The sequence below is a fragment of the Panthera tigris genome, chromosome D3 (genome assembly GCF_018350195.1).
Source record: "Panthera tigris isolate Pti1 chromosome D3, P.tigris_Pti1_mat1.1, whole genome shotgun sequence".
Lineage (NCBI taxonomy): Eukaryota > Metazoa > Chordata > Mammalia > Carnivora > Felidae > Panthera > Panthera tigris.
This window is the reverse complement of record NC_056671.1, coordinates 70,058,505-70,202,683: the sequence shown is the minus strand read 5'-3', so window position 1 is coordinate 70,202,683 and position 144,179 is coordinate 70,058,505. Positions and strand designations below refer to the sequence as shown.

The 144,179-nt window shown below is 41.3% G+C and overlaps 3 protein-coding genes and 1 pseudogene across 10 annotated transcripts in view; 3 read left to right on the top strand and 1 right to left on the bottom strand.

Annotated features, from left to right (window-relative positions):
* The window catches only part of MEX3C (mex-3 RNA binding family member C), a 19,179-nt gene extending 2,081 nt beyond the window's left edge, over positions 1-17,098 (top strand). Inside the window, exon 2 of the mRNA XM_042962041.1 lies at positions 15,703-17,098. Coding sequence (XP_042817975.1) covers positions 15,703-16,928 — 1,226 coding nt within the window. The 3' untranslated portion in view covers positions 16,929-17,098. The remainder of the gene's footprint in view (positions 1-15,702) is intronic.
* A 51,683-nt stretch (positions 17,099-68,781) lies between these two features.
* Positions 68,782-128,712, bottom strand: SMAD4 (SMAD family member 4). Of its 6 annotated transcripts, none has more exons than XM_042963090.1 (13): positions 128,632-128,712; positions 109,097-109,474; positions 108,088-108,262; positions 107,623-107,652; positions 102,471-102,683; positions 98,405-98,524; positions 98,194-98,310; positions 96,749-96,799; positions 87,221-87,404; positions 85,747-85,915; positions 75,351-75,489; positions 73,652-73,864; positions 68,782-72,861 (listed from the first exon to the last, which is right to left on the bottom strand). In XM_042963090.1, the coding sequence occupies exons 2-12, from the start codon at positions 109,343-109,345 to the stop codon at positions 73,653-73,655; spliced, it is 1,659 nt and encodes a 552-aa protein (XP_042819024.1). In that variant the 5' UTR covers positions 109,346-109,474; positions 128,632-128,712; the 3' UTR covers positions 68,782-72,861; position 73,652. The 6 variants fall into 6 exon arrangements, 5 of the variants coding, with proteins under 5 accessions (XP_042819024.1, XP_042819022.1, XP_007080569.1 ...); XR_006210209.1 differs by lacking the exon at positions 68,782-72,861 and adding an exon at positions 74,710-74,822 and having other exon boundaries at positions 73,778-73,864; XM_042963088.1 differs by lacking the exon at positions 68,782-72,861 and having other exon boundaries at positions 73,579-73,864.
* Positions 120,933-123,274, top strand: LOC102965785 (annotated as a pseudogene).
* Positions 128,645-143,960, top strand: LOC122232801 (translation initiation factor IF-2-like). Of its 3 annotated transcripts, XR_006210210.1 has the most exons (3): positions 128,645-129,060; positions 134,913-135,101; positions 142,624-143,960. XR_006210210.1 is itself a non-coding variant. In XM_042963092.1 (2 exons), the coding sequence occupies exons 1-2, from the start codon at positions 128,645-128,647 to the stop codon at positions 134,935-134,937; spliced, it is 441 nt and encodes a 146-aa protein (XP_042819026.1). In that variant the 3' UTR covers positions 134,938-135,176. The 3 variants fall into 3 exon arrangements, 1 of the variants encoding a protein (XP_042819026.1); XM_042963092.1 differs by lacking the exon at positions 142,624-143,960 and having other exon boundaries at positions 134,913-135,176; XR_006210212.1 differs by lacking the exons at positions 128,645-129,060; positions 142,624-143,960 and adding an exon at positions 129,211-129,336 and having other exon boundaries at positions 134,913-135,176.
* Positions 143,961-144,179: the final 219 nt, after the last annotated feature.

The following is a 144,179-nucleotide window of genomic DNA, read 5'->3' as shown; positions in this document are numbered from 1 at the left end:
TTTTGTCTTGTTTGGATGGGCTTGGGGGGCTTTTTTGTTCTTTGTTTTGCCATACTTAAGATACTAATCTAGGAGAGCGCTGTTTCACCTTGCATAGAATAAAACTGTAACATCTCAATTTATAAATCCAAAATGAGTTGGCCATTCAATTAACTACATCAAGGAATTGCTATGTTTCAAGCTTCTGTTTTGCCAGGTGAGGGTTTATGGCAGTTGGGAATGTGAGGTTGATTCAGACAAACTTGCTGTCCTTAAACTAGGAGTCTAATAAACAGTGGAATGGCACTAAACTAACATGTCGTTTAATGGCACTCACTGTAGTGAGTGTGTGACAAACAGACAGGGCTTGTGAGAACATCAGCCCTGTAGGGACTTGGAGAATGGATAGGACTTAAATGGAGATGAAGAAGGAGAAGGACTGAGGAACAATGTGAGGAAAGGTGTGGAGGAATGATCTCTAAGTATGATTAGAAAGTTTTGGGGGTTTTGGTTTTGTTTTTGTTTTTGATACTTGGGGTCTTAAAAGGAGTGTGGCGAAAAGAGGCTGGGAAGGTGTCTATTCAGGCCAAAGTACGAAAAACTAAATGCTGTACTAGGATTGCACTGCCTGAGCACAAGTTGCTTCAGTGTGCTTACAGTTTAGGATAACAAAAGAAAAGAACATTTACATTATTTGCCAGTTTGACTAAGGACAAGATAATGATATCTTTTGTATATTTAGTGAAATACAAACTTTTGTCCTTTTCTATATTTAAAGCACGAAAAAATGATCCCTAATTACACAGACTGTTGTCTTTATACAAATCCATTATTTAAAAGTAAACTGAATTCATTCTGAGTTTTTATTTTGTACCATCTCCTGAATTACAGCAAATGAGATAAAATCTTTAGTTTTTCTGGGCTGTGCTCATTGGTTAATAAGGAAATGTGGTTCTATTTATGTCTTAGGACATGGAGACAAATTGCTGACTATTCTCTTGCACTTAATATTTCCCAGAGCTGACAGTCCTGTTAAAAGGATGCCATCATCCGCTATCTTAAGAGCAGAAAGTCTTGTCCCCCTTTTCCTGTTCTGAACCATGCACCTAGTGGATCATTGACCCCTTCCCCATCTCCACCCAGCAGCCAGCACCATAACAAAACCTGTAAAGTGTGTTCCCACTCCCACCAGGAACAAGGCAACTTCTAATGTTTGCATCCTTCTATAGGGTGGTAATTTCTCTTTTCTCCAAGCGAATAAATGGGGCAAATCACTTAATTTACTTGTCTGCTTTGGATGAACTGAACTTTCATTCTTAAGGATTATCCATTCCTGCCATTTTATTTATTACCTAAAGTTGTAATTTTCTGTTTGTCATCTCTTAATTGGTTTTGGAAATAAATATGACACAGATGGAGACATTTCTGACTTCAGCTCTGAAGCAAAGGGTAGGACAAATGGAATTCTGAGTCATATAGACTAGAACTCATATAGATGGCCTCTGGTTCCAGTATCTTTAAAAAAAAAAAAAAAAACCCACTGCTTTTGATAGTGATGAAAGTTGTCAGTGTTGACCTCATATTTGCACTCCCATATTTGCAAATGTTAAATTGGCCCCATTTTTTTAAGATTTGCATCTCATATTGAAACCAACAATACTGTAAAATAAAGCCATGAGCTAAATAAAGGGGCTTTTTGATAAGCACTGAAGTTTTAGAATATGAGCTAGAGATTAAACCTGACAATAGACTTGGGGCCTGGGTGGCTCAGTCAGTTAAGTGTCTGACTCTTGATTTAGGCTCAGGTCATGATCTCACACAGTTTGTGGGATCAAGCCCCACATCAGGCTCCATGCTGACAGTGCAGAGCCTGCTTGGCCTTCTCTCTCTCCCTTTCTTTCTGCCCCTCCCCCCCCATTTGTGTGTGTGTGTGTGTGTGTGTGTCTCAAAAATAAATGAAGTAAACTTAAAAAAAAAAACCTGACAACAGACTTAAAACTTAAACTTTTGTTGAACATAGTACCCACAAGACACATTCGCAGTGGTTAATATGAGGTTTAATGTACAGCCATTGATGTCCAGTTAGGTTAAAAAGTGAGTTAAAATAAACTCTATACCCATTCTTAACTACATTATAAGTAAATACTGAATGTCATATATTCAGTTGTCTTAGAAATTTGTAACATAGGGGGTGTATGTTACTGTTTAAGCTTAACATGGGTCTTCATCTATTTTCAATAGTGACTTTATATGTATGTTGTTCTCTTACCTCATAGCCTGGAAGAGTTTCCAGCTTTTTTTGATTGTACATCCTGTCAAAAAAATTAATCTTGTACTTCCAAAGTTTGTATATTTGTGTATGAATGATATGTATCTGATATATACTATAAAAACATGTAAAAAATTTAAAGAATGAGGTAACAGTGGAAATTGGAGTTCTATTTTTTGTGTGTCTACACTCTAGTGGGCTCTGTACCTTTGGCTGTCACTGAGCTCGACCCCTTCGGACATTGTTTTCTTCTCTATTGAGCTACTCTGTCTCCACTGATTTCCCAGTGGTTATTTGTGTGGTCACTTTTAAAATAATGAATATGTTACATTGTTTCAATATCTCATAAACACATCCTTGTGACAATTTTCCCCATTTTATTAGGGTAGAACCACTCTTAAGTTTTAACATAATTGAAATAAGGTATATGCTTATTTGTGTATGTTCAAAAGAAAAAGAGAAACTTAGGTCATGCCATACATAAATTCCTTATTGAAGAAGAAATACACATTTCTTGAGGAGAAACTGTTTCAGAACAACGCTAAAGTACATTATCTTTTTCTTTTATGGAGTAGGGGGGATTATTGGCCTTCTCTTTGCCAGGTACCATAATCCTTCTAGGCTGTTATCCCCATTTTATGGGTGTAGAAACTGAAGCTCCGAGAGATAACTTGCTCCAAGAAAAAAAAGTGGAACTTGGATTTAGACCAGTTTGTTTGACATCAGAGATTAAGTTGCTGCCTCTGTATTCAAGCATCCTGCTCAGGAAGGTTAATGATATTTGAGTTAATTTCCTCCCTAATCCCCTAATCTTTGGGATACTGTATTTCTAGTATAGATAACTTCAAATATCCTCACTCTCCAAATAAATTTACTTAATAAAATTTTGATGTCTCTGCTACCCAGAAGGCACAGTTCTCATTCTAATATTCTCCTCATATGCCTAACTAAAAATTCACTGTCATTTATAGTTCAGAAAGTTAATTTGTGTTATATACCTGCTAGCTTTACAAAGCTTATATTGTAACTTCTAGGCTTTAAAATTTAAATTTAGTTGATAATAGTTTGTTAGCTCTGGGACCATTGGGAAAGGTTCAATTATTGTTTTGCAAATGGGTGGGGAATCTACTGCCTTTTCTTCCTGGCTCATTCAGCTAATGAACTATTTGGATTCACTAGGAGGAAATGGAAAATAAGGTGGTAATACAAGGGTGTATTTTCTACCCCCTGGTTACCAGCAATCTAAAAATGATCCAGGGAGTCAAGTATACAGGAACTGTTAACTCTGTTAGAGATTCCTGTTTAGGAAAATTTTCAACAAAGTTTATGGCTTAGAATTCTATGTAGCTCTTCTTTCTTATATCTTAAGTTTTCAAGGAAAGATAGTATTTAGTTATAAGATAGTGCTTAATATTTTGTGCATTTGGTTTTGAATGAATTTGATATTTGTACAGATTGAAAGATTTGATACTTTTGCCTTAAACCAAATACAAAAATGTTCAGAATATATGTTTTAATATAAAAAACTACCCAAATTCCCTCAACAGTCTCTGCTCAGCTATGGTATATTGGAAAGAGTCTACAATCAGAAATTAAAATTTCTAAATTTGATTACTCTGTGCCAGTAACTCACTTTGTGATCTTGGACAAGTCACTTAAACTCCCTAGGCTTCAGATACCTCTTCAGCTGGATGTAACCTTATCGATAATACCTCTAGAAACTGAATGATACAAATAAATTGAAACACATGAAACTTTAAGCGATAAGTACATGTTGTTTTTGTTAAGTTAAATCTGATATTAAGTCGAACCACTTTTTAATCTCATTTACCTTTCTTGGCTTTAGCAGTTTCACACATTATATTCTTCTAACGTGTAACAACTAGAACCATCTGATGTCTGAATGCCTTCTGGCTACACAGCACTTCTGTCTGGATAGATTTGAATTATGTTGTGATGACAGCGAACCCCAGCATCTCAGTATTAAAACAATAAAGGGTAATTTCTTATTCGCAGGGGCTCTGCTCATTTCAGTTATTCAGGGACACGGGCCAGTGCAGTGGCCACCATCGCAAGTGTTAGCTGGTCTTCCCATGTGCCAGCGGAATAAGAGACAGTAGCATAGGACATGCTGGTCTTTAAATATTAGACCCGGAAGTAATAATTACATCTCCTGTTTTGTTAATCAGAGTAAGTCATGGGGCCACACCTAACTTCAAGTAGGTAAGAAGGTCCATTACAACCATGTGCCCACAGAAGAGAGCCAGAATATTCCTGAACAGCTATAGTGACTACCACAGTATTATTTTATGATCAAAGGGATTGTTACAGAATTTTTTAATGTAATTTAGGCCATGTAGAATTTTTGAAGTTGAACTCCAAATGAAAAAATAAGTAACAATGTTCATAAGAGACTAAATAGGTAAGTGTATTTGCAGTTTAAAACCTCCTTTAGGAAACTCCAGGTAGATTATGGAAAATCTATTTTAAAACCCCATTGATCTTCAGTTAATTCCAAAGTGATAGTTTTTTTATTATTATTATTATTATTATTATTATTATTAGACTACATCTTAATACCTCCCAGATGGCTTTTAGACCATAATTTCTGAGTTTACTTTTAACTTTTTTCCCCATGCCACCATTAGGTACCATATGGACATTTTTAAAGATTAAATATGATATTTAAGCTTTTAAAATAATTTTCTAGTATTAGTATTACCAAGTCCAACTATACTACATTGAATATATGCACAGCCTAGTGCCATTTGGATAGTTCGAGTCTTTATTCTATGATTGAGCACTGCATAACATTAGAACCTCTTCCGTGCCAGTGTTTGGGATTTAAGAACAATTCATGTGGGCACGGTTTGTTGCCTTTGTCCAGTAAGCAAAAATTACAATTCATTATATGCAGAGAATCCTGATTTGACTACAAATAAAGTACCATGGAATAATAAGATTGGCCTTGAAATTATAAAGACAGTCCTTTAATGAAAACTGCAGGTGTAGTTAAAGATTAGCGTGAAGTAGTTGATCTTCTGGACACCATTGGAGGAGTGTAGGGAGGGAATAGTTCCAAACAACTAAAAGATTTCCCAAAAGGGTTGCTATTATTAACAGTATTTACATTTCAGGCTGACCTTTTTATTACTGTCCCTTTTTCCTTACCACTCATCTTCCCTTTGACATACGTTCTCCCTTGCCATCAGTACCATTTTAATGTACTGTAGGAAAGGACATTGGAACTTGGGAGGTTAGAAAAAAACTTGTTAAAGACTTGGTTTCACCATTTATTGCCTGTGACTTTGGACAAATCACTTAACCTTACTGAGCATTTCTTGTGGGATAAAAACCTGTTCCAATGACTTGTCCTTCCTGGCCCCTTCCATCCCCCACTTGTTGTTGGGATCAAGTTTGAGAAGATGTCCTTAGTACAGATTCATAGCACAATTGAAAGTACAGACATAATAAATTATATATGAGGCAGGGTAAAGTTTATAAATCTGCTAGATTTGTACTCTGAGCACATACTAGGTTGAAACTGAAAATTGTCACTTTAGTAAGTTTTTCCCAGGGTATACCACTAACTAAATGGTCCACAGTATATATTTTTTTAAAGTTTACAAATGAATCTGATTATTATATGGTACCCAAATAGAAGTAATTCTAAGGTTTCTATTAACATCCTCTAAAGCGCATGAGCCTAATTTTAAAATCCCCAGTTAGGAGAATTGTTCTAGCTCTCTTCTCTAATTTATACCCTTATCTAGGTGTTTCAGCTTTGGTGAAAGGCTAAATATGAGCCTTTTTTTTTTAAGTATTTCAGTTTTCTTGTCTAAGTGAAAAAAGAAGGGGAATTTTAGATTTTAACTCCTTCTTAAGAATCTACTAGAAAAATAAGTTAGGTTCAGAGAATGGTGTATTTTAGGAGTTATTAGTTCATAATTTTGGGCAATTCTAGGCTTCGGTTTTCTTCATGTATAAAATGAGGTTGAATTAGATTATTTCTTAGTGCTCTCACATTCTGATTTTTGTCCAAAAAGAGTCCCTGCAATCATGCAAAAGTATACCAGATTTCAGATTCCCAGTTAGATTGACTTCAACATATCCCCTCCAAGTTCAGTAAAGTTGATAATATTTCAGCATGCTTTATATAATCAAAATGTTAAGTTTTATCTTCAGGAGATAAATCCTTTAAGTGTTTTCAACTTCCTATAGAAAATTGATTCAAAGTCAAACAGCTTTTTTTTTTTTTTTTTAATTATAAACCTTCAAGTGTGTGAGACAGTGTATCATCTCATTTGATCCATTCTTATTCCCACCATACAGATAAGGAAACAGATCTGTGGGAATATAAGTAACTTACCCAGGGTCTCAATCTCATGGAATTGGAGACTTAAACACTGCTATCTCAGTAAGTGGTAGAACAAGCAGACAAAAAGATCAGCAAAGATACAGAAGGTTTGAATACTATCTGCAATATAAGAAAAGAGACTGATATCTGTACATGAACATGTGTAGACATCAGATCATTCTGGTGCTTGAAACTGATACAAGTCAGTGAGGGCAGCACTGAATCTTGGTCATCTTTGCATCCTTGATAAAGTACCCAAAGCAAGGTAGATGCTTGTGATGTTTATTGTATTTAACTGGATTGTTGGATTAGACTTGCCACTTTACTATTCCTGTTTTAATTTCCATATTGTGGTAATTGGGGTTTTCTTCCCTCTTGCTTTTATTCCCAACCCTTTATGTAAGGAGCCAGTCAACCTGAACTTAATTTGGAGCTTTGTTTTATGGCCAGTAGCAACCTTCTTGATTTAAGGCATTAAAAGTCAAAAATAACAAAACTAAAATCACAATAATGAAGCTGTTTGAAGTGCTGACAGAATGATATCTACAGTGAGACTGTATTCACAAAACATTTGAGGATTTTGACTAGAAGAGCTACAAGGACACTTGAACTCTAGAAAGGAAAGCATTTATGATACTGTGCATTTATGAATAGTTTGCATTGCTGATCCAAACAATGTAACTGTTGGGTTAAGTTAGTATGCATAAGAAACACTCTCTTATTGGGATTTAGCTGATATCCATCAGTCTTTGAAAACATAATACCAAAATTGAGTTCCTGTAAAGTTAAAGGAGCTTTTGAATAGGTGTCTGGACTATCCCTCAAGGAATAGGATCCCCTCTTAATTCTAATATATCATGACACATGAAATAATATGTTCCTCCAGTGCTTTTAGAAAAAAACAGTATGGAGTCATAAGAGGCATGTGGGGTTGTTAAGACAACGTGGGTTTGAGATCTGACTTTCCCGCTGGGAGATCTTGAGCAGTTCAGGTTCTTTCCTGCCCTTCTTAAAGCACTGTTATGATGACTAAATGGGAATAAATCTAGATAAGTTTGGAAAACTGAAAAGTGTGCTACAGATTTTTACTTTATTATTTCAGGAAATACTTGAAGAGTGGTTGGGCATGGTTGGGTAGTCTTGTAAGTTACCCTTTACTGGGGAGCCAGGGTGGGGTCAGTAGGTTAGGCGTCTGACTTCAGCTCAGGTCATGATCTCACAGTTCATTTCATGGGTTCGAGCCCCGCATCAGGCTCAATGCTCTCAGCAGAGCCCACTTCAGATCTTCTGTCCTCTTCTTTCTCTGCCCCTCCCTCCCTCACATATGTGTGTGCTCTTTCTCTGTCAAAAATAAATACTTAAAAAAAAAGTTACCCTTTACAGAGCCACCTACTTGAAAAACGGGCATTGTAATAAGCATTTTTAATACATGATTTCATTTAATCCTTGTAAGAACCAAGTGAGAAAAGTATCTTTAATCGTAGTTCTTCACCCATGAAGGAAAGATAAAGGTTTACTGACCTGCTAAACTTCACAAAGCTGGTTAGTGATCATCCGAAGTCAATGTTCCCAACCATTATTACTCAACCTACTTTTCCTTGAGGAAAGGAAGAAAAGATATATGTGTATGAAATAAGGTAGTATCTGATTGTCCCAAGTTCTTTTAAGACTTTAAAAAAGAAACAGTGACTTTTTCCTAGGAGAAGAGGGACTTGGTCAAAAATGTAAGCATCAGAAAGGACCTAGAGGTGGAATGACCTGACATTGAAACCAGGAGTAGAAACAGGGTGGGGGGGGGGGGGAGAAACTGGTGATAGACTTAAGACCCAGGCCTTCAGATGATCAGTTTTTTGCTTCTTACATTGTTTCCTTTAAACTATGCCTTGGAAGATTCATATGTGGTAGCAGTAATGAGTCTGCACCTTTGTACTATTTTGAGTTCATAGAGCCAGGCTTCACATGTACAGCCTCATCTTCCAAACGGCCATGGTTGTTACTCAGAAGCTATAAGGTGTGGAGCAGAAGTACTGTGGGTTTTCCACGTTATTTGGGGAAGTATCTGAGCAGAGACAGAAGAGGAACAGGAGGAACAGGGCATGTTTAGGAGATGATAAAGTCTAGAAGAAGCTGAGTTATGGCTACCCGATGGGAGAGAAGTGGGGGAGGGGGTCAGCGGGTGGTTTTAATGTCAGGCCAAGGAGTTCTAATTTTCTCAAAGGTAAAAGAGCTACTCACAGAGTTTCATTCCCCCTCCTTATCTGTGTGTCTGTGTGTCTGTCTATCTGTCTATCTCTTTATAAATGTTTATTTGTTCTGAGAGAGAGTGAGAGCCTGCAAGCAAGGGAGGGGCAGAGAGAGAGAGAATGAGAATCCCAAGCAGGCTCAGCACTGTCAATGCAGAGCCACCCAACTGAGCCACGCAGGCTCGACTTATTTAAAGTGTGTGTGTGTGTGTGTGTGTGTGTGTGTGTGTGTGTGTGTACTACACCGATATCCTAGTAGGATTCTTTTCCCTTAAAACAACACTCTTGGGGGGAAGTTTTGAATAAAGGTACATGCCAAGGATGACCCAAAGTGGATATATACACATAATGCAATTTTGGTGTTTAGCTTTCTCAAGTCACCTTAAGTTAAGGTATATGTAGCTAATTTATGAAGTGAACGGGAAATACAGTGAACTTCTAGAAAACAAAATACTCTGTGAAAAATCAGCAACAGCTCACATAACATTTGGGGCTTGTTTCTTTAAAAAACAAAAGAAGAAGAAGAAGGAAAGAAAAAAAAAATGGGCATGTGGTGGCTCAGTAGGTTAAGTGTCCAACTCTGTTGATTTCGGCTCAGGTCATGATCTCACAGTTCCTGAGATCAAGCCCCTCATGGAGCCCTCTTGGGATTCTCTCTCTGTTCCTCCCCCACGCGCACGTTTACGCACTCTCTCTCTCTCTCTCTCTCCCTCCCTCCCTCCCTCCCTCCCTCCTACTCCCTCTCTCTCATAATAACTAAACATTAAAAAAAAAAAAAAGATTCTTTGCCCCTACAAGATGGAATTTAAACCCCTTGCTGTCATTGAAGATGTGTCCACCTTTCACTGTGTGTGGTAACTTTGGCAGCATTAGAAATCTAAGGCAGATAGTAAACAAAATTAAAGAACGGAAAAAGATTTCTGGATTGAGCCTTCCATTTTCCTTCCAGCTCCTAGAGTCCACCTACAGTGTCCTGCCAGAAGGTCTCCATAGGCAGTTCACAGTGGGGACTGTGGGCTTGTTCGCAGGCTATCCAGAGCACATCACATCTCTCCACTACCTTCAGTTAAACTTTTCTTTGATAACCCCCACCCCACCCCCAGTAAAAGAACATTTGGCATTGCAGCCCTTCTTACGCATGTTTTACTGAAATATTTGGAACATGTTGAGTTTTGGTACTGTTTTTAACTTTAATTGTTGTTTTTAATGTTGATTACAGCCTATTAAATTGATACTGCAACCCCAGGTTTGAGAAACCCCGAACATCCATCGTTTCAGTTCTTTTTCTTCCTTTTAACTCCTCTCCCAGCAATGAGAGAGAGATGGGTCCCTCTTAACTGCTATGCCTCTGGCAGGAGAGGTCCTCTTTACTCTGCAGAAGCAAGGCGGGACCGGACCTCTGCTCACCAGGGAGCAAGAAGGCCATGAATCTGGCCACAGCTCCAGGGTTTTAAGGCAAACCCAGCCCCAGCCAAGTGATATAGATAGAAAGGGGAAATGAGTTCTTATACTAGGGCTAGATTGGAGACTTTTTCATGTGGGGGATTTACTTCCAAATCAAAATAGAATTACCACTATAGAACTTTGTATCCTAGTTCTTAACATTCTACACATTCTACATCTACACATGCTGGTACAAAGCTTGACATCTGTTCTTTTTATCAGTAGCTGTAAGAAGACCATGGTTAGACCTCACCTCTTAGAATGAAAAAGCCTTGTTCAGATTTCAGGTTATGAAATCATTTACCCTGCAGTTCGTACAATTTAAAATAACGTCAGTACTAGCCAAAAGTCTAATGAATATATATATGCTAAGTCTAGTAAAATGTGTCATTTCTTTATATTTTAAAAAAACTTTTCTGGTTTAATCATACTTCTTGGAAAAAACTAATGGATTTGTACGGTTCAAAATTATTAAAATAATAAAGAGTGTGGAGGAAAATTAAGGCTCCCTTCTACCCTGTCCCCCTAAGTGAACCAGTTTTATGACTGCATTGTATTCCATTATATATCTGTACTGGCCTCATGCTAATATAATTAAGTAATATAATACAAAGGTCATTTTATACCTGTGCAAGTATTTCTGCAGGATCAGTTCTATGAGTGGGACTGTAGGGGCAGAAGGATCCATGCAGTTGTAATTTTGACAAGTAATGCAAACTGCCCTTGGGCAGTTCATACTCCCAGCAACTAAATATAAAGGTCCTTTTTTTCCCTGTTCTTAGTAGCACTGTTTTTGATACTTGTTTTGATATTTGATATTCTTATAGGTGGAAAAAGACCCTTCAGATCACATGGAAATGGGAATTTTCATGTTTCGTAGCCATTTGTAGATTTCCTTTTCTGTGAACAGTTTCTTTTATTTTTTTAAATTAGGTTTTGGTGTTCTGATACGTAGGGCAGGTATATGTATGTATGTAAGAGAGAGAAATTAGCCATTTGTGGTATAAGTTGTAAATAATTATTTCTTTAAATTATTTTTGGTGACTTTTGCCATGCAGCAGATTTTTTAAGTGTAATCTAATTTATCTGTACTTTTATGGCCTCTGAGTTTTATGCCACTCTGAGATTATAAATTCTTCAATGATTTTTTAAATATCTTAGACTTTGCAAATAGAAACTTAATCTAAAATACTCTAAAAACCTTTGACCTCCTTCACCTATAAAATAATAAAACAAGTTTGTTTTTTCTTTAGTTTGTGTTGCCTATTTAGAAGTCTCCCTAGTCAGATTGTCCCCAACTTTGCTGTGTGTATGTATATATATATATATATATATATATATATATATATATATGTATTCATTCCTAGAAATCATGTGTTGGTTGTTTGAACCTCAGTGTGTATGTTCCTATAGAAACAACATTATGATTGATGAGGTTTCCTGTAGTCCTAATCCAAATTGAGGCTATTGTGTTAAAACTGTCTTAGAAAATTTAGGAGAGAGAAGAAATACATTCTTTTATTTTTGTTGGCAGTGGCTTAGAGGGGCTGGGCTTTGCTACCTTCCCATTACCTCCTCTGACCTGGAAGACCTAAATAAGTACACAGTCCTTTGGGGCAGGATAGGCCTATCTGACTCCCCTATCTCAGAAGTGGTCCCCACTCAAAATATTTGTCTTCAGTCCTCCAGAGCCAGTTATTAAACACCTCTTTGTTAGTACCAGCCTTAGGCCAGATAGCATTCTGGGTACCTTTAGGCATATTTTCTTCCTACTAGGTATTAAAAAGTATTGTATCGTGCGACTGATGGTTGCTTCTAGTCTCAAAAGTATTTATTTGGAGAAGTTTACTTAATTCAATTTTCTAGTGGTCAGTATTAGTAAGGATTGAGAGGAACTAACCTCAAACTCTTTGGTTATTTCTCTCTTTGTCCTTAATAGAAATTCCCAGTGTTTTTCTGCAGGATGAACAGGACCCTCTTTGTTAGAAATGTGGTTCCAGCAGACTGCCTTCTTGTTAAATTGTAGCCCAGAGTATCTGAATAATAACAATAACTCCCCTGGACGCATAATGTGAACAGTTAGTTATTTGTTCACATCACAGCCTTTTAGAATTTCTTAGATAGCTCTCCATCAGTCACATATTGGCCAATGGAAAGTGCTCTCGGTTCACAGCCCTAAGCAACATCTTTTGTGCTGAAAGAGGAGTCTTCTGAAGATTCAGTCTATATAAAAAAATAGATATGGAAGTTTTATTGCTCGTGTCTTCTAATTCACTCTCTATTGTGGAGCAAAAGCAGTAGCATTGCCTTATAGTCAAAAGTAACACTATCAACTCAATCTTCTTGTAGTTCTTTATAAATGTAAATTTACAGCAGCACTATTCATTCATCCATTCATTTGAGAGAGAGAGCGCACGTACAAGCAAGGGAGAGGGGCAGAGGGAGAGAGAGAATCCCAAGCAGGCTCCGTGCCCAGCACAGAGCCCAATGCGGGACTTCATCCCACAACCATGAGATCATGACCTGAGCCAAAATCAAGAGTTCAACGCTTAACCGACCAAGCCACCTAGGCACCCCTACAGCAGCAGTCTTTGTAGTTAAAACTGTCGAGTTTTACAGTAACATAAATTCAACTCCTTGAAGTAATTTCTTGATTGCCCCCAAGCCACCTCCTCCCCTTGGCCCTTCTTACCTTATCCAGTTACTGCACTAAATGCTTTCCTTGCAGTTTTGCTTTTAGCCCCTCCCTGCCAAACAAATCTTCTCAAATGAATATCTTTGAATTAGAGTAATCTTGACTCTAAAAGTGTTTTTATGATAAGCACCTAGGATCCAGCAGTGAGAAAACAAGCCATTTCTTTGTAAGTTTTACAGTTTGTTGAAAGGGGGAATAGGTGTGGGTTAAGTTCCAAAAATCCAATGGTAGGTTGAAGAAAGTTGTGTTGCATATGTTACAATTGAAGTTAGCATAATCAGTTCCCTTCAACAAAGTTGCATTAGCAATGTGGGGCTAGAAGATGAAAGTCTTGAAAAGCTCAGCAAAAAAAAAAAACCTTACATTCAAAGCAATATGTATAAGAAAGGCCCAGTGTTTATAAAGGAAACCAATCTTTGCTTCAACATGTGCTGTATGGGCGCCCTAAAGGTATATACTTCTAGTCAACCATCCAGTGGTTTGGGAATGCTTATGCTTAGGAAGGGTACACAAAGCAGTCCTGAGGGATAGGAACCTTTGTAGAGGATGAGGCATCTAAACTAAAATATGAAGGCCAGCAGGAATTAAAAAGCAAGCAGAGGTGGGAGTAAAGAGGCAAGGACAAAGGAACATTCTAGTCACGGAAGCAAGGGAGCATGGGTAAGGAGTTTAATACGGTAAGAGCACACTGCAGAGTTACAGAAGTGAGGAAGGAGAAAAAGCAAGTGGTAAAGAGATCTAGAGAGAGGTAATCGGGCCCCAGGTAAAGAGGGGCCTTGTGTGCCCAATTGCTTGGACTTTATCCTTGTGGTAAAAGGGAGCCATTAAAGCACTTTATGCAAAGAAGTGATCATGTGATCTGTGCTTTATTTAGAAACCATTATTTGATTAAAATGAATATAGCCAATGGGTTGGAGTGAGGTGGGACTGGAGGCAGGGAGACTTGGGGGAGGAGGAGCTTTTACAGTTAGCAGCTTAGAAATGATGTATGTAAAGACTCAGTTTGTATGTGTTATGAATTCATTGGGGGCAAAAAAGGGAGGAAAGATTTAAGAAAAAGACCACCCCCAAAGTGTGACATGTGTCTTTAAGAGCACCTGGCCTCAGGGTACCTGGGTTTCTCAGCCAGTGACTCTTGATTTTGTCTCAGGTCATGATCCCAAGGGTCAAGCCCCGCCCGCGTCAGAGTCTGTGTTGAGCATGGAGCCTGCTTGGGATTCTCTTTCCCTCTTTCTCTCTCCCTCTCTCCCCTATTTGCGCGCTCTCTCTCTCTCTCTCTCTCTCTAAAACAAACAAACAAAACCTGTCCTCTTCATTTTGAGGAACCTAGATAACATAATATATTCATGAGAACAGATGTATTCTAGCAAGCTTCATGGTAAGATCTTTGAAAACTATAACCCCATGGCTCAGTTGTCCATTTAACACTTTAAGTTACACTTTGAAGCCCTCTAATCTCATGTAGTTGGTTCTGGTAATAGGTGATTGCTCTAAAAAGTCAATTAAAGAATTAATGGATTGTTATGTATGTGCATCTCCAATATTTTATTTTAACTTAAATGCATTTAGGATTTGGGGCCAAAACCTTTCATTTGAGAGTGGGTCTGCCAATCTGAGTAGTCTTTTAATAAAATCCATCCAGTGCCCATATTCCATACAATTTCCAATATGTTTCTTTTGAATTTAGCAAGAACTTTACAGTGAGGGCAGCATCATTCTGTGTTAGTTTTTTACCCCAGGCCTTTACAGTCGTCTCACTCATGCATAATTCACCCTTCTCTTCTTTAAGGTACATATATTTATTGAGACTTTCAAAAATAATCATCTTAATTTTCATACAAGTACAGTGTCTTTTTGCATTCATGTTTCACTGGTTTGTGTCATAGTTAATTGAGTTAGTGCTTGCGTACAGCTAGAAGAAACAGTTATGGGGATACCTTACTTAGTAAGCCTCACATTCAACTGATGGCAGCAGATGTGAGATAGCCTTTGGGCCATGAGCATTTTGCTCATCAGGTGAGTTTACAGAGGAAAGAGTAATGTTAAAAGATGGCAATTAAGTGGAAAGCTGTTAAAGAACTTCTGCTTTATAGTATAGTTGTATGAAATTTGAGGTTCTCGACTGACAAAAAGACCATAGATTTTAAGTTAGACTGGGTTTAACCGTTTTCCTGAGCTTCATTTTCCTTATCAATCAAAGTGTAATAATCAAGTTCTTAGGGTTCTTGTATAGATTGAATGAGACAGTAGATGGTCAGTGTCTTACATATGCATTAGTGGTTTTTTCTTTGCCACCAACATCCTGCAAGCGAGCTAATTATTACCGTTCTGAAAGTCAGACCTGCTTGTGGTCTCGCTTGCCTGTACAGAGGATTTCGTGCATCATTTGCAGTGACTGATAACAAGAGAAAGGAAACAATTAGCATGACTTCTAAGATCTCCTGGTAGAGGCACCGCCTCTTCCTAAGTGAAAGACCAGGACACAAGTATACCGGAGAACCAGGGAGCATTTGTGGAGTTAGGAAAGCTTTCTCATCTAGTGATAAGTTTTTATGATGAAGAAAAACTAAAATTAAAACAACAACAGCAACAACAACAACAGAAACGCAGCTGTCCAGAAGCAGACGTTTGGCTTGCACGGAGCTTTCTGTGATTTGTCTTTATCAATATTATTGACATAAATGTTGATTCTTATGAAATATGTTCTTTCTAACAGGTTGTAAAATTAAAGCACTGAGAGCCAAGACAAACACATATATCAAGACACCTGTTCGTGGTGAGGAGCCCATTTTTGTTGTCACTGGACGGAAAGAAGATGTTGCCATGGCCAAAAGAGAGATTCTCTCAGCTGCAGAGCACTTCTCCATGATTCGTGCATCTCGAAACAAAAATGGCCCTGCCCTGGGAGGATTGTCGTGTAGTCCAAATCTGCCCGGTCAAACCACCGTTCAAGTGAGGGTCCCCTATCGTGTCGTGGGATTGGTAGTTGGACCGAAAGGAGCAACTATTAAAAGAATTCAGCAGCAGACCCACACATACATAGTAACTCCAAGCAGAGATAAGGAGCCTGTCTTTGAAGTGACAGGGATGCCCGAAAATGTCGACCGAGCGCGAGAAGAAATAGAAATGCATATTGCCATGCGTACAGGAAACTATATTGAGCTCAACGAAGAGAATGATTTCCATTACAACGGTACCGATGTAAGCTTTGAAGGTGGCACTCTTGGCTCCGCGTGGCTCTCCTCCAATCCGGTTCCTCCGAGCCGCGCAAGAATGATCTCCAATTACCGAAACGATAGTTCCAGTTCTCTGGGAAGCGGCTCCACAGATTCCTACTTTGGAAGCAATAGGCTGGCTGACTTTAGTCCAACGAGCCCATTTAGCACAGGGAACTTTTGGTTTGGAGATACACTACCATCTGTAGGCTCAGAAGATCTTGCGGTTGATTCTCCTGCCTTTGACTCTTTACCAACATCTGCTCAAACTATCTGGACCCCCTTTGAACCAGTTAACCCACTCTCTGGCTTTGGGAGTGATCCTTCTGGTAACATGAAGACTCAGCGTAGAGGAAGTCAGCCATCTACTCCTCGTCTGTCTCCTACGTTTCCCGAGAGCATTGAACACCCACTTGCTCGGAGGGTTAGGAGCGACCCACCTAGTACAGGCAACCATGTCGGCCTTCCAATATACATCCCTGCTTTTTCTAATGGTACCAATAGTTACTCTTCTTCCAATGGTGGTTCCACCTCTAGCTCACCTCCAGAATCGAGACGAAAGCACGATTGTGTGATTTGCTTTGAGAATGAAGTTATTGCTGCCCTAGTTCCATGTGGCCACAACCTCTTCTGCATGGAATGTGCCAACAAGATCTGTGAAAAGAGAACGCCATCATGTCCAGTTTGCCAGACAGCTGTTACTCAGGCAATCCAAATTCACTCTTAACTATATATATATACATAAATACTATATCTCTATATGGACTCGTAAAGGCATGGGTATAATGGTACCCCCAGTAAACTTCCTAATGAATTCTTATGACTGTTATCAGGCTTTATTGGGATTAGGCTAAAGTTGTTAGTAAACTTATAAAAGGCTGCTATGGTAACACTAAACCTAAGTGGTCTCTTGTCTATTAGTTTGGTTTGAATTATTAATACTATCCTGTAGACCCAGAGACATAGCTTGTATAAGAATTGCTAAAACTGAAGTTCAGCTTGGCTGAGTGAAGATAATCATAGGTTGTGTGGCCTATGAGAAAAGTATATGCGTCTAGATTTCAAAACAGTGGGTCCCAAAGCCTAACCACATTAAGAGTTTATGGAGGGTACTTGGCATTACAGATGATTCAGACACTTCCAGTGCTGCCTTCTTTACACTGCCAGTTTTGACAAAACAGGTTCGTTTTTTATTTTACAACAACTTATGCCTAATTCTGCAGGATTGCAAGTAACTTTTTAATGCATTGTGATTACTTATTGGTAATAATAGGGCTGATGGCAGTTTACTCGATCACTGGTTATAATTTGGGACAAAAACTGCTACATTGACCTTCATCTCGCCCAGAATGCTCACGGCTGGTATGATCATTGGATCAGGAATGCAATTGTGTCGATTGTGAATTCCTACCCATTGCCTCCCTCGGTGAATGTGGAAATGACCACCTGGGTTTTCCCATTTCGGGAAGGGCTTTGGGATGCACCTATATTGGCTAATAATTGAGGATGCGAACATTCCATTCATTAGTCTGATCAAGCTGTTGATTAATTTTTAGACTATAGATCAAAATGTGAAACATTTTATGTTCAATCCATATTTGTCTTGCACATTATAAATATATTTTTATTTTTTAGTAATTTAGGGGAGGGGAGGGAGAGAGGGATAATAATGCCCTTAGCATAATTTACAAAAGCAGCTGTGATGACCTTCAATCAGTTTACTTCATTTCAAAACTATTTCCAATCACGAGGAAAGATTTCTTTAAGATACACTTTTACATTTCACCTGTGGATGTCTGTAACTTCATCCTCAGTATGTTCCCAAATCTGTGCTGGCATTGAAAGGACAAAAACAATATACTGGTGGGTTTTTCTACTAATTATTTTTTGAAGCATTATTTTCCCAACACAAAAGAGCTTTTTTTCTCAATATAACAAAAATTGAAAATCCTATGTGTATTGAATAGTAAATAGACAAATTTTATTTTTTATTTCCACTTGAAGAGTTACATTTCGTATAAAAGTTTACAAATAACGGTTTTTATTTTGATTTTTTCAGTATAAAAATTGCCTTGATGGCATATTATGATGTAATGCTAACTGCTTGTAGGATAGTTAAATGTCAGTATTGAAACCTAATCTTTAGCTGCCGTCTTGTAGATACGAACGAACGTTCACCAAGCATGTATTTTGTATTTTGTTGCATTGTACACTGCAACTAATAAGCCAAGGAATCGACATATATTAGGTGCGTGTACTGTTTCTAAAAACCACAAACTAAGAATGATAAATTATCAATATAGTTTAGTATTTGCTAATTTTACTACACTCTTTTGTTATGTATATGTAGGGAAGTCATAGGGATTATAAATTCAATTTGAGTAAAGTTTAAAACCATATATTTTATGATAAAGGGCCTTTAACTTAAGATGGCCAAAGCACTGATATTATATATTTGCTGTAAAGAGAATTATAAGAGTTTTATTTTTCTGATATTAAAAGTTACTTAATAAAGACTTGTTTCCATTAACTTGAATGTATTCTCCCTGGTGTTTTTCATGCCATCGTTAGTTTAGACTGGAAGATAGCCACTTACCAAAACTGAACATGTCTTTTACAGAATTGCCCCTCTCACACGCCAGCTACCTGTGTTCCTTCTTGCAGTGGTTTTTGTTAGCGTGTTCTTAGTGTTAAATGTGTCACTTAGGCTCCTACCCAAATTTAGCTTTTCCCTTGAATGAGTGTTACATTATAGTAAAATTAGAGAGTTAGCTAGCGTTAGATCGGTTGCTTGTCCACAAGTACATTAGACACATAAAACAGTAAATGACTTTTTATACACTGATGTTAACTAAAATCCTGAATCCATTTAGACTCTATTCAGTTTCTATCCTTTGTTACGGGTTTTTATCTTTTTATCACTAAATCTAGAAAAACAATTTCTTTCTAATACGAGGGTAACAAGTTTTCAACTTTCAGTTGCTTAGTACCTTCTGAAAGGTTTGTGGTTGATAAAAATATTACTCCACTAATGAAACAATTTGATACTGATTAAATTGTTGCCATTTGTTACAAAACAAAAATAAAGACCTTTCTAAGATGTTTTAAAGACACCAAAATTCTGTTCATTCTTAGATTGCACAGCCACAGTAAGTCCTTCCATACTAGGTGTTGGACAAATTCTGAGGCTGTGCTAGGAGACTGGAAAACATAGATTTGACGATGGGTAAGATCACCGCCCTGGAATTACTTTGCTAATTTTAAGATTAATCTCTACAAGGGCGAAATTTTGGGGTGTGTTACAGTGCCAGGTTCTGTCCCCCGATTCGCAGTTTCCCTTTTCTGCCCTTTCAGTGACCCACGGTCAGCTGCTGTTGGTCTAGAGACAGACACCCGACTTCATCTCGTCACGTAGGCATTTTATCATCTCTCATCACGAAAGAAGGGGGATGTTCTGAGAGAAAGAGACCACATTTACATAACTTTTATTGCAACATATTGTTATAATTGTTTTTATTCTTGTTAATCTGTGTCTAATTTATAAGTTAACTTGATCGTAGGCATGCACGTATAGGGAAAAACAGTAAATTTAGGGCTCAGTATTAACCATGGTCAGCTCTAATGTAGGCTGACCAGTGAATATGAATTTCTTTTACTTAATATAAGGTCAAGATCTTTCAGAGGACCTTGAAATTAAGCTACTTTGGAGGCTTTCCTTGCCAGAGGAAACCAAAACTATCTGAAACCAACGTTAGCAAAACGGATAAGCACTTACCCAAGTTCTAAGTCTGGATCCGCCTTTCCTTGGATGCTTGCATTAATTTTCTTGCTTTTAGAAGTATTGGAGAAGAGAGACTCTAGGAAGCCTGTGGACCCGTGTTACCAGGGAATTGCTACACCACTGGATAATCCACAACGTGAACAATTAAGAATTAGGCAAACCTACTGAGTACTTGATATTACATGTTTCCCCCCTAGCTGAAATTGAAGTGTTCCCGTGAAAACTTTTGTAAACCGAACATAGAAGCAGTTAAAAAGCAAAAATCCTCTTCAGATTTCTTTTGGTTGACGAAAACAGGTACTAATGTAGGTCTTTCATAAAAGCAAAGCAGTGCAAAGCAAACTTTCAGATAGCGGAGGTCACCTGTATTCCATTTTCACAGCCTTGGAGGGTAGATGCTGAACTGAAAACAGCTAGCAGTAATTCTTTCAATACAGGATTTTATCAAAAGTCCCTTGCAAAGCAGGTTTTTATCAAGAATGAAATAATTGGGTTTTGAAAGCACGTACAGGTACTTACAACACTTGCAATTATTCTTATCAGTGCATCTGTTAGCATAAAAACCAGACGATGGTTCTCAATATGCTACCAACTCCCCCCTACTCCCAGCCCCACTTAAGTTTCTACTTGGCTCATTCCAAAACTTTTTGTAAATAATAAGGATTAGGATTATTTATAATATACTGCAAACATGTCTTTCATGTCTGTATACTTCAGTCTCCTGAAGCACATAATTCAGTGGTTGCAGTAATACTCTGTTTTATGGCTATTCCACACCTTAACTGTTTTCTGTTAGTGATTAACTATGGGCAGTGGAGCACTGATGAATTAGGAAGGGGTGTTGAGTAACCTAATGAGATTCCATTTAATAAAGATTCAGAATAGCTGTTTTCTTTAAACTGCCATACCTTCCTTTTTGGGTATCTTCAAGCTGACCATGTGAAATAACTGAAAGTTGTGAATGTTAGATTTCCCTACCATATGGGACTTTCTATGCTGCCCCCGTATTAATGTTTGTCTGCTTTTACATCTTAAATATCTTTTATATATATATTTTTTTGATACAGCACCAGTCGGGGAGGGGCAGAGAGAGGGAAACACAATCTGAAGTAGGCTCCAGGCTCTGAGCAGGGCTCAAACTCATGAACTGTGAGATCATGACCTCAGCCAAAGTTGGATGATCAACAGACTGAGCCATGTAGGCACCCCTGCTTTTCCATTTTAAAGGTAGCATTGGTACACCAATGCAAGAGAACTTCCTTTGGGAGGATAAATGGTTAGATAACTTTCTTTTCAACATTTATTCATTTTTGAGAGACAGACTATGGGTCAGGGAGGGGCAGAGAGAGAGAGAGAGAGAGGGAGACAGAATCCCAAGCAGGGATTCTAAACTGTCAGCACAGAGCCCGACGTGGGACTCGAGCTCACGAATCGTGAGCTATGACCTGAGCCCAAGTGGGATGCTTAACCAACTGAGCCACCCAGGTGCCCCTAGATACTTTAAATGGTAAACAGAGTTCATTGATCCGAGATGGGGATTGATAACCCAAGAGGAAAAGAGCTGAAGAGAAACCACACATTTCTAGGTCGTCAGGGTGTTTTTTTTAACGTCTAATGGAAAATGGAGGTGTAACACTATGCCTAAATGAGTTGCTGCTGCCTTTGTGTTTGTGTTTAAAAATTATAAACCTTCAGGGTACCTGGGTGGCTCAAGTTGGTTAAGCATCCTTTGATTTCGGCTCAGGTCATGATCTCAGGGTTCAGTTTGTGAGATGGAGCCCTGTGTCAGGCTCTGCTCTGACAGCACGGAGCCTGCTTAGGATTCTCTCTCTCTCTCTCTCTCTCTCTCTCTCTCTCTGTCCCTCCCCTGCTTGTGCCCTCTAGCTTGGCCTCTCAAAATAAACATTTAAGAAAATTTAAAAATTAGAAATCTTCAATCTTTGTGAGAGTGTGCATAAATAACTTATTAAACGTGACAGTCTTAAGGAGGAGCTATGACACTCAGCTGAACACAACAAAACTGAAAAGAACTGGCTTAGTAATACGAAGCTTGCTAGTTTGAAACGGGAAATGAGGGCCAAGATTATGTAAATTTTTGTTCAGTGCCTCCCAGCAACATTTCAGTGTTTACCCAAAGCCTCCAGCAGTGTTCTGCATAATTTATGGCATACATTAATATTGAGCATCAAGATGGGAAAAGGTGGTCTCACCATCTTAAAGGCTGTATAAAACTTCAAAATACAGAGATGACCTATGCCCCCCCAGAGACAGATGGAGAGGCTGTTAAGTTAGAATGTTCTTGGAAAAGTCAACAGTAGTTAGCCTCTACTAACTACAAAAATTAGAGGGCTTTTTAAATGTGATCCTGGAACTGTAAGAAGGCAATTTTTTTAAACTGGGAAATGAATCGTAGGTATTTCTCTATTTTAAAGCATCAAGGCTCATATCTTCCGTGACATTTCCCAAGATCAAAAGCAAACAGTGGAACTTTTGACATTCTCTGTTCCTGCAATTTCAAGGGAATTACCAAGACATAACAAGTGACCTGAATGGGGTAGTGATTTCACGTCTACCTGAGTCATAGATGTGCTGAAATACGGAAACTAGGCCTTGTACTTGAAAGATGAACTTACAACTTACAGAGTTAAGATTTCAAAAAGGATTGACAGCTTGTGGATTTCGCTAATGCTGAACGTTTGTAAATAACCTTTATTTAAAGTCTTCAAGGTTCACTGTTGGGTGACAATTAGAAGAATATGATGGTAGAGTTAGTAAGAAAAGCCATGCCTATTTATTGTTAGGAAATGGTTAATATCACTTAGGAAAAAACGTTTTTCTGAAAGTAAGACTTTAAAGCCACAGAGAACACAGGAGAGATGGGCTAATTTCTTCCATGTTGGTGGAGTCTACAAGAACTTGGTGGAAATAATTTTAAGAACTGTGTATGTGTGAAAATAATTGTGTGGGTGTCTGAAAGCAGCTCTTAAAGCTTCTTTCTTAAAAGTCTGTACCACCTCAGCTGAGGACTTTTTTTTCTGTATCAGACTATTGGGGAAAACCAAGAAAAGATGATGAATGGGCTCTCGGGTGTGTTTGGATCCAGTAGCAGCTTTCCTGTTATTCTGTACATTACTGAATTTGTACTTCTTGGAAAGGACATTCTTCTTTGCACATGTGTTAAGTCACCCAATAGTATGCGTAGGATATTTCTTTTTAATTCTGGAAGTTCCAGTATCTAGAGGCTAGACATAGGTTTGTTTTTTTCGGTACATGGTGAAGTTTCCCAGAGTTGACATTCTGAGAGCCACCGTCTCATTCAAAGCTGAGAAAACAAGCTCCGAAAGTGTCTAATTTTCCTAGCCTATCCCAGTGGCTTTTCTTGATCCACATGAAAATCGAAGAAATCTTATTCTCATGCCTAGAAGCTTATGCTGAGGACTCTTGAGCCAGGATCATATTTTATGTTTTCTCTTCCCAAGCAGGTGATTCCTAGTATGTTCTGGAAAATCTAGCTTCCGGTTAAAGATTGTATTTGTGGTAAAGAATTACAGAAATGGCCCTTTTGCTTTTACTTTCTTTGCTGATAGGTCAGCCTGCTTGCTATTCTGTTTCATCACCCTCTTCAGTGGCCCTTCAGCTCCTGCCCCTACCTCTTGTAACTTGGCTGGCATTAGCATTCTTCTGCTGTCTCTTCCATCACTACCATTTGGATATCCTTAGGCGAATCTTTCCAGGTAAAAGGTGGAATCAGACAGACTGTCTCTCTGAGGCCTTGAAATCCAAGTAGAGCACTGAGAGGAACTGAGCATGCCACCTTATAGGGACTACATCTCATTTTTGTCATTTCCTGTGCTTTGCTGGTCATTTCATCTTAGAAGCCGCTCCTGGGCTAGGCCCACAAAGCTTATTTTTCAGTGTTGGTCTCAGTTTCAATTCAAGTTCCCTTTCCTGGCTTCAGTAGAGGGCATCTAACCCCATATTTTGCAGATTGTATACTTTGAGCCTCATTGTCTTTATCGGTGAAATGGGAGTAATTACCAGTGAGGATTGCCTGAAACTCAAGAAACAGAGACCTAGAGGTGCCGTGAGGGGACTAATTTGCTCTCCTAAATAGCATCCCTCTTGTTCTGGTTCTTTTTAAATCTCTGCACAGCCCTGAGAAAATATGAAGTGTTGCTAAAGAGCAGTGTAAACCAACAGGAAAAAGCCTTTGGGTTTTAGAAAACCACTGTGACCCGGTTGGTACAGTGAACTCAGGTACATAATCTCACGGAATCTTTCCCGCAGCCCTCAGGGTGCAGGGACTATTATCTCCATTTTGCAGGGAAAAAAGCTGAAGCTTAAAAGTTTAACTAGCTTAAGGCAAAAATAAAAATCCCCAAATGTGAAAACATTTTCAGAAAGATTATACAACTCAGGTGTGAGCATTTTTCATTGAACTCTGGTTCGGGAGTCCGTGGGCACTCCCATCAAAGGTCTCCACAGCCCACAATAGGGCCACACTGTATTCTCAAACTATCAGGACAGAGAAGGACTTGGACTGGGCTAAGGCACCAATTCTTGTTTCAAAATTGATTTGTGGACTCCTACTGAGCACCGAAGCGCCCTGCCAGCAAGTGAAATGTCAAAATTGGCCTAAACCGTGTTCAAGTCGGGATTTTTACTTAGGTTTTTAATTTCATCGTGGAGGCCCTAGGATGAGCAGATTTTGGCCCAGCCAGATACCTTTGTTGACTTTCTGAGGAATTGGTCTTTCCGGAATCTTGGAAGCTTCCCTTTGCTTAGTGCTTTATAGTCTCTTAGTGGGTAGCTTGCCTTCTCCTGGGAAGAAAATAAAAAATGAGGGATGGGGATGTTCCTGGCTGGTTCAGTTGGTGCAGTGTGCAACTCTTGATCTCAGGGTTGTGAGTTTGAGCCTCACATTGGGTGGAAAGATTACTCACAAATAAAGTCTTTTTTAAAAAATTTAAAAATCAGGGGTGGACCTCATCTATTACTACTATGTGAGGCCTTTTTTTTCTTTTCTGGACACCATTTCAACCTCCAGCCACTTTCCCATTCTGATCTTCTAATTTTTTTTTTTAATGTTTGTTTATTTTTGAGACCGAGACAAAGCGTGAGCAGGGGAGGGTCAGAGAGAGAGGGAGACACAGAATGCGAAGCAGGCTCCAGGCTCGGAGCTGTCAGCACAGAGCCCGACGCGGGGCTCGAACTCACAAACCGGTGAGATCATGACCTGAGCCAAAGTCGGACACTTAACTGACTGAACCACTCAGGCACCCCTGATCTTCTAATTTCTGTTGCCTTTTCACATCTTAACCAAAGATGTGATCTCTGATCTCTGAGTATCAACTCAGAATCCAGGTTTTCTAACTTAACCTTGTGTGTTATAACTGCTAATGCTATCCTCAGTGAGATGAGGCTTCCTCTTCCAGGGATATCTGCAGGAGTTTTCATTTACTACCAGACCCCAGACTCAGTCTATTTGCTTCCCTCTGTCCCCTCATCTGAGTGGGCTAACCCCCGCTTCTCCCTTTGTACAACCTCTGCACTACTGACATTTCAGGCCAAATAAGGGGGGACTGGTGCTGTCCTGTGCATTGTAGATGTTTGGTAACATCCCGGGTCCCCACCTACTAGATGGCACTTGTACAAACACATGCACACATGCACACGCACACACACACACACACACACACACCCAGTTGCAGCAATCCAAAATGCCTTTGGACACTGCTGATTGTTACCTGGGGGGGCAAAATTGCCCCTTTGAGAACCATTGCTTTAGATAAACATTTGAATTTATTGAGGTAAACATTTGACCAAGCCCTCATTCAGCCAGTCAACATGAGTAAATCCTAGGTACTAGACATTCTATTGGCAAGGGACAGAAAACTTTTTAAATGGTTAAAATAGCCACCATTTATGAGTACTTGAGTTAAGCGTTCTATTAAGTATTTATATAGCCGCATTTAATCCTTAAACTCTGAGAAGGAAGTACCCCTTCTTTTACAGGTGACAAGACCATCTCAGATGCATGAGCCTGCCTGAGGCCACACAGTGAGGGGCAGAACTGGCATTCACGCAGGCTGGTGGGATTCTGAGGCCCTCCACCCGTGCTCTTTACTACTTCCTTGCCCTTGAGCAGTTTATATTCCGGTTGGGATGGCACAGGTGGTGTTCCTAAGAGGCACTCCCCCTGCTGCTTCATAAAGCCTTCTCTTGCACTTTCCAGGGACTGAGGGCTCTCTCCGCTTCACCCACCACCTCGGACAGGCTGTCCACAAGCCTGGTGGCTGTATCAAGTCACCCCAAAAGCTGTTTGGTCAAAGACACTATGCTGTTTGTGAAGCAAACAATGAAGGGCTAAGCTGCCTAAAAGTCCATAAACTGGTGCCAAGGTCTTATTCAAAAAGGACATTTGCACCTTTCTGAGAAGTCTAATTTTTCTGTTTTATCCATTTAACCCCGGTTCCATGAAGGAAGCAGAGGTCTTCAGAAACCTTCTAGGCCATGGGAGGGGTTGAGCGATGCTATCTTACTCTTGCAGGGCTTTGTGAGACATCCTTAGATACCTCGCTCTTCATTATCAAAAGATGGAAAAAGCCACCTACCACCTTGGTTCCTTTTGCCAAATCTATATACAGTGTCCTAGGCCACGCTGTGCAGCGCGACAAGATTTGGGGCTAACCTCGGTGGACGTCCTCATCCTCTAGGGCTTGATATGAACACTGGTTTGATCCAGCAAAGCTCCCCGATGGATTTGTCATGATGTCAGTCGGATCTTAGAGAAATCACGAGCTCATCTACAAAGGGACCAGAACCCAGTGCTGAGGGAGCGTGCCCCAGACCTTTCCAGCCCCTACCCTGAGTTTCAAGAGCAAGCACACCCTTGAGCCCGCACTCCTTAATTTCATCTGAACATTAGAATCACCTGGGAGCCTTTCTGGAAGCTCTGAGGCCAGACCTCACCCTGGAGGTCCTGACTCTGTCTGCGTGGGGTGGCCACGCAGGCCTTGTGTGCTGAGGAGGTGGAGGGGTTGCACTCTCCCAAAGCCAGACTTGTGGATTACTGCTTTAAGCTGCAAGCCCGACACTTCTTGGAAGACTTGTGTTTAATCTTGATCAGTGAGCAATTTGCATTTTCCAAAACAACATCCCTATTTGATATCAAAACGCCTCAACTCCCCACATGCACTTCTAACGGTAAAATCGATGCGCCTAGGTGCTTATCACATACCGCATATCCCTGGCGTTAGTGCTGTCTTTCGTGGCAGGTGGAACTGAGATCTTTGAGAACCTTTTGTGCTCTCGCTGTCTACGAAACCACGTCACGAGAAGAAATCCTCCGGCTTCGCAACAGATGATGATTTTCCTCGGGCTTCTGGGAACCCCTTCCTCACTGGAATCCGTGCCTGGATTTCCCCGAGGTCAGGTCCTTCAGGGGCTTCAGAGGCTGCAGTTGCTTCTAAACCCAAAAGAGGAACGAACGGCTCTGTACTTGAGTAACATTCTATTTTGATCCGGAAAGATGGTACAAATGGGGGAGAACCCTGACAGCACACGGCAGGGGACACAGAAGCCCAAGCCAGGGAGAGAATTTTCTTCGTCTCAGGTCTCCAGACTCAGGGCCTTCAGGTCTCTCACTTAAATGCCTCACTTCCTTTTTTTGACTTCATTCCAGAAAGAGTTCCTTATATGATTATATTTGACGCCTCTGCCAATCCTATGACGTAGGGCAGTTCCCCCCACTTTGCAGATGGGGGTGGGGGGAGATGAGGCTCCGAGAGATTTGTCAGAACTGAAAGCCAGGAGACTCTGAGCCAGAACGAAGACTGGGGAGGCTGAGCCCACGCTGCCCATTTGGTTGGAAGTCTCCCTCAGGGCCAGCCTGGAACCTACCTTTACTCAAAACGTTTCCGCATTTAAAGCTCTGAATTCATACCTTATATTAACTATGGTCAAACAGAGTCCCCCCGGGTACAAAGTACTTCGTTCATAAAAATACCCATCTATTCCATGGGGTTCATAATAATCAGGCTCTCCTGGACATTGGTGTATCTTAATTCCACATTACCGAGCACCTACCACACTCAGGCACTGAACCAGCGTTTACACCCAGTATCCTATTATCTGCAAGGCCAGCCTGACCCCCAGTAGCTGGTACAATGCAGTGTGGTGCCTCTTTGAGGATGGACTGGATCCCACATTGCTGCCTCCCCTCCTCCCATGACACCCTGGGGGCCTGTAGAGGACTCCAGTCCCGGCCAGCGCATCAGTACTCAACTAAGGAACAACACTATTCACAATGGGAGGCCAGCGGGCACTGCAGTCGTCAGCTTCCAGAATGAACCCAGGTGGTCGGCTGGCCGCGTGGAGGAGTCAACATGCAAGGCACCCCACCAAGCCGTCTCAAACCCTCTGTGAGTCTAGAGTGGGACCTGTGTTTCATTTCACAAAGGGGGAGGAGGCTGGAGAGAGGGGAAAAAAATGTATTGATTCTGACACTGACCAGAGAGGAAGATCAGAGAAAAAGGGGACCTTCACAGCAGTCTGGGTACTTGACTAGAGGGTCCAAGAATGATAGTATGGCTCCATAAAGTTTCTGGCCTTGGGTGGAGTAAAGACACCGGCGTAAGGACAGGATGATGACCGGTCCTGCCGGCAGCCCTTTCTGCCAGGGCCATCTGGACCTGGCCAGGCAAGAGGGATGGGGCTCTGGGGGCGGCAGCTGAAAACTTTGGGGCCAGGATGAATCCTCAGGAAGTGCTTCCTCCCCCTCCTCTTCCCCACTCCTTCCCAGGCCTCTCCTTGCTACCAGCCACCCTCCATCCTTCCCTCCCACTAACATTTGTCAGCTGGGCCCAGCATTTGGCCTGGGGTAACAGACACAGAGAAAGGACTCTGTCCTTGGCTAGCTGGGTCCTCTCCTCCCACTCAGATCTCCCCTGGGGTTTAGGAAACAGAACTTCAGTGCATTCTTCTAATGCTGATTGAATTCCTTCCTTCTGGGCAGCTTTGTGTGCCCTTGGCACAAATGGGAAAAAAGAGCAGGAAGGGTTTAAAATAGCTCACAACTGGCCAATTTGCACTGCCAGCATGGACTAGCTATTCTAAACAAGAAAATCCAGGTGATGCAATTTGTTGCAACTGTCTTAGGCATGGGCGCCAGTGTGGGTTTGCATTTTTAAGAGCACACGTGTCTGTCAGTGGAATGGAAATAAACACATCAAGTGCAGATTGTGTTGCACGCCCTGGGACCATTGCAGGGTGTGGCTGCACTTCGGCCTGCAACTGCGTCGTGTTTGGATGCCCAGATAAAATGTGGCTGTCATCCACTCCTGGCCTCAGGCCCCCTCAGGTGACTTGTGACTTGTGGCCATCAGGTGCTATTGGAATCAGCTATTTCTAGGAACCGGAAACTGAGACTGCCATAAAAGGAAGCCACTTCCTGGAGTTTTTCTTAAAGGCCTGTGAGACAGAATCTAGATATGGCTGCCTCAGCCAGTCTCTCTTTTTTTTTTTTTTTTTTTAATGTTTGTTTATTTTTGAGAGAGATCGAGAGAGAGAGAGAGAGAGAGAGAGAGAGAGAGAGAGGGACAGAGTACAAGTGGGGGAGGGGCAGAGAGAGAGGGAGACACAGAATCCAAAGTAGGCTCCAGGCTCTGAGCTGTCAGCACAGAGCCCAACGCGGGGTTTGAACTCACAGATTGCGAGATCATGACCTGAGCCAAAGTCTGACGCTTAACCAACTGAGCCAGCCACCCAGACGCGTCTCCTGACTGCAAATACACTTTTTACTGTAGACCCATGTCACTCGTGGAGAGTACCTCCCAAGACTTTTGACAGGGACAATGTCATGAATACAGAGCATTTATTGACGAAGGAAGCTTTTAATCACTTTATTAGTTTCTACATCTGCTACAACAAGAAGAGAACAGTGAGCCATCCTGGGACGAGGATGCTTGGCCATCTGATGAGGGAGCGGGGAAGGGGTGGGGGCAAGCTGAGGGCAAAGTGTAGGCTAACAGCATCCCCCCTCCCCTGTCCCAGGTGGAGTCTGTGTGATACTCCTCAGGCTCTCCTGGCTGCCCAAGAACAAAGGAAAGAAAACAAATGGTTAACTGACAGAGATCACAGTCCTGCAGGACATGAGTCTCCATCAGTTTACAAATTACAAGAAAAAGGGAGTCTTATCAATCGCCTAATCTCCAGAAACCTATAGACTCCGTTTTCTGGAGCCCCTAGTATCACCATCCCCCCGTAGGGGAACAGTGGGGAACAAAGACAAGAAGGAAATGGTGGGTAAAATTAAATTTCCTTAAAACCTGCGGCCCATTGACAAATACTTGAGGCAAATACAGAGTAGAACATTCCCCCAGACACCCCCTACTATCCTAATGTTAATGCCTTACTGGAGGAAAAACAACCTTAGCTTCACAGTAGCAAAGGCTCAGTATCTTAGGCGTCCTCTTTGGGGTATCTGGAGGCCTCCCTTTTGACCCTACCTCCCCACCTCCATAGCCGTTCTTCACAACCCCAGCACAGCGCTTCCTGCCCACAGGTCCTGTCCCTGGGCTTTAATAAAATCACCTTTTTGCACCAAAGACATCTTCAAGAATTCTTGGTCGTTGGCTCCGGACCCCCCACCACCCCAAAACTTCATCACAAATCCACTAGATTCACTCCGTAGCAAGTGAGTTCTGTACATCAGCAAAATGACAAGGATACAGTCAGGGGCCTTCTGGGTGGCTTGGGAAGGACTGAATCTCAATTGTACAAATGCCCGGGACCTATAATAGTCTTGTTGTCAAATCAAGGATCTGGACTTGGGATGGATGAAAACAAATCACTAGACTTGCGGTCACCTTTGTTCCCCTTGAAAGGAAGACATGCGCCTTATCAGGATGCTCTCGAATTGGCTGATCTTTGGAACTGAGTGATGCTTTAAGATCTCAAAGCATTTCACAGCTATTATCTTCCTGTTGGAGGCCAAGAGGGCGGATTTTGAATGGATGACAAAAGCGCCGGGACATGAAGAGCCTTTTTGCTCAGATCACATAATTATTAGTTAGTTGAAGCTGGAATTAGAAACTCCAGTCTTCTCGATTATATCCTGCTGCCTCTTTGTTACCTGGATCCAATTTTCCCCACACTTTCTCCAGGAAAAGTCAACCAGAAGGGGCCACCTGCCGCAGATAGGTGCCTAAATTCCACCATTATGAGCTTCATCTCTTTTGCTGAAGACATGAGAGTCCATTTAAGTTCTAAGGTGGGGCGCCTGGGTGGCTCAGTCGGTTGAGCATCCAACTTCAGCTCAGGTCATGACCTCAAAGTTCGTGAGTTTAAGCCCCACGTCGGGCTCTGTGCTGACAGCTCGGAGCCTGGAGCCTGCTTCGGATTCTGTGTCTCCCTCTCTCTCTGACCCTCCCCCCACTTGTGCTCTGTTTCTGTCTCAAAAATAAATGTAAAAAAAAAAAATTTTTTTAAGTTCTAAGTCAGGGATTGGCACACTTTTCCTGTGAAGGGCCAGATAATAAGTACCTTAGGTTTCGCAGGCCATGTGTTCTCTGTCGCAGCTCCTCAACCCTACCAGTGCAGCGTGCAAGTAGCCATCGACTACGTAACAAATTAACAAACCACGATTTATGGACACTGACGTTTGAATTTTATGATTGTCACATGTCACAAAAAATTATTTTTTTGAAACAAGTTTTATACCACTTAAAGGCATGAAAACGCTTCTTAGCTCACAGGCCATGCAAAAACAGGCAGAGGGGAGACCTTTGCTCTAAGGTGCCCTCCATCAGTGGCTGTACTTCTCAGGTGAAGGCTCAGATGAAAGCATGGGGCGGGGAAGCAGCCCAGCACCCCAGGCATGGAGGCTGGGATGAAGACGGGCCATTGCTGTCGCCATGCAGTCCCCGGGGCCACCTGTGCAGCCACCGCCTCTGGGGGCAGTCCCTGGAACCCTTGGGGCCTCACCAGAGCCGTGGCTTTAACGCTGGCTGAGGTGAGCCAGCTGGGCACAGCTGCACCGATATTCAGCTCCTTTCTCCTCGCTCCTTCCATCTGTGGGGATCCTTGCCTCGCCATAATGCGGCTGGAAGGTCAGACTGCTCCCTGTTGCTGTGACCTTTGAAGGGTTTTGTTATTGATTCGTTGTTTTTAAAGTAGAAAAACCCGTTTGAGGAGGAAGCTGCCGGTGTAGACTGGCGCTTCGATGCCACGTGGTAGGTACTGGGTACAAGAGGCTGTTGTCCTTAAAGCACTTCCTCTGATCTCATTTGATTCTCCTGAGTGGAGGGAATAAGGAGATGTGATTATCACCATTTTACAGGTGGAAAAACTGAGACTCGGAGCACCAAAATGACTCTCCCAAGGCAGAGCAGGGGAGCAAGGTTTAACATCCAGGCCTGAGTGCAAAGCTCCAGACTCAGTGCTTTTCAGCACACTGGGATGCCTCTAGGGGGCAAGGTGTGAAGAGAAGGGATCCTGCAGGGATGGTAGCCTGTCACCAACTCAGAGCTAGGGGGAAGCTGAGACTGCAGAACCCCTCCAGCTTCTGGGCTCCCCTTTGTCTCACTGTGAGCCCTTAAGCCCAGCAGCCCCTCTGTGGTTCTTCTGCCGTTTTGCCTGGAGACAGCAATGGGCTTCCATCCACTGGTACCTCCCGCTGCCTGCCCCCCCTTACCAGCCTCCCCCACAGGTACAGTCGCCAGGGAGCCCCAAGGCCCTTCTGCAGGAGTAGCCGTCCCAGAGAGGCGTTTATTGCTGTTTGTTCTTACACACTTATTAGTTTATTGTCTAACTTGCACTTAGAAAGCTAAGATTTCTGTGTGCATGGATGAGTGAATGAGTTAATGTCTCTCACCTTCAGGTGCTCTGGAAGCTGGGATAAGATCCTCCAAGTTTAGGGGTGCCTGCGTGGCTCAGTTGGTTAAGCATCCGACCCTTGATTTCAGCTCAGGTCGTGATCTCACGGGTTCGTAAGTTCAAGCCCCACATTGGGCTCTATGCTGACAGTGTGGAGCCTGCTTGGGATTCTGTCCCTCTTCCACTCTCTCTGCCCCTCCCCTGCTCTCTCTCTTTCTCTCTCTCTCAAAAATAAGTAAAAATAAACTTAAAAAAAAAAAGATCCTCCAAGTTTAGCTTTCAGTGCAGTAAGCTACAAAGGTTTTTCAAATTTAGTCAAATTGAATCAGCACATAATAAGGTTGCAAGGGAGCATCCAAAGGGCCTGGCACTTTGTACACATTCGCCTCATCCCCTGACCATACGCAGTAGGCGCCCTCCTCCCCCATGGCTCTGTGAAAGGGAGCGGTGGAGAGGATTTGGACCCCAGGTCTCGAGGGACCCCACACAGTTCCCACGGGACCCCGCATAGTTCTCACTGGCTCCTTACGGGCACTCGGTTGTGGGTAAAGGAGGCTCCATAATTAACTCTAAAGATAAAGCTTGGGCCCCGTGAGGAATGCCGAGGAAGGAAGGAGCCCAGGGACCCCCACGCTTAGCCCACCCAGGTAAGCACCAGGCACTGGCCCCACTGGGGGCTGGGCCTCTCCCTGCCTGCTGCACGTCTGGGGCTGAAATTCTAATATTCTTCACTGGCAGCCAGCAAAGGCAGGTGCAGAAAACTGATCTGAGAGTAGGCCTTCCCTCAGAAGCACACGGCCCGTGAGTGAATGTGATGGGGGCCCAGTGTAAGGGACACTGACTCTTTACTGCCCAGCCCGAACTTGAAATCCTGCCATCCCCTGCCGTCCCAGCCACGTCCCTTGGTGTGTTACTGCTTCTGGTTTTCAAGAGACCCCTATAAAAATGCTTTTAAAAAAAAAGAAACCGGATGTGAATACTTATGGGAGGGAGCCCAGGGCAGGGGGAGGTGGAGGAAACCACCACACGGTGCTGGGCCGGGACCTCTGCACCATCTCCGCCCAACTTGCGGATGAGTGTGGGGGACGAGCAGTCTCCCCAGTGCGGCCCACAGCTTCCTCCTCCTTCCCCCCCAGCCCTGCCCCCACCCCATCCCCCAGAGGCGATTCAGTTCCTCCACCAATACCACCCTTTCCAGAAGGCAGCAAGAGAATGAAAAATAAGATTTTTTTTTTTTTTTTTTGTCCCTCTGCACATACTTTACCTTATTGAAGATTTGAAGTCAAAAGCTAGCAAAGGGCCCTGCAGGGAAGCCATCGGATCCCTGTGACCACACAGCCTGAGGGTCCCAAGCTCCACATCCTCAGGTGAGGCCAGTAGATGGGCTCTAAGCCCCTAACCCCCCACCCCTGCCCCAGGCAGCCAAAAGCAATCCCTAGCGCTGTTTCTAGCTCCTCCCTTTCTAGGTGAGGTTGCAAAGCCAGGCCTCAGGCTAAGGAATCTGTCCCTGAGGGTGACTTCCAGGCCCAGTGGCCCCGCTGGGGCTGGATGTCGCTGGTCTTCACTGTGAGGAAGGTTGAGCAGCAGAGGGGGGCCTCGCTCACCTTCAGCTTGCTTGTCCTCGGGCTGGGCTTGTTCCTTTGGACCCAACAGGCTCCCGATGAGTCAATGTTACCTGGGGACCTGTTAGGCACTCAGATGCACCTGTCCCACCCCAGGGGGACTGAATCCCAAACTCTGGAGGTGGGCCCAGCCACCAGTGTTTTAACAAGCCTCCTGGGAATTCTGAAGCACTGAAAGTTTGAAAAACTACAGCACCCGCCCTCCTGTGTTTGTCGTGCCCGCCCACCCTCACCTGGGGGACAAAATGCTCTTCCCGCCTCCACACAAGTTCTGATGATGTATCTTATTTTATGAATTATATCTACGTACATATTCCTATTTTATATACAATGTAAAATCTCCAAAAAAAAAAATTTAAAAAGATGAAATCAACAGCCACTTGTTATTTTGCGAGAGTTTGTTTACTTCAAAATAGATAAGGAATCTCTCCGTTCCCATCAGCGGGCACAGGACGGTTGCCCAGAACAGCAACTTCTACCCCCTCAGGACTCCCCTCCCTCAGGACACTTCAGGGGCTGAGTCCATCAGGAGTCCATCAGCATTTGGCGTTAATAACGCTGCACAGCTTTCTCTTTCACTGAAGGAAAACATTAATCTAAATATATAGACTAGTATTTTCTCTCCTCCATGCCATGGATCGTCTTGCACCCCGTCCGGAATGTACGTGCCCCACTTTGCAGACCCTGCCCCGGACTGAACACGGCACTCCTCCCCTTCCCCTAAAAGTTCCCAGGGAGACCCCTGAAGGGACGTCATCAGTCAAGAGGACTTGCCAGGAGCCGTGTGGTCCATTGAAGAAAGGCTCAGCCGGGTGGGCCTCAGAGGGCCACCTGTCCCCCTTCCCTCCATGACCAACTCTCTCTGACTCGGTTCCAGCCAAGAGGTCCGCACCCGGGAGAGTGGGGGCTTGGCCAAGCCTCCAGACACGCCGCTGGACAGCACCAAGCCGTGCCGGGACCCTGGCACCTGCCTCAGGGCCACCACAGGACCACAGGCCGGCCTGTGGCGGGGGACTTTCCCTGGGGGCAGGGAGGGGCTGCTGCCTCCCCACTTCTCAGAGGCATTTCTGAAATCTCATTTCCTTTCACCATTCCCAGGCAGGTGTTTCTGTTTTTAAATACGTCTCCAGTTGCTATTCTGGTCGTGTGAGGTGCTAGTTTTTCCCAAGGACCGAACTGCTATTTTTTTCCTCTGGTGGAGGCACAGTCCCCAGCCAGTCCCCAGCCAGTGTGGCAGAGGCCCCTCCCTGGGGACGCGCCACAGACAGCTGGGGGGTCTGGGAGCGCTCTCTTGGGCGGTTATAAGGCATTGCACACATAACAGGCACCGGCCCCGCCCAGGAAAAGCAAAATAAAAACAAGCCAGGCCCATGCACCTTGGGGGGCCCGGCCCCACAAGGCCTTAGAGTAGCAGGGGACAAACCTGGCTCAGAGGGAAGCAGGTAGAGAGCTTCTCACCTGAACCTCAAATCCAGCGATTTTTATTTATTTATTTATTTTTAAATTTTTTTTTAATGATTATTTATTTTTGAGAGAGACAGAATGGGGGTGGGTTAGGGGCAGAGAGAGAGGGAGACAGAATCGGAAGCAGGCTCCAGGCTCTGAGCTGTCAGCACAGAGCCTGACGCGGGGCTTGAACTCATGAGCCGTGAGATCATGACCTGAGCCGAAGTCGGACGCTCAACCGACGGAGCCACCCAGGCGCCCCAAATCCAGCAATTTTTAAATTGGGGTCTGCAAACACCCTGAGAATCGCCAGACGCATTCCAGAGGTCCCGGATCGCTCTACGAGAATTCTAATTTTCGTTTGAACAAAAAAGTGTTAAAAACTAATGTAAACATGTTCCACATCATATGAAAGATCATCTCATACGTGAGTGTTTCTAGAGATTTCAGAGGCACATCGTAGTTTTTCAATGAATGGCAAGGAGGACCTCATTCGTGAACAACACCACAGTGTTCTGTGCACGTGGGATGTTTGCAATTCTTCCACACAAGGTGGTGTCACCAAGCACGATATTCGGTGGTTGGTGCAGAAAAATAACACGGCAGCTCATATTCAAGAAAGCTCCCTTGAGATTCAGTGATGCAGGGGCTTTCTGCATCTCATTTGTACGCTGGTTTTGGCTTTAGAGGTTTGAGAGGGCTACTAAGTATACGGAGTTTAAATAACGTTGTGTTCGTAGTTATTTACGTTAATAGGAGTAAAATAATTTGTCCTCCCTGGGGATCATTAGACTTTTGATTTCCTTTTTAAATTTTTTTTATTTTTTAAAAATATTTATTTTGGGGAGAGGGCAAGCGGGGGAGGGACAAAGAGAGGGGGGACAGAGAAACAAGCGGGCTCCGCGCTGACAATCTGACAGCAGTGAGCCCAATGTGGGGCTCAAACTCATGAGCTGCAAGATCTGACCTGAGCTGAAGTCAGACGCTCAACCCACTGAGCTACCCAGGCACCTGTTGGTTTCCTTTTCTTAAAAGAGGTTTATACATGACTCAGATTTTACGATTATCACATTAGTGTTTGAACTAGATTTCCAGAATTATCTAGAGTGAAGGTTTATGTGGGAGTTGTGTTTTAGGGTTTAGGACTAGCATAGAGAGGGAACGCATGGGAGGTATCCCATCCCTTGTATGTTTACCAGGCACTGAGTTTAAGCAGCTGAAATCTTAGTTTCTAGTGCTCTGTGGTCAATAAGTGAAAAGTAAATTTCCTGCGTGTGCCCTTGCCTAGAGGTGAGCGCGCGCCCACACGCATACACACCCACTCGAGGTCTGCCCCCGGGAGCCGTGGCAGGGTGAGAGGCCTCATCTCCCTCTCCCCCCTCCTCTCAGGGACGCTGGAGCTTCTCGTGCTCTCCGGCCTCCCTCACCAGGTCGTGGGTCCTCTAAGTTAGGCCTGGGTTGTCCCGACCATCAGGGCAAGAACCCCAGCTCTGACTGGGTCATTCTCAGCCTCCCCGAGAGCCCCGGGTTCACAGGAGCAGACCGTAGGCGGTGCAGGAGGTTTAGAAGTGGTGGGTTCATGGCACGTCATGAACAGCCCATGAGGTGGCAAGGTGTCCCCGCTACCTGAGATGTGGGGACCCCACCAAGGAGTAAATCCAATCCACAGTCTTTCTGGTGCTTCCAACAGAGGCGAGAACGCAGGTGCCAGCACTCCTCGGGATGAAACCCCAGAGATCTGGGCTCTCTGCCTTTGGAAAGAAACCTGCTAGACCCCCCCCCCCCCCGTCATTTGGAAGGGGGGGTTGGTTAAGGAGGACGGGGTAGGGCTGGCAGACAGAGCCAGATACAAACAGAGCACACGGAGGAGCACTTGAAAGTGATTTTTCAAAAAGCCAGATACCGCAGGCCCAGGTGGGGTGGGGGGAGTTTCCAGGAAGGACAGGGGTTCTTACCATCACCTCTGTCACCCTGTCACCTGAGAGTATCTGACCCTACCCCGGGTGTATTTGTTTGCCCAGTCCACCGATAAAGCACCACAGGGGGTTGGGCGGGCGGGGGGGGGGGTGGGTGTGGGGGAGGCTTACACGACAGGAATTTATTTCCTCGCAGTCCTAGAAGCTGGAAGTCTGAGACCAAGGAGGTGCTGGCAGGTTTGATTCTCCTGAGGCCTCTCTCCTCAGCTTGCAGATGGCAGCCTTCTCGCTGTGTCCTCACATGGCCCCTTCTCCGGGCCTGCTCATCTCTGTGTCTCTCCCTCCTCATGGAAGGCCACCAGTCCTACTGCATTAAGGACCGCACACTTACAACCTCATTTAACCCTAATTACTTTTTTAAAAGCCCTGTCCCCACCGACAGTTGCATTCTGAGGAACTGGGGATTAGGACTTCAACACGTGACTTTGGGGGAGATGGAGTTCAGTCCGCAGCATGGTGCAAGGTGTGCAAATCCCAGCCCCACATCGTGCCCTTGCCAGCGAGGGTCCTGCAGAGCCCCCCACAGCCCATCGTCATGCCGGCTTCGTTCGGATTCATCAGTCGACTGCACCCCAGCCCCAGGAACGCCTTGTCTCAGCTCTCCTCGGCCCCTGGCAAGGATGCACTGACTCTGACCTTCGGCTCAGACTCTGGTTTTTGAACTACAGGCTGTTGAAGCAGCACTGAGCACTTGTTATAGCCATCTTTGTGAAAGTGCAACAAAGACACTATTTTCATGTTGACCTGTAGAGGCTGGGTAGGCCCCGGCGGCCCTGGGCCCTGGGCACGGATCCCAAATCTGCTCAGGTCAACGCAGGCCACCTCAGGTGCCCTCGCGGATTCTGTTTACTCAGACAGCTAGCCGGTACGTCCGGCTCCCAGGGCGGGCTGTCACACACACCACCCTCACGACAGCACGTGCTGGGCCTGAGTCGCCCTTCCCAGACACCACGGACACTAAAGAGCCATAGGCTAATCTATTGGCAGCGACACCTGCCTCCAGACCTGCTCAGCGGTCTTCATCAACCGGATCGTAGTTAATAGTTCTCCGTTTCCACTGCCAGTAATGACAGAATAGGTAAATCAGACCAGCGGTTTCGCTGGGGCCAACTAGAAAGGCTGGAGTAAATACGAAAATTTTCGAAGGCATACGAGGGCTATCATGAGACTGAAAAACTACCGGACCGAGATCTCACGGAGAGCGGAAACTCGGGTAGGCGAGGCAGATGCGCAGAGCCGGGGCGCGTTTGCTGATACACAGAGGAGAGCAGGTGGCAGACTGAGCCTTGCTTCTCAAGCTTCACAGGCAGCTGGGCAGGTACGCTTGACCACAGTAGTATGTGTATCAGAAACGAATGAATGGTGTTAAGGTTTCTCTAAGGGACTCATGAGTAATCATTCCTTTTAGAAACGTGAGAACTCAAAAAACTATCGTAATCTCCAAATTGGCCACGAGAAACTACACTTTGTAAAAAGCATGACTACCAAACTAAGAGAGGAAATAATGAAATAATTTAAAAAGGATCAGGAGCGCCTGGGTGGCTCAGTCCGTTGAGCGTCCATCTCTCAACTTCAGCTCAGGTCATGATCCCAGGGTGGTGAAATTGCACCCCGCGTTGGGCTCTGAGCTGAGTGTGGAGCCTGCTTGGGATTCTCTCTGTGTCTCCCCGTGCCCCTCCCCAACTCACGTGCATGTGTCTGTGCACACACTCTCTCTCTCAAAAATAAAAACAATTGGGGTGGGGGTGGGGAAATTGGGTGATGGACATCGAGGAGGGCACCTGTTGGGATGAGCACTGGGTGTGCTATGTAAGTGATGAATCACGGGAAGCTACTCCTGAAGCCAAGACTGTGCTGTTTGTTAACTAACTTGAGCATAAATAAAGTTAAATAATAAAAAAATTAAAAATACGTAAATAAAATAAAAAGAACAAAGAAGGCAAGAAAGAAAAGAGAAGAAAACTTAGACTGGGACAAAGAAAAAATAAAGAATAACATTTGAGCCCAAGTGAATTAGTAATTAAATTAAAATGTAAATAGACTAAATGCTCCAATTAAAAGATAGTCTGACTTGATAAAAATAAAACCCAATTATAAGTTGATTATAAGAAGCACACCTAGAATAAAAAGATAGAGAAAGGTTAAAAGTACAGAAAAATATATAGCAATTAAAAACCTAACGAAAGTCAGAGTAGACATTAATATTGAGGAAAAAATAATTTTGGGGGTGTCAGGCCGGCTGGGTCGGTGGAGTGTGCAACTCTTGATCTTGGGGTCATGAGTTCCAGCCCCATGTTGCATGGACAGACTGCTTAAAATTAAACTCTTTAAAAAGAACAAAAAAAGACTTAAAGTCAAGAAGCGGTACTAGCGGTAAAGAGATATTTTGTAGCAATAAAAAATTTGATTCATCAGAAAGATCTAGCAAATCGAAATCCATATGTGCATAATAAAAAAGCCTCAACAATGTAAGCAGCAAAACGTTGATGACTAAAAGAAAAAATAGACAAATCTGTAAGTATCGTTAGGAGATGGTAACATATTTCTCCCAGAACCTTTGGGGAAACAAAAAGTCTGAAAGAACTAAATAGACACACCACATTAATTGACTCCAAATGACCAATGCCAAACCATATTCTAGTAAAATATTGGACTTTAAAAATAAAAAGGAGAGACATCTTTTGGACACCTAGGCAAAAAGACCAAGTAACTCGTAAGGAAAAGAAAATTCAGTTGTTGGAAACCATTTTGACAGCAAAATTTTATGCCAGAAGAAAATGGGCTAGATATTTAAGATACTCAAGGAAAGCAAATGAAAGCCAAGCACTTTTTTATCCAGCCAAGTTCGTTCTTAAATATAAATAGTACAGTAACAACATGTAAAAATGTAGGACATGTGGGTTCTATAGCCCTTGCTTAGGAAACTACTAGAGAATGAAGTTCAGACAACCAAATGACAGCTGTGTATAGGGGTGTGTGTGTGTGTGTGTGTGTGTGTGTGTAAAACAAAGACTGCATGGGGCACCTGCGTGGCTCAGTCGTCTGACCTTGGCTCGGGTCATGATCTCACGGTTTGTGATTTCAAGCCCCACATCGGGCTAGCTGCTATCAACACAGAGCCCACTTTGGATTCTCAGTCCCCCTCTCTCTCTGCCCCTCCCCCCCCCCTCAAAAATAAAGAAATGTTTAAAAAAATTAAAACAAAGATTGTATGAAGTGTATAAAAGACAGGTTATCATATGTATTAATGGGTCTAAAAGAACATGAGGAAGGGGTAGATTGGAGTATACACACACAAAGCAATCTTTTTTTAAAGGTGAGTATTTTATTTTATTTATTTTTTTAAGTTTATTTATTTTGAGAGAGAGAGAGCGCATGGGAGCATGCAAGCAGGGGGAGGGGCAGAGAGAGAGAATCCGAATCCCAAGCAGGCTCCACGCTGTCAGCACAGAGCCAGATTCGGGATTTGATCTCACAAACCGTGAGATCATGACTTGGGGCAAAATCAAGAGTTGGAAGCTTAACCAACTGAGCCACCCAGCTGCCCCACGCACAAAGTAATGTTTTCAGCTATTTTCAGTAACCAGATTTTGATAGTAGTGTATTCTTTCCCACTGAAAGGAACCAGTGCCTCAAGGAGAAATGTTTGGGACAAGAATTGTACAAAATGAGCCCAGGATGTCTTGTCATAAGGGATGGAAAAGAAGCTATCAAAGACACAAGAGCCAACTGCACAATCACTCTAGAAAACAGTGTGGAGCTTCCTCAGAAAGTTAAAAACAGAATTACCCAATGACACAGCAATTGCACTACTAGGTATTTATCCAGAGGATATAAAAATACTGATTCGAGGGGGTACATGTACCCCGATGTTTATAGCAGCATTATTAATGAAAGCCAAATTATGGAAAGAGAACAAATGTCCACTGACTGATGAATGGATAAAGGTACAGTGTACTACTGTAAATATATTTTTTCTTCCTTATGATTTGCTTAATAATAATTTAATTTTTTTCTCTAGCTTACTTTATTGTAAGAATATAATAATTTTGTTTATGTCCTCGGTAAGGCTTCCAGCCAACAGTAGGCTCTTTGTAGTCAACTTTCAGGGGAGTCAAAAGTCATATGTGGATTTTTGACTGCACAGGGTGTTAGCACCCCTAACCCCTGCATTGTTCAAGGGGCAACTGTAATATTTTTTTCTTTTTTCATCCCCACATAAGCAAGCAAATGAACATTCCCCAGATTTGGGGAGCTCTCAATGGGCAAGTCCATATTGGGCACCTCTGAGAAGCATTTCTAGAAACACATATCCTACCACAGGGCCCACACTACCTGTTGGAGTTGGGGGGTAACAGGGTCGGAAGGAGGCCTTTGGAGATTTAAGGAAAAGGTCTTACACAGGAATAATAGGCACCTTTTTTTTTTTTTTTTTTTTGCCTCCTTGCACTGTTTTTGTTTGTTTATTTGTTTTATAATATACTGAGTTGGTTCAAAGGGCTTAGAGTGCAGAGTTGGGGAGATATATATTTATGAATAACAAATCTAAGAGTTCCTGGCAAGGGAGTATGCTCACAGGCACATGCATCTTAAAGACACCACAGGCAGCAGGAGTTAAGGAGGGAGACCTGTTTCTCAGCGCTGGAGCAGAAAGACTTTGGGCTTACAACAGGAAATTTGGGTTTCCAGCTTGGCTCTGTGTGACCTTGGAGAGAAGTCCATTCCACCTTTCTTCATCCTCATGGAGGAGTCAGCAAAAGAAGCCTCAAAGCTTTGCACCGAAGCTCTTTGTCAACAGGAATGCCTTATAAGCCCCTTGGCTAGGACTGTTTCTGTGCAGGCTAGTGACCTGCAGGGGAGGGACAGAAACCAAGGAGACATAGCCAGAGGGATGGGGCTGGCAAAAGAACCCATAGAAGAGGTCTGAGAAATCAAATAAGGGCAGGCAGGGTCGTCTGCCTCTCGGAAGGGGGCTCCTAACTGCCCTGGGCTCCCGTTGGCCAAATGGGGCCAAGATGATCCTGTGTCAGGTAAGTCACAACCCCTCTCCCACCCCACCTGCCCCCCTCCCTTGGCCTTTCCTCAGCCTTTACTCAGGAGGCTCAATGAATTCTGTACCCCTGTCATGGATCTAAGTACTGCAATGAAAAGTCAAGTTTAATTCATCCTAAACCATCATCCAGCCTGGCAGGATCCACATTTATTGAAATCTGGACCCAGAAGCCTGCTCAAACTTACGCTTGCTGATGAGTTCAGCGATCACGCTGCCCTCGTTGTCCAAGGTGAGTGACTATAAAGTATCTTTACTCATCAGCACCAAGCCCTGGGAGGAGGGAGAAGAGGGGTATGTGGATGACCAGAAAGTACGGAGGACCTGGGCTGGAGAGAAATCCTTAGGACACACAAGGTGGTTGTACTAAAATCCCATCAGCTTGGCATCTGTCTTCCTTTTCCATTTTTTGTTTTAATTGGAAAACCTGATTTTGAATTTGTGCTTTGAGTCCTGGATGAGCTGCCAAGCAATAGATCTGGCCACTGTAGGCTTTTGCTTCCTAATCTCTATAATGGGTCTAAAGTACGGCTGCCATGTTATGGGGAGAGAGAAACAAATCACGTAAGGAAAGCACTATATGAACTCTGAGCATTGTTAATTCATCTCTTCAGATGGCTTCTGCAGGACCACTGAACAAATGAGCAAGCACACTGCTCAATATCTTCACAGAGGTCGTCCTTCCATGCTCCAAGGGCCTCTGTACTTAGGGAACATCCGTCTGGGTGTCTGTCACCTGATGGGCGCAGCCAGCTGGGTGGAGGGCAGGTTAGCCCAGAAAACGACTCTCCTGCACTTCAAAAGGAACATGTGACCTCATCACAAATTCTTCTTCATCAATTATTCTCCTTGGGGTCACCCAAGAACCCCTGCTTGGCAAGGGAGCCTTGTCACCATGACATACTGGACCGTCACACAGCTGCATGGCTCGGGAAATGTGGTCCTTTTCCAGGACCTCAGAGGGGAACCCCACCCCAGAGCCTTCCTTGAGTCAGGTCCTTTTCGATTTGTGTGCACAATGAGCCTGGTTTCCTGCCGCTCCCTGGGAGGCGGGATCACGCAGTGGGTGCTGGGCTGAATCTGGTCACCATCGCTCGCTGTGTGTCCTTAGGTCACTTAGCAGCAACTGCTGCAAGCCTCCCCTCCGCTTTCTCATCTCCGAATGCGGCAGGGAAGCCATAATCCCCTCCTCTCAGGGTTGCGGGGAGGGTTGAATAATTCACACAAGTACTGAACGATGCCTCGCACCCTGGAAGTCTTCAAAATGGATTCGCTAATTACTCAGGGGGGAAAGTTAAAACCATAATGAAAGTCTTGTTTCTCAGAGAGGCAGAGAAACCCATGGAGGCCTCAGCTGTGACCTTCAGATATGGACTCAACATGAATGACGGCTTTTCTGGCCTGAGGACCTTCCAGACCTGAGAAAGGGCAGCCGGACGGGCCCAGCGGCCCGGGTCCCAAGCTTGAGGGCTAAGTTCATGCACAGGAGCCAGGAAAGGCTGGTCACCAATGCGGATAGTGACTACAACCATCCACCTGCCTGCCCCGGGAGCCACCGGGGGCTGTGGCTTGGAACAGTGGGCCTCAAGGAGACCGGCAAGGACCCCCTCGCGCCCTCTGCTCACTTTACGCACATTTAGACATTACACAATGCGTCCCGTAGCACTTCACGCGGAAGTGTGGGGACCTCCCAACCCCCAGCCACGGCCGCCCTGCCCCAGGCATGATTCAGTGTTTGGGCTTATTTATGAGAGACCATGAGTTCATTTCAAAATGTCAAATGATCCTCGGTGACTAATGGCCCCTGCTGTGCTCAATATCTTCCCAGAGGTCGTCCTTCCATGCTCCGAGGGCCTCTGCGCTTTGGGAACATCCATCTAGGTGTCTGTCACAAGAAGCCACTGTGTCATCAAATCACCAAGAAAAGCCATGCTGGGGAAGTCAGCAACAAGGCGCACCCCAAGGAATGAGGCAGGGGAAAGCTGGCAGATGGGAGCGTATACACCCACCGGCAAAAACAGTGCATCGGACTAGAGGGTCTCCTTGTTTTACCATTTTTGCCCATAATTTACCCACTGAACCCTGTTCTGTGGGGCTAGCTCTGATTCTGCGCAGGAGTGAGTCTCTGGCAGGTTCTGTGCCTCTCCCGTTCACTCCCCATTGAAACGGTTTTTTAAAACGTTCATTGTGGAAATTTTCACACACAACCACCGTCTGTACAAGTGCTGCAATGAATCCCACGTGGCCAGTCACTCGGCTTCAACAGTTATGAACGGTCTTTCTTGTTTCATCCGTCCCCATTCTCCCCCCAGCACACACACACTTTGTGTGTGCTGGGATATTTCAAGACAAATCCTCCAATTGCTTCTAGAAACAAAAATAGCCCCGGTTCAGTCATCTAGGACTTCCAAACTTCATCTCCAGTTCAAGCTTCCCCCCTCATCCCACCCCTCCCGCCACCCGCCTCTCCTCCTCCACCCCCCACCCCACCACCCACCTTGGCTGCTGCAGGCTGGGAGCCTGGGCTGGTATCTGACTCTGGCTCCTTCAGGGGGAGGTGAGCACACAGGGGATGTTCCCCCCGCCGGCTCTCAAAGGTGGTGGGCGGCTGTGACCCCGGAGTGGCTTCCTCAGGTCTCCCATGCAGGTCTCGCCTACTCAGAAGCACCCCCAGGGCGGGCGGCCGAGGGGTGGAAGCAGACGCGTCAGATCGCCTGGGTCAGAGAGCAGTGCGTGTCAGGCAAGCCGAACACGGTGCCGCCCCCCTCCGCTCGGAAGACGTGTTTTCAGTGGAAAGAAAATTTGGGTGCAGGGAAAGGAAGATAATGCACCGCTCTTGTGCACCAGGTGAAAGGCAGAATTTTCACTGCCCCTTGGGGGATCTGGCCTCTCACTTGGGAATGTGGGAATGGTTGTCACTTCCGGCCTTGGAGCTCTGCTGCCCAACCTGATGGCCACCAGCCACATGTGCTGAAGTGCAAACTATGCACTGGGTTTTCAATAATAAAAAATACCTGAGAAATAGTTTTACGATTGAATTCACGTGGGGGCGCCTGGGTGGCTCAGTTGATGGAGCGTCTGACTCTTGATTTCAGCGCAGGGTAGTGGGATCAAGTCCCACATGGGGCTCCGCACGGAGTGTGGGGCCCGCTTAGGATTTTCTCTCTCCCTCTCAGGTCGTGATCTTGTAGTTTGTGGGGTCAAGCCCCGCTGACGCGATGGAGCCTGTTTGGGATTCTCTCTCTCTCTCTCTCCTCTCTCTGCTTCTCCCCCCGCCCCGTCCCCCTGCTCATGCTGTCACAAAATAAATAAATAAACATTTAAAAATAAATAAATAAAATAAAATATGGGCAGCTGGGTGGCTCAGTTAAGTGTCTGACTTCTGCTCAGATCATGATCTCATGGTTCGTGAGTTAGAGCCCCACACTGGGCTCTGTGCTGACAGAGGGGAGCCTGCTTGGAACTTTCTCTCTCTGTTTCGGTCCTTTCCCCACTCGCTCTCTCTCTCTTTCTCAAAAATAAACATTAAACAAATTAATATTAAAAATTAAAAATTAAATTGATTATAGTTAAACTGATATTTTATTTTAATGTTTATTTATTTTGAGAAAGAGAGAACCAGCAGGAGAGGGGCAGAGAGAGAGAGGGACAGAAGGTCCAAAGCAGTCCCTGCAGTGACAGCACAGAGCCCGATGTAGGGCTCAAACTCACAAACCATGAGATCATGACCTGAGCTAAAGTCGGATGCCCCCTGATAATATTTTTATATTGCATTAGATCCAATGTATTGTTAAAATTAATTTCATCTATTTCTTTTTATTTCTTCCTAAAAAATTTTTTTAATGTTTGTTTATTTTTGAGAGAGAGACAGAGTACTAATGAGGGAGGGGTAGAGAGAGAGGGAGACACAGAACCCAAAGCAGGCTCCAGGCTCTGAGCTGTCAGCACAGAGCCCGACACGGGGCTCGAACTCACATACCTCGAAAACATGACCTGAGCCAAAGTCGGACGCTCAACTGACTGAGCCACCCAGGCTCCCCTATTTCTTTTTATTTCTTAATGCGGCTACTAGAAAAATTTTTTGTAAATTTTTTTAAGTTTATTTATTTATTTTGAGAGAATGAGTGAGCAGGGGAGGGGCAGAAAGAGAGGGAGAGAGAGGAAATCCCAAGCAGGCTCCATGCTGTCAGCAGGAAGCCTGATGCAGGGCTCAAACCCACAAACTGTGAGATCATGACCTGAGCCCAAGTGGGACACTCAACAGACTGAGCCACCCAGGTGCCCCTCCTAATGTGATATTAAAATGCAATAATTTCACTCACAGTTTTAGCAGGGTCTCTAAGGCCACACTGTCCAACAGAAATGTGATGTGAGCCTCAGATGTAACATTTTTCAATCTTACGTTTAAAATTTTCAGGGGCGCCTGGATGACTCAGTTGGTTAAGCCTCAGACTCTTGGTTTTGGCTCAGGTCATGATGTCACAGTTTATGGGTTCGAGCCCCATATCTGGCTCCGTGCTGTTGGTTCAGAGCCTGCTTAGGATTCTCTCACTCTCCCTCTGCCCCTCCCCATTCTCTCATTCACTCAAAATAAATAACCTTTAAAAATATATATAATATCACGTTACGAAAATTCCACCCCACCACACAAAACATTGGTCCTGGAGCCAAGGAAATTTTGACGTGGATGAGCGTGTCGTTGGACCCCTTCGGTTTTACCGACGATGAAACTAAGGCCCAGTGAGAAGTGACCGGTCTGGCCGGGGTCACCCGGTGTCGCTGCAGAGCATGCAAGTGATTTCAAACTGCTCCTGTGAGAAAGGACAGGTGCCAAACTCCCCGAATATCCCTCGTGCATTTCTGCCTCAAAACGAAGTATTCCAATGTCTCACAGCTGAATGCCAGCCTGGGGTGAGGGGGGTGAGGGAGGTGAGGGGGGTGAGGGGGGTGAGGGGGGCAGGTCCGCGGGCCCTGTCCCCTGGCGGAAATGGCTGGCTGTGCGCCCTCAGACAGCACGCGGCCCTGAAGAGGTCTGGGTCTGAGGTCAGCAAACTGGCAGACTGAGGCTGAAATCTGGCCCTTAGACCTGTTTTGATTGGCTCGCGGCGTCTTAACAGTTTTTTGAATCATTTGCCAACGTTTCAACATGAGGAAATGTCAATAAAAAAAAATGGGTTCCAATTCTCCTGGAAACTTAGCTCTGGGGACCGGAGCCTTGTTTTCTGCCTGGCGCTCAGCAGCTGCTGCCCCTTGGATGTGGCTTCGTGCCCCCAGCCCCGCAGCCCTCTCTCTGCCTGTCCCCCCATGGGGTCCTGCAGTGGCTTACAGCCGTAATCAGCTACATGTCCGGCTTTTCTCAGAGCAGAGGTAAGAGGAGAGTGAAATGGTTTCCATCCCTCTTTTGATCAAAAGGCAAAGAAGTCAGAGCTACGCCAAGAAGACTGGGTGTCTCTGAGAAAAAACCCTTTTCTCCTCAGCTGCTCCCCCCACACACCTCCCTCCTCACCAGGGGCACTTGGGTTTGCCGTCTGATCTATTTGTTTCTGCTGCACCCCATGACAAAAGGGAAGGTGGCCATTCTAGCCATTTCCCATGAGGAGACTGAGGCCCTGAGAGGTGACCATCCTCCAGATACAAAGAGTTGGCTCTGGAGTGGGGGCCCCGAGGCCCAGGGTGTCTGAGGTCTGGGGCTTTCCAGCACTAATGCTACAGGGCCAGGTCACCATTTGTTGGCCATTTGTTGGTTCTTCTGCCCCAAGGACAGATAATGTACCACAGGTGGGAGGAAAATTCGATACTCAGCCTCCCCCCGGCTTTCCTCAAGAGCCACATCCAGGCAGAGGAAGGAGAAAGACACAAATTAAGCCGGACTGAGGGCAGTCACCCCTGGTGAGATGTTCGGCTTGGCATTTCTGCCACCTTCTCGACTATCAGGCCATCCTCTGTTCCTGAGGACATCCCACCCTCAGGGCCCCGGAGTGCAGTCCTGTCTCCAGGAGGTGGGGCCGGCCACACCCAGACGCCTGCCACTTTCAGAACAGGCGAAGCAGGGTCCCAGACGAGGCTTGCCCTTGTGGGGTCAGCAGCCTGACTGGAACGGGGCGGCCCCCAGAGCCTGGGCTCCTCTCGGCTCCCCACAGTTGTTGTGACAAGGGCACGGCAGGTTCATGCCCCCAGCGGCTGGCAAAGCCCATTCACATCGAGCCCTCAAAACTGATGAAACAACATGGAGACACATGTTTGCCCCATTGCCTGGACTGGAGAGTGATGCTTGCCAGGTAAAAGGGCAAAGGATGTGAGCCCTTCATCTCGCTAGGAGACGAGTGGGGACAAAGCTCTGCAGTGGAGGGAGGTGGCCTGCACTTCGGCCAACCAGGTGAGCTGTACATGCAGAATCCTCATTTCCTTGCTGGGTTCACAGTCACAACATTTACACTTCCATTTGCTCATTTGTTTTTCCCCTCGGTTTGTTTACGGAAAAAGTACCATGCACGAATACGGAAAGATCGCTGGGTGAAAACCAGGAGCAGAAACAATGCATTTAGAATGCTACTTTTGTGGTGGAATGAGGCTGGAAAGAATCTTATTCAGGCTTGCTTGGATTTCCATCAGGAGAATATGAGGGGCGCCTGGGTGGCTCAGTCGTAAGCATCTCACTTATGGCTCAGGTCACGATCTCACGTTTTGTGAGTCTGAGCCCCACATCAGGCTTCACGCTGATAGTGCTGAGCCTGCTTGGGAGTCTCTCTCTCTGCCCCTCTCTGACTCCCAGTCTCTCTCTCAAAAATAAATATTAAAACAATTAAAGGAAATATGGAAGAACACACAAGAAGCTAACAAAAGTGGTTGCTGGGGGACAAGGGAGAAGAATACATCTCAGAGTATACATTTAAAAAATAAAGTAAAATTTACACTAAATAAAAAGACCAGGGGTGCCTGGGTGGCTCAGTCTGTTAAGCATCCGACTTCAGCTCGGGTCATGATCTCATAGTTCGTGGGTTCAAGCCCCATGTCAGGCTCTGAGCAGATAGCTCGGAAGCTGGAGCCTGCTTCGGATTCTGTGTCTCCCTCTCTCTCTGCCCCTCCCTGGCTTGTGCACACACTCTCTCTCTCTCTGTCTCTCTCAAAAATAAATAAGCAGGTTTTTAAAAATACCACAGATAGGGGCGCCTGGGTGACTCAGTCGGTTGAGCGTCTGACTTCGGCTCAGGTCATGATCTCGTGGTCTGTGAGTTCGAGCCCCGCGTTGGGCTCTGTGCTGGCAGCTCAGAACCTGGAGCCTTCTTCGGATTCTGTGTCTCCCTCTCCCTCTCTGCCCCTCTCCCGCTGGTGCTCTGTCTCTCTCTCTGTCAAATATAAATAAACATTAAAAATTTTTTTTAAATAAAAATACCACAGATAATTCATAAATAGTTTAAAAAACAGAGGAGGAAAATCCACTATTTACCCAACTGCTGTAAAAGCATAGTCATTTGTGCTTATTCTCTTTCTGTTTTCATCCATCTGCTTTTATATGTTATATGTGCATACGATCACAGGGCACATAAAATTGTCTCCTAATGAGTTCACTGAACATCATAAGCTCTTCCCAGGCTGCCAGGTGGGATTCATTTTGGTTACACACACATAAAATTCCGTCAGTTTTCTTCTTTCTAAAGACCCTCGGTCTTTCTTTCTTTATCTCCACAGCTAACCCGGTTGATTAGCTAACGCTCATCACTCAGCAGATTCATGGCCGCAACCGAGTTTGACAGAAGAACAAAACAGAGACTGTGTCCTCCCGGGACACAAGCAGAAAAATAGAGCCGGAACCCACGCCTTTCCCCAAGACAACTGCGACTGTTCGTCCGCCTCACAGAGCCGGAGTTCCCACCAAGGGTTTTTAACACCCCTTAGAGCTAAGAGTTTAACATCTGTTTACTTTCTAGTTAGAAATTGTTATGGACTCCCGGGAAGTGGCAACAAAGACAGAGAGGTCCCAAGTACCCTCCACTCGTTTCCCCCCAGTGGTTACATCTTACATAAGTATAGTGGCCGAGGAATCGACGCAGATACAATGTGTGGGTAGAGCTGTACCCATGTGTACACATTCCCAGAGCCACCACCTGGGGCCAAGATGTAGAACTAGTCCAGCTCCAGAGAGGTTTACCCTCCTACTGCCTCTTCCACTCGCCCATCCCTAATCCCTGGCAACCAGGAACCTCTTTCTCCGTCTCCCTACTTTTGTCATTTCAAGAATGTTGTACAAGTGAAATCATACAATATGTGACAGTTTGAGATTGGCTTTTGGGGGGCTACTCCAAATAAACGGTTATGAATATCCCTGCACAGGTTTTTGTATGGACGCGAGCTTCCATTTCTCTGGGGTAAATGCGCCATTGCCAGGTCATGTGTCTGCTGAGTTTTTTAAGAGACTGCCAAGCCATTTTCAGAGTGTCCCTACCATTTTCCATCCTGTCAACAATGTAGGGGAGATCCGGTTTCCCCGGCACCCTCTACCGCGTTTAGTGTTAAGCCTATGACATCAGGGGGCCAATCAGAGCATCTCCCAGACGTGAGCTGGCGGTGTTGAGAGGCGCGTCCTTACTGGTGGGAGGTGTTTTACGTTTTGTTTTGTTTTGTTTTTGTGCTGTATTTCTGATGTTTTGTTGTCTGGGGACTTGCTGACAAGATTGCCCCTCGTAGAGCTGGCTAATGATTCTCCTGCCTTCCATATGCAGACGGACCAATCTAGAGCCCACACACCCCCCTCCCCCAACCGCCTCCTACCCGGGGCTGTTACTCTCTCCCTGCCCTTATCACCACAGGGCCCAGGACCAGACACCTCCTCCCCAGAGCTCTCTGAAATTGTTCCAAATCAGCAATCCCAAACCTGCTTAGCCTGCTCGTCCATAGTACAGGCTCTTGCCCTCCCTTGCCTCCTGCCCCCTCTGCCTCCTGACCTGCAGGCCCTGCAGGACGTGGTGAGCCCCCTCTTGGGGACCCTGAGTAACAAACTATCTTTCCAATGGCAATCGTCTCCTGATCGGTTGGCCTCATCACATCTGAATAATAATAAAACCCACATTTTAAACAGGAGGACAATGTAAACTTGTAGCTGCTGGTGGCCGCCCCTCATTCCTTCCTGGGAACGAGACCCACCGGAAGAAACACAAATGGGAAGCACAAACACCGTGTCCTGACAGAATCCTTTCCGGCCCCAGATGCACCTGTACCTGAAAAGCACCCCAGACTTGCCACTCGCATGGGCCGTCACCTTTTTGTTGCTGTTGGGTTAAACTCTTCTGAGTTGGACTGTCCGCTCCTGGCCCCTGGACGGAGGCACAGACCGGCCATGGTGCCCCCTCCCAGGCGCTGCCCCCGCTGAGACACAGATTCCCGGGAGAGCTGCACAAACAGTCCCGACCTGGCTGCAAGCAGGCAGAGAAAGGTGTTGGCAGGTGTTGGGCCCAGGGTCCAGGTGGGAGCGAGGAGAGCAGCTCTCCCGGCTGCTGTGCTCTCACCTGTAGAAGAAACGATTAGGCTGGACATCCGCTTGGACCTTCCCCGCTCGTGTCCACAAATTCGCTAAGTGTTCACTTCAGAGGAAAAATAATACATTTGACCCTTTAGCAACACGGGCTAGAACTGGGCAGTTCCCCTTACAGGTTTGGGTTTTTTATAAAGTACAGTGCTGTAAATGTATTTTTCTTTTATGATTTTCTTTTTTAATGTTTATTTGTTTTTTGAGAGAGAGAGCACAAGCAGGGGAGGGGCATAGAAAGAGGGAGACACAGAATCCAAAGCAGGCTCCAGGCTCTGAGCTGTCAGCACAGAGCTGACACGGGCCTCAAACTCATGAGCCACAAGATCATGACCTGAGCCAAAGTCGGACCCTTACCCCACTGAGCCACTCAGACACCCCTTCTCTTATGATTTGCTTAATACCTTTTTCTTTTCTCTAGTTTCCTTTGTTGTAAGAATACAGTATATAACACATACAACATACAAAATACATGCTAATTTTTTATTTTATGTTTTCACTTATGGCTTCCAGTCAACAGCAGCCTATTAGTAGTGAAGTTTTGAGCGAATCAAGGTCATAGTTGGATTTTCATCTGTTCAGGGTTGGGAAGGGAGGTCAGTGCCCCTAACCCCCTCCCTGCCAGCCTCCCACATTGTTCAAGGATCACCTGTGGGAGCTGGCTCTTACAGAGAGCCCTCTCAGCAAGCCAGGCACTGTGCTGAGTTATTCATATACACGAATTCACTTAATCCTTATACAGCCCGCCGCATGAGGGTCGTGATTATTCCCATTCTGCAGATGAGGAACTGAGGCCCAGAAGAACGAAGGCCAGGCTCGTGAGTGGAAGAGCTAGGATCAGACCTGAGCAGCCAGGCTTGCGAGTTCTTGCTGGTGACCACCTCTGAGCCCTGGGCCTCCTTCTCCCGGGCTTCCTCCAAAGGAAACCCTCCTGCGTCTGACCAAAAGCTGCATTCTGTTTCTTCAGTCTCTTCTCTCCGAGACTTAATCATCTGCGGCGTATCTTCCACTTGCAATGGGGTTACATCCTGATAAACCTGAAAATCTTGTAAATTGAAAAAGCATTTACTACACCTCACATGCAGAACACGATAGTTTGGCCAACCCTCGGGTCAATGAGCTCGGAACACGTGTCCGAGCCTGCAGTCGGGTAAAATGGTCTCACACAGAACCTGTTTTATAAGAAAGCGTTGGTTATCTCAGGTAATAAAAGCGAAGAAAAGAATGGGGTGTGGGTACAGACGGTTGTCAGTGTGTCCGTGGTTGACCCTCCGTGACCCCTGGCTGACTGGGAGCTGCAGCCACTGTGGGCCCAGCATCGTGGGGGAGGGTCGGGCTGCCAGGGAGCCTGAGAGGAGCCCCCAACCATTAGAGCAGCTGCACCAGACAGGAAACTTGTGCCTTGGAGCTGGCAAGCAAAGTGAGGGGCTGTAACAATAGCCTGGAAAGCTCCTGCACCCTAGCTGATGGGGGTACATGATTCTCAGGAGCAGCGTGCCCCACAGCGACTTGCCGACCCAGAAGGGCAGTGTGAGGGCTCCGTGAGCGCCCACAGCCATGCCTGGGGCAGCAGAGGCAGGAGTGTGAGTTCTCACTGTAACGGCAGCTCTTAAAGAGGGCAGATACCCTCAATCTGCCCTCTGCAGGCCCAGGGGGAGGGTCCTGCTCCCCACCCCCAGCGCCAGGCTCTGGAAAGTGTCTGATGAGCTCCTTCCTCAGAGGCTCTCCCTGGAGTGGAACTAGGCCTCCTAGCCTGGAAGGAAGTGACTGGGGACCAGCCCTTGCCTCAATAGGGAGAAGTTTCTAAATTCTGAAAGGGGCAGATGTGACACCCAGCCTTGTGCTATGTCCTCTTCCCTCTGGTGATGGACTTTCTCACACTGTTGGCAGTTCTGGGACTGCTGTGGTTTCAGATCCCCCTTTAGCAGCCCCTTCAAGTCGGCCTTTGCCCAACACCACCTCCACCACATGGTGCACACACCACAAACGCCCGCCTGTCGCGGGCCACCAGTCGGGACAGTCACTCCACGAGTGTCCCTTCCAGCTTCGTGTCTAGTGGTCAAGCTGCCCCTTGCCCACGCCGCCAGGAGGCTTTCCGTCAACAGGGTGAGAAACCCCTTCCAGGGCTGACCTCCGAGGAACTTTGCCAAGGCGGCGGCACTGCGCGCCCTTACCACCAGGGGGCGCTTTAAGTGAAAAATTCCCGGGCAGCTCCTTAGAGCCCGCAGGCTCTCCAGCAATTTTTCTAATGCTCACTTCCCACCGCAGAGTATACAACCCGCACCCCCCCCCAAAAAGAAAACATTTTCCCGGTCTCACCCTTACGCTTTGCCACTTATTCACCATGAAGTTGCCTTCTATTTCAGTAGAATAATTTATGGCTCACATGGTGGGGGGAGGGGTGGCGGGATCTTTCCTCTGGAGCCACAGGTCAGTTAACTCTCTTCACATGGGGTGTTTAGGGCACTTTCCTTCAAAACTGTTGGCTTTTCAGGAAACTGAGTCACAGAGAGACTTAAGATCTCTGTGCCTCACTACCCACCCCCCCCATCTGCACGAAAGTGATCAGATTCCTTTATAAAGTCTTCATGAGGATTAAGTCAGTGATTGTAGGTAATGTGCTTACAACAGTGCCTGGCTTACAGTAAGTGCTTACTAAATGTAAGTCTTCCTGGTCGTTGTCGTCGTTATTTTCATGCCACCTGGGCCTGGCTGTAGAATTTCCTCTTTGGCTTCAGCTCCCCATGTTCAGGGGGGCTCCCGCAGCCTTTCAGCCACAGGGGCTCTTTGGAGAGCCGTTGCTGGGTGGGGGGTAACAATTTTCCTTCTGATGTTCTGAAACCCAAGCCACTAGCATGGGGCGGGGAAGCTTCTGACCCAACGCTCCTGAGGAGCGCCCCCTGGGCCCCAGGAAGGGAAGGGGCCCAGGACACCCGCAGGCCTCCAAGTTGGACGGTCCCAGGGAGGGGGGTCTCTGTCCTGAGCAGAGCTTACACCACCACCTTCCAGATCGTTGGCAAGTAAGGGCCTGGCTTAGTTCATCTGCAGGACCCAGGGTCTTGTAGACTAAATACGACCGCTGTCACACAGGTAATCTCCCAAGGAGCCCTTTGCAGCATCAAAGTCAGCATCCTTAACATGCAAAAATTCGGGTAAGAGCATCAGAGTCGGTCTGGTTCCCAGGCCTCAGGGGTCAGCAGGTGGGCTTGGCCCGCTTCACTCTGCACAGGCCTCTGGCATCCGACTCAAGGCTGGGACTCGGCGCGTGTCCTCTTTGCAGGACCAAGTCTAACTTGGGAAGTGCCGGGGAAGGAGGAGAGGGAGGAGCCTCAAAGGACCGCCGCTCCGGCTGGCTTCGCGGGGCAATGGCGACACCTAGTGGTCGTCTCAGGAAGCGGAAAGCCCAGAGAGGCGCCTCCAGGCCTCTCTACTTATTCCCGGGTGGGCCCTTCCCTCCTTCCATCCACTCCCGCCACCGCCTGCCCTGGGACTGCGTTCCTCTGTCCCCTGCCAGCTCGCCCCAGGCCGCTGGTCCCCGTTCCTCCGCCCCTCCTGGAGACAAGCCGGCTCCGTGCCAGGGACCCACGGGCCACGCCTCTGACGCCGGTCTCCCCCGCCATCCCCCCAGGATACCTGTCCCCTGACTACCTGTTGGTCTCCCAGTAAACACCCATCTACCCAACCCCTTCGCCTGGCTCCTATCTACAGATCTGTGGGAATTCAAAGCCGGTGCTGAAAAAGACCTTCCCTCCTCCCCCCCCCCCACCCCCCTCCAGGAGACCCAGGGGTCCTCTGCTTCATGCTGTCTGTCACCTGGCAAAGGTTTTGCCCTGTACCTGAAATCCGGCAGCCGGAGCCCCAAAGCTTGGAGCAACAGTCCCCCTGGGGCCAGATTAGGGGCTCCCAGGACACGTCCCAGATGGCAGGGGCTGCACCGGTGAGGGGAGGAGGTCACCAGTGCCAGTGCAGGAAGGAGGACCTCAAAGCAGCCCTCTTCCAGTGGGTACAGTGACACACTGGGCATCAAAAACGTAAAGGGGCATCCCCCAAACATACTGGTTTTCCCTTCCTGTGCACCAGGCACATTTTTAAGTACAGTTACACTCGTTCTCATTTTCGCCCCATGTCAAACCTCAGACGTTAAGTCTGCCTGTCAGTGTTGTACAGGTAAAGAAACTGAAACTTAAAGAAGTTACAGAAGTTGCTGAAGGTGTAAGATCTGACAGTCACCAAGACCCTCCGCTAGGACAGACAGGCTCCAGCTCCTGGCAGCTACTGATTTATGTAAACTGTGCAAAGATTACCACAGAGGCGCTTCACCCTGGGTACATTTTGCACATTACTCCCCCTCCTGCCTGAGCACCCCTTTTTGCTGGTCCTCGGTGAGCCAAACAATGGCACCTCCAGGACCCCAGCAAGCGATCAGCAAAGTCCTGCCGCTCTAACTTGTCCTGGGTGGTTTCGCAGCCTCGCTGCCAACCCGTCCCATATGCCCCTCAGCCTTTGTCTTTCCCGATCGAGGCTCCCATTCTCGGTGGGTTCCCTTAGGGACACCGTGGCCCGTGCTGCCAGCCTCTCACCCCGTACAGAGCCTGGCTCAGCAGGCACACGTGACACGTTTGAAGAATGGACAGATGAACGTTGTATGAATTTCCTACAGCTGCCATACAAAGCACCATGAACCAGGTGGCTCAAAGCAGCGGAAGCTTACTCTTTCACGGTTCTGTCACGGAAGTCCAAACTCCGGGTGCTCCCTCTGGAACCTGTAGGGGAGAACCCTTCCTTGCCTCTGGCGATGCTCTGCGTTCTTGGGCTTGTAGATGCGTGTCTTGGGTCTCTGCCTCCGTCCTCACGTGGCCCTCTCCTCGTGTGTCAGCCTGTCTCTCCTCTTCCATGTATAAGGACACTAGTCCAATTGGATCAGGGCCCCACCCAATGACCTCGTCTTAACCAGATCACATCTGCAAGGACCCTATTTCCAAAGAGGGTCACAATCACAGGTCCCAGGAGTTAGGACTTCAGCATATCTTTTGGGGAGGGACACAACTCAGCCCATAACCAGTGCTTGTGGTCTGACTCAGTTAAAACCGAAGTTCCCAGGGCTTGGTTTGTCACAGCCAGCAAAGGGCTGGCAACGTTTATGAGGTGATGCCGCCTTCCAAAGAGGTACTTGGTTCAGCCGTGACTCCTGTTCATTAGTTCATCAGTGATGCTTTGGGGGTCTCGGGAATGCTTGCGTTTACTTCAGGCCTAAGTTCCCGTGTTTCTCGTTCGCTCTCTTCATGTTAGTGTTGACATGGAATATTACCTTGGAATATAGCCTCTCCCTCCCAGGCAGTGGCAAAAAAACATTCTAATGTCAAAACCAGTCAAGCTGATCTGGCATCCTCACAGAAGTCGAACTCCTCTGCCTTTTCGTAGGCCAGACCGGCCTCTGCGTTCCTCCCGGCTCCTCGCCCTCGGGGCTCCCTGCACACTGCTCCTGGCCCTTCCAGGAAATGCCCACAGGCTTCGACATCCATGCCTTGCTGTGCCAGTCTTGGAATCACCCTTCCTGTGTCCCGCTGAGATTCTCCCCAGTGTTCAAGGCCAAGTTCAAAGTCCATCTCCCTCAGGAAGTTTTCCCTGATCCTCCAGCTTCCTTCACAGAAGGCTGGTGACCCTGGTGGCCCTTCAGTTAAGGCCCTGCCTGCCTGCTGCCTTGGCCTGAAGCAAATTTGTGTCTTTGCCCTGTTTTCTCCACTCCTGCTCAGCAGGAGACAAGTAATGGAGAGAAGTCTAGAGGCCATTTCCTATGAGAAATAGATGAGGTTGCTGGAGACGTTTCCTTGGGAAAGAGAAGACATCGAGAAAGTCATGTGGCCCAGTACCCTTTAACTGCTAAGACTATCAGACTATGAGCTCCTTGTGGAAACTCTACCTGGGCTTCTTTGGAGGTACTTTACACACACACACACACACACACACACACACACACACACACACAAAATGCCTGTGCCCAGCACAGAATAGTGATCAAGTATAACTTCTTCTCCGATGTAAGACGTCTCTTTTGCACCCCTTTCAGGTGACGTGAAAAGCAGAATTGTAAGGTGGACCCCAACATTTCCTGCACTCCAGGTGTACCTTCTCTGAATAATCCCTGAGACTGTGAAGACGCTGGTTTTGATTAGGTTATGTTCTATGTCACAGAAACCAGCTAAAATGTGCTAGACTCCCTCCTGAACCACGGAAAATCTGAGCTAACAAACGGGTGTTATTTTAATCTGCTCTGTATGTGATAATTTGTTACACAGCAATGGAAAACTAATACCAGTCGTCAATTCTCTGGGCACCTGCCACGACAGGGTGTTCCCTCAAATCCGCTGTAGGTAGCTCTAATGGCAGGACACGCCTGCTCCTACACCCAGAGAAAGAAAAGCAATGAGGGGAGATGTACCCTGGAGGCATTAAAGAATATTTTAAAGCCAGAAGAATGTTCCTGGTATTGACGCAAGGATACAGATAGATTAATCAGATCAATGGAATGTAATAATGGGCCCAGAACTGAACACACACACGTGTGGACGTTTTGTGCATGATACAAGAGGCACACCAAGAAATAAATCAGTGACTAAATGGCTTATTTAATAAATGGTGGAAAAAATGAAAGATCTCGAAACCTCACATCATATATAAATTACAACTGAATTAAATGACTAAGATAAGTAGATAACCAACAGCCTGTGAAGTACTACAGTATCACAAAACAGTAGAAAAATATTTATGTAAACTTTGAATTGGGAAGGGTTTCCTAAGCAAGCTATAGAGAAGCTGTAATGGAAATTTCTGAGAGATTTGACTCCATCAACTCAAAGTTTCAAGTAAACATTGGGAACAATAACAAAAGTGAAAGCAGCAAGGGTCAGGCTGGGAGAAAGCGTTTAAAGATATACAAGAGGCAAAGGATAAATATCCAGATACAGAGTAGATAAAAGCTGCTACTGATAAATTTTAAAATGACAACTAGATTAGGCACACACAACTCACCAAAAAGTAAGTGGACCGTAAATATACAAAAGCTTTTTATCTTATTAGTAATCAGGGAAATGCAAAGTAAATCACAACATCACTCTTCTGTTTTTCTTTTATATTTTATTTATTTTGAGAGAGAGAGACAAGCAGGGAAGGGGCAGAGAGAGGGGGAGAGAGAGAATCCCAAGCAGGCTCTGCGCTGCCAGCTCAGAGCCTGATGTGGGGCTCAAACTCACAAACTGTGAGATCACGACCTGAGCTGAAACCATGAGTTGGACGCTTAACCGACTGAGCCACCCAGGTGCCCCAAGAGATCACTCTTAATCCAGTGTTATTGGCACAATTTCTAAGTTGATAAAGTCCATTGTGGGCAAGGATGAGGAATACAGACACTCAAATATTTGTTAAGACTTGCAAATGATAAGGCCTTCTGGGGGACAATTCAGAATTTTAAGTGGGCAGGCACTTCAATCCAAGAATTTTACTTCTTTAAAAAAAATTTTTATTTAGTGTTTATTTTTGAGAGAGAGAGACAGAGCATGCGCGGGGAGGGGCAGAGAGAGAGGGAGACACAGAATCCGAAGCAGGCTCCAGGCTCTGAGCTGTCAGCACACAGCCTGATACGGGGCTCAAACTCATGAACCAGGACCTGACCTGACCTGAGCTGAAGCTGGACGCTTAACCGACTGGGCCACTCAGGCGCCCAACAACAATTTTACTTCTAAATATCTATCCTAGAGAAATATCCATGGTGAAAGATAATTAGGGTAGCAGTTTCATACTATTTAGAAACAAGACAGGTATCTATACTAGAACAGGGTTTATTTACTTTTTAAAATATAATTTATTGTCAAATTGCCTTCCATACAACACCCAGTGCTCGTCCCAACAAGTGCCCTCCTCATGACCATCACCCACTTTCCCCTCTCCCCACCCCCCATCAACCCTCAGTTTGTTCTCTGTATTTAAGAGTCTCTTATGGTTTTCCTCCCTCCCTCTCTGTTTGTAACTTTTCTCCCCCTTCTCTTCCCTCATCGTCTTCTGTTAAGTTTCTCAGGATCCACCTATGAATGAAAACATATGGTATCTGTCTTTCTCTGACTTATTTCACTTATCATAATAACCTCCAGTTCCATCCACGTTGCTGCAAATGGCGGGATTTTATTCTTCTCCATTGCCAAGTAGTATTCTATTGTATATATACACCGCATCTTCCATTATCCATTTATCAGTTGATGGACATTTAGGCTCTTTCCATAATTTGGCTCTTGTTGAGAGTGCTGCTATAAACATTGGGGTACAAGTGCCCCTATGCATCAGTACTCCTGTATCCCTTGGGTAAATTCCTAGCAGTGCTATTTCTGGGTCATAGGGTAGGTCTATTTTTAATTTTTTCAGGAACCTCCACACTGTTTTCCAGAGCGGCTGCACCAGTTTGCATTCCCACCAACAGTGCAAGAGGGTTCCCGTTTCTCCACATCCTCGCCAGCATCTATAGTCTCCTGATTTGTTCATTTTAGCCACTCTGACCGGTGTGAGGTGGTATCTCAGTGTGGCTTTGATTTGTATTTCCCTGATGATGAGTGACGTTGGGCATCGATTCATGTGTCTGTTGGCCATCTGGATGTCTTCTTTGGGAAAGTGTCTGTTCATGTGTTCTGCCCATTACTTCAGTGGATTGTTTTTCGGGTTAGAACAGGGTTTAGACAGACTGCAGTATATGGAATATACTGTAAAATACCGCAGTGTTTACATGTAAAATCTTCAGCGGGTCTATATGAATGAACATGAGAAGATCTCTTGCACATGTCATTAGGTGAGAAAAGGAAGTTGCAGAAAAATACGGACATGTCATATTTTATCAGTTGATTCTGAGACACACATCTTAACACATTTCAACACATTCACCTTACAATGAATGGCTTGTTTTAAGTGCTATTGGCCCAGTACCAGCTGAGATGTAGCTATGTTGCCCGAGCATACATAAACCCTGAAAATTTCAGCTAACAAAACCATTTAAGGGGGCACCCATGTGGCTCTTAAGCATCCGACTCTTGATTTGGGCTCAGGTCATGATCTCACGGTTTGTGAGATCAGGCCCCGTGTCGGGCTCTGTGCTGATGGCATGGAGCCTACTTGGGATTCTCTCTCTGTCCCTCCCCTGCTCACTTGCACATGTGCTCTGTCTCTCTTCAAATAAAAAAAATAAACACTTATGGACTATTTGATGGAAGAACATGACCCCTACCACCTAACAACTTTCTGTTAACTCCTGGGTAGACCAAGAAAGTGCTAGTATCAACAACTGGGGAAGGGATTAGCAGCCTGGAAGAAACTCCCTGAGACAGTAGCAAAGTAGTCTTTTAAGAAATGCTGCATCACAAGGTTCTTGATGATGCACGGGAGGATACAGTGTATAAACCGGTCATGGGCAGTTTGGGGTCAGAAGAGATTCAGAAATCAGATTCTGAACATTCAGAAATTTAGCAAACACCTGAACCAACTTATTTGTTTCCGTTTAATGTATGGACATGAGATATAATACAAAAAAAAAATTTCTTATGTGTAAATAAGTCTAAACTTCCAATAAATATAAAATAAAAATTTTAAGTGAAGGGGCGCCTGGGTGGCTCAGTTGATTGAGCGTCTGACTCTTGATTTCAGCTCAGGTCACGATATCACGGTTCGTGAGTTCAAGCCCCTCATGGGGCTCTATGCTCACAGCACAGAGTCTACTTGGGATTCTCTCAATCTCTCTTTCTCTCTCTGCCTCTCCCTTGCCCACTCTCTCTCTCTCAAAAATAAACATTTAAAAAAATAAGTGAAAAGCAAGCACTGTGTCAGTTTACCTACAGTATATTCTCTTCTTGGTAGTATGTGTGTATATTATCATTGATGACATCTTATAGCTAACAAAATGTTGTATTATAATTTCGTTGGTGTGGGCAGAAAATAAACTGTGTGTATAAATATACATTGAAAAAACATTGGTAATATCGAAGGATATAAAACATCTGTGGAGAGTTAGTTAGCTTTAGGGAGAGAAATGAAGTAGGAGGTAAGCAGCAAAGAAGTTTCTAGGGGCGCCTGGGTGGCTCAATGGGTTAAGCATCTGATTTGGGCTCAGGTCATGATCTCACGGTTTGTGAGTTTGAGCCCCGCATCGGGCTCTGTGCTGACAGCTTAAAGTCTGGAGCCTGCTTCAGATTCTGTGTGTCCCTCTCTCTCTCTCTGCCCCTCTCATGCTCTGTCTCTCTCTCTCTCTCTCTCTCTCTCAAAAATAAATAAAACATTTTTTTAAAAAAGTTTCTAATACTGTACTCTATGCGCATTAGGATCTTCTACGAGAATGCATTAGCCCTGCAAGATTTAAAATATATTCTGACCTATTCAGAGATTCTAAATATATTAGTAAATATTGACATACCATATATTACATCACGTGTTAAATTATAAAGCCATAGGAATTTAAATAGTATGTTAATAACAAAGGAATAGGCAAACCCATGAAACTGAATAGCAAAGCCAGAAATAGTTCCAAGCAGGTGGGAACGTAGAAGTGTGACACCCCCCCCCGCCCCGGCCCCGTTTCTTGAGGCATAAAGAAGATATGCTAAATGGAAACTCAAATCTACACAAAAGGATGAAAGTCACCAGAAATCATTAAGTATAGATTAAAATACTTGCTCTTTTTTTTTTTTTTAATGTTTATTTATTTTTGAGAGAGACAGAGAGCGAGCAGGGGAGGGGCAGAGAGAGAGCGAGACACAGAATCCGGAGCAGGCTCCAGGCTCCACCCCGTCAGCACAGAGCCCGACGTGAGGCTCGAACTCACGAACCATGAGATCATGACCTGAGCCGAAGCTGGACGCTTTACCTATTGAGCCACCCAGGCACCCCTGCTTTTTAATTTCTTAAAAGATCATTGACTATTTCATTATAAATATTGTAGAAATGACTTAAATTTTTTTTATTTTACTGTGATAACACTAAACACTGAGATCTACCCTCTGAACAAATGTTTTAAGTGGACAATATAGTATTAAGCATCAGATGAGGGACAGTTAAAAGAGGATGTAGAATGCGGGGAGGGAGACTGAACAGTGGGTTCTAAGAACTGTATGCTTCCCATGGGAACTTTGCAGGGTTCGCCACTCAAGACCCCTCTCGCCCTAGCTCAGGAGAAATGGGAGGCAGCAGCTGCTTGGGTGCACACTCTGTTAGGGGCCCAAACCCCAATCCTGGAGCTGGACCCACTCAGTAATGACTTTTTCAAGTTAAACTTTTTATTTTGAAACAATATATAGATCACACGCAGCTGTACGAATTATACAGAGAAACCCCCCATAGAAACTACTGGGGAGGCTATAGAAACTATAGGACAGTAACACAAGGTACAGTCAAGGTACACATTTCCATCACCACAAGGATCCCTCTCTTACATTCACATCCAGTGACCTCACAGCCCATCCCCTCTTCAGTCCCTGCCAAACACTGTATGTTTTATATATTGCTGAATTCGTTTTGCTAATATTTCGTTAAGGATCTCTTTGCATGCATATTCATGAGGGATATTTTTTGCATTGTCTTTGGCTCTGTAGCAGGAGAATACTAGCTTCATAAAGTGAATTAAGAAGTGTTCACTTCTGGAAAAGCCTGGGTAGTTGGTATTAAATTTCTTTGGTAGAATTTCCAGTGAAACCACCTGGGACTAGAGATTTCATTTTGGGGATTTTTTTTTTAATTTTTAATTTTATTTATTTTTTTAGTGATCTCTATACCCAACACGTGCTCGGGATCACAGCCCCAAGATCAAGAGTCGTTTGCTGTTTTGACTGAGCCAGCCAAGTGCCCCTCTTTTGGGGAATTTTATAATTATGAATTTAATTTCCTTCATAGCTATAGAGCCATTCAAATAATTTATTTCATATTGGGCGAGTTGTGATAGTTTGCTTTTCAACAAATTGTGAAAATTAGATATCGAAATCATGGAAGTTGACAAATTTGTGTTTTCCCTTATTATCCTTTTGATGTTTCCAGAGTCTAGAAGTGGTATTTCCCCATACTGGTAACTTGTATCTTCTCTTTTGTCAATCTTGCTAGAGGTATGTTGATTTTACTAATCTTTTCTAAGAACCAGCTCTTTGTTTCATTAATATTCTCTATTGTTTTTCTGTTTCAACTATATTGATTTCTGCTATTTCCTTCCTTTTGCTTACTTGCTTGTTTTGGGTTTTTCTAGGTGTTTGAAGTTGAAGCCTGGGGTGCTGATTTGAGATTTTTCCTCTTATATGTTTGCATTTAGTGCCATAAATTTCCCTTTCATTATTGCATTAGCTGTATCTCACAAATATCAATATATTTTCACTTTCCATTCAGCTTAGTTTTTGTTTGTTTTTTTAATTTCCCTTGAAATCACTTATTTAACCCACAGATTGTTTAGAAGTGTGTTGTTTCTTTTTTCTATGTGTTTGGAGATTTTCCTTTTATTATTTACTCCCAGTTTGATTGCACTGTGGTCAGAATACTCTGTTATGATTTCAATTTTTAAAACTTTGTTGAGTTTTGGGTCTATCCAAGATATAGTCTATCTTGGTATATGTTGTGTTTTCACTTGAAAAGCATGTGCATTTTAGGGGAGCCTGGGTGGCTCAGTCAGTTAAGCATCTGACTCCTGATTTTGGCTCAGATCATGATCTCACAGTCGTGAGATTGAACCCTGTGTTGGGCTCTGTGCTGACAGCATGGAGCCTGCTTGGGATTCTCTCTCTCTCTCTCTCTCTCTCTCTCTCTCTCTCTCTCTCTGCCCTTCCTTCCCCCTCAAATAGACATTAATTTTTTTTTTTTTTAAAGAAAAGCATATGCAGTTTGGTAGTGTTGTTGGATGGCTTCTACATCTTTGATGACTTTAGTTGTTCTATCAGTTGTTTAAAAAGATGTTGAAGTTCCCAACTACAGTTGCAGATTTATTTCTCCATTCAGTCCTATCACTTTTTGCTTCACACATTTTGCAGCTTCCTGGTTTGGTATACACACAGTCAGGATTACTGTATCTTCTTGATGGATTGGCCTTTTTATCATTATATAATGTCCCTTTGTTTTTTTGTTTTTTGCTTTGGAATCTTTTATCTGATATTAAAATAGCCACTCCTGCTTTTCTTTAATCTTTACTTAATATAGATGTTCCATACTTTTTCTTTCAGCTTGTCTACATCATTATATTTGAAACGTTTCCTGTAGGCAGTATATAGTCGGATCATGTTTCTTAACCTGCCAATAACTTGCCAATGACTTTTAATTGGTATATTTAGACCATTTACATTTAATTATTGACACATTAAAGCTTAAGTCTGCCATTTTATTTTCTCATTCTATTTTTTGCTTCTGTTTTTTATACCTGCCTCATTTTAAGTTACTTGAACTTTTTTTTAGAATTCCATTTTATCTGTAGTACTTGTCTCTATAAAGCTTTTTCGGTAGTTTCAAATATTTCCTCTATACATATTTAGAATTACGTTAGGCAGTGATATGATTTTTGCTTTGATTTCAGCAATGTTTGATTTCAGCGATCAAACATAAATTTAGAAAAATTAAGATGAAAAGGAAAGTCTATTGTATTTGTCCATATTTATGCTTACCATGTTTTTTCCTTCTTCCTGAGATTTTTTTTTTTTTAATCATTTCCTTTCTGTTTAGAGAACTTCCTTTAGCCACTCTTTTAAGGTACATCTGCCGGAGACAAGTTCTCTGACCTTCTGAACCCATTCTGTCCATCCATCTGGAGGGCTCCAACATCCAGCTCGTCCAACATGAGCTCCAAGTGGTGGCTCAACAGACCAACATCAAAATACAGAAGTGGGTGCCACCCCCAAAGTATGGCCAGAGCTAAAAGAAAAAAAATTCTTTTAGAACAGAAAGGGGTGAGGGGAAAGGGCACTGCAATTTATCACAGGGTAAGAAGGGTCTGAGGGGATTTGGGGTTTGTGAGAGTTTTGATGAGGCAGGATAAGCATAAAGAGTCAAGGGTCAAGAGCAGAGAGCAGAGATGAATACATACAACTGCCCTTCATACTGCAGTGCTTTACAAAGAAAGGTTTATATTTCCCCCAAAGAATGCCAAACGAGTACCCCCTTCAAGTTCTAGTCTAAAATAAAATCCTGTAAACTTTAGATCAGGTGAGAACAAGTCTCTCAGCCTAATAAACGTCCCTGGAATTCACGTCAGCAGGATCAGGAAGAAGATATTGATTTGCTCATGAAATTTATAATCGATTGCCATAGAGCCACCTTATCTGACCCCCTCCCCGCTACCTTGACCCCCATTTCACAGAAGAGGCAGCTGGGGGGGAAGGGAGAAACAGCTTTCCTTAATCCTTAGATGGGTGATGACAGGGTCTCTAGTTTTCAGTGTCCCCCTCTCCCTTAAGCGTCTTGGTTCTCATGATCCTCTAACATCCACCTCTTCTACTGCCATCTCTCCACCCTCGCCTTTTAGAAATGAGAAGAGAATGGGGACTGTTCTTCCGTGGGCATATCTGAAATGCTGTATTTTCCATTTCAACGGTCACAAAGCAGCGAAGGCAAACTGTTGTCCTCAAGTTTGAGAATTCTCTAAGTGATCAGGAACTCTTTTCAGATTCAAGACATCCACAAGCTTAAGAAAAAGAATGAGCACATAATGATTTAATTGGCTTTCTCTTTTAATCAAAAACATACTTTGTTACAGAGTTCTCAGGAAAGGTTCAACTATTTCTTAGCCACAGACTTCAACCAGGCAAAAGTATACAGAAAGCCACAAAGGAACTACCGGAGCTTTAGCTGACCAGTTTTCCCAAAAGCAGAAGCTAAGTGTGGCTCTTCTCTGGGTTTTGGCATAGCTGCATTCCTCTGATTTTAGGGGAGGAGACAGAGTTGGGAAATACCATGACCAAATAAGTCCCCACCCCACAGTCACTTCCTCCAATGGTTCAGCAGCCCACCAGGTTTTTATCATCTACAAGCATTCACACTTTTCCCTTAAATCACATGTCCAAGGCATTGGCCAGAACCCAATATGTGGAGGAAGTCTGTCAACTACATGTTTAGCCTTTCAACCAATCCAAGCCCATGAGTCCTTCTATCAATGACAAGCAGCCATAGCAACAGCAGTTGGTTTCATCCCTTCCTCTCCAGCTATCACAGAGCTGGCCTCTACCAGGACTCCCCAACCCCCCACCCTTAACCCACCCCCAAGGAAGGTCCTCAAGGTCCTTGAAAAAGACAAGTTCATTAATGATACTCATCTAAGAATAGGCCAGAAAAGTACTCTGAAAGGAATGCTCCACCCAAAAGTATTCTAATCAAAATGGACCCAACAAGAGCCAAGAATAAAGTGAATGATCATCCACTGGTATGGTTTTCTTCTATCATATGAACCATTTTAATTGATGTGGTTCAGAGGAATTCCCCTGTTTTCAACTTATAAAAGAGATAAGAAACCAAAGACCAGAAGTAATGACCTCTAATATCATTAGGCATTTACATAAGTTTTCAATTTCATTTTAGTTGAAAAAAAATCACCAGCACACAGCATTAAGAGGATGCTGTCACACACACACCAGCCCAAAAGGTAGAATGCCATGACTCAAAAAAAAAAAGCCTTAAGAAACCTTTAATCTAGATGATGGGAAAAGAGAATGAAGGCTTTTCCCCTCCTCTCAGTTTGTTTTTTTTTTTTTCTTTTTCTAAGTATTTATTGCAAGGTGGTGCTAGGCCTTTGGTTAAATTTAAGTCTCAAGGACATACTATGTAACTTCTTGTCCATTGGAGAATAGTAATAAAATATCAAGCCTAATCTCATTTGAATAACATGGAAATAAGTAAAAAGCCCCTTCAAACAGCAGAGCAAAACTAAGGAAGAAATCAAAAACTGCTGCGAGGTAGGCAAGGTCACTTAAATTTCGGAGCTAGAACACATCTAGTCCAACTCCCTCATTTTACAGATGAGGCAACTGAGGCCCAGAGAAGGGAAATGACCTGCTCAAGGTCATACATCAAATCAGTGGCAGAGTGCAAACCAGAGTGTACCTGGTGCCAGCCCAGAGCCACCAGTTTTAGGCTGAATAAGAACATGGGCTCTGAGACTTATTGTGAAAGCATCTTAAATACACTGAAAACTATCCACATCAATAGACAGAAATGATTGTCTTCACCTCAGTCCTTCCTATGAAAGAAAGACAGAGGGAGAGAGAGAGGGAGAGAGGGAGAGAGGGAGAGAGGGAGGGAGGGAGAGAGGGAGGGAGGGAGGGAGGGAGGGAGGGAAGGAGGGTGGGAGGGAGAGGGGGCAGGGAGGAAAATGCTTCATTCATTCATTCAAGTCTGATGTTAAAATCCCTGAAAACATTAGCAATTACTTTAGCTACTCCTTGGGGCAGGATATCAGACCCTCAATTCTCATAAAGGCACCTATAGGTCAAAAATATCTGTAGAGAAGGAAAGCCCCAAGATAGGACCCAAAAGGGGACACCAAAACAAAACGAAAACAACCCTCTCATTTCCTAAGGTTTGTTTTTTGTTGTTCATTTAGGATTTTTTTTTTTTTTTTTTTTTTTTTGCTGGTATCCTCTAGGCAAGGCATGCCTCTGACTACTGATGATAATTTAGTAACCCCTGTAACCCCAGTTTTTGTACGAGCAGCACTGAGATGGAAGCAACAAAATCTTTCAAAATCTTTCAAAGGCGGAAAATAGGAATCTGACCCACTTCTCCCTATTTCAACTACCTGAACTCAGCAAAGAATCAGGAAACATTCTAAGCAGTCAAACAGATGTCAGACACCAAAGCACTGAAGGCCTTTTCAATACTTTACAGGAAAGTTTCTTGGGACCTGTCCCAATTTGTCCTTGTGTTTTAAAGGTAGTTCTAAGTCTGGTTATCTGGGTTTCTTGCCCAAGCAGTTGGAAAAACGAATCAGAAAGCGAAGAAGAAACTACAAGGGGAGCTACACACGAAGCGACCTCTCAGAAAGGGAGGATACTGAAAGGTACTGTGTAAAAAAGAAAAAAAGGTAAACATTCAAAACCATAGCAGTCTGCAAAACCTTAGCAGCCCCTGACATCCAAAGACAGGTTGGCACACACAAAAAAACACTGTATCTAGTATGTTCTCTGATATACACATTAATAACTCCATCCCCAAAATGGCTAAAATAAAAAGGCTTACTGCTTAAATAAGGCAAGTCTGGGTAATGCAGAAAATTCCATTCCACAGTGACAGCAGATAAACAAGATCAACAGCTGGAAGCACTGGCACAAGTGCTTAGGGACAAGGCCAAGCCGAGGATGCTTCTGTGAATGCGGCCACTAACCATATACATCCTTCCTGATCCATCCTGGGAGAAGTTACCTAGTTGTCAGAAAAAAATGGAAAGGCTTGCACAAAAGATTCTCAGAGCCTCTTTTCTGTAATCTTTGCAAAGCAGAATTTAGGCAACTATTCACAGAGAGCTACCTGTGACAAGATGAGGTCTGCCTTTAGAAAGAAAAAAAAAGCATTTCCTTCCCTCTAACCCCCTCTCACAGAGTTACTATAAAGATCAAGCGAAATAGTGTAGTAAGGAGTTTTGAAAACTGGAAGAAAAAAACAGCATTTCTTCATGCTATTATCTGCTAGTCTTAGCCAAGCCCCCTCTACAAAAAAATTACGTGATTTTGCAGATAATTGCTTTCATTTACCTTAGTAACCTAAAATTCATCATCTTCCCAATCTGCTAGCGTTGAATAAAATGCCAGTAAAATGACTTAATGATGAGGAGAACTATAGAAACTATCACCAAAAAGGATTCTGCCCTAGTCAGAATAAAACTGCTTCTTCCAAAAGGCTCTAAAAAAGATCTGAACTAATCTAATTTTGCATAATAGCTAGTGAGTAACTATTAACCAGTTACCACCAAACCACAAGTAGAAATATTTCACCTTATATTCCTTAACCTCCATATATGCATGAGGAGCACCATGGGACAATGTAAAATTTCCCTTTTCCAGATGGGCATAGTCAAAAAGATACCTGCAATAAACTTGTAAAAGTAAGATGTTTACCATCTGGAAGACAGGATATTTTATTTTACCTTCAAAATTTCTATTACAAATACCCCCCTTTATACCACACCCTTCCCCCACAAAAATGGATTTTTAACTTTGAAATACAACACAGCTAACATGTATTCAGTTTCCATGGATAATTCGAGGATGGTAATCCTTAAACTAGACCACCCAACCTGTGAACCTACAATGACTACAGGAAGGATGGGACAAGAGACCTATTTGGTGGGTAGGTCGATACAAATGAGCAGTGTTTCTAGAAAAACAAGGTTCTATGGCAGTGATTTATTATCATTATCTTTGTATACCAGGGGTAGCACACTATAAAAAATGAGATAGGGCATATCCCTCAAAAGAATCTACTCCCTGGAAAATAAAGGCAACACCATTTTAGGATTCCCTTTGATAACGCACTGAAAGGCACTGGACCAAAGTGGAATGGCCTCATACTGGATTAGAAGGGTACTTGGTTCAACTCTCAATTCAGCTTGCACTGAAGCTCAACATTTTGAGATATGAAATAGCTGGAGAAAATCTACCCGGAACCATATCCTCAAAATAATCAGAGTCTGAGAACTGCAGAAACTATTCTACCCTAAAGTAGCCATAAAATTTTAAACCTAGTGATTCTTGAGTCTTACTCATCAAAGATGACTATCTCTAAGAAATGGAAATACTGTTTAACAACTAAGCTCTCAAAAATAACTGATCATGAACATACTAGATGTTTTCTCAGAAGCACAGACTGAATCTAGGTACAAACATAAAGCAATTAACAACTAGAAGTAATGCTACATACTGGTAGTTAACATTATGGCTCTTAGTAGAAAGAAACCAAGACAGGTGGCTTGGCCTCAAAGAAAGACTTTTTTAGCAAATATTTCCACACACTTTCCCCAGACGATTAAACAGGAAAACCTTCCTTAAAGGAGAAAAGGAGGCAACGGATTATATCACAGCATGCTAATCAAATGATCCTAATCAAATAATCTGGATTTAAAAAATCTCTCATCACTCCTATTCTTCATTCACAGTAAAATGGACCTAAAGTCAGCAATTTCTAGAGAATGAAGATCTTTTTTAAAAAAATCTGCCAATAAAACTTAAATCACCAAACTTTTACAGATTAAAATTTGGTCTTTAACAAAAGTATCCGTAAGTACTCAAGAGTTCAAATGAGCTTGGCAGAGAAAATATTTTAAAACAAAACAAAACAAAAAATGTAGCTTGGATCCAGATCTATGTTTAAATCACAATAAGCAAACTCAGTGGTTCTCCTAGGATGATCTTATGAAGATGACCTTCTGAGCAAGGAAGTAGAAGACTTACTCGTTCAAGTCATTTAAGGATGACTATTCTAAGTGTTTCTCAAATCTCATACTTGTAACACACCTTCAAGAATCTTATTACACCTAAGAAGGCCCTCCAAGCAAAACATAAAAGCATCTGAAAGATAATCCTTGGTTTTATTTCACACTATTTTATCCTGTAGACAACCTATTTACCTTGTAGACAATCAGGCCTATTTTGCTACAGTAAAATAAAAGCTAAAACAAAATAAAACAAAACAAAACAAAAAAACCCCAACCAACTCTACACTCGATACATAATGTCCGTGGGGAAGTCCTGGCAGAGTGTGAGGGAAACCAAAGCTGTCCAATAGCACTGGCTGTTGCCTGTCATTTAGTAGAAGGTATCTTGCTTCTGAGGTTCAACTCAAAAGTGCAAAAGAAAACAAAACTTAAAAATCAAACCTAGAATTCAACTTTGTATGTTGAGATTCGGTTTTATTTAGGCTACTAGCTAAGTAAAAAGCATACATATTGTGTCTGTGGTACAGTCAATACATTTGCAACTTTTCTACTTAAATTCTCTATACAAAGTCACTGCCAATTAATATGATCATTGATGGCAAAGGGCTTAGAATAACCAAAAGGTATAAAAAAGTTTGCAGTCTTGCCCCAAGATACAAAAACTGAATTTTAAACAATGTCAAAACATACATGATTTAAACAGTATACGAAAAAAAAAAGTCACACATCAAATCAAGTACAAAAATATCCAAACTAGCTATTATGAACTGTAATGTTTCCATTATTCTGCACAGTATTTAACATAGAATTTAGCAGTTTCCAAAATACTCACTTAGTTTAAGCATTGCCACTTTTGCAGAATGGTGAGATATTAGGTGAAGTGACACTGCCTTTAGTGTTTTTAAAAATACAAAACCTTTCCTTATGAATTAATGAAGGAAAGAAATTCCTCTTCTAGGCTCCGCAGTGACCACCTTGTGCCTAGAAATATAAAAGAATATATCTACTGTATAACAGGGCAAAAGAATATTTCTTGACAAATAGTTACCCTGAACAGGGATAACAAGTGTAAATTTTAAATGGTGTATTTTTGTGGGTGATTTTAAGGAATTCCCAGTATACACACAGATTAGTGTTTTGCCTTGGCAAAAATAAAACTGAAGTTGCAAGACCATCTGAATTGAAATCGTCTTCACTCGTTTTAACTTGCAAAAAAATATTTTGGATAAAAGGTTATATAATACATTACTATCTTATTTTTTAAACACAGAGTGAAGTTGCTCTTGGTAAAATTAACTCACCCACATGGCACAATATTTTGGAGTAAAGTATGTTCAATAATAACAACTTGCACACAAAATAACATAGGTGAATTAACTTTGAGAACTTCTCTCCTGTAAAATCAGCAATATTGAATTTATTCTGTAGAATAACACATGTATCAATGTTCTGCATATAAAAGGCTCTAAGACATTTTAAAGGGCTAAATTTTCCAGCACTGGAATGATTCCTTCATACATAACTGGTAAAGATTTAGTAAGAATGTGTTTTTCCTGATCTTCAAGCTCTGAGCCATGCCTGAAAAGTTCTAAGTAGGAAAAAAAATTGTTTTAATCCAGTTTCTGTCTGCTAGGAGCAAGGCAGCAAACACACTTTTCAACCCTTTATGAAAAAAGCAGAACAAAAGTGAAATATATCTTCAGATTATAAACAGGATTGTATTTTATAGTCCACCATCCTGACAATGTTAAGGGCCCCAACAGTGAAAGACCTCAGTCTAAAGGCTGTGGGTCAGCAATCGGCATGGTATGAAGCACTTCATCTAAGAGCTGGAGGGCCCGGTGTAAGTGAATCTCGATCCAGCAAGGCGTTTCTTTGATGCTCTGTCTTGGGTAATCCGGTCCCCAGCCCTTCACAAAACTCATCCTGAGTATGCACAAACGGCGAAGGTCATCGACACCAATGCCGGCAGCGGCTGACAAACCTAACAGAAAAGATTTGGAAGACGTCAGAGGGACAGGCTGATCTCTTCCATCCTCCCTACACCTTATCAATAAAGTGACCAGCTTTCTTTACTTCATTCTCCCCAGCATATAACTTCTCTGTCAAAGTGCCAAGAAGTTAAGTGTAGATCTACGCTTTATCAACAGGGACTGAAAACTTTTGGTTAAGACAATTCACATTCCACAGGAGTCTTCTAGCTACCAGCAATTATAAAGTAAATTACCACAATCCACCAACACCCCACCTATTTTTCTCTTTAGAAGGAGAGGTGAAGGTGAAAAAATAACTTGTTTTTAAGAGGTAGCACATGTCCACAGGTTGGTTCTAAGAACCTTACTGTCTGTCTAAACAGCCTGGTTCAATGAAAGACATGACTAATAACGAGACAGTTAATAGTCCTGGTTCCACTAAGACTTCTTGGATGACCCAGATGATGTCTGTCTCTCAATTTCACAGTGTAACAGAGGTACCGTGCAATTACTCAATGGGGGCAGTAGATAAGAATGAGAAATTTAATAATAATTCTGGCCTCTTTAGTAAAAGCATGTTTATAACATCAACACTAGCAAATTAATGGTTTAGGTGCTCAAATTTTTTAAAAAGTCAAATTCTCTAAGGGAATATGCCTCATCTACCTCTACACTGTAAACTCCTGAACATAAGTCACAAAGGAGATTCTGCATCTAATTTTCCAGTCAGAACATACAGTCATATAGTCAGTCTCCATTCATCAATATCACAGTGAAACTAGTGGGAGGAGTCTGCATGTGCTGTACAGAAACCTGCAGGGCCGCTGCAGTTTCTTAGCCAGTGTGATTTGCTTACCACACTGAAGAGGTTAAGAACAGGGGTTGAATGAATCACTAGTTATGCCTTCAGACGTGGAAGATGGGTGCCACGTGTTTCCATCATAAAAGTCTATAGTCAGGAGTTTAACTCTGCAGTAAAAAATTCCCCATCAGTGTGAAACCTGGCACACAGTTCAATTTTACCCTAAAATTAAAAAAAAGTCTACAAGTTATCAAAATACCACCCTTACGTAAGTTTTCTCTCCATGCTTAGCGTACTTAAAAAAAAATTTGGAGAGGTACCTAATTCTGAACTTGAAATATGCTCTCCTTCTAGAATAAAGCCAAGCACATTGGTGATTACAACCCACCCTTGCTGGTGAGGCAGGAATTAAAAGCATCAACAAAAAAACAGGAGATTGATCAATATAATCTAACAATAACCCCCTTTCTCCTTTATCCCATACTCCCTTTTTGATACAAAAAGAATGAAGACAGTGTCCTAGACAAAGGACAACTATTACAGAAAAACAGTTTTTTACTAATTCAAAAATGTTATCATCCCAGTAAAAGAACACTTTAGTTTCCATTATTGCCTGAAGTAACTAATCAGCTGAGTGAATCAAGATAAAGTGCCAACTACTACACTTGACAACAAAGTATCAAAAGCATACTTACTGATAGCTGGAGCTATTCCACCTACTGATCCAGGGCCAGGGATGTTTCCTGCCACGGCGGCGGCCTGCGCAGCGGCTGCAGCTTGAGCAGTGGCCGCCTGCTGCTGCATCTGCCGATGACACTGACGCAAATCAAAGACCTTTAAACAAAAAGTGCAAGTTCAATGCTATGAGTCCATCAGAAGAGATTCTACCACACATCAAAAGCCAATGCAAAATCTATTTAAAGCTCATAGCTTCATTTAGCTCTCAGAATAATTAATTTAAAAACCTAAGTTTTTATGTCGATTACAGCTGGTGGTTAGAGAAGGGGACTGGAACTCAGCCTAAAGGTACACTTCACTATCAGCAGGGCTTGGGCTGCCACCGGCCTCTCCAGCCTTTATCTAGCTCAGCAAGGGTCAGTCACATTGTCCTTGTGAACAACCACCACTTGCATAAAATAAACCACCCTTTCGTAACCAAACTGCTGAGAGTTCTCTTTAGGCTGAACTGATTGATGGCCTTGGTCACAGGGCCAACTTCTTTACCATTCTAGCTACTTGGAGGTGTGTAATAAATGGCACTGTCACAATTTAAGAAAGAATCTATATTTTTTAGAGATGTATGCTTTAGTACACAGGAGCAAATTCACATAACATTCAGGACTTGTTTCAAAATACTTAAGAAATAAAGGAAAAAACGACAGCTCAAGCAAATGTAAAATGTTAACAACGACTGAATCTCAGTGATGGGTACACAGGATTTCATTACACTACTTTTTCTCTACTTTTCTGTATGTTTGATAATGCTCATCATTTAAAAAAAAAGTTCAGCTTTGAATTCTGTCACTAATTAATTACATGGGCTAAATTAAATTTCTTAACCTCTCTAGAGTCTCAACTTACTTATCTATAAAATGGGAATGCTAAGTGTACATGCTTTTTCATAGAGTTTGTAAACTTGGCATAATATACATTAAGCTGTCAATAAATGTTACCTAATATTTTGGTTCTGGCCTCCCCTGCACCATTTACCTTTCAGGATGAGTTAAGGAGTTCCTAAGTAATCTCCGGGTGGTTTATCAGCCACACCAAGGGCTGGTTATGGGGATTGCCACTTTTACCCTTATCCTTATGAAAGTACTGACATGCTCTTTAAGTAAGCAACAGATTATGAATGATAAGCCATATCATCTTTCTAGTAAAAAACCAACTTCCTAAAATAATGTATTTGCTTTTAAAAAAAGCACTGAACAATCAGCAAACAGAGTGGTCATCTACAGAAGCTGTGGGAAAGGAAGACAAGGACAGAGTAGAAACAGGCTGTTCAATGCAAACTTTAATTTCAGAACCATGTGATTATATTCCTTATTCAGAGTAAATTAAATTTTTAATAAGTCCTCTTAGTATGCACAAAACCCAAATATGAGCAAGCATAATTATCCTTGGCAAGAAAAGAAAAGATCAAATAATGCATAACATATGACTTTCTCAGATAAACAACAGGTTTAGAGCCCAAACCACCAATTTTCAGATGCCTAAAAAAGAAATTATGATTGTCTTTAATCATGGTATCTGGTACTAAAAAATAAGAACACACACGAACAATAAACACAACAATCCTCTCAAAATAGCAAATCACATTTCTATTTACTTACTTCTCTATTCAATGCCTATCTTCTGGCATCAATAAAGGACAAAACTTAAACTATCTCATTTTCTGAAGAGGTATGAATTTGTCAAATATATAGGTATGTAATATCCGGCCAAACCATAAGTTCCAAAAGACTTCAGGACAGAAAGCATGGCAGAGTTAGGTCTGAAAATGAGAAATTCCACTATGCCCAGAACAGAAACCACTGTTTTTTCAAGATTTCTGAAGAGTCCATTAGATTCTGAACTTTTCCACTGGGCTATGACCTCTCGGAAGACATTATGCAGCACAGCACAAAGCAGGAACTCAAATATTTGAAAAGCCAAATAGCTCTACAACCACTTTTTTTTTTTTAAGAAAGAAATTAATAAAACTTTTTATTTTAGAGCCGTTTTAGGTTCATGCTAAAATGAGCAGAAAGTAAAGAGAGTTGCCTGTCCCTACTCAAGTACTACTCAAGTACAACCTCCTCCAGCACAGTGGTACATTTGTTACAGTCAATAAACCTACCAAAGTCATAGTTTACTTAAGGTTTCACTCTTGATTTTGTACATTTTAATGGGACTGGACAAATGTATGATGACATGTATCCAACACCTGAGTACCATACAGAGTAGTGTGAATGCCCTACAAATCCTCTGTGCTCTATTTATCCTTCCCTCCTTGCTCATCCCTGGAAACCACTGATCTTCTTACTGTCTCCATAGTTCTGACCTTCCCAGAATGTCATGTAGTTAGAATCACAGAGTATGTAGCCTTTTCATATTGACTTCTTTCACTAAGTAATATGCATATAAGATTCCTATATGTCTTCTCATGGCTTGATAGCTCATGTTTTCTTAGGGCTGAACGATATTCCATTGTGTGAATGTACCACAGTTTATCCATTCACCTACTGAAGAATATCTTGGTTGCTTCCAAGTTTGGGCAATTATTAAATTAGTAAATTATTAAATTATTAAAGCTGCTATAAACATCCCAGTGCATGTTTCCGTGTGGGCATACGTTTTTAATTTACTTGGGTAAACACCAAGGACTCTGATTGTTGGATGATATGGTAAGAGTATGTTTAACTATGTAAGAAACTACCAACTGTCTTCCAAAGTGGCTGTACCATTATGCATTCCCACCAGCAATAAATGCGAGTTCCTGTTGCTCCACATCCTTGTTAGCATTTGGGGTTGTCAGCATTTTAGATTTTGGCCATTCCACTAGGTATATAATGGTATCTCATTGTTTTAATTTGCAATTCCCTAATAAAATATAGGGAATATATATATGATATACATATCATATATATGACATATATATATGATATACATACATGTATATACATATATACATATATATATGATATACATATGCTATCTGTATATCTTCTTCAGTGAGGCATTTATTCATGTCTTTTACATATTAAAAACATTTTTAATGTTTATTTATTTTTGAAGGGAGGGGGCAGAGGACGAGTGTGGGGGGAGGGCAGAGAGAGAGGGAGACACAGAATCCAAAGCAGGCTCCAGGCTCCAAGCTGTCAGCACAGAGCCCGATGTGGGGTTCAAACCCACGAACCACAAGATCATGACCTGAGCTGAAGTCGGATGCTCAGCCAACTGAGCCACCCAGGCACCCCTACACATTTTTTAAAATATTTATTTTGAGGCGGGGGGAGGGAGGGAGAGAGGGAGAGGGAGAGGGAGAGGGAGAGGGAGAGGGAGAGGGAGAGGGAGAGGGAGAGAGCGAGAGCGAGAGCGAGAGCACCCACTCAAGTGGGGGAGGGGCAGAGAGAGAGGGAGAGAGAAAATCCAAAGCAGGCTCTGCGGCAATGCGGGGCTAAAACTCACCAACCATGAGATCACGACCTGAGCCAGTATCAAGAGTCGGATGCTTCACTGACTGAGCCTACCCAGGCACCCCCTGCACATTCAAAAAATCAGGTTGTTTTCTTATTGCTGAGTTTTAAAAGTTTTCTACATTTTAGATAACAATCCTTTATCAGATGTGTCTTTTGTAAATATTTTCTCCCAGTCTGTGACTTATCTTCTCATTTGCTTGACAAACTTTCACAGTTTTTAATTTTAATGAAGTGCAACCTATCAATTGTTTTTCATGGGGCACTTCTGGTGTCATACCTAAAGTCACCACCACACCCAAGGTCATCTACATTTTCTCTAATGTTCTCTTCTAGGAGTTTCATAGTTTTGTGTTTTACACTTCGCTCTTTACAACCAAAAAAAAAATTTTTTAAAACATCATTAACCAAGTATGGTACCTATATAGTCTTACTGTCCAGGAGCAGGGAATATACCTTATAAATTCCTAGGGTTCAAATATGCTCTCAATGTACCCTCACCCCCATCATGAATCATTAAAAATAGCCAAAAGATCTTCACACACAGTTCCTTACAATGTTGTAAACAATCACAATTATGAATGTCTTAGCCTAAATCTATGCTAACACCAGCTACACATTATTATAGGTAACCACAAAAAATGAAATTTTATAATATTATCACTTTTATCTGCAGATGTAGAAATTATTTATTCAGCACTTCAGCAAATCCTTCCAGAGTAGATTTATGTAATTAAAGCATTCAAACCAGAACACTTCTAATTACTGGCTATACTGCCAGTAACTGAAACCTAACTAAAACCTGGGTTGCCTCTCTACTACTGTATCTGATCCATTAAACCGTAACAGATTTTATCTGTTCTACTGGATGCTAAAATTAAGGCTACCATTGAAATGTGACCATCTTCCTTTCAGAATCGGAGTTATTAATAAAGACAATTCAGAGGAATCAAAGTTTAAATATCCTTTTGGGCTCAGATCCAGGAGATATTTCTGATCACCACTGCTGACCTAATCAACTCCCTTCCTTCCATTTATTTAAGCACGCTTCCTGTGGTTACTCTCATATAAATTTATTACAAACCTATTACTTAAAGCTCAATGTCAACATCTTCAGAATACTTTCAACCAGGAGTCAAATTTTGACATTTTTCTATTATAAGGCTTAATTACAACACTCGCAGTTAGAATCAACACCAAGAAATAGCAACCCAGAAAGAGAAAGGGAATTGTGTTGTATATTGGGCATGTGAACATAAGACTTCATTAAAAATTTGCTAAGTTACCTGATCTGGAGGTAAGAATCACAATACATCGTAATTGGGAAATCAACGTAAGTGGGGATCATAATAATCTTCAACCTAGCCTACCTATGGTTTAGAAGCCTCCCCTAGCATTTATGTGTTCAAAACCAAACCTGACTCAACATCATCAGGGAAATGCAAATCAATAACCATCACAATGAGATAACACTCTACACCCATTAGGATGGCTAAAATACAAAAGATAGATAATAAGTGTTGATGAGACTGTGGAGAAATTGAAAGCTTCCCACACTGCTGATCAGAATGTAAAACAGTTTAAGTCACTCTGGAAAACAGTTTGGGAGTCCCTCAAAATGTTACACAGAGTTACCTAATGATCCCGCAATACCTCTCTTAGGTATATACCCAAGAGAAATGAGGACATACATCACATAAGACCTTGTACACTAATGTTTGTAGTAGTATTATTCATAATATAGCCAAAAAATGGAAACTCCTATATCCATCAACTGAAGAATGGATAAATAAGATGTGGTATACGGAATATTATTCTGCCATAAAATGAATGAACTACACATGTCTGCTATGTGGATGAAGCTTGAAACATTATATCTAATGAAAGCAGTCACAGAAAAGGTGCTTGGGTGGCTCAGTGGATTAAATGTCCAACTCTTGATTTCAGCTCAGGTCATAATCTCACAATTCGTGACACTGAGATGTGCGTCAGGCTCTGTGCTGACAGTGCAGAGCCTACTTGGGATTCTCTCTCTCCCCCTCTCTCTGCCTCTCCCCTGCTCATGCATGCATGCTTTCTCTCTCTCAAAATAAACGTTTTAAAAAAAGACAGAAAGAAGTCACAGAAGACCACACTATTCGAATTCATTTATACAAAATGTTCTGAATAGGCAAATCTATAGAGAAAGTAAATTAATGGTTGTTTAGGGCTGAGAGAAATGGGGGATTGAGAAATGATAACTAAAGGGTGCAGGGCTTCTTTGTAGACTGATGAAAATGCTCAAAAATTGATTGTGATGATGGCTGCATAACTATGTGGATATATTTTTAAAAATCACTGAACTGTACAATTTAAATGGACGAATTACATGGTATGTGAATTATATCTCAATATCTTAATAAAGCTATTTATTAAGATATTATCTTAATATCTTAAAATAGCTATTTAATAAAGCTATTAAAAAACCTGACTGCCCAGATAGTGGGATTAAGCCTGGCATCAGCCTTCCGGTGCTGGGTGTGGAGCCTGTTTAAGATTCTCTCTCCCTCTTCCGTTGCCCTTACCCCCCTCGTTCTTCCCGCACATGTGCTCTCTCTCAAAAACAAAACAAAACGGAACAAAACAAAACAAGACATCTTACTTTTGAGAGCAAAACAACAAGGCCACTTAGAACTCAAACATTTGCTTCATTTAAACCTTGTAAAATGACATTTCATTACATCAGATTTTCATGAATGAAAGATGACTATAATGTCATGAAAGATGAAGGGGGAAAAAATCAACATCTTAGGAGAAAAGAAACTTCACAACTTAGCTCTAGCTTCTTGATTTATAAAATGAAAGAATGGCTCTCCAAACTCATGTTTTCCTCATTTTAATTAAAAAGAGAAAAATGTGTTTGTGTGTGTGTATGCATGTTTGGGGGGATAGGGAGAGGTGTATTCCCAATGTGTGGGTCCTCCTTCCAGAGGTTCATGTTATTTGCATATAACTGACCCCAGTAATATCATCTCTGGTGAGAATCAATAAATCTAAACAGCATTATACAGATCCTCTAGTTATCACTGCCTAAAAAATTAGTAAATTAAGAACATGCCAATAGTTAGACTTAGGGTATATTTGTATGTCCTTCTTTCTAGCTAATAAGATTCTTTTGAAGAACAATAATATGCTTGGTAAACAGAAATCATTCTTTTAAAATCTTAAACAGTTAATATGATAAAAACAGGATATTGTTTTTTACTCCACTAAAATGTCCCACAAGACTGTTATTTATTGTTCACAGCAAAAGCCTTAGATTACTTTGAATATCTATCCATTGACAGTGGTTTATCAAGTGATGATATATCTCATACCTTAGGAGCTTTTCAAGAGCCATTTGTACTAAAACAGAGATGTTACACTTATTTGACAATCCTAAAAAAAATTACTTTAATTGTAGGAGTCTACATTTTTTTAAGCTCAAATGTTTTAAAATGACCCTATATCAAATAAATTCATAACTCTTGTCTGACACATAGTATATAATCAACACATAGTTCCCTGTTCATTTGCTGCAAATTATTCAAGTAACCCAGAGATTTCCAAGTCAAGATGGATGAGTAAGTATACATGAACACTTTTTTCTCTCTGCTATAAGCACATACAAAGGGTAGAACAATTATTAAAGATATATATCCCTTAAGCCAATCATAAAATTCACATAGAAATACAAAGAGTGGTCAATAGTCAATCCTGAGAAAGGACAAAGTTGAAAAACTCATACTTCCCAACTTCAAAACTTACCACAAAGCTAGAGTAATCAAGTCAGAGTAGTACTGTCATAAGGATTATATACGTATGTGTGTGTATGTGTGTGTGTGTGTGTGTACATATACGTGTATATATATATATGTATGTGTGTATATACATATACATATATATACATATATGTATGTGTATATATGTACATATGTATAATTGTGTGTGTGTGTATATATATATGTATGTATATATGTATATAAACACAGATATAGCACAGAAATAAGCCTTTACGTTCAAGGTCAACTGAATTTCACCAAAGGTGTCAAGATAATTCATAAGAGAAAACACAGTCTTTTCAACAAATGGTTGCCAGAACTGGATATTCCAATTCAAAAGAATAAAGCTGGATCCCTTCCTTATACCATAAACACAAATTAACTCAAAATGGAGCACAGACCTAAAATAAAGAGCTAAAACTATAAAATACTTAGAAGAAAACATAGAAGTAAATCTTCATGACTTTGGATTAGGTAATAGTTTCTTAGATAAGACGCTGAAGGCAAAAGCTACCAAAGAATAGATAAGTTGAACTACATCAAAATTAAAACCTTTCATGCTGCAAGTCATATCACCAAGAAAGTGAAATGAAGAACAAGCCAAAGAATTGAAGAAAATATACACAAATCATGTATCTTATAAGGGACTGATACCCAAAATATATAAAGAACTCTTATAACCCAGTAACAAAATGACAAAGAACCCAATTTAAAAATGGGCCAAAGATCTGAATAGATATTTCTCCAGAGAAGATATACAAATGGCCAATAAACACATGAAAAGATGTTCAATATTATTATCAATTAGGGCAAATCAAAACCACAATGAGATACTACTTCACATCCACTAAGATGGCTAAAATAGATAACAAGTGTTGATGAGAATACAGAGAAATTAAAACTCTCATATATACATTGCTGATGGAAATGTAAGATGGCATGGCAACTTGGGAAATAGTCTGTCAATCCATCCAAAAACGCTGAACATAGTCACCTTATAATCCAGCAATTCTACTCCTAGGTATATATCCAAGAAACTGAAAACATACATCTACCTAAAAACCTGTACGTGAATGTTCAGAGCAACATTATTCGCAATAGCCAAAAAATGGAAATAATCCATGTGTCCATCAACTGATGATGGATAAACAAAATCTACAGTGGAGAGCAGGGACTAAAGACAGGAGGTACTTGGGTACCAAGATCAAAAAAAGAAGGTGTAGAGGTTAGTAATTTAACTTCTTAGAATAATAAGGAAAGATACAATAGCCAGGCTCTCTGAGGTCTACAACTGGGCACTTGCCCATAAACCAAGTGCTGGTAAAATACTCTGACAGCTAATTCAGAAATGCACCTAGGAATAAAATTCTTGCCCATGGCAGAGATAAGCAACAGAAACCTATGCAATAGGAATTAGGCCCTGAGCATACCTGGGGATTGGAACTCAATTTCCTCATGGGACAAAATTCCTCTACCTCCTAAATATAAGAATTGGTTCTGAGATGTGGATCCCAGGGTGCCAGACTAAGGCAAAACTGCCCTATAGGGAGAAGCAATAACAGGGAGGAAAAAAAATAAAAAGAATTAATTCTCTCAAGACAAATTTGCCAACCAATATAAAATAGACTGCAAAGCATACGAGGAAATCCAACACCACTTAAAAATAACAATAAAGCACAAATAACTAAAATTCCTTGTGAAGAAACTGAAAATTGCAAGTGAAGATAATTCCACCTCCCAGAGACAATTCCTGGTAAGACACTGTACACACCATTGACTTGTGGGTATATATATAAACGAATACAAATATCCTATATAATGTTTAACAGATCATATTCTATGTATTGTTTAACAACTGACATTTCCACATCATAAATATCCTATCAATAAATGTATTTCAATATTTTATTGTTCTATTCTATTCCATTGTTCTAACAGATCAAAACTATAAATGGTTCTCTACTGTCATGACTTAACATTACTGTTAAATTATTGGAAATTACTGTTAATTTCAGAAGGTGTGATAAATAGCATTGTGATTATGTCTTTTAGAAATATTTATCAATTAGCAATTCGTACGAGAGTATTTTATGAGTGAACTGAAAGAATATTTGGAAATGGCTTTAAATTACTAGAGAAAAAAAAGTAAAGTGGTAAGCACAATAAAGGTTGATAGAATGCTGATAATTGTTGAAGCTGGATGAGGGGTACATGAAGGTTTCTTATTTTCACTCTACTTGATAATATTTAGAAATTTCATTATAAAAAAAAGTTTCATTATATAGATCCCTATATCCTTTAACTGAAAATGAGATATTGGGTTTGTTGTTGTGAGGCAAACAAGCAATTCCATTTCTGTATACACTATTTGACTATATTATTTGTATGTTCAGGAATTTCCTGGAAATAAGTGATGAGTTATACAGTTAATTCCACTAATTTACAATAGCCAACAATGAAGATGCTTAGGATGACTGTACAAAATCTGAAATTAAAAATATATTTAGCCTTTCTAATTCCAACTTTCTTTCAAAAAGAGTGTTTTATGTTATAAACCAAAATTGAAATGGGTTGAATAGGTAATAAATGATAAACACTTCAGGCTTAATATGTAAAACAATATAATATATATCATAATAAACAATAGATAAATGTTCATTTAATGCACAAAATTACATTTAATAACCTGGTATTGAAGAATTTTTCATTTCTCAGGTTCTTAATTTGAAAAGCTATTTATTTTAGAATTCCCCTCCATACAATCCTGAAGATTGGCTAAGATAAAATTCTAGGTCTGAGTTTTACATACTTTATAAGTCAAAGGAATACAAATTTGGAGATTTCGCTCAATATTTTCAAGAGCTTGTGTATTACTGTAAAACAAATTTATTAATAAACAAATTTATTAATAAATAATAGGGCATGAATGCAACCATAAACCTCAATAGGCAATAACATCAATAAATGCCCCAGGAAATATGTTTTATACGCAAATATCACTTCTGATTGTTTAATACGTAAAAGACATTTTTCTACTGCCCCCACCTCCATCTCAATTCTTTTAACAATAGAGCTTTCTAAGTCTAAAATATTTGAGTAAGACTGTAACTAACCTTTATATATGCACTTGGGTAGATCTTATGAACAGCATCTCCAGGTGCACGGCCCGCTTCTCTGTCTAAGTAGTAACTCTGCACAAAGACTGCATGGTCGCTAAGGCACCTGACCCAAACATCACCTTCACCTTTACATTCCAGCTGCACACCTTTGCCTATGTGCAACCTTAGGAAGAAAAAGGGAATCACATTTTGTTTGGATAAGTATTTAAAAATAAGTTTTGGTTCAGATTATATTGCACACCCAATATTAAAAAAAAATTTTAAATAAAAGACATTATATTACACCATAACTGAAAGCCATTATTAACATTCTTGTGTATTTCCTTTTTTAAAATATCTTATTCATATAAAATAACGATGAGCATATACATAATGTTTACTACCTGCCGAATACTTAACATAAATCCTCACTTAACCTTTACAATTCAGTAAGGTAGATACCATTAAACCCATTTTATAAATGTTGAAACTAAAGCTTATAAAAGCATATAGTTACACTGTCCAAGTCAACAGCTTCTAGCTACATGTGACTATTTAAATTAAACTAATTATAAAATTCAGTTAATCATATGAACCATATTCTAACTGCTCAATAGCTATGTTTTAATGTAGGCAGTGGCTACTGCAGTGAACAGCACAGATATAAACTATCTTCTTCATTACAGATAATTCTATTAGCATCAGCTTAGAGAGTAATTCACCAAAGTCACATAGCTAGTGATAGAACCATGAGTACATACTTATGCACATATATACTTCCTTAAAGAGTTGAGATCATAAAGTGCCTAAAACTATTATATTTTCCTATAATATTTCATCTTAAGCATTTACATTTGATACATAAACCTTTAATTAACATTTTAATGACTACATAAAAAATGAAAGTTCATCAAAATTTACTTAAGCATTACCCTTTATCATTTTTCCAACATTATAAATAATATTTACAAAAACATCCTCATTTTACATTACTTCCTCTCAACAGATTTGTAGAAATAATATATGATCAGAGGAAATAAAAATTAGTTTTCAAAGTGGATACCAAAAGGTCTAGTTTACTATTCAAAACATAGAAACGTCATTAACTTAAACAAGAATTTTTATTATATCTTAAATAACAAACATCCACAATTATACTGCAGTGCTTACAAATTTTCTGACTTTTTAAGATGATCTTTACTTTTTTGTCTATATTCAAAATCTTGTAAGTCTACATTGAAAAACAGAACTTAGAATACATGACAATGGGGGCGCCTGGGTCGCTCAGTTGGTTAAGCGTTCGACTTCGGCTCAGGTCGTGATCTCACGGCTCCTGAGTTTGAGCCCCACAGAGCCCTGTCTCCCTCTCTCTCTGCCCCCCCCCCCCCGCTCTCTCTCTCAAAAAGTAAATAAACATTAAAAAAATTTTGAAGAATAAATGACAATGTACTATATTCAATTTTTAAAATAACTATACAGTCAACAATACCTTGCTCTTTCAATGGCTTCTGTCCTGTGGACATTCGAGAGTTGACCCAAGCAAAAGCGATCTCCTCCAGAAGGGTCCACATATCCATCAACAGTAACAATAGGGCAGCTTGAAGGAACCTTAAATGTCTCTCCAACTTGAACATCCATTTCAAAGTAAGCGATGGAACACCAATACTCAGGAGCTACAGAGGATAAACAAGAGAACACCTACCCATGTAAGATACAAAGCATTCACTTTCACTTAAGACAAAGCTTTTCCTAAAAGAAAGGGTGAAGGGAAGAGACAGGCATTTGAAAAGCACCCAAAAGAATGTGATGAAAATGACAATGTATTAAAAAGTAGGCACTTCCAAGGCACCTGGGGGGGCTCTGACGGTTAAACACCTGACTTCAGCTCAGGACATGATCTCACAGTTTGTGTGTCAGGTTCTGCACTGACAGCTCAGAGCCTGAGCCTACTTGGGATTCTGTATCCCCCTCTGTCTCTCTGCCCCTCCCCTGCTTGTGCTTGCTCTCTCAAAAATAAACAAACATTAAAAAAAAAAAAGTAGACACTTCCATGTCTTCCATTTTTCAGCTCAGTGCCTAGCATTCTTGAAACTGTAGTCATTTTTAAAATCTGGACATTGGTTCTTACCTCAAAGGACACAGCCAACTAGGAATTTAAAGAATGGAAGTAATTAGAATCTAAAATAAATTATTTTATGATAGTGTTTCATTTGGCTGCATATATTTTCTACGTAGTCTAACTTGTATTTTTTTAAAACACACTGACTCTAAGACATATTCCAGGGAAGTGTTCTTAAGTAACATCAATTTATGGCATATTTGTATAGATCCCTAATTGAGAGGGCATAAGCAAGTCAGCCATCCCAGACTAGAGTCAAGGTTAATCACATTCCACTACACAGTTGCTCTGGATAGGAATTCTCAACTGTCTCTTGATTGAAAGGTCGTTTTTGGTGAAGTCAATTGATGTTAACTACTACAATTTTAACTCTGAAGATGTATTCAGTGTATTCATTTAAGCAACGATAAATGATTTAAAATAATTTTAAATGGGATTGGGAAAAAAGGCACTACTTGGTTTGATTTGCAAATATAGTTGATCAAGTATTTCTAATTTTTGTTTGAATACAATTATTAGAGACAACATAAATGGAAATTATTTGGTTTTCCTTTAACTAACAATTTATAGGGTATCTAGGAATTATTCTAATTTTTTTTAATGCTTATTTATTTTTGAGAGAGACAGAGACAGAGACAGAGTGCAAGCAGGGGAGGGGCAGAGAAAGAGGGAGACACAGAACCTGAAACAGGCTCCAGGCTCCGGGCTGTCAGCACAGAGCCCTACATGGGGCTCAAACTCACGAAACCTGAGATCATGACCTGAGCTGAAGTCAGACGCTTAACTGACTGAGCCACCCAGGCACCCCTCTAGAAATTATTCTAGGCATGGCATACAACGGCAATAAACAGGACCGCTACTGTCCCTAATCTCATGGAAATGCAGAGGCAAATAAGGAGATAAATGAGTAAGATGACTCAGGTAATGATAAATACTGTAAAGAAAATAAAATGGGGTGTGGAACAGAAGATGATTGGAAAGAATCCTTCAGGCTAGAGGGCAGGGGTACATCCTATCTGAAAAGATAAACTTTGAAAGACCACGTATTTATGTAAAGACTGTGAGCAGAACACTTCAAGAAGAAAGCAAATGATGTGCTCGCTTCAGCAGCACATATACTAAGAAGAAAGCAAATGCAAAGGCCCTGGAATAAAAAAGGATTTGACTTATTTAAGGGGGAAAAGGCCACTGCCACTTACTAGAGAATGAAAGCTTTCTTTAAAAAAAAAAATTTTTTTTTAACATTTATTCATTTTTGAGAGACAGAGAGAGACAGAGCATGAGCAGGGAAGGGGCAGAGAGAGGGAGACACAGAATCCGAAGCAGGCTCCAGGCTCCAAGCTGTCAGCACAGAGCCCAACACAGGGCTTGAACTCATGAACTGTGAGATCATGATCTGAGCCGAAGTCGGATGCTCAACCAACTAAGTCACCCAGGTGCCCTTGAAAGCTTTCTGCTGATAAACCAATTACTGATCCGCTTCTCAATGCCCTTTATGAACTCTGACTCATCTAAAATTTGCAGCAATAAAACTTTCAACAATCTATAAAGATACTTGGAATGACAAAACAATAGATCTTCTCAAACTCCCAAAATATCTTAAAATGAAGTATGACAGACATTTCAAATATATTTTCAAAAATCTTGTAAAATCTATGTATCTAATTGCTTTTCAAATGTTGTCAAGGGGGTGCCTAGGTGGCTCAGTAGGACTGAGCGTCCAACTTCGGCTCAGGTCATGATCTCGCGGTTCCTGGGTTTGAGCCCCACGTCGGGCTCAGCTCAGAGCCTGGAGCCTGCTTCGAATTCTGTGTCTCTCTCTCTCTCCCTGCCCCTCCCCCCCCCTCACTCTGTCTCTCTTTCAAAAATAAACATTTAAAACAAAAAACAAAAAAACAAAAATACTGTCAAGGAAGAAAGTACTTTTCAACTAAGAATTAATAAAACAGACCACATGAAGATGGTGATTCAAAAACTTAACTTGAAATGTTTTGCCACACAGATCAAATCAACTAATCACAAATACTTAAATTTCTTTAAATATGTTTGGTTATCATTAAACTTGAAAAGTAGTGATACACTGAAGTCCCCTCTTAAAAAAACAGTTTGAAATATTTATGAAGTTATTCTTTATAGGAAACATTCCATTATGCTATGAACCAAAAGCCTCAGCAAACGTAACTGGCAGGTATACTGGTTGAAGCTAAAACTAAAGAGGTTGTGTTAAGATAAGTTAACAACTACCCAATGTTTTAGAAGCAAAAAAAACAGTAACAGCACTTAAAAGAGGTCTTTACACAGTCCACACAGTAAATTCTGTTACAAACAATGCCCAGAAGTCATGAATGTCTATAATGCTCAGTAAAAAATAAGGCGGAAGGACATGCATTTCCTAGTTCATACTGAAGAACACTATCCAGAAGTAAAGTTTCATGGTGAGCAACCTTTTTCCATGAGAGTCAATTTACGGGAGAAAAAGAGAATTGTATAATCTCCATGTTTAAATAAGAAAAAAGATACTTTTATCATCATGAACTGTAATATCTGCAACTGCACTTAAACCTTATTTTATTTCCCAGTTGCCAAAGGGGTTTTCATTTACCTAATTATCTCAGATACCACACAGCAATGATGGTTACATAAAGCTGCATATCTGAATAGGTTTAGTATGAGTTGATCTCCTGCTACTGGGAAGAAGTATTTTAAGAAACTTGAAGTAAACAGAAACTGGCATCAGAACTGCACACCATTGATCAGGGAAGAAAAACGACGATCTGTTAAGAGATTATTAAGGCCTAAGAAAGGAGGAAGGAGGTTACCATCTAGGAGGACAGAGAGAACCAGAGGTAATCTAAGAGGGTTCCAGAGAACTTGGCAGTCCTGGGATACAGTATATAATGTGGAAAACTTTCCACTCTCAATTTGCTAATTGAGTAATAAACAGGAGTAAGGAATAAGAAGCACTCATTAAGACTTTTTAGATCCTGGGGCGCCTGGGTGGCTCACCTGGTTAAGCATCCAACTCTGGATTTTGACTCAGGTCATAATCTTATGGTTTGCGAGTTCAGGCCCCACATTCAGCTCTGTGCTAACAGTGCAGAGCCTACTTAGGATTCTCTCTTTCTCTGCCCTTCCCCTGCTTGTGCTCACACTCTCTCTCTCTTTCAAAATAAATAAACTTAAAAAAAAAAAAAAAAAAAAGACTTTCTAGATCTCTCTTTGCTCTTTTGCTCCAAGGATCAAATGCCATATAAGTGATAAGCCTGCAGCTTCTCAAAACTAGTATTAACAGCAGGATGTAATTAGAGAGAACATTCTTAATATCCCAACAACACCTACCAAGATGGAGTGGGATTATTAACGTGCTTGCTCATTTGATACTTTTAGCTCCTTGTTGCTGAACTAGTGAAGTTGAGCTGGTCTCATGAAGCCTATGGACTGCTCATTACTGGCCAGAGAAAAGGTTTTTATTTATTTATTTTTTAATGTTTACTTATTCTTTGGAGGGGGGGAGGGCAGAGAGAGAGAGAGATGGAGACAGAATCCAAAGCAGGCTCCAGGCTCTGAGCTGTCAGCACAGAGCCCAACGTAGGGCTCAAACCCACAAACTGTGAGATCATGACATGAGCCAAAGTTGGACGCTTAACCAACCGAGCCACCCAGGCGAGAGAAAAGGTTTTTAAAAGACTGAGTTAGCAACCTGAATTTTTTTTTTTACAATATAAGAACTTAGCTAAATATTTTTTATAATGGAGAAATGTATTATAAAGCACAGTTTATCAAATAAATGTTATTCAATTACACTGGGAAATATAAGTCTCCAAGGCATTATCTTCAATTTCTGACAGCAAGTAATTCAAGAAGTTAAAAACTTGGTTAAAGTGCCCAAGAGACTCATTATGAATTATTTCTTTTATTATTTAGATCTGAATGAGATGCCCTAGGAGAATCTTTTATCTACATGTAAAGACTCTCTCTTGAATGGTAGAGAGTTCCAAACTACTAAAATATAACCTGAATTTGGAAATCTGTCAATTTTGAATCCATTTGTGAATTACCAAAACAACTTCAAAGACACTGAGGAAACTCACTTTAATTTGCAATTAATATTTAATTGGATGAATATTAAAGAAAAAGCTTTTGTTTTAAGAAAAAGCAAAAACAAAGTTAATCCATAAAAAAGAAATAAAATGACTAACCTTGCCCAAAATTTTTTTCGACTTAGTTATCAAAGTCAAAGCATAAAAATTATTAAGTATATGGCCTACCTGAAATCCTTAATACCAAGGTAATGACCAATACTAATTATTTTCATTTTCTACAATTTATATTACATCTATGTCTGAAAGCATGTATGTAACTGTCCTCAAAAATCATTTCGCAGGGCTCCTGGGTGGCTCAGTTGGTTAAGTGTCCAACTTTGGCTCAGGTCACAATCTCACAGCTCATGAGTTCAAGCCCAGTGTCGGGCTCTGTGCTGACAGTTCAGGGCCTGGAGCCTGCTTCGGATTCTTGTCTCCCTTGCTCTCTGCCCCTCCCCAGCTCGTACTCTCTCTCAAAATTAAACATTAAAAAATGTTTTAATAAAGAAAAATCATTTCTTAAAAAGATACACTATATTTATTATTGAGGATTTTTAATTATTTCAAATATTTTATATATTCAGAGGTATATGCTTATTTTCCCTCTTAAAGGTCCTAAGTCTGGGGTAGAACATTTTAGCATTTCTTAGTCAGACCTTAAGGGGCCACATTAACCACACACCTAAAACAAGTATTACTTTGCTTTCTTTTCTTTTTTTTTTCCAAATGTTATTTTTGAGAGACAGAGAGAGAGAGAGAGAGAGAGAGAGAGAGAGAGAGACGGCATGAGTGGGGTAGGGGCAGAGAGAGGGAGACACAGAATCTGAAGCAAGCTCCAGGCTCTGACCTGCCAAGCGCAGAGCCCAATGCGGGGCTCAAACCCACCAACCGTGAGATCATGACCTGAGCTGAAGTTGGACGCTCAACCAACTGAGCCACCCAGGCGCCCCACTTTGCTTTCTTTCCTATTCGTTCATGAATCAAGGATAAGAAGTGAACTACCAACTGTAATTTAGTAGAATTAAAAGTACTAGGTAGCAGAGGACACAGGGATTAGGAAAGGCTTCCCAAAAGTGGTGTACTCCAGCTGGATCTTTACAAAGAGTTTGCACAGGGGCACCTGGGAGGCTCAGGGTGTTGAGCATCTGACTCTTGATTGCGGCTCAGGTCATGATCTCACGGTTCATGGGAATGAGCCCCGCACTGGGCTACGTGCTAACAACTCGGAGCCTACTTGGGATTTTCTCTCTCCCTTGCTCTCTGCCCCTCCCTGACTCATGCTCTGTCTCTCTAAATAAATACATACATACATACATACATACATACATACATACATACATACATACATACATAAAAGGAATTTGCCACACACATTTAGGAGCTTAGGAGTATGTGGGTAGGCATCAAGATGGTCCCCAAGGATTCTCACCTCCTGATATTCATATCCGTGTGTTACCCCCTCCTCACAAAATAGGACTTTACAGAAATTATGACATGACTTTTGATCCTCTTTTTTAAATTTTCTTTCTTTATTTATTTTGAGAGAGAGGGTGTGTGTGTGAACAGTGTAGGGCCAGAGAAAGGGGAGAGAGAGAATCTCAAGCAGGCTCCACACTGTCAGCACAGAACCCGACGTGGGGCTCAAACTCAAGGACTGTGCGATCATGACCTGAGCTAAAATCAAGAGTCATACATTTAACCAACTGAGCCACCCAGGTGCCTCTGATAAGTCTTAAAAGACCCTGAGGCTCTGTCTTGCCTTCTCTTGATCACTTACTCTGAGGGAAGCTGGCTATCGTGTGAAGACACTTGAGAAGCTCCATGCAGAGAAAGTGGAGCTTACTGCTTACAATAACATTAACTTGCCAGCTACATGGGTAAACCACTTGGAAAGTGAATCTTCCAGCCCCAGAAAATCCTTCTGATGATAGCAGCCCAAGCCAACAACCTGACTGCAACCTCATGCGACTTTAAGCCAAAGAAACCAACCAAACCACTCCCAGATCCCTGGCCCACAGAAACTAAGTATAATAAATGGTTATTACTGTTTAACTAGTTAAGTTCGGGGAGTAGTCTGTTGCAGAACACAGGTAACTAATATAGTGCACAAGACATAAGACAAAGAAGAAGCACAGAGGAATGATACCTGGGCAAGCTTGAGTATGTGCTTCAGGATGGTTAAAGCATAAAGAGACAAGGCTAGAAAAGTACACATGGAACAGGATCAGAGTCTATTTTCTGCCCAGCAAAGGAATTTCAACTTCATCCTTTTGGCCAAGCAATGATCAGGAAATTAATGCAAGTTCTTCAGCAGAGAAATAACAGGATTCAAATTTTAAAAGAAATACTGAATAAGAGTAGAGAGTAAACCATGACTACAAGCCCTCCCAACAGGGCAACCAGTTAAAATATTCTCTTAATACTGTAATAGGAGTAATGAAGATAACAGTTGTCAGGTAAAACTCCTCTGGGGCCTCTAAGTATTCATAGTCAAAGAGTTCACAGCCCTCTGCATTCCAACCAGCTGACTCCACTACAGGTGTATGTGCATAGCTGATCCTCTCCCACAACCACTTGGACAGAGACCTTTCAGAATAATTCTTACCATTAAGTCATTTCCTAGTCTGCTCAAGACAGAAGTTTTAATACCAGTGTGGGGTGTTCCAGATGTGTATCCTCATAACTAGTTAATGTTATTCCCTAACCACCAGGAACTGTTAGACCTCAACATCAGTTGCATCATGAGAATGAAGGAAATCTATCAGGAAACCAAAAGCAATTGCTGAATCCAAATTGAGCCCAAATAACCAGCCACCATTTCTAACCCCACCTCACCATCCCATCCAGAGTAGGTCTTTCTTCTGAGCTCTGGTTACCCTCCCTCCTGCAGACCACCTTCCACTTAGCCATATGGACACTGAGGCTCCCCAAAATGCCAGGCATCACTAATGACTCTCAATGACTAATGACTTTCTGCTTCACTGAAGCCAGAAAAAATTCTCATTCTTAAGACTCTAGATTTTCCCCTCTTATCCCAACATATTTATTCACAACAAATTAAGATTCTGATATAATGATTTCATTCATATAATTTTAAAAACAAGTAAAACCAATCGACTAGATGGTCTAAGGATGCATTCATCAGTTTCAAAAAACAAAAACAAAACAGTATCCACAAAAAGCAGGATAGTGCTGATTTCTGGAGATGAAGAAGAAAAGTTTTTGACTGAAACAAAATGCATGGGGTAGGAAGTTTTTTAGGAGTGCTGTCGTAGTTCTCAATCTGGGTGGTGGTTACCTAGGGGTTGGCTTTACTGTTATTCATGAGACTGTATGTATACTTGTTTTATATGCTTTTCTCTAGATTTCTCAATAAAAATGTTTTAAAAAGGGAAGGCTCCTTAACCCATAAACAATGTTCAATAAATATGCAAATAACATGTAGAAAACCCACTAAAGAGGATAATTTAAGTAGTATATATGTATGGTTAAAAAGTACTTAGGCCCGGCCAGTAGCATTTTTCTTCTAATCAAAACCAATATTATTTGCCTCCTAAATCAGCAAAAAGACTATTGAACTATCATGCCTATGCTGGCAAGCATGGTGAGTAAAACTGGTTCTCATACTCTGATGTGATCTCTATAAAGCAGTTTGGCCTTTTGATTCAGAAACTCTTCAAATCTCTTAAACTGAAACATGAGAAGTGTTATAAGCTTAAAAATCTTACCCTCAATGGTTTTTTTTTAACAGCTGGAAGAAAAATTAGAACCAACATAAAAAATAACAAACCAAACACTGCTTAAGAAAATTATGTAGATCTATTTGAAGAACTATAAGTTATCCTTTAAAATGATCATTATGGTTATTGTAGTTACATTATTTTTTAAATTTTATTGGAAATACATGCTGATATATTTATATATAAAACAATTTTATAGGATTTCCTTCAAAGTAATAGGTGAGGGTATGAATGAGACCAAACTGGTCCTTAGCTGACAATGGCTGAACCTGAGGGATGAGTACAATGGGGGGTCGGGGGGGGGGGGGGGGGTGCTGTCTGATATTTGGTATATGTTTGAAATTCTTCATAATAAAACAAATTACTTTTAAGTAGGAAAAAAAATTAAGCGATCAATTTTATTTGCATCTTTTTAAGCTAAGAAAAACATATGAAGGGATAGAGGAAAGTAATTCAAAATGCTATGTTTATGTTAAGAAGCCTTCAGTATTTTAACTCTCTCTGCTTTTTTACTTCTATGGTTTAAAAGATATATTCAAATTTGAATTAAGGAAATCTATTCAGCTATTTACTCCTTTGAACATAATTTAATCAAAAAGTTTCTAAAAATTCCAGTTAACCAAAAATTCCTGAATCTATCTTCTAAAACAGACACAGTGAATTATTTTTATTTCCAGCGCACATTTTAGATTTTTCCCTGGCTTTTTAAACTACATTTTTACAGCTGTTCTATTTTGAAACCTAGTTTTCTTCTGCTGCATATTTATGTATCCAATGCTAAAACCAGCACTTTGGTACCTCATATTTTAGCTGAAAAAACAGTTCTTGTCTTTTATTTCAGACAGTTAAAAAGTATCAAATATAGGCAGCTTATGTGGACTCTATTGGCTACTCATAAACTGTTGATTAGCTAATGCCATAAGGAGTACTGTACTTATCTAAAAAGGTAGGTTACTGTGTAACTAGACTAAAACCTGTGTGTGTGTGTGTGTGTGTGTGTGTGTGTGTGTGTGTGTGTATTTTAATTACTATGAAGAAAATCTAAATATAGGGAATCATTGTTGAAATACACTTACCAGGATGATTGGAAATGGGAGGCTGGAATGCAAGCTCATTGTGAACTGGCCCTGAAGAAAAGACAATAAAAATCCCAATTTTATTTATTAAAAGTTTTCCAATGCTAAAACTTTTAATAAACCTTACTTAAATATAACTATCATACCTTAGGAGTGGTTTAAAGCTTATTCAATGTCTAAAAATTTAAAAGCTTAGTTTAGATTACTTTATATAAGCAAATACTCTCAAGGTACTTTTGTGGATATTTAATAGCTAACATTTTAATGCTATGTGCCAAGTGCTGTTAAGCAATTTGCAATAACTGTACACACAAGATTTAAATTATAAATGAATTATTCATGTAAGGTGATAAGAGTGTAATTTACAATGCAATATACAACAATAATTCAAAATCTTAGGTCCGTTCTAAAAACAAACGTTTAAGGTTTATTAAATTAAGGATAAATTGAGAGGTTATTAAGCATTAAAACACTGTGCTAAACCCTTCACACGAATTATTCCATTTGCTTTTTACAACACTCCTTGAGATAGATACTATTACCCTTAAGGCTTAGTTAGTGGGGGTTATATAACCTGCCAATGGTCACACAGCCAGTTAAGGGTCCAACCTCAGCACCTTAACCACTATGCTGGGCCAGGCAGCCATAAAAAATTACATTCCCTAAGATATGGAAAATAGTAACATAATTGAAAAAAAGCAGGATACAACAATATATACATAGTATGATCCTTTCTCTCCCAATATACATACACCCGTTTATATGACTGGAAGAAAAAATACGAAAAATATTAGAAGTGGATATCTCTACGTGGTAGGACTCTAAATTTTCTTATTTACACTTTTCTGTATGTTCCAAGTTTTCTTTGGTTCTATTAATCTTATAATGGAGGAAAAGGAATTGGATACATATGAAAAATTCAGGGTCTTGATTTCACTAAGCCAAATGAACAATGTTCCTCTTCTGTCTGAAATTACAAGCTATGGTTATTAGTAGAGTATCCCTCCAAATCAAGCCTGCACAGAGTAATGATAGAGACAACACGTAAGTGTCTGCATTTTGCTGAATACTATGATGAGGGAAACCTTGAGATCTTGACACTCAAGGGATTTCAATCCACTTAGGGTGGATATACAGATATACATGAGACCTAAGAACATATACAAAGTAAACAAACAAATGAATGGAAATCAATGTGATGTTAATGAAACATTAGCAACAGAGAAATAAATTTAGTAAACATTACTCCTCTAAAACAAAGGTATGATAACAAAACTATGAAAAGTAAATAATACTGTTTTTACCAAAATGCTGAAAAGCAGTAATCATTTAATGAAACTAAATTGTAAGATGAATAAAAGATGCAAAAACATTTAAAAAAAAAAAACAGAAAGAAAACAAGTTCTCAAAAAGAAAAGGCCCTTAAAACAAAAACAAGAGCTTACAGTAATGTCCGGGATGGGGCGGCATAGGCGGGTGGTGCTGAAGATGGCCGTTTTGGTGGTGAGGCAAATTAGGTGTGTATGGTGCAGTCCTACTTCCAGTCCAGGTGGTAGTGCTGTCTAAAAATTAAGGCCCACATGGATTAATTTGCTTTTATAAAGTCTGCCTATTTTTTCTCAACTACTTAAAAGATTTTAAAAAGCATGTACATACTATGATGGTAAGTAGCTGGCTGACCAGTAAATCCATTCTGCTGCTGTCCTGGCTGAGGCCCTGAAGCTATCTGCAACAATCCTTCACTATGGCTGCCTGCCAGTATACTGGCAGGCTGACCTAGAGGAACAAGAAGACATTAATATGGTACATTGTGAGATGCAATCCTGCGTTTTTATACAGTAAATGAAGGACCAACTATAACTGATGATCGAAGCTATAAAGATGGGCAAAAAGTGGTACTAGTCCATGGTCTATCAAATAACAAACCCTAAAGTCATCTATGAAGGCAAACCTTAACTTGAAAAAGTTGAAAATTATTGTACCTTAAAGTAATGCCTAGCTAATTTTAGAGGCCTTTTCCTTCATTAATATTCTTCACATGCCAGCAAAATCCCACTACGTGTCTAGCCTATCACAGTAACTTCAGAAGCACATCAGCTCATCACTGGCCATGCCATCTAGCTCTAGACCCTTCTAATTAGGACTCCAAAAGTCCAGGCTCAAGAAAATGTTGAAAACTAGAAATTCATTATCATCAGCACTGGTACTGGTAATGGCAAAATGCTATGGTTTGATAAAAGAAAAGCAGAGCAGGCAAATCTTTTAAATGGAATGTGATGGGTAAGGTGAAGTTTAGAAAAGTTCAAGCTCCACTGTTACATCAATAGAGCATTGCTAGTAAAAACAAAAACAAAAACGAAAAACCACCGAAAAAAAAAACCAAAAAAACAAAAAAAAACACACAAAAAAATAACCAAAAAAAAAAAACCCAAAAAACAAAAAACCACAACAAACTCGAAGTCTACTTTGAAATTTTTTCATGTACTTTTAAAAACCAAAAATCATCTCTTTCCAAGAACACTACCATATTCCTCGATTTACAAGAAATTACTTACTCTTTCTATATGTAATATACCAGAAGGAGTAAGACTCCTGTGGCTTCTATTCTATTCAAAACCATTCTACAATATCGCTTACTGACCTACATTTTTTAAAAGATTTTATTGTTTTTTTTTCTTAAGTAATCTCTATCTTCAACGTGGGGCTCAAACCCACAACTCCAAGATCAAGAGTCACATGCCCCACCAACCAGGCCAGCCAAGCGACCCAATGACCTACATTTTTAAGGCCTTTTTTTTTTTTTTTTAAGTGGAAAATGCTTGATTTCTTTAAGCAAGCATTAATGAAGTCAATTGTTTATTCCATTTGGAAAGCAATGAAATTTCACAGTTGTTATCTATCACTGACATAGCTTCAATCTTTTCTCATCTAAATGGGAATATAATCAAGATACACAAAAGGAAATGACACCATCGATCAAAGTATCAAGGAAAAGGAACATTTTTCTCCTCTCTACAAATCACATTTCCTTAAGGCTAGGATTATAAAATTAAAAGTTAAAGAGATTATTTCAATACTCCCCAATTATTTATTTTTAAACATGATGTTTTTAGAAACCTCCCTTCCTACTCATCCCAAAAAATTTTTTCCAAGTTATCTTCAAATGTTAATGACATTTTTACTCTTGCTTTTAACAACTGTACATGTCAGATTCTTAGCTACCTTACAAAAAGTGTCCCTATATAAGAGAAATGACATTATTTTAATTTACAGATACTTAAAAAAAAAAAAACCTGAAGATATTCAAGTGCCAAATGAACACAGGTTGTTATCGGTACTGAATATTTCCATTACACAATTCCAAGTGTGTAAGATGAAATTAAACAATACACCTAGATAAGCTTATTTGAAAAAGTCGTCCTTTTTTTTTTTTTTAAAGTTTATTTCTTTTTGAGAGAGCACAAGTGGGGAATGGACAGAGAGAGACAAGGACAGAGAGAGAATTCCAAGCAGGCTCCACACCCCCAGTGCAGAGACCGACGCAGGGCTCAAACCCACAAACTGGGAGATCATGACTTGAGCTGAAGTCAGACGCTTAACCAACTGAGCCACCCAGGAGCCCCTGAAATAGTCTTCCAATTCCCCTATTTTGTCCAATTTCTTTTCTTTTAATCCTATCAATACACTTTTTTGAGGTCTACAGAACATTTTGAAACAAATTCTTTAAAAATCACGATTCAACTATGAAAATATATCTAAAAAATACCAAGAAAAACTATCTGCATTTCATTCATATCACTTTTCCTGGTTTTCAATAGACTTGGCTCTAGGGAATAGAACAGTTAGAATGAAGTCACTTTAGCAAGCATCAACAAAGGCATGCAAATTTAATCTCCAGATAATATCAATAAAAGTAAGTGGCTGTACTCTATCACTAATCTATGCTTGGCTGGCTGTAATGTGCTTTCTTTTATGATCCATCACTGACCACTCTGTAAACTATATTCCCAAATTGGTAAATAAAGAGTAGACAGATAATAGAAGCACTAAGTGATTAAGAGGGCCCAGGCTCTAAAGTATATGCTTAAACTATAAGATCCACTTAGAATATGCTGTCTATGGTGAGACCGTCATCTCAGGTAGCAAATCCAAAATATGTTGCTACATACATTTTGGTGAAGAGGTAAAATGAATTAAAGGGAGGATATTTGGTATACTTTACTTGTAAACTCAATTACAGAAATTAGGCCCCCATTTATTCCAAAGATCAAATTTGTATTCTGAATCTCATTTGATATTAAATAGAATAATGCTTCCTTTGGTGGCAGCTAACAAAGTATTAGTCCAGATCTATCAACAATCTACTGCTGATGTGGGCTGAGATACACTCTCCTTAGCAACCAGGTGCAAATAACACCATATACATGCCAAGACCCTGCTCTGTAATTAGTTTAAAAAAAAAAAAAAAAGCAACCCCACTTGCCAAACAGCAAACCATGCAACATTTGGTGACTGTGCAAATAAACAACAATATTAAAGAACAGAATCGGGGGCGCCTGGGTGGCTCAGTCGGTTAAGCGGCCGACTTCGGCTCAGGTCATGATCTCATGGTCCGTGAGTTCGAGCCCCGCGTCGGGCTCTGTGCTGACAGCTCAGAGCCTGCAGCCTGTTTCAGATTCTGTGTCTCCCTCACTCTGACCCTCCCCCGTTCATGCTCTGTCTCAAAAATAAATAAACATTAAAAAAATAAAAAAATAAAAAAAGAACAGAATCATTATTGCCCTGGTCAGGCCCAAGAAAAGATAAACCTAATATCCCTCTGTCTCTATAATGTAGCAGAGAAGATGGTGTATCTCTATCATGAGAAGAGCCTTTTAGAAAAATTTGTTAAAAAAAAAAAAAGATACACAGAATTTAGCTTTATTTCAAAATTGACTAAAATACATAATGTCTATCTTAAGGGATATAAGTTATGAACAACTTTATCAAGATCCTTTTTTCTAAATTTGTACAAGGGAGACTGAAACGGCTATTATAAAGTAATATTCTGCCAGATAAAAAATAAAAACTGATTAAAGTAAAGCTTGCAATTCCATTAACAGAAATGTTTACAAACATCTTGGTCCAAAACTACTTGTTAACTACTCAAACACTTCTCTAAAACATATCTGAAAGCTCAAGACAATTCTTACTTCTGCATGTAGTAGTAGAGGTAGTACAAATTGACCATTAATTTAAATCAATATTATAATCAAAGTTATTACTTAAATTCCAAGTTGACTGTACATCAACATAAAAACACTTAAGTAGGGGAGCCTGGGTGGCTCAGTCGCTTTAGTGTCCGACTTCACCTCAAGTCACTATCTCGCAGTTTGTGAGTTCAGCTCAGGTCACAATGTCGAGGTTCATGAGTTCGAGCCCTATCAGGCTTTCTGCTGTCAGCATACAGCCCACTTCAGATCCTCTATACCCCTCTCTCTTTGCCCCTTCCCTGCCCACACTCTCTCTCAAAACTAAAACATTAAAAAAAAAATTTAAGTAAATTGCAAAATTACAAACACCATTTTTTCTAGGACCAACTGAAAGACCTTTTTAATACTTTTTTCCTATAAAAGATATCACATTACTTTTAATTTTTACTTGGAGTTTCCTCCAAGTGACTACATGTAAATATTAAATAGGGAAAATCAACTTGCTGACTACACTGGATTCTACTACTCACTTGTGGAAGCCACAGGAATGTTGGGAAAGTTGGTGGTGCTGGTAGCATTAGACTCAGATGGAGCTAACAGAGCTGGGGTGCTGTATGTCTCCGTTGAGGCACGATTACTTGGTGGATGCTGGATGGTTTGAATTGAATGACCTTCAGTGGATAATGATGGCTGCCCTTCAAAGTCATGAACATATTCATCCTTCACCAACATACTTGGTGGAGCTATATAAAAAAGTAAACACATTTAAAAATTTTATAAGCTTCTGTTACCAGAAAAAAAAATCTTGTATTGTAATAACACCTAAAATTAACTATAATGTAAATAACTCTAACTCAGAATTTTTCATAATATTTGAAAAGAATACTACTTTATCAGCAAAAACTATGCATTTAGAAATAGTGACATCAAATATATTTTACCATTCAATCTGACAGACCCCCCAGAAATCTGAAGATAGACTATACTCCCAACAACTTCCAGCAATGATCCTGAAGAAGTATTCCTTAGTTTATTGATTAACCTAGAAGTAATAATCATCTTTTTTTTTTTTTAATGTTTATTTATTTTTGAGACAGAGAGAGACAGAGCATGAACAGGGGAGGGGCAGAGAGAGAGGGAGACACAGAATCGGAAACAGGCTCCAGGCTCTGAGCTGTCAGCACAGAGCCCGACGCGGGGCTCAAACTCACGGACTACGAGATCATGACCTGAGCCGAAGTCGGCCGCTTAACCGACTGAGCCACCCAGGCGCCCCGGTAATAATCATCTTAAACACAGGAGTTAGATGAAAACCAAATGGCTGGGGAAAATGTTTATCCAGATGAGAAGACCAAATTGAGATCAAGTAATTAGCTGTACCTTCTTGCTAATTTCACACTGTAGAAATGAGTGGGATCTGATAGCTATCCAATTCCAGGATTTAGACTTATTGTCAAGTGTCATGCATTCAAAGATTGAAACGTATTCAATGTCCGTCCCCTCCAGGGTTAGAACCAAAAAGAAAAATCCTAAATGGTAAGTCAAACTGAAATTTCCTTCTAGAAACCCAAATCAAATGATGTTTGATAAACATATGGTGTGAAAAAACTCAATAATCAACATCTTTCACCTATGTGGTTATGCCTTAAGCAAACCTAGACTCTAGCTGATACAACAACACTTTTCCTTTAACAAATTAGGGAAAGCTGCCTTTTCCTCAAGGAAAAAAAGAAAACTTAGACTGCACTGATAATGTCAACTGTTCTCTGCCCAGAACCTCCCTATTTGTTTTAGACTATTGTTTTGGGGTATGCTTTTTGTCTTTAGCAAACAACCCTTTACTGCTTCTAAACTAAAACTACCCCATAATTTTACAACCCACAGAATTCTAATACTAGGTTCTCTTAGAATAATCAATTAACAGTCCACAAGAAGACATTCTCTTTTCCATTAAGAATCAACATCCAGCACCCTTTGTGTTTCCCTTATGTCAGTTTTTGAAAACATTGATTATACATAAATACCAATTAGTTACATGGCTTTTTTTTTTTTTAAGTAGGCTCCATGCCCAAAGTGGGGCTTGAACTCATGACCCTAAGATCCCTGAGATCACAACCCTGAGAGTTGTGTAATCTACAGACTGAGCCAACCAGGTGCCCCAACATGACCTTTTTTTTAATTGAGAATATTTAAAAGAATAAGCCATTGTTCAAATTACTATGTACAATCTCTTAAAGGGCTTTTTCATACATCACAAGTCATGAAGACACTGATATAGTTAAGACCAAAAAATTCCGTTCCCAAAAGTTTTTCTTTAAAAAATTCTAGGGAGGGGCACCTGAGTGGCTCAGTCAGTTAAATGTCTGACTCTTGGGTTTATGCTCAGATCATAATCTCACAGTGTATGGGTTTGAGCCCCACCTCCAGCTCTGCGCTGACAGTGCAGAGCCTGCTTGGGATTCATTCTCCCTCTCTCTCGCTCTTCCCCTCCCCTGCTTGTGCTTGCTCTCTCAAAACAAACATTTAACAAAATAAAATTTAATTTAAAAACATTTTTAAAAATGAAAAAATTCTAGGGAAACAAAAAGATAACCAAAAGGATGCTTAACACATCACTATGTATAAGTGAAAAAAGAAAAAACTGGACCCAACCATTCATCACTAATGTTGGCCAAATCATAAAAATTCAAGAAAAAATCATTTGGGACACAAAGTGAGTATTGCTGTATTTATTCAATCTTTCAAAAAAATTATATCATTCAACAAAGTTCTATAATTTTCTTCATATAGATCCTGACATCTCTAATTCCTGGACATTTTAGGGTTTTTGTTGTTATACTGACTAGGATCTTTTTATCAGATACTGGTATTACTAGTACATAAAGAGAAAGCTACCGATTTGAGGAAACAGTTGGTCAACTTGATACTCGTCGCTTTTGCTTTTCAGTGGACTCTTCCGCCTAATGTGCAGTTGTAACAATTAAATCCTACTTTATGCCTCATAATATTTTTTTGCCTAATACATTGACTAAACCTTCCCCAAATGTAAGCTTGAGACTTCTACCTGACTACAAGTCTCTTTCTCAAATAACTTAAACCATGTCCCTTGGGTGAAACTGTAGGTATCAAGGACAGATGTCTGCAATATACTTTTTTGCAAAAGAAAAAAAGTAGATTACAAAACACTATTGTACACTATGATCACATGCATGTTTAAAAAATCACATCACGTAATTTAAAAAGCAAGGTCCGGAACAAGTGCACAATATGCTTTTTATTTAAGAAAGGAGGGAAAAAATACATGTATTTTTGCGTAAAGAAACCCTGGAAGGAAACACCAGAAACTAATAAAAGTGATTACCTGAGGTAGGGGGGAATGGGGGCAAGGGTGGGAGCACTTCTTTTCACTGTATACCTTTTTATAGTATTTTGATTTATGGACCATGTATTGCCTATTCAAAAAAATAAAATTAAAAAACATATAGTATATATTTTTTAAGTCCAGAAAAACAGACACCAAACTATTAAGTATTTCTCTTTATGGACTAGCATTCCACAAATTCATCCACTGAGTAAATATTTATTGAGCACTTATGTTCCAGGTACGGTTCTAGCACTTGGGATATATTAATAAACAAAAGAAAAATCTCTACCCTCATAGAACTTACACTCCTCTGTAATATTTTTTTATTGTTTAAGTATCTAATATTGAGTGCACATTACTCCAGCTTCTCCTAGCTGTCCATCTTGATCTTCATCTAATCAAGTGTGGACAATGCCACCTACCATGGAGGGGATAATGGGAACGGTGCAACACTTGAATGCACTTGGCTCAGTCAGTACCTGACACAAATGTGTACTTAGTAAGTGTTAGCTGTGATGATTTCATTGTACTTTTAGAGCAGTCATACCTGTAGTGACTGGAAAATGTCCTATGAAGTGTAAGGAATATGTGTAAGGGACAGAAAAGCTGAAGCCACTGGGCTCACCTCCGACCACAGCACTTCTCTGATGCTACTCTTGCTGTCTCATTTACCTTTTCCTTTTCCTTCCTCCACTAGACTATGAGCTACCTAGAGTGGAGAAAACATACCCTACTTATCCTATCACCCCGAGATCCTAACACAGTACCAAGCAATACACGCTCATTAAATCTTCTTAAAATGAATATGCAGGCTGATGTGGTCATGGAAAGTTTCATAGAAGACAGGAAATAAGCTGGAAATGATTATCACCAAAATTCCAACTCAAAAGTGAAGGAATTATCCCATTTTCTTAACTTTTTCTTTACCTGGCTTTGTATTATTTCTTTGTCCAAATCTAGAAGGGACTGTGAAAAACATCTGTTGTTTTCTGAGGAAATGAGCCACTGAACCTGGCCTTAACAAACCACCACTAGGGGGACCTACAAGGCTGAAACAGCCCTAGAGCCACTAAAAAGAACCGATCATCCACACAATCCGACCACTAACAGCTACTCATGACAGCAGTATTTCAGAGTAAGGGAGGAGTGTGATGAGTCCTCAGAATTGGATCTCCTCACAACCACCACCACTAAGGAAATTCTGATATAATTATCACTACAGTCTCCCAAACCCTAGTACTTTAATTCTCCAAAAGCAGGGATGGAGAAAGGTGAAAATCTGAAGGGTATTTACTTTCAAAGAAAATAAATGACATAATATCAAGGGCTTGAACCAATCTTAAAGGTACTCTTCCCAGACCACTACCACATTACCAGCCCACTGTTCTCAGAAACCTACTAACCACTAACAAGTAACAAAAGGCACTAGAATCTTCCTCCATTATTCATGACATAGAAGAAAAATGGACAATAAAAACAAGTAGACTTTCATGCTCTTCCTAAATTTTGTTTAAGGTTGTTAAACAAATGGATGGTAGTTCTGACCCACCCCTAAGACTCTGCAACAAGAAGTGCCAACCCACCGATTTCCCTCCAGAACAGCACACCTTTCTAAGATGACAGTGGTTCTTTATCAGAATTTCTCTGTAAATTAATTAGTTCCTACAAAAATTTTAGCTCATTAACACGTTCTAAGTAACAGCGCTAAAGTTTTAACAGAACTCTGTTCTCAAATATTATACTAAAAAACAAAACAAAAAACACCCCCCCATTGATTTAATTTCCCCACCTCAAAACTCTCCTTTTAAAAACAGAATTGGAAATTATCTATGAAAGTTAAAGTAGCCTTGTTTTATCGACTCAAAATGTAACAAGACTGAAAAAATATTAATATATATATAAATAAGTTAGAAACAAAGAAAAATTAGAATATTGGTATTTTTAAAGGATATGTTATACATGACTCTAAATTACCAGACATTATCGGTATCTATATTCATTTAAACTGTTCTGTGAGATTTTCTTCCAAAATAGTCTGTTTTTACCAATCAAAAAATATTGTTTATGTTTTATAGTCCCCTATCATATTTTTTTAGACCACTTTGGTACATAAGTGTAGTTCAAATCCAAAGAACCAACAGCCTATTTAAATCCAGTTTTAAATACTGATAAATGCCCCCCCAAATCTACATTTCCAAAACAGTAAGTGTTTTTCTTGTAAATGCTACCAGAACTCACACAAACTAATTTTAGGTCAATAAAAAATAGAGGGGACAGGATAAAAGAAAACAGAAAGTTACAAGAAACAGATTACCTACCATTACTCTGCAGTGTTAATCCTGAGAGATCTTAATTTTTTAAAGGGGAAAAGAAAATGAAACATTAATCATTACCACAATAATATTTTCCATTGTATTTAAAATTACAAAATGTAATTTTACTTCACAAACCATTTCAATCCAAGATTAGTAGTATAAATACTACTATTTATAACTGACAATACATAAACTATTCAACCTATAATGCCTTCCATCTTATTTTTTAAAAATAATGTTCTAAGTGGGCAGAATATGAGCTATAGTGTATACTTAATTTTAGCAGTCAAAATACAAATCTGTTCTAAAGTTCAAATTTAAATATTTATATTTCATTAAGAATATCTGACTCTTTAACCTTAGTTGAAGTACTGGGCTATCTCCAAATTTATAATTTAATGTAGAAAAATCAAATTATTGAGATCTGTTCCCTTTGTGAATCTAAGGATAAGAGCAAAGTCTACTCACCAATTCCAGGTGATACAACTCGTTCATAGTGATATGGATTTACACAGACACTATCACATTTTAAGTCAAATGCATACTGACAATATTTAACATGTTTGAGTTCATTTTTGTGAAGATCAGGCCACCTCCAGAGACGGGCATATATCACATGAGGAAATCCTTTCCGACCAGCCACCTAGGAAAAACAAACAACCATTTACTGATCATCAGTTAATATACTGATCATACATTAAATAAGGCACTTAATATATATTCTCATTTAATTCTTACAATCCTACAAAGTCAGTATTATAGCCCCCATCTCATAAGTGAGAAACATTTATGAACTAAAGTTACTTCTTTGAGACCTGTGCTCAAGTTTTTAAAATGCAAAAAAAAAAAGTATGAGTTTGCTGAAGTACCCATTTCTAAAATCTAGAAATAAACATTTTAAATCTAATGACAGAAGATTTCTGTATGTTTCTTTAAAAACATGCAGCACAGAAGATATATGATATAGTTCTATACAAAAAATATAATCACTGAAAATGAAAGATTAAAAAAATTATAAGATATAAGCTTTTAATCCTAAATTTTAAAGATATGCTTGAATTCTTTTAGAGTTTTTCATATAAAAGTACCAAATATACAGTATCAGATTTCTAAATTATAAAAGGACCAAATATAACTCAGTTTTTAAAATGTACATATAATACCAAAAAAAGAAGGAAAAAAAGCTACAAAGATGAATACCAAAGTGCTAAAGGTATGGGGTTTCTTCTGCTTTTTGCTTTTATTTCCAAATTTTCTACTTTGAATTTTTTTCTTGTAACATTAAAAAACTTAAAATATAACTTTATTATAAGGAACATCTATTCTTCCATATAGTCCCATAATCATATTGGTACAGGATGTAGAGTACCTGAAGAAATGGAGCAAACATTAAATTATCCAATAGTAATGTAAAAGAAAGCAAGAATATTTTAATCTGCCACTACAAAACATAGAAAAACTCTAGAACAAGACTAACCTGAAGCCTCCCATCCAATGTTCTCTGTATGGTAACACATTTGCTAGGATGAGCTCCATTTGTAGTTATAGCTGTTATTAAAGAATCCAGTTCATCTTTTTTCTCCTTCAGCTTCTTTACCAAACTTTCAATTGCTCTCTTTGCAAATGTTTCACTCTCTCCACCTTGTCTATGGCACATCAAACTATGTACAATGCTCAGACAGGCATCATTACTTGTTGGTGTATTTGTAATAGACATATTGTCCATTTGTCAAAGTTATTCTTTTAAATCAAATAGGTCTCCAATTTCCGGAGAAATTTTGATCTTTTGGAGGCAGTGAAAAACAATGACTAACGTTGCAAGGAAAATTATTAGGCATGTGGTATTCAGGATAACCTAAAAAAAATGAGACATAGACATTAAAACACATTTCACAAAGTAGATTCAATTACTTGGGAAAAGAGGGAGTTGCTTCAGTTAAGTCAAAGACTCAATGTACATAATTTAAATTTGGTACTTAGAGTTTTAAATAACTTAATTAAAATGTTGCTGTTTTTGACATTCAAAAAAAATATTAGTTAGGCCTCATTATTATAGGGGCATACTCAATCAAGTCTTGTGGACTGAACTAGTCACCCTAAAGTTAAATCTTAACATGACTTTTTTAAATGATTACTAATGAAGACCAGCACTTTAAAACACGCTTGATTGACTAAACCTAAATGTCTACCATAATACACATGAAAAATTTACCATCACCTGATACGAAATGCTGTTTATCAGTTAAAAACACCCATCTTTGTTATAAGAGACCACTGACAACAGTAAAAAAGATGCACACAAATTTTTAAATGGGCAAAGGATTCTAATACTCCTCTCTCCAAAGAATGGCCAATATGCATATGAAATATGCTAACATCACTAGTCAACAGGGAAATGCATATCAAAAACACAAGGAGATACCACGTCACATTCACTAGGTTGAGTAAAGCAAAAGGGTAGATAATCATAAATATTGGTGAGGAAGTGGAGAAACGGTACCCTCATCCACTGCTGGCGGAACTGCAAAATGGTACAGCCACTTTGAAAAGTAGTTTGACAATTCCTCAGAATGTGAAACACAGAGTTACTGTATGACCCAGGAATTCCACGCTTAGCAATTCTACCCAAGATTACTGAAAGCCTATGTCCACACAAAAACCTGTACATAAATGTTCACAGCAGTTATCATTCATAACAGCCAGAAGTGTAATACAAATGTCCATTAACTAATGACTATTTAAATGAGTATATATATATCCATACAATGTAAACATTATTCAGTCATAAAAAAGAATGAAGTACCATTACCATGCTAAAACATGGATGAACCTGGAATACATGCTAAGTGAAAAAAGCCAGTCACAAAAGGCCACATATCGTATAATCCCATTTACAAGAAATATCTGAACAGGCAAATGCATACAAAGAAAAAGTAGATTAATGGTTGCCAGAGGCAACTCCAAAGGATATGGAGTTTCTTTTAGGGCTAATAAAATATCCTAAAATTGATAATGGTGATAGTTGCACAACTCTATCACTATATGAAAACCACAGAATTATACATTTTAAAAGAGTGAATTTTAGAGTATATCAATCATATCTCAATAAAGTTACTATTCTTTTTAATGGTTATTTATTTTTGAGACAGAGAGCCGCAAGCCCGTGCACGTGGGGCAGGGACAGAGAAAGAAGGGGGAGAGAGACAGTCCCAAGCAGGCTCAATGCTGTCAGCACAGAACCCAATGCGACACAGGGCTGGACACAGGGCTCAGTCTCACAAGCCATTAGATCATGCCCTGAGCCAAAATCAGGAGTCAGATGGTTAACCAACTGAGCCACCCAGGCGCCCCCCAATCAAGTTGTTATTAAAATGAAAGACCACTTAATTCCTCAAAAGATTTTACCTGTAATAAAGTAAATTACTTTCAACAGAAATCAAAATATAGAAAATGAGTATTAGTGAAGCATCTATCCAATATGTGTGAAACTAAAGTAACTTATCTAACCTTAAGATCCCACATGGAATAAGAAAAGGCCATCAGTCTAAGAATAAATGAAGTAAAGCAGGAGTGGAGGCTATACTTTATGCTGAGCTGTTTTTAATTTGTTTGCTGATGATATTATATTCCATGCCTATTCTGCTTTTATTTTCTTTTGCTATTTACTTGAATCATTAAAAATCTACACCCCTGGGTACCTGGCTGGCTCAGTCGGTAAAGCATGTAACTCTTGTTCTTGGGGTCGAGTTCAAGGCCCACATTGGGCATAGAGCTTTACTAAAATTAATCTACCCGCCCCCCCCAACCAAATTAATAAAACTAACTCATCAGTCTCTACCAAAGCTTGTTCCTCTTCTGATGACTTTTACTTTAATTCCACTCAATTACCCAGCATTGGAAAGCGTGATAAATCATCTCTGACTTCCTTCTCTCTTTTCCTACCCCCATTACTTCTCTCTTTTACCACCCCCATATTCTCTCACAAAGTTACATGATTCTCTACCTTTGTCATTTCTAGCAGTCTCCTCTCTATTCTCCCTGATGCTGTTGTAGTTTTGGGTCTCCTAGGCATTTCTATCAATCACTTGGTATTTACCTCATGTTCCCCTCTATTGTTATCTGTTTTACATAAATGCCTGTCTTCTCAACTAAATTAGCCCAATACAGAGAACGTTTTCTTATACCTTTGAATAGCATTTGCCCACATTCAATAAATACATGTTGAAGGTAGATTTTCTACATAACCCAAGATTACCCAACTGGGGTGGTGGGGGACGTTGGGAGTCAGAGACCTGGGTTAGAATCCCAGCTCTCACACTAAGTAGTTGGACAGATTAAGTTAAACTCTGAACGTGGTTTATAAGGAGTACACAGAGCTCAAGGGAGAAAAACTACATGAAATGCCTAGCACATAATGTTCAGTAAAAAGCAGCTACAGTGTGAGTACTAAAATGTTTAGTGTTTATAGTCTGAGTACTAAAATGTTTACTTTAAAAGATTTTCCCATAACACATTACTCATGTTTCTGTATTTCTATTAAAACTTGTAAAAGAAAATTCAGAAGGGCAAGGACAGAAGTAAATCACTCATTCAGGACTCACAACTCCTCTACAGGAGCCAGGCAAATTATATAAATATCTCGGATTTAAAGAAAAGTACTGAGGAGCACAAGTGCACACCCATCAAAAATGGGTAAACACTATTCACTTCCCATGGAAGTGGCGTTTGAGAATGCTAGACCACTGCTAACCTATCTCCAATGCCCATTTGTATATAAAATCTTATTTTTAAGTATCAGCAACTTATTTGTGGAGAAAGGGGAGGAAGGAAGAGGAAGAGAGAAAAACCACCGTGTATGCCAAACACAACACACCTTCAACTCAAGGCTGGCCCAAGACACTGAGGAGGGCACCTGCTGGGATGAGCACCGGGTGCTGTGTGGAAACCAATTTGACAATAAATTATAGTTAATAGTAATTAAAAAAAAAAGCTGGCCCAAGAGAACCACCAGTTTGAAATTTCTGAATGCCAACATCACAACAATTTTAAGACCTAGACTGAAAGATCTACAGTACAGGGACTGTACTTGTCTCATTCATCGGATGTGCCCAACTCCTGGCACTGGTGAGTGCTCCTTATGGTCAAATGGATGCATTTCTGTATGCACTGTCAGATCCATGCCCGTGCTATTTCTTTTGTCTAAAACATCCAGTCTCATTTTATCCACATGGCTAAGTCCTAGTTATCCTTCAAACTGCAGCTTAAATGTCTCCTCTCCCCACCAATCTGGAGAATGACTTTCCTGGTATGTTTACTGTGTATTCCTGGTATGTTAATTGATTCCCTCCCTCAAATTTAAAACACACCCCAATTACAACCCAACACGTTATATTACAGTTATATGATTACGTCTTTGTCTTACACTGTTGCCACATATCTAGAAGTTCAAGAAAACAGCAAAACTTTCTCACCTTAGAAATTCCCAGCACCATGCACACTTCCTGACATACATGAGGCAAATATGGAGTGACTATAGCTTTTTTATTCTGTGGCATTTCCTTGCAACAAATTTTAAAGAATACAAAATTTTTGTTGTTAAATTCATTTTCTGATATTACATTCCAAAAGATTTGCACCAATTTATAATTAAAGCATTTGAGTGTAATTATTTCCCCACACTCAGATGTTACCATTCCTAAAACTTAAGCTATTTGGGACCTAATGGTATCTTAGAAACTGTTTTAACAGTTTCCTTTGAAAACTTTCTTAGGCACCATGTTCTTGATTTTATCCTTGTTGAATTCCTATGATCACAAGTGCCTAAAACATAATATAAAGTTCCTTGCATAAAAAATAATACATGGGCTCCTGGGTGGCTCAGTCACAGTTAAGCATCGGACTCTTGCTTTCGGCTTAGGTCATGGTCTCATGAGTCGTGAGATCGTGCCTCAAGTTGGGCTCTGTGCTGACAGCCACTGACAATGCCAGGCTGTTTGGGATTCTCTCTCTCCTTCGCTCTCTGCCTCTCCCCAACTCGTGCTCGCTCTCTCTCTCTCTCTCTCTCTCTCTCAAAATAAGTACACATCTTTAAAAGATAAAATAATACCAACAGGGATATATACGTGTTTTCCTACGTTAAACAGCTCTGGATTATAATTTTTTACAAGTGGTACGGAATGATAGACAAAGGTACTAGAACGGTATAAACAAAACTGTAAGTTCTGATTAAAACTCTAGCAGTATGACTGGGCAAGTTAATATGTTTTTCAATTATCTGTAAAATGGGAACAACTTTACAGATTCTCTACGGTAATCAAATGCAACAGTGTATATAAAAGCAATCTAGGAACCATAAATTGACCAATTCAACAAACACTGTATCTAAAATATGCACAAAGCACTCCAGATACAAAAAGCAAGTAGCACATAATCAGAAAGTGGTTCTCAACTCTACCAAATATCCCGTTTTTGTTAACAAATAATTTATATTACCCCCTCTTAGTTATTCTGAAACAAAGTTCTAACACACTTACGTATTTTTAAAAATTTAACAATACTTTAATTATGACAGCATAATTATGACAAATTCACACCTTCCAAGAGAGGTGTGGTGTTTTGGCAACTCCAACAGCACAATGGCACTGCAGATGGTGAGACGGATTTCCGCAAATGGTGAATTCTTGATAAAGTGCCAAACATAACAACTTCAATTTAAGAAAAAGAATTAAGATGGGGCGCCCGGGTGGCTCAGTCGGTTGGGCGTCCGACTTCGACTCAGGTCATGATCTCATGGTTCGTGAGTTCGATTGCCACATCGGGCTCTGTGCTAACAGCTCCGAGCCTGGAGCCCATTTCGGATTCTGTGTCTCCCTCTCTCTCTGCCCCTCACCAACTCATGCTCTCTCTCAAAAATAAATAAACATTAAAAAAATTGTAAGAAAAAGAATTAAGAGAAACTTAATTCCTGAAAAACTGAATATACGTTAAGGTGGAGTCAGATAGTAAGCTAGTTGTAACATTTTCCTCCTACATGAATTTCTGGGGCATGTCAAAGTGCTACGAGATGCATTGGTAATTCTTCACAGAACCTCACATTACAGGGTGGCATCCCTTACCCTCATCTACCAAAGTTCCTCTCACTAATTTCCACAACATCCCTTAAACAGCACTACTTACTCCACTGAGAACTACTAACCTAGAAGACCCAAAATATTACTACACTAAGTAAGAGATGCTCATAGAGGTAGGTACTAAAGTGATTCAGGACCATAAGTGAGAAAGGATGGAAGTCCAGAGATAAAGTAAGTCTGAGCATGATGTCTCAGGCTAGGCTAGGCTAGGCTGCAGCAACCACCAACCCTCAAAATATCAGTGGCTTAAAACAAAGGTTTATTTTCTGAATAAACTAAACTATATGTCCATCACAGATAAAAAGGTCACTGCTCACTAACATCTTTCAGGGATCAGGCTAACAAAGGCTCCATCACTACCCATGTCCTTAAATGGCAAGAGGAAACATAGGATAACTCACGTACTGTCTTTTAAAAAACTTTTTTTAATGTTTATTTATTTTTGAGAGAGACAGAATATGAGTGGGGGAGGGGCAGAGAGAGAGGGAGACACAGAATCTGAAGCAGGCTCCAGCTCTGAGCCGTCAGCACAGAGCATGACGCGGGGCTCGAACTCACGAACCATGAGATCATGACCTGAGCTGAAGTCAGAAGCTCAACCGACTGAGCCACCCAGGCGCCCCAACACGTACTGTCTTTTAAAGGCTATCACTTCTGTTCACATTTGATTGGCCAAAGTTAAAAGGCCACGTCAGTGGTTCTCAACCAGGAAAAAACTCTCTCAGGGGACTTTTGGCAATGTCTAAAGAAATTTTTGATTGTCACAACTGCAATAGGGAGGTGGGAGGAAAAGTACTACTGGGTGTCAAGTAGGTAAAGGCTAGAGCTACTGCTAAACATCCTACAATGCACAAGACAGCAACCCACGGCAACAATTTAGCCAACCCAAAATGTCAACAGTGCTGAGGTTGCGACACCCTGGACTATGCCTAATTTCAGTGTGGGGGAAGGAGGCAGAGGAGCACAATACTACCATGTGCCAGAAGAGAGCCATCAGAATACTGGTGGAATAACACTAATAACTACCACACGTGAATAAGAATTTGCCAGGCTGCAGGAAAATCCAGACAAGCAGAGGGATATAGAGTGCAGATGTTTTGTCTAGATTCATCATTAGGAAAGGGGAAGAAATAACAACATTAGATTTGCATTAGAAAGAAAACTACAGTAAGAACATGGAGAATAACTCTGGAAAGGGAAACAGAAAACTAGTCAGGAGACAATGATCAGAAAAGTGATAGGTTAGGGGCATGGGCAATAGAAACAAAGGGAGAACCAATATTTCTAGGTAGAATGGGCTAGATTTTTTAATCAACTAAGTATAAAGGGTGAAAAGAAGGGAGAGTCAAAAGAGGACCCATTTCTTAGTTAACTAAATGATAAAGAATACAAGATTTTAAAAGGGTAAATAAATTCAGTTTTAAATATAGTGAGTTTGAAGAGCTCAGCAGGGAAGGTAAGCCTATTTAAAAGTCTCTAACATACAACTATTAGATAAAGTCTCTGTAACAGAACAAACCATCCCATGATGACAGGGGTAATGGGAGGTAAAAAGTCAGCAAAAGAGATAGAGGTTCCCTTACATCTACCCACCTATTGTGTTATGTCTCTAGCCTTGCACCTGCTATATATCATAAGCTATACTGACCACAGGTCTAACAGGAACTCCATGAACTATAGAGCCAGACAACCAACTAATTAAGATACTCTCTAAAACAGCAAAGATGAATGCTGGCCTGAGAGGTTCTCATGGGAATTCATAAACTTTAGTTAATGAATGTTGACATTTTTTTATTCTCAGATGGCTATTTACTTTTGAATTATTGGCACTATTATACATATGAAACAGATTTTCTAGAAGTTATAGGTATTTTGATCAGTGATCAATAAACTAGTTAATATGGGAATATGAGACAAATGCTTATGTTTAACAAGAGGGAAAAAAGCCTGGCACGGTGAAATATCACTAGAAAGAAATTCAAACTATAGGTTTACAAGCAGAAAACATAAAAAGGTTGTGCAGGCTTAGTTCAATTGCCTACAGCAGAAGTTATAGCCTAGTTTCTAAACAGAGGAAAGTCTAAGAATTGAAGTTCCTTTTTTTTTTTTAACATTTTATTTATTTTTGAGACAGAGAGAGACAAAGCGTGAGTGGGGGAGGGGCAGAGAGAGAGTGAGACACAGAATCCGAAGCAGGCTCCAGGCTCTGAGCTGTCAGCACAGAGCCCGATGCAGGGCTCGAACCCACATACCGTGAGATCCTGACCTGAGCTGAGGTCGGACACTCAACCGACTGAGCCACCCAGGTGCTCCTAAGAATTGAAGTTCCTTAAACTGAGGGCAACGGGAGAAAAACTCCAAAGAGCACAAAGGATTAAGTGCACAGGTATAAGTGATTATAAAATCTCAGGTGCAAATAATACAATCAAATAAAAAGAATGTTTTTGTGCTAACATTTAAGATGAACTACAAGGGTAGACGACTGGGTGGCTCAGTTGGTTGAGCACCTAACTCTTGATCTCCTTGATTTCGGCTCAGATCACGATCTGACGGTTCAGTTCATGAGATGGAACCCCGCGTTGGGCTTTGCGCTGACAGCACAGAGCCTGCTTAGGATTTTCTCTCCCTCTCTCTCTGCTCCTCCCCTGTTTGCGCACTCTCTCTCTCAAAATAAATAAACTTAAAAAAGAAAAAGATGAACTACAAGGGACAAATTTAGAGATAAGCTTCTTGTTTACCCACTGGTCTTGAGTAAGTGTCATACTGGTATACCAGCTTTACCTTAAATAATCTTATTTAAAATTAACTTTGTAACTAGACTTATTGTGGAGATATTTTTATAACATATAAAAACATCAAATCACCATGATATACACCTGAAACTAATAGGATATTATATGTCAATTATACTTCAATTAAAAAAAAAGTTTGCTTCGGAGCACCTGGGTGGCTCAGTCAGTTAAGTGTCCAACTTTGGCTCAGGTCATGATCTCACAGTTCATGAGTTCAAGCCCCGTGTCAGGCTCTGCGCTGACAGCTCAGAGCCTAGAACCTGCTTCAGATTCTGTGTCTCCCTCTCCCTCTCTGTTTAATAAACAGAATTTTTAAATAAACATTTTTTAAAAATAAAAAAAAAAGTTTGCTTCAATGGGGACTTAACCTCTCTGCATTTCTGGGTTGCATCATCTGGCCCCTTTGGTTGCTGTGCCAGAAATGAGATCCCATGCCCCACCACACAGCATCTCATCCAGGTCCCAGAGGAGGAGGAGAGGCTAGAAACTCAGGGTGACAACTGATCAGTCAGGCTCTGCAGCAGGTCTCAGTGAATGGTCACCTCCAGGTAGTGAAACCATGTAGTCCCAAACAGAAGAGGAAGGCTGGAGCAGCAGCTGAAACAGAACAAGCTGCCAAAGCCGCTAAAGAATCCAGAGAATCTTAGAAGGAGCTTAAGATGTGCCTGATCTGAGTATTTCATATCAGAGTTTCAAATACTGTTACTGACAGGGTGTTACAGGCTAAAAGGTCTCTCCCCCCCAAATTCATATGTTGAAGCTCTAAACCCCAGAACTCCATCAGAATGTGACTATATTTGGAGACAGAGCTTTAAAGAAGTTAATTAAGGGGGTGCTTGGGTGGTTCAGTGGGTTAAGCATCCAACTCTTGATTTCAGCTCAGGTCATGATCTCACAGTTCATGAGTTCGAGCCTTGCGTCGGACTCTGCACTGACAGTGCAGAGCTTGCTTGGGATTCTCTGTCTCCCTCTCTCTCTTCCTCCCCCACTTGTTCTCTCTCTCTCTCTCAAAATAAATAAACTTAAAGAGGTTAATTAAGGTTAAAATAAATTTCTATTAAGCCAAAAAAATTAACATTTTTCTAGATTGATAATAGAAGTTAAAAGAAGAAACATCAGGGGCTACCTGGGTGACTCAGTTGGTTAAGCATCCAACTCTTGGTTTCGGCTCAGGTCAGGATCTCACCATTCGTGAGTTCCAGACCCACACTGGGCTCTGTGCGGACAGTGCGGAGCCTGGTTAGGATCCTCTCTCTCCCTCTCTATCCCTCCCCTGCTCACTCACGCTCCCTCTCTCAAAATAAATACACTTCTAAAAAATTTAAAAAAAAAAAAAGAATCAACAAAGTCCTCTATGTGAATGTGACACCTGTTTTTTGTCTGCCAACTATCCTGCAATTGATTTTCCAAGGAGAATCTCCCCATCTGGGCAGGTGGGACGATCCCCAGGCTGACTAACCAGAGCCACCTCCTAGCCACATTAGTTGCTTCTAAGATGGGAAAGGACCCAAGTCAGATCAATGACACAGCTCCAGGACTTCTGTTGGAACTGCAAAGGGAAAAAAAATCTCTCTCTGCTGGGCTTGACACTGGAAGTAGTTATCCTCAACCTGACCCAAGACTTAAACTAACAGAAAGGAAAGCAAATACAAGACAATGAGTCCTGATGATACTGGCTGGTTGTGACCCATGATCTGGCACTCTGAAGCCAGCTTTATTTTCAGACCAAGCCAAGGAATTCCCCTTTCGACAAAAATTTGACTGATACATGTTTTCCAGTACATAATTACTAAGCAAAAATTGACTTAACATTCATAGAAATAACAGCGATATAACACAAACCACATAAAAACTGGAACCAATCATAATCCTGTCAACAATAGACAATTAATAACCTTAAAAATAGCAGTTGTCAAGGGGGGTCTGAGTGGTTCAGTCAGTTAAGCATCTGTCTCTTCATTTCGGCTCAGGTCATAATCTCATGGTTGTGGGATTGAGCCCCACATTGGGCTCTGCATTGCGAAGGGAGTCTGCTTGGGATTCTCTCTCTCCCTCTCTCTGCCCCTCCCCCACACTTGCTCTCCCTCCCTCTTTCAAAGTAAATAAATAAACATTAAAAAAAAAAAAACACAGCAGTTGTCAAACTGTCTGGTTTCAGGTCCCCTTATTTACATTCTTAATTACTAAGAATTCCAAACAGCTTTTGTTAATGTTTCTTTCATGTGCTAAAGCTAAAAAGTGTTTAAACATGCATTTTATTAAATTAGTTTAAAATAATAAGCCCATTATGTGTTAATATGTTGTATGAAAAATAACTATTTTCCAAAACAAAAACATCAGTATTCAGAGTGACATTGTTTTCCATTTTTGCTAATTTCTTTAGTATCTAACTTAAGACAACTAGATTCTCATCTTTGCTTCTGCAGTTTTTTACTTTATTTATTTTTTTAAGATTTTCTTTTTAAGTAATCTCTACATCCAATATAGAGCTCAAACGTACAAGAGTTGCACATTCCACCAACTGAGCCAGGCAGGTGCCCCTGCTTCTGCATTCAATCTGTTGTTTTGGTTAAAGAACATGAAGAAAATGTGCCTCTCACACACACATACTTGGAAAAGGGAGGAGTATTTTAATAGCATGTTAGATCATAATGATTATTCATCTTTTATTCAACACCAAAATGCACCAAATGGCAATCGTTAAAGGTTAGCTGCAATGTGGAATCTGAAACCATATCAACGAACTTCTTGGCTCTGTTTGGTGTATACTGATGATATATTGGTGATATATCTTGTAACATCATGCATTGGTCACTAAAAAGTACTGGTTCGATGAATTACACAGATCTTCCAAATGCTGGCACACTTCCTTACACAATATACATCTTTTAAAAATCACATTGCTTAATATCATCACCAATCTCATCAGAAAAATCTTTAAGTATTACACAGCTGGTGTAATGATCTGCCCATGGTGGCAGACACAAGTTTTCAAATCTAATTTTCACCTGAAAGATCAGGATTTTATCATTGGCAACAGCTAGTTATTCTCCTTGAGTGTCAGGCCCACTTCATTAATTTTCAAGGAAATACCTGACAAATATCCACGTATGAGAAACTATAGTTCATCTCAGTCATTGTTTTAAGTAAAAATAAAAGTGGTATTCCATTCAAAAAAAGTTAATTTACCTTGCAGCTCAACCACACAAGTACTGTTCCTAGAGATGAATCTTGTACTTGGATGTGCAGAAGTATTTTATGCACACTTCCACTGAATCACACAGAGTATTAAAAAGATATGCACTCCAGAGTAGAGATTTCAAAAATAAAACTTATTACTGCTTCACCAAGGCTTTTCTTAAGTGAAACGAGACTTTTTCAAACGCTTAAGATGTGTTTGGCTGTGAAGAACAAGTAAAGATTCATACAGTTTAATGCCACTGCCCTGATTCACGCTAAGGTACAAGCAGTGTGCCACCCACTTCTTCACCATCAGTGCAAATATCAACACAGAAATACAGCAAGTAACATATTTTATTATAAAAATAATTTTGATGGGGCGTCTGGGTGGCTCAGTCAGTTGAGCATCCAACTTCGGCTCAGGTCAGGATCTCATGGTTGAGTTTGAGCCCCACCTCAGGCTTTGTGCTGACAGTGCAGAGCCTCCTTCAGATTCTGTTTCCCTCTCTCTCTGCCCCTCCCCCACTTGTGTTCGTTCTCTCTCTCTCTCTCTCTCTCACTCACTCAAAATTAAATATTAAAAATAATGACTTCATGAGCCCCCTAAAAGAAAAAGGCCACGGGGACCCCAGGATTTTGTGGACTACACTTTGAGAAACACAATTTTTAATTTTTTTTAATGTTTATTTATTTTGAGAGAGACAGAGAGACAGAGAGAGAAAGAGAGAGCAAGTGGGGGAGGACAGAGAGAGAACCCCAAGCAGGCTCCACGCCATCAGCCCAGAGCCCAATGTGGGGCTCGATCTCACAAACCATGAGATCATGACCTGAGCCGAAACCAAGAGTTGGATGCTCAACTGACTTGAGTCACCCAGGTGCCTTGGGAAACACTGTTCTAAAAACTGAATTTTAATAACTGATAACTGAAAAATACAATTCCTAAAACCTTTGACACAAAGGAAACTATCAACTCATGTAGCTTATTCTTTCAAAAGAGGTGTTTCAGAATCCCCTGCAGGTTAGCCCAGTCCTACTAACTATGTACCAGGAGTGGGGCCCTACCTTTAAAAAGCACTCTAAGAGTTTGAGGTGCTGTCAGTTTCAGAAAGCACTGATCTAGCCTATGCTAGTCTACATACTTCACTTTACAAATGAGCAAAAAGACAGTGAAACAAATTGCAGTATCATGGATATATGCAACTGATAAAAAAGACTAACTGCACAGGGCACCAGGGTGGCTCGGTCAGTTAAGTGCCCGACTTTGGCTCAGGTCATGATCTCACGGTTTGTGAGTTGGGAGCCCCACGTCAGGCTCTGTGCTGATAGCTTGGAGCCTGCTTCAGATTCTACGTCTCCCTCTCTCTGTGCCCCTCCCCTGTTCGCGCTCTCTAAAAAATAAACATTTAAAAAACTTTTAAAAAAGACTAACTGCACAAAAGTTACATCATTTTTCTTTAAAACTCGCTGCTTAATTTCAACATGTATACACACGAAATTCTTCCTTTAACTAATTTAGTGGGACATATCTATGACAGACATGTACCTAGTGTGTTTGTGTACAATGATACCTGGTTTATCTTACCACATTAAGTACTACTTCCGGCCATCCTTTCACCAAATTACTGAATTGTTACAATAATTAGCATCTGTTGATATGCTCTAGAATTCACTAATGAATACCACTGATAAATATCCTTCATAAAGTTTTACATTTAGAAATATATTTTGCTCTCTTCGTGCCTATTGTGGCCATGCTTGTGGTCCCAAGAAGCCTCTGAAGCATGTAGCAGCTCCAGAGCACAGGATGCTGGATTAACTGATTGGTATGTTTGCCCCTCATCCATCTAGCAGTCCCCATAAACTGAGAGATCATCTCCTTCTCATTATTTCCCTGAAGATCAGACTAGGTATGCCCTAACAGGACGTGAAGTAAAGAAGATCTGTAGGTAGTGTTTTATTAAGATTGATGGCAAGGTCCACACTGATACAACCTACCCTGCTGGTTTTACGGATGTCATCAGCATTGACAAAACTGGGGACAATTTCCGTCTCATTTATGACACCAAGGGTCACTTTGCTGTTCATCGGATTTCACCTAAGGAGGCCAAGTATAAGTTGTGCAAAATGAGAACGATCTTTATGGGGATAAAAGGAATCCCTCATCTGGTGACCCATGATGCTCTCACCATCTGCTATCCTGATCCCCTCAATCAAGGTGAATGACACCATTCAGAATGTTGGAGACTAGAAAGATTACTGATTTCATCAAGTTTGATACCGGTAATCTGTGTATGGTGACTGAAGGTTGTTCTAACCTGGGAAGAACTGGGTCACGTGAAAGATGCCAATGGCAACAGCTTTGCCACCCAGTTCTCCAACATTTTTGTTAATCACAAAGGCAACAAAACATGGATTTCTCTTCCCCATGGAAAGGGTATCCACCTCACCATTGCTGAAGAAAGAGACAAGAGACTGGGGGCCAAAAGAGCAGTGGGTAAAATGGTCCGTAGGTGATGTGATTGGAAGTCTTTATACTTAAAGATCATATAGCATGAAAAAAAAAAAAAAACCAGAAATACATTTTGACTTGAAAAAGATTGAATTCATCAATATTAAAATATAGAAATCATCCCTTACTACAAAAAAACACAAATATTCAGTAGCAGTCCTTTAAAAAACAAACGAACATAAATGATATGCATTCTAAACATGCAAATTGGGATTTGACAGATTTTAAGTAAATTACTCCAGTGCATCAATGACTGCAAAATAAAGCTGGTACCATATTAAAGCAATAAGGATAAGCATACTAAAATATCCAAAGCCTATAAAATCAAGAGCTATTTTTTTAAATATATAATACAGATTCCCATGCCTCCTCCACTCAATTCCCATTCTGAATCTGTGTGTGTGTTGGGATGGAGCATGGGAAGAGAGAAATAAAGCTCTTCCAGAGATGGAGATGCAACCACTCTTCAACTAGCACTTGGGAACTACTCCAGGGGATGTAAATGAACTGGACATGCCCTCCTTGGATGATCTAAAAAAATGCTAACTAGTGGGGCCTGCTGAACAACTGTCTCCCAGTGTTTAACTCCTGACAGCAAAAAGATGCAGCTTGCCTCTCAGAACCAGTGAAGTGACTAGTTAACTGGTGCCTAGAAAATGTTATGGCTTCCAAGCAGATTAACCTTCCCCCCTTGAAGAACAAATTCCATTGGGAGTTTAGATGGTAATTTTGGCACCTACACAAAATCCTAAATCTCTAAAAGGAGCCCAAGTAAGTATTTTAGAGTACTTGGCCGGCCGGAGGGGAGGGAGGGGTGGGGGGGAGGGAGATCAACTCCCTATTCAGAATAGTGATGCTATACCAACTTCTTATCATGGGAAATACAAGTACCTAAAACTTGCTACCAGGCACTTCAAATGAATTGAAAAACAAAGAAAGAGGAGAAAAAGGGAGAGAGCGACAAATGAAGAGACAAACACTGAAGCAAAACGAATGGGGCAATACCTTCAAGAGACCCATTAAATTAGATGTGAGATGAATACATAGTACACAGACACCTCATTGTATTAAAGAATGTAAAGCCAACACAAGTTGAAACAGTTCAAAAAATAAAGTTAGATGGAGTGTCTGGGTGGCTCAGTGGGTTGAGCATCTGACTTCAGCTCAGGTTGTGATCTCTCACAGTTCATGAGTTCGAGGCCCACATCAGGCTTGCTGCAGTCAGCCTATCAAGCACAGAGCCCACTTCAGACCCTCTGTTCCCCTCTCTCTACCCCTCCCTCACTTGCACTCTGTCTCAAAAAATAAATTAAAAACATTTTTAAAAAATTAAGTTAGAGGACTCTAACAGCTAAACCACCTCCAACTCTGATCTTGCTGCACCCCAGGCCAAATGAATCACAATTTCTGGAGGTAGGATCCAGCCACCAGTATTTTGTAAAGCTCCCCGAAAGATTTCAAAATGCAGCCAAAGTTGACAACCACTGTCCTAAACCTTGGGAGTAAAAAAGCAATAAAAAGATGGATCCCATACAGTTACAAGTTTTCTAAAATGCAATTTTCATTTAACACAGTCTTTGAGCCTAAACGTATTTACAATTATCACCAACTTAAAAAAAAATTGTTTTAATGTTTATTTTTGAGAGAGAGAAAGAGAGACAGAGTGTGAGCAGGGGAGGGGAAGAGAGTGAAGGAGACACAGAATCGGAAGCAGTACCAGGCTCCAAGCTATCAGCACAGGGCCTGACGTGGGGCTCAAACTCACGGACCGTGAGATCATGACCTGAGCCAAAGTCGGGAACTTAACCTACTGAACCACACAGGCACCCCCAATTATCACCAATTTTAAATTAAGATGTTATAATAGACACTTTTTTTTGAGAGAGAGAGAACAGAAGCCTGGGAGAGAGTAGAGGGGAAGAGGGAGAGAGGGGGAGGGAGAGATCTCAAGTAGGCTCCACGCTCAGCATGGAGCCAGAGATGGGGTTTGATCCCACCACCCTGGGACCATGACCTGAGCCAAAATCAAGAGTCGGATGCTCAACTGACTGAGGCACCCAGGTACCCCAACAGATACTCTTTATAATCGGTCTCTTGTAGCTAGCTATCTGACCTGTATCATTTGCAGTAGCAAATAATCAAGACTTAAATTATAAGATTCTGACCACCCATCATCTTAGTTTTACATAAGTACCACCCTAGTTTCTATCCACTTTCATGGTTAAAACAAATTTTCCTGGATGCCAAACATATCACATAATAGTGTCAAGGTGACACAACCTAAAATACCTTGTTCCTGAGAAACTGGAATTCGGCCACATTTTCCATCACCAAAATTACACATTTTAAAAATGAAACAAAAAAATCCAAAAATACTAAATCTGACTCATTATCAAGCATATGTTTTGTTATGTTATGATGCAAACAGTATCATACTGAAAGTTATCCAAATGAATATCTAGACATATTTGTCAACTGTTTCTCTTTTTAAAGCAACTGAATCTTCATCAACTGTTGAGTAAAAAGCCCTAAATTTGATAATTTAAGAAAATTAAATTCTGTGTTATGTTGATCTAAGTCCTTTAACTTTCATTGAGTGTAGAAAATAATGAAATCAATGAAACTTAGTCATTTTAGTTTTACACATGATTAAACATCACCTCAGAGTCATGTTTATTTTTTTAAATGTTTATTCATTTTTGAGAGAGAAAAAGAGCGCGAGCAGGGAAGGGGCAGAAAGAGAGGGAGGCACAGAATCCAAAGCGTTCTCCAGGCTCTGAGCTGACAGCACAGAGCCCGACGCAGGGCTCTAACTCATGAACTGTGAGATCGTGACCCGAGCCGAAGTCAGAAGCTTAACCAACTGAGCTACCTAGGTGCCCCCACAGTCATCTTTAATCACCACTTAAGCAAAACAAAAATTCCTGTCTAACTACACAATCTTCTAGAAAAAAAGGAAATCAAAACATGTACAAGGAGCACTGAAATGCCAACATAAGATGTTTAAAGAACCATTCACCTTTAAAATCACTGAATGAAAAATGAAAAAAAAGTTAGGCATGAGCTAGAGGAGGCCAAAATCGAACTGAAGTAAGTTTAAACATAAAAAAATAATAATATATGTTCTCACCAAAGTAGGTAAAATCTTAGACAAGACTAAATATGCATTTTAAATGCAATGAACGAGGCAGATCCTGTGGGGTTAACTGCCCTAGTAGGGGCCTCAGCAATTCACAGCTCAATTAGAATAGTGGCTAATGATGTTACTATAACACCAGCTCAATCAGAAAAAACAGCTTCCAAGCCAGAGAGGCGGTGTGTGACTGGGCAGCATAAATTAGTTTAATACTTGCTCTTAATTTGGGGGGTTGGAGGGGGGGGATCTAAAGAGGAATGCAGAAAAAATAATTCACATACAAATAAAGAAATAGCTCAACTAAAATGTAGCTTTAAAAAGTGAAGCATAGGTTTTTGAAGTAAGAATTGCTGCTTCATAGTATAAGCAGAATTGTTTCAAACAACAAAGCCATCAGAAAAGGCCAAAGATCCATATAAAATGTATACAAAAATTTCAAATTAACCTTCTCAGCCCAAATTTTCATTAAATCTGAAATTGATTTGCAGTTTTTTTCTAAGCTCAATATTTACAATGAAGGCACTTAGCTATACAGAGAAATTCCTATTAGGTACTCCCACCTCGAAAATCAGAAAATTAAGGTGTAATACCTCTTTAAAGCAACCTCACCCCAAAAACCTGGAAAGCAAAGAAAAAGCCACTTCTATTAATAGACTCACAAAATGTTGTATCAATTTTCTCTAGAAAGGCTTTTAGTTTTAATTCCAACAACTGAAACTTACATAATTCATTAGCACCTTTATATGTAAAGATTCTGCAAATCTTAAATGCTTAGCCTACCTGTATTATTTTGTTCAGTAACAAACCCATTTAAGAAAACAAAATCATAAAAAAATGAACTTAGGAAGCATTAACAGGATATCATATTTTAAAACGTTAATTATATCAATCATTTACAACTTGAAATGTCATGTACTAAGCATATCAGAACTTTCCAAAAAAAAAATAAGAAATAAGTCTTTAGCAGAAAAAGAAGTTACACGTTGGAACTTCCTATGCTATATTTCAACTGAAATACAGTCTCAGTGCAACAAGGCAAAGGCAGTTAATGAAATCCACAATAAAATTTATTCCACTGCAATATTCTAAATCTAATTACTTTATGAAAGTATGTATTTCTTTATTTTCTATAAGACTACATAGTTTCTTACAACAAAAAATACTGAACCCACTTTTTAAAACCCACATTATTAAACTGCTATTGATGCTAAAAAGATGTAATTCTGGCAAAAGTCAAAGGTTGTTAACAAAATTAGCCAAGATTACATGCCTTTAGAAAATCAACTCAGACTAATTAAAATGATTCCACATCATCTTATATTTGTAATTCCGGAAAAACGAGCAGTTTCACCTTAAACTAGAGTGCAAAAACGAAAGGCATGAGGAAACCAAATTCAAAACAAATTAATTAAAAATATATTCATTAAAATTTTTACCAGTATTTTCGGGGGGGGGGAGGGATAGCTATCAATCATCAACAGAGTTTTAAAAACCTCTCCGCACCCTCAAAGAAATCTTTCAAGTTAACCAAACACACCCATTTCTTTGAAAATCTTGCCGGAGAGATTATAACAGCAGTTTGGGGCTGTGATGGAGCCACCGCCCTACATCGTATACCAATTTCACGCTCAGTACACGTAATCCTAGCAATAAAATAAACTACGTCCTTTATTTTTTGTTAGAGGAGTGGAAGGTGGGGGTGGTCAGTTAGGTGCCGAGAATGTTTCCCGCATACCGCCATCACCCACAATACTCAAAAAGTAAGTAAACAAATCAAAGCCAGAAACATAAACTGGAATGACACAACCAGGAAGGGAAAGTGAAGGACAAAGAGAAAACAGAAATTTGCTTAAGAAAAGAAATGAAGACAAGCCATTTACAACTTTCATTTATACCTGAGGCGACACACTCGGGCCAACCCAGCGCACTCGGCTGGGGCGGACAGCGAAACTACTCAAGAACAACAAAGAGGAGCGGCGGCCGCAGCAGGAGTCCCGGTCCGAGTTTAACTTGATTCTGCCACAGACCGCAAGGGGAGTTCGGGGCCGCAGGACCCAGCCCGTAGCCCGAGTGACGCGAGGCCCCGCGGCCCCTGCGCAGGGGCCGCCGGCCCGGCCCGTCAGGGGGCCGCGCTCGCTCTCCCGGCGCACCCGCCGGCCTCCTGCTTGCTCCCGGCCGCTGCCGGGAGCCCGCCCCGGGGCGGGGAAGCCGCGGGCGGGGTGCGCGGGCCCGGCCGGGGGAAGGGGAGGGGACATGGCGCGTTACCTGGGCTCGGGCGATGGCGAGGAGTGTCCACTCTCCCGCCGGGACTCGTCCGCGGGAGCGCCGAGCCCGTCGCTCCCCTGGCGGCCCGGAGCGCTCCTCGGCCCCGGCCCCGCCGCGTCCGAGCCAGGCCGCCCCTCCTCGGCGCCGCGCCGCTGCCCGCGCGGGCCGCCTAGAGCTCCCGGGCCGCCCCGCGACCGGGGGCCTCTCTCGCGGGGCGCCCGGCTCCCCTCACCCGCTCCCGCCCCCTGGGCGGCCGTGGAGTCGCGGGGAGGGCGGGAAGGGCCTCCCGAGGAGAGCGGGCGGGCGCGAACGCGGGCTCCGCCACCCGAGCCGCTCCGTTACCGCAGCGGCGACGACGACCAGGGCCGTGTTGTTGCTGCCAACTTGTCGAAAGGACACTGAGCATGCGCGCACGGAGACCACATCCGGGTAATTTCAGGGTTTGGCCCTTTTTCCCCCTGCAGCTTTCCTTTCTCCCTGCTGCCCCCGCCTCCCGCCCGGAGTGACGGGAGGGTCGCTCTGCGCAGGCGCTCACGAGGCGGCACCAGTCGGCAAGCTGCCCGGAGTGCCGGTCTGGGCTCCGGGCCTGGCGGAGGGCGCTGCCCTAGAGAGGCTGCTTGCAGTGTGTTCATCAGGGAAATTGGCATCCCTTTACAGAAAAGTACGCAAGCAGCGCTGGAGAGCTCGGAGTAGAGTGGGCGTCCAGTAAGTGTTTGTAAACAGCGATGAGCCGGGCCTTGTTTTTTGAGGACCTGCGGCCACAAAAATTAGGCTTGGACAGCCAGCTCCGGGGAGAAGATGGTTGTAGCGGTTTACGTTGGGAAGAAACAGGCGATGACCGCACCTTCCTTCCCTTTCCACCAGCCCTGGATTACTAGATCCAAAGGTGTTTAAACTTGACAAATCCCTTTTTGGGCTGAAGAGATGCACAGGAGAGTCAAGGAATCACACATTTGAGAGTCTGGTCGGGTGTTATGAAAAGTGAGTGGAAGAATCTAGGTGAAACCTCAAAGTTGGAAGGGACCTTCCAGGACCTACAACACACCTGTTAACTAGGTTACCTGTTGGGTAGAGAAAGGCATAAACTCTGCTTTTGAATTAATACTTATTTGAAAGCTTTCCAAGATACATGCATTTATTTTATATTTTAAAAGTTTCGGAAAACACATACTAATTATATATTTTTTAATTTTTATTTTACTTTTTTACCACCTAGGAAATACCTCCATTGGGGGTCCCACTAATTATTGAGAAGTTCTAAAGTCATTTCTTAAGTCTCGTTGCCCTCCTACCTTTCACACAGTGTCCTACCTCCTATCCCCATGCTGTCCTACCCGCCATCATGTCCTGGGCTCTTACCTCTTCTACCAGAAAGCCTCTACAACTGTCATGTTCACTGGTGTTCCCTACTCCTAGGGTGCAGGAAGATTTTCCAAGACTAGTTTTAAGGGAATTCATTTACACATCTTCCACTGCTATATGTACTATTTACTAAAAATTGCTCAGCTTGAGAAATCACCTGAGGACAGAGTGTCCCTTTCAAAACCGTCCTTCTCCCACCTGACAGAAAAAAAGTAAAACTCTCACCCGTTACTTAAGGTGCATCAACTCAAGATGAAAAACCTCCAGGGCAATTCAAAGGGACAATTCAGAAATGGGTGTCTGTGATGTGGAAGTGAATGGCCCAAATGAATGGGTTATAAATTCTTTTGCAAGTCAAGTGGTTTCCAATTCTTGCTGCCAACAAAATTGAAGGAAGCTCTAACTCGGTGATTTGGTAAAGGATCAATATGTGGTTCCTAGGCGCTATACCTCAGAAGGAGTTAAAAAGTAACATTGGTATAACTAAACCTCTTCCTTTGCCATTTGTATTTGTTATTTATCACTGTATGATAATATAACCACAAATGTAGCAGTTTAAAACAACACACATTTATTAGTTCACAGTTTCCACAGGTCAAGAGTTTAGGCATGGCTTAGCTGGGTCCTCTGTAAGATCCCAAATGAAGGTTGGATGGGAAAGGATGCACTTCCAAACTGTCACTGGCAGCATTCAATTCCCTGAAGGCTGCACAGGACTGAAGGCCTTAGTCCCTTGCTCACTGTCAGCTGGAGGTCCCTTCAGTTTTTTTGTCAATATAGCAGCTTGCTTCTTCAAAGACAGCAAGGGGGAGATTCTCAGTGTAAGACACTGGTAACAGACGTATGTAACAATCACGTATGCATAATTACATATATCCTGTCACCTTTGCCATACTCTATTTTTTTAATGCTTATTTATTTTTGAGAGAGAGAGACAGTGAGAGCAGGCAAGGGGCAGAGAGAGAGGGAGACACAGAATCTGAAGCAGGCTCCAGGCTCTGAGCTGTCAGCACAGAGCCCAACACGGGGCTTGAACTCAAGAATATAGAGATCATGACCTGAGCTGAACTCAGAGGCTTAACCGACTGAGCCACCCAGGTGCCTCTGCCATACTCTATTGACCAGAAGCAACTCACAAGCCCTGCCCTTACTCAAAAGAAGGAGACCACATAGGAAGGCAGGGATCATGTGGGGCCATATTAGAATCCACTACACCATCTATTTCTTTATGCAAATAATAATCCCATAACCCCAACCTCCTCAGAATTTGTCTTCAAGTTCTCTTCACTTTCTTGCTTAAGGGAAACCTGACTTTCCCCTGGGACAGTGCTTTCCCTTCCCCCTTTGAAAGTAGTGGTAACTGTGTTTTCAATCCTAAGTCTCTTAGACTGTGCCTGGAAGCCGGGTAGGTGTCCTCCCTGCTCCTCAACAGACCATCCCCCTCTCTTCCTACTAACCTGCAGCTTTAAATCTTCCTATCCAGTACCCCTCATCGTTGCTCTCATTCCCCTTCATTTTGTCACCATTTGCTCTGTCAGTCACTCCAATACCACTTCTGTCTTTTTTTTTTTAATTTTTTTTAACATTTATTTATTTTTCAGACAGAAAGAGACAGAGCATGAACGGGGGAGGGTCAGAGAGAGGGAGACACAGAATCTGAAACAGGCTCCAGGCTCTGAGCTGTCAGCACAGAGCCCGACGCAGGGCTCGAACTCACGGACCGTGAGATCATGACCTGAGGTGAAGTCGGACGCTTAACCGACTGAGCCACCCAGGCTCCCCTCTTCTGTCTTAATCCTAGGTGCTTATGATGTACATGTGGATGATCTTCCCAATATTCTGACCTCTCAGTTCTTTGACTTCTCTTCCAAGGATCCTGTCCTACCCTAAGTCTGCCACTCACTCCCATGGGCATAATCATAGGAGCATTATCAAACTTTGCAACTCATCATAATCACAATTTCAAATATACTCTGAACACGATCTCATTTACAAATCTCCTTGCAGCAATTGTCGAAAGTACAGATCTGCTCTCTCCCATCCTTACCCAGGTTAAATATCTGGCCAATCATTACAATCACTCCCTTGCACACATTCTCCACCCCGGCACACTCTCATCCCCCTTTGTTGTGCTTGCTAGGCAAAACCGCAATCCTGATCAAGCCAGCTCCCACCTACCCCACACCAGCATTCACGCATCTGAATGTGGCTAGAGAAAAACACAATGACACTGCTTAGTTTCATTTTAATCTCATCACTCAACCTCCAGTGCGCCCTCCGTGCTGCCCCAGACTCCCACTTCACTCCTCCATTCTTCTGGATGTCCTAGCTGCCTGTCCTCTAACCTACACCTCCTTCCCTTTCATCCTTATTCTCAGTAACCTTGCTTCCTGTTTCGTTGAGAAAATTGAAGCAATGAGATGAAAATCTCCACACAATCCCACGATCCCATCTACCCATACCCTCATACCAACATCTATAACCTCTTCTCCATCTTCCCTCCATTACGTAGTTGAATTTTCCATGCTCCTAGCTAGAGCCAGTCCCTCTGCTAAGGCAACAAATACCAATCTTGGCTTGACTAATCAAGATCATCACCGTGACTCCGGCAATTATCCGCCCCCTTCTAATTATCAATGTTTCCCTCTATACCGGGTCATTCCCATCCAGCTGACAAGCAGCTGTTACTTCTCCAATCATACGAAGCCTCTTTGACCCACTTCCACTGTCCGCTACTGCCTCGTGTCTGTACTTCAATTCCAACAAAATTTCAAGAGTTTTCCATGCTTTCTGTTTCTAGTTCTCCTGCCACCCTGTAGCGGCAGAATTCATGCCATATGATACAATTTATATAAAGTTAAAAAACATGCCAAATATAATGCCTGTGATAACACTACATGCATATGTAATAGAATCACACCAGTGCATATAAGGTTACATATGTGGCATATTTGAAGTATCCAAGTGAGCAGGTCTCCCACTTAAACCAGTTCCATTCATGCTTTCATCCTTACTACTCTATCAAAACTATTCTAGTCAAGGTCAACAATCAACTTCATATTGCCTAAGTCCATTGATCTATTCACAATTTTCATTTTAATTGACCTGTCTGTAACAGCTAACATAGCTAATCACTTGATTCACCTTTTTTTTTAACCACATCCGCCAATTTTCCTCCTTCATCACTGATCCCTCTTTCCCTGTCTTATTTCTTCTTTGTTGATTCTCTTTTCCCAGACAACCTTGCAATGACGTAGGGCTCATTCCTTGGCTTACTTCTCCTTTCCATCTATACTTATTTCATTGGTGATCTCATTAAATCTCCTAACTTTCAGCAACATCAGAGATACATGATATCATCATATATGATGACATTTCCAAATTTATAGATTCAGCCCAGACTTCTCATCTAAACTCCAGATTCTGATATCCAGCAATCTACTGTACATCTCAAACTTATGCCACAAACTGAAAAATATTCTCTCTTAAACCTGTTCGACCCACCAGCTTTCCTCTCTCATTGACGACAAGTCCATCCTTCAAATTGCTCAGATCAAAAGCCCTGGAAGCATGCTGCCTTCCCTCTTTCTTTTATGTCCGGTGTCTAGTCCAGATTCAGAGCATCCCTTACCATCTCTACTGCTTCCTCCCTGGTCTGAGCCACCACCATCTCATGTTTGGATTAGTCTTCTAAAAGCTCTCCCTGCTTTCCATCTTGCCCCTTAGAGTCTGTTCTCAACGTAATAACCAGAGTGATCCTCCGAAAACATAATGATGTCACGCCTCTGCTTAAATCTCCACGATGGCTCCTCATTTCACTCAGAGTAAAAGACTGTCCTTACCGTAGTCTACAGGGTTCCACAAGATTTGCACCGCCATCCTACCCCAATCATTATTTTTCTAATCTCATCTCTTGTTGTTCCCTTGGATGAATCTGCTGTAGCCTTACTAACTTTCTTTATCGACCCTAGAAGATATGAGCCATATTCTCAAATTAGGGCATTTGTGTTGGCTCTTCCCTCTGCCTGGGACACATCTCCCCCAGATATCTGCAGTGCTAACTCCCTAACCCTCTTGAGTCATACGTCATCTTCTCAATGAGGCCCACCCTAACCTTTTTAAAACCATAACTCATTTTGAACCCTGCCCTACACCCCAGATTCCCCTTACCCTGATCTATCTTTCCTCATAGCTCTTCTCATTTACTGTGTTATTTACTTATATTTATGCTTATTGCTTCTTGTCTCCTACCCCCCACCAGAATGTAAGCTCCACGAGGGCAGGGATTTATACATGGTGTTTACTAATATATCCCAAGTGACTAGAGTTGCTATTGACACATAGGAGGTTCTTGATAAATTCGTTTGGGTAAATGAATATGGTGTTTCATGCTTCTAACCATGTCTTATTCCAGCAAAAATATTCTACATTTTAATTTCAGTAGTTCATCAAAATTTATAACATTTTATGTTGTTTATACCAATTAGGTATTCAAACTTGTATTAATAATACAAGCAAGATGAATGTTTTAAACTTAGAGACTCAAAGATTTTTTTTTTAATTTTTAGGGAAATATGATAGGCTGATCAATAAAAGACTTTCCAGACTAAAATCTTATATTAAAATGTTCAGGAGCAAGTAGAATGGAAGTACAAGATAAGGAGAAAAAGAGTGATACAGAATTTCTTTTTAAGAAAAGCTTGTTCATGTATTTTTTTAAATAGATCATAGATGCATTATGATATTTAGATTCCCTTGGATACACTTACAGAATGATGTAACAATCTTATTTTAAAATGCCAATACTTATAATATGCCAGAAATAACAAACTTTGCCATTATTTAAACTTAAGATGAAACGTTTTAGATATGACCTTTAAAGGTACAAGAAGAAACATCGTTTCTCAAACTTCTTTTAGGAGGCATGCAAGCAAGAAATTTTGAAGACCACAGTACCAAGGCACTCCAGGGGACCTAAGCCACCACCTTTCCGGAGACTTCTTCAGGTCAAACATCTCACTCAGTTCTTCCATCCATCTCTGCCCTGGGCTCTCGTTCCCTTTTGTTTTCTCTGAGGCTCACCTCCTGTGAAACAGAGCTTCCCCAGGGTAAGGAGAACATAGAGCTTTTACCTTTTCATCCCAGAGTTGACGACCTAGCCGTCCCACTTCCAGCACCCCCCACTGAGGAAGAAATAGAATAATTTGTCACGTGGGAGTGCCTGGGTGTCTCAGTCATTTAAGCATCCGGCTCTTGATCTCCACTTAGGTCATGATTTCAGAGTTCGTGGGTTCAAGCCCCCCATAGGGCTCTGTGCTAATAGTGTGGAGCCTGCTTGGGATTCTCTCTCCCTCTTTCTCTCTCTGCCCCTCCCCTGATCACACTCTCTCTTTCAAAATAAATAAATAAAACTTAAAAAAAAAAAACTATTCACTGTCAGCATGGAGCCCAATGTGGGCCTTGAATCCACAAACTGTGAGATTATGACTGAGCTGAGATCAAGAGTTGGATGCTTCTGGGTGGCTCAGTCAGTGAAGCATCTGACTTTGGCTCAGGTCATAATCTTGCAGTTCATGAGTTCAAGCCCCATGTCGGGCTTGTGCTGACAGTTCAGAGCCTGGAACCTGCTTCAGATTCTGTGTCTTCCCCTCTCTCTGCCCCTCTCCCGCTCATGCTCTGTCTCTCTGTCTCTCAAAAAAATAAATAAACATTAAAAAAAAAAAAGATGCTTAATGGAAATGTGGAAATGATGTAGCGATTGACAGCTCAAGGCATGAGTTAGGCATCATGACATTTTAGAGTTAACCCAATTTTTTTTCAGCCTGTTTTGGTTCTGTTTATTTGTTTTCATTAGCTAGGCAAGTGATAAATTATAATTGTTTTATGCCAGGTCTAGTGAATAGTAATAAAGGGTACTGATAAAATGAAAGGAGCTCATACATTAAAAAAGACATAGAACCAATGGGTTATTTTAGGAGCATAATGGGAGTTAACCCAATGTTTTAAAAAATAATCTAAGTTTCCCTTGAAAATCATTTAACATTGATTAACCTAAACACTGTAAAGCACTATTTCCCTCATCCCTAAAAGCACTACAGTAAACTGTCATCTCCTTTGGCTTAAAGTGTAGAACATTATGTTTGAGAGTGACTGGTGTACATTTGACTATCAAGTGATTTGTTCTTTCAGCTCTATAGGAGGCCAAAGACTTGATGAAGAAAAGCGAAGATGGGTAGAGCCAATGCTCCATTTTATTTATTTATTTTAATCTACTAAATTAGAGGCAGCTGTGGACAGAATCCGAAGTGGGGGAAAGGGGTTGGGCAGGCAGGAAGGAATTACGTGGGAGGGGAAGGGAAATCACAGCCCACCTTTGTCTGGCTGCAGTCCTCTAAGTACTAACAGAGACCAAGAGGCAGCTGAAAGCAAGGGACGGGAGCAGTACACACCCCTCTGTCAGCCCTAACCATTCACACAATGCACATTTTTATTCAATACGGACCAGGTACCAAGTACTAACGGATTCAGAGAGAAATCTATAGCACATGCCCTTGAGTAGCTCCGAGTCTAGTGGGGGAAGAGTGAAGTGTTAATAGATAATTCTGATGAGGTGGACACAGAATGCTGTGAAAAAACAAAGAAGGAGCAACCTAATCTTGCCAGAGTTCAGAAGCCTTCACAAGAAAGTGACATTTGAGCTGGAATTTGAGGGAAAGTAGGAGTTTGCCAGTAGAATAGGATTGAGTGAAGACTTTCAGGGCAGAGAAAACAGGCTACAGATATGAAAGTGATTGGTGTGTTTGTGGAATTCAATATATAGCCGTAGATCTACTTGTCATATACAAACAAAGCAAAACCCAATACACCACGTTCAAGAGGGTACATATTACAGCGTTGTTGGCCTTAACAGACTGTTGGAAATAACTCAAATGTTTACCAAAAGGAGACTGGATAAACTATGCCACATCCATACAATGGAAGACTAGAGAGCTGTAATTTAAGTGGAAGTTTTCACTGTACCCATATGGAAAGATCTCAAAGGTTTACTGCCAAATGACAATGCAAAGTCCAAAACAATGTGTATATTATGCTATCTTTTCTATCATAAAGGAGGAAAAATAGTATACATTTATAACAATAATGGTTGTATGGAGTAGAGTGAGAATTGGACAGGTGAGGAATGGATGGGAGAAAATTTTTCACTGTATAATTTCTTTTATTCTTCAACCATGTAGATGCATTACCTATTCAAAAAATTAAACTGAAACTAGATTCACACTTGAAATTCAGAGTGACTGGAATGTGTATGCCCTTCCTTTCCTTTAAGACTCTGTCGATAATCAGGGTGCCTGGCTGGCTCAGTTGGAAGAGTATGGGACTCCTGATCTTGATCTTGGGGTCATGAGTTTGAGCCCCGTGATAGGTACTAAATACATATATATATGTATATATATATGTATATGTATATATATACATATATATATGTATATATATATATATACATATATATATGTATATATACACACACACACACACACACACATATATACATATATTAAAAAAAAAAAAAAAAGACTTGATGATCCTCTAGGATCCCTGATGTTTGTCAGGATTGGGTGCCCTTTCTTTCTGCTCCCAGACCAGACTGTGAGTTCCTTTGTCCCTGAGGACAGAGGTTCTCTTGAGGGCCTTCTGCATAACAAGTGTGGAAGTGTCAGAGAATGTTTGTTGAATGAATGCACAGAGGTGAGAGATGAGACTGGGAAGATAGATTTGGAGCCAGACTATGAAGGAAGACATGCTCATGAGTTGAACTCCACTGGGGGACAGATATGTTTGTGTTTTATAGTTTTACTGAGGTACAACTTACATTTACAAACTTTTTAAGGGAGTTGGATGAATTTGGGTAAATGTATACATTGTGCAACCATTACTACAATCAAGTTTAGAACATTGCCATCACTCCAGAATGTTCCCTTCTGCCCCTTTGCAGTCAATCCCCACCCCCATATTCCTGGCCCCAGGCAACCATTGCCGCTGCCTGCTTCCTGTTTTTCAGGTTTTGGTTTTTCGAAAATTCCATATAAATGGAATCTTACAACATGTAATTTTTGCATCTGGATTGTTTTTACTCAGCATGATGTTTTTGAGATCTAAAATGTTATTGCATGTATCAGTAGTTAGCTCCTTTTTATTGTTCAGTAGTATTCCATTGTGTGTATTTGCAAATCCATAGAAACAGAAAGTAGATTGGCAGATTAGCGGTTGTCACAGGACAGGAGAGGAGGGGAATTGAAAGACACGGGTTTGTTTTTGAGGTAATGGAAATGTTCTGGAATTAGTGCTGATGGTTGTGCTACATTGTGAATATATTAAAAGACTGAATTGTACACTTTAAAATAGTTAAAACACATGCACCTGAAACTAATGTAGCATTGTGTGTCAACTATACTTCAATAAAAACAAACAAATAAATAAAATCGTTCAAATTCATAGAAACAAAGAGTCGAATGGTGGTTGCCAAGGGTTGGGGGAGAAATGAGAAAATGTTGGTCAAAGGATACTAATTTCCAATTATAAGATGAATAAGTTCTAGGGATCTAACATATAGCATAGACTTTAGTTAACAATACTGTATCATATATACTTGAAAGTTGCTAAGATCTTAAATGTTCTCGCCACCAAAAAAAAGGTATAATTATGTGAGGTGAGTAATGTATTAAACTAACTTTATAAGGGTAATCATTTCACAATATATACATGTATAAAATCATTGCATCGTATGCCTTAAACCTATACAATGCTTTATGTCAGTTATCTCTCAATAAAGCTGGGAGAAATAAAATTATTATTATTTTTTTTTAATATATGAAATTTACTGTCAAATTGGTTTCCATACAACACCCAGTGCTCATCCCAAAAGGTGCCCTCCTCAATACCCATCACCCACCCTCCCCTCCCTCCTACCCCCCATCAACCCTCAGTTTGTTCTCAGTTTTTAACAGTCTCTTATGCTTTGGCTCTCTCCCACTCTAACCTCTTTTTTTTTTTTTTTTTCCCTTCCCCTCCCCCATGGGTTTCTGTTACGTTTCTCAGGATCCACATAAGAGTGAAACCATATGGTATCTGTCTTTCTCTGTATGGCTTATTTCACTTAGCATCACACTCTCCAGTTCCATCCACGTTGCTACAAAAGGCCATATTTCATTTTTTCTCATTGCCACGTAGTATTCCATTGTGTATATAAACCACAGTTTCTTTATCCATTCATCAGTTGATGGACATTTAGGCTCTTTCCATAATTTGGCTATTGTTGAGAGTGCTGCTATAAACATTGGGGTACAAGTGCCCCTATGCATCAGTACTCCTGTATCCCTTGGATAAATTCCTAGCAGTGCTATTGCTGGGTCATAGGGTAGGTCTATTTTTAATTTTCTGAGGAACCTCCACACTGCTTTCCAGAGCGGCTGCACCAATTTGCATTCCCACCAACAGTGCAAGAGGGTTCCCGTTTCTCCACATCCTCTCCAGCATCTATAGTCTCCTGATTTGTTCATTTTGGCCACTCGGACTGGCGTGAGGTGATATCTGAGTGTGGTTTTGATTTGTATTTCCCTGATAAGGAGCGACGTTGAACATCTTTTCATGTGCCTGTTGGCCATCCAGATGTCTTCTTTAGAGAAGTGTCTTCTTTAGAGAAGTACAAAGACACTCTTTGTACTACTCTTGTAAGTTTTCTGTAAGACTGGGTTTTTAAAACAATTTTTAATTGTTTTAATTGTTTTAATTTTCATGTTTTCTGCCCATTTCTTCACTGGGTTATTTGTTTTTCGGGTGTGGAGTTTGATGAGCTCTTTATAGATTTTGGATACTAGCCCTTTGTCCGATATGTCATTTGCAAATATCTTTTCCCATTCCGTTGGTTGCCTTTTAGTTTTGTTGGTTGAGAAATAAAATTATTAAAATGGTAAGCTTTATGTTATGTACATTTTATCTTAAAAAGTTACATTCTAGGTGGCATTCACTTTCGAATGCCCCCTCTCTGTAAAGAGAGCTTTCCTACTATTCTTCCTTTCTGATCTTATACTCTAATAAACTTGCCTGCTGCTCAAAAAAAAAAAAAAAAAAAAAAAAAAAAAAAGTTACATTTGAGGTAAGCATCACTAACAAGGTTACTAAGCAAATAGCCCTTGGAGGCAGCCTCACTTGGTTCAGGTTCTCATTTCACTTCTTACTAGCTATGAGACAGGGGACAAAGCATTCTAAGTCTCAGTTTCTTCATCTGTGAAACAGGGATAAAAATAAAGCCTGTTGTGCCAGTGAGCTGTAGAGAGGACTCAGTGAGATAATGCCTGTAAAGCACGTAACATGGTCCTGACAAGCACCTAATCAGTATTAGCTAACTTTTTAATCCCACTACACCTGCATATGTCAAGTCTATAACATGTCTTAATTTATTCAATTCAACACAAAGCAGGGATTATTCTCAATCTATAGGTGGTGAAACTGAAGTATCAAGAGATTAAAAATAACTTGTCCCCATATTAGGGAAGATTCTATAAAATAATTGGTCTGTATTTTTCAAACATGTCAATGTCATGAAAAACGGACTGGAGAACTGTTCTGGACTGAAGGAGGCGCAATAGACATGACAATCAAATGCTGTGCGTGCTCCTGAACTGGGGATGGAAGAAGGGGGACATTATTGGGACAACTGACAAAATTGGAATATGGACAGCAGATCAGATAATAGTAGTGAATCCATGTTAGGATTCCTGATTTGGGCAACGATAGTGTGCAAAGCCAGGACCTAGGGTGTGGCGAGCAAAGCTCCTGGGAAGCCCTCTCAGGGCCATGACTCAGGCATTGCTTGCTTCCCCCCTGCATCTGGCCCTGGTGTTATGGTGGCATAAGAGATGTCCTTGGTTTTATTTTATTTTATTTTATCTTATTTTATTTTATTTATTTAATTTTTTTTTTTTTTTTTTTTTTTTTTTTGAGAGAGAGAGAGCATGAGTGGGAGAGGGGCAGAGACAGAGGGGGACAGAGGATCCAAAGCTGGCTCTGCAGTGTCAGGACAGAGCCTGATGCGAGGCTCAAATTCAAAAACCACGAGATCACAATCTGAGCCAAAGTTGGATGCTCAACTGACTTGAGCTCAACTGAACCACCTAGGCGCCCCAAGAATGTCCTTGTTTTTAGTAAGTACACACTGAAGTATTAAGAAGAAAGGCATGTATGTATGTAACTAGCCTTCCAGGAGTTCCAAAATAATATATAAGCATAGAAAGAAAATATTAAAGCGTATGTGGCAAAATGTTAATAATTTGTGAATCTGGGTAAAGGATATGCAGAAGTTTTTTGTACTACTCTTGTAAGTTTTCTGTAAGACTGGGTTTTTAAAACAATTTTTAAGTTACCTGCCCATGTAATGAAGTCCCTTTAACAGCAGAGCTGGAACCTGAGCCCTCTCCAGCCTCCAGCCCTCCACACTGAGTGCAGTGTGGAGCAGTCCTGCAACCCAAATCTGAAGCCAGGACCCAGAAGGGCCTCCTGACCAGATGCCTCAGGAAGTGGCCCAGGTGCCTTTGAACAGTGTTTCTTCCACTTTAACATGATCTTGTTAAAATACAGGTTTGGGGTGCCCGGGTGGCTCAGTCAGTTGAGCGTCCAGCTTCAGCTCTGGTCATGATCTCGGGTTCGTGGGTTCAAGCCCCGCATCAGGCTCCTTGCTGACAGCTCAGAGCCTGGAGCCTGCTTTGGATTCTGTGTCTCCCTCTCTCTCTGCCTCTCCCCGGCCTTGCACTCTTTCTTTGTCTCTAAAAAAATGAAACATTAAAAACAAATTTTAACAAAAAATGCAGGTTTTGATTTGGTGACTCCAAGGTGGGGCCACATTCCTAACAGGCTCCCAGGTGAAGTGATGCAGCTGGTCGCTGGACCAGAGCTCTGAACGCAAGACCCTAGACTCCAGAGCCTAGATCTCTAGAGCCTAAACTGCAAAATTTCTTGAGGTGGGAAATAGAAAGGAAAACTAGCTGATTTAGGAGACAGTCCACAGTTGCGATGCTACCTACTTCAAATGCTTGTCAATGATTAGCTTAGCTTTCTTTTTTTAAACATCCTTTCATTCAGGAAACATGCAGAGTGAGCCTACTGGGTGCCATGCTTTATTTCGGGTGAGGAATTGGATGGTGATGAACATTAACTGAAACGTGTAAAATTTATCCAGCCTCTCCCTTCCCCTAGGAGACTCCAGATCTGCCTTAAAACTAGACAGTTTTTGGTTCAAACAAGTGAATGTAGCATCTAACCGTCTCAGTCAGTGTCACAGGCACAACAGGGAACATTGCAGGGAGGGAGGTGCTGGAAATAACAATTTCATCAAAGGCAAAAACAAAACATTTTTTTTTAAAGGTAGAGTTGGTATCATTTTAGTGATAAAAGGATCTTATAATGAATATTTGTGCAAAGGGTTTTGAGCTTTCAGCTCCGAGGGGGGAAAACATCTAACCTTAACATCACCAAAATCTTTCCTTAGTTGTAAAGAATTTTTCTTGGGAGACAACCTTGAGGCGGGTAATTAACTTTACCTGGGAAGAAAATTGCAGTTACTATTTTATTTTAAAGGGTTCAAGGATAAACAAGTGCCACCTTTTCAGAGGTGGAAACGCAGGATTTGAAGGAGAAGGATGCTGTGAGCGCTTGAACAGCCCTTACCTCGCTTCTCCTTGGGAACTGGCTGTGTGAAGGATGTGCGAAGCTGGTTCCAGGACTCAGCCTCCAAGAAAAGGTGTCCCCTCCTTGCTGTCCCCTCCTCCAAGAAAAGGTGCCCGGCAGAAGCTCCCACAACACCTGCCACTCAGATTTGTCTTTCTCTTGCGCCCATTGGCTGCGGCCACCTCTCCCCTCTGCTGTTTTCTCTTCCCCTTTCCTTTGCCTGGTGGACTTTCACTTCCCGGGCCCTTCTGACAAGCTGCACCCAGCTGCTGCGGATGAACTGTCCCCACGCTTCCTGCCCTCCGCCCCGTGCAGCCCACGCAAGGTCAGCCCCGTGCTGGAGCACTGCTGCCCATGGAGCTGCCTTCTGGGCCTGGCTACCCGGGCCTCCACACGCGCATCTTTCACCAGCAAGGAAGTGAGAAGTCAACACCCTCCCAGCCACACGCCCCGGGAGGCCACCAGCAGCGGCAGCTGTTTGCCTCCCGCCCGTTTTTCCGGGAAGCTGGTTCCCGGGTTGGCCCCCACCTGGTTCAGCGCTGACACCCATCCTCACTGAGAAAGGTGCCCTGGTTCCGCAGCACGTCTCCAGCCTGGACGCCCTGCCCGCCTTCCCCAGCATACACACACACCACTGGCGTGGCCGGGCCGGGAGCCGCAGTTGGTCTGAACTTGCCTGAGGCTCCACGGGTTAGTTAGAATACCAGGCTGACTCTGGTCTTAGCCACAGTCCACAAAGGCTCCTTGGCAGGGGTTCTTTCTGCAGGCTTTGACCCAAAGGCCCAGGAATGCAGGCTTATGCCATCCTCCCTTACAGCTGCCCTCCATTCCCACTGCTCCCCCAGGAACAAGTCCCAACAGATTCTTCAGCCAAGGGAAAGGCCATGTGAACAATCCCAGGCCCAGGCCCAGCGTTTGCCTGCTGTCCTTCCCTCCCTGCCTCCCTCACCATGCCAAATCCCATCAGGAGGCCCAACTCTCCCCTACCAACGACTCCAGCCCAGCTGATCTCACAAGTCACTCCACTGACCCTTGATTTCCTAATGTCCTGTTTACTTTCGACTTTATTAGCAGACAGTAGCATAGAAGTGGAGATTACAGATGGGCTTTGGAGTCAAATGGACATGTATTCAAATCCTGCTTCCATTGCTGTGTGTTCCTGGGCAAGTTACTGAACCTTTCTCAGCTTTAATTACTTCCTCTCTTAAAGTAGGTATCATCACACTTGTTAAAAAAATGTTCTCCTCCGAAGATTAAAGGCAAATTCTCTCATCCAACAAAAATATACCGAGTGTCTGGTGTTTGGCAGGCACTACTGTGGATGACAATACCGTGGTGTACAAGGCAAGCTCCTTGTCCTCAAAGAACTTACATTCTGGTGGATGACTGACGATACACCAATAAACCTGTAGCCAAACAAACAATACTAGTGATAATTACCATTAAAAAAAACACAACATACCAGA

Coding starts and splice junctions, on each gene's coding strand:
- LOC122232801 (XM_042963092.1), top strand. CDS start 128,645: ATGGCGAGGAGTGTCCACTCTCCCGCCGGGACTCGTCCGCGGGAGCGC. Junction 129,061..134,912: donor CGCACGGAGACCACATCCGG/GTAATTTCAGGG, acceptor AACTTCTTTTAG/GAGGCATGCAAGCAAGAAAT.
- SMAD4 (XM_042963090.1), bottom strand. CDS start 109,345: ATGGACAATATGTCTATTACAAATACACCAACAAGTAATGATGCCTGT. Junction 108,263..109,096: donor CATTGGATGGGAGGCTTCAG/GTTAGTCTTGTT, acceptor TGTTTTTCCTAG/GTGGCTGGTCGGAAAGGATT. Junction 75,490..85,746: donor ACCCAAGTGCATATATAAAG/GTTAGTTACAGT, acceptor TTTTGTTTAAAG/GTCTTTGATTTGCGTCAGTG.